Below are 131,323 nucleotides of genomic sequence, written 5' to 3'. Positions count from 1 at the left end.
ATGAATTTGTTAATCATTTCAAGAGAACTTGCATTCTGGGAGAGATTGCTTTTTTGAGTTGGAAAAGTATTCAAAATGTGTATTAAAAAAGAGAGACATGTAAGACACAGACAGCGACTGATCTTTCTTCTCTCTTACACCATTCTTATAAGAAGTAAGTCTTATAATTTCTCATCATGCTCAATCAACACATCTAACATGACAGAGGAAATATCAAGTGCAACATGGAAAAGTCTCAGTTGTCATTTCCATCTTCATTTGAAAAACTCTGAATGTAATGATGAATTCTTAAGGTTCCATTAGAGAGAAATTACTTTAGTCTTTGTTTCTTCACTTATATAAGGACCGATAAATTGGCCATTTATCAAAGGCAGGCCTCATCTATCAGTGCAAAGACGGGTATTGAAATTGCTCTGTTGGCCACAAATCAGGCCAATGGATCAGTCCCTTATCTGGAACAAGGCCGTCATCACTCTCCAGCTGGAAAAAGAGGAAGAACCCTGGCATGAGGACCTTTTTCATTGCTGGGCTGATGGATATGACCCCTCTTGACCCTTGGATGACCAGTTTACCTGGTGTAGAGTCACATCAGGGCCTGGTTATCAGGGTCATTCTCTGCCTCTTTCAATGTCTTCGTCTGTAGTTCAATGCAGATAGATAAAGAAAGTCATTCAGGATGGAGAGCAGGAAATAGCCTGTTCAAATCGGTCTGAAGTGAAGGATACTGTTTTATTCAAACTGGTTCCTAGTTTAATTGTTGATTTCTTTTTTTTTGAAGTGAAGGATACTGTTTTATTCAAACTGGTTCCTAGTTTAATTGTTGATTTCTTTTTTTTATGTATACCCTTGATTTTTTCTTCTGATGCACATTTGACTCCATTGAAATCATGGTGTTGAAAACACATTCATCAAAATGAACATCCAGGGTCAATCTTTGCATGGGGAAAAGTACTGTATGTTTGAATTCTTTCTCTTAATAATTTCCCAAGAGCTCAACTTGTCAAATTAAACTCAAAAGGTATAATCAGAAAATTCAGTCTGCATAAGCTAAACTTCTAGTCACCATACTTTAGGCCTACTTGATCTTAAAAAAAAAAAATTCAAGCAGTCCACTTTAGCTACTCTCAGTAATTCTGTAATCCTCTCAATTTTATGAAAATAAATATTATTATAATACAAAACTGTACTTTTGTACAGCAACACACATTATTATTATAAGTTACTTGCAAAATAAAGTGGTGGTGTGTTTATAGCATGGAGGAAGGAAAGCTCAAAAATGACAATATAAAAATACAGAAAGGCAATTTTGTGAAGCTGTAGGCATTTCCTTCACTCAGTGTGTGGCTTTATCAGTCCCTGGGCAAAGGAAGATGTCCTTTCCTCTATTTGGTATAAATGCAGCTGGCATAAAATGTATGAGCCAGATTTTGACTAGCAGTAAATGCCCGCAGAGAGTGATTCAGAAAGAGGGCTCTTAAATGAGAGCATAGACCAAAATATATCTATTTTTCTCATTCTCTTATCAGAGCTAGTGGGCTGCTGTTAAATAATCTGGAGTGAGCTTGAAAAATGGCCCTGGGTTCTCCCATTGTATTTGAAAAAGTGACAAAAAAGGCAAAAAGCGAAGCAATAATTTTAGGTTCCTATCAACAACTGGAAAAGTTATAATCTCATAAAGTTATAATCTCAATAAAATCTCATATGCAACTAAATAGGTTTATTACACTGCACTTAGAAAAACATGTTTCTGGTCAGTTATACAATTAAAGCACAGACTTGCCCTAAAACTGGTACTATTTGAATGTTTCCCATATCACTTCGCAGACTTGATCACTCTTGTTTCATACAAATGCAATCTTGTGTCCTTGTTATTGATTATATTGAAAATTACCTCAGAAAACGGCAGATTTCATATTACTGTAAGATTGTTATGGTTATTATTGCAGTGTTCATCTTGTTGCTATTTTGCACATTGTAATGTACTGTTTTTTTCTTAACAGAATCTTTAAGATGATATACAGGTAAGATAATGATCATTCAAATTAATATTTCATGTCAGTGCATTTATTTTTAAACCAAATACACATTTTGACTTACGCACTGAATTTATAGATATAGTACACTGTAGTTAAGCATTAACTAATAGTGTACACTCTTTAAAAAAAGAGCCTAATGTACAATGTTATATGAAATTTTCCACATTGATTTTTCACGTTTTCCAGCATTTTGAATTATACATTGTGTTGTGTTTAAGATTAAATGTCAATAGTGAAAATTTATCAAACATAGTGAAAAATGGCACAGCAGAAAATTTTTCCTTTTCTGTTTTTGTATAGGTTTTTTTTTCTTCAAGTGTAGTTGTGATTTGTTCAGTGTACTGATACCTTTAAACTTCATTTATCTTGCTTAGACTCTTGAATTCTCTTGCACATCTGAAAAAATCAATAATGCATGAAATGCTTAATTTGATGAAAGAGCAGTCAGCCGTACTTATCTACCCAATCATGGTTCACTGCAATAATCGCAACAAAATGTGATGACACAACAATCTGTTCTCAACAGCCATGACAGTGAGTCAATGAAATGCATGTTTTACAACGTCTAACTGAGATAACTGTTGATGCACAATATATTAACAGTTATGAGAAAGTATGGAAGGTTTTTACACCAACCAACAAACAAATAAAATCAAGTAAAATAAAATGAGAGCACAACAAATATCTCATTTGCAAAGTAAAATAAATACATTCATTGCTAAATTAATACATCAGTTTACATTAAGAGAGAAAGGAGGTTCCTCATTTGTAGGGGTGGGTGACTGGTAACGTGGATGTAATGGGACAGAAGAAGTCTGAGACAGAGCAAGCAGCCCATCTTCTCTTTCTAATGATTACTTTAGCTGTATACTATAATGGGGTCGAATGTCACAGTGTGTTTGACTTAGAGTCGCTGGCCCTTAGCTCGTTGATGGCAGAACTGTACGTTCAATGAAAACCAACTTTTGGTTGAATGTCCTTATGATGATGGTGACAGTGTGACTGATGGACAGAAATGGGCACAAACACAAATACTAGCTCTTCAAATGTATTTAATTAAAATAATGTTGTAAGAAAAGCATTTAATTTAAATACAAGTAATTTACAAGCAATCATTTGACGTGCAAGAGACTGTGCCATTACATTAAGTAATACTGCAGTTAGATACACATAAGAGAAAGAAAACTGCTTTCCTCTCCTTGAACAACATATAAACAAAATATTCTTTAACCTTAACACTACACAATATCTAATATAGTGATCTGTATTTCTTCTAATTTCTTGTGTTCAGTTAAGACAGAACCGACTGTTTACTTAAAAACTATCAAGCATGTCTACGCTTTATTTTTTCATGTTTCTTTATCGCTCCTTTATCGTTTCTTTATAAGCATGTCAAAAATTAATCAGTCTTGCGAAACTGTGTTGTCATAGTCCTACTCAAAAGGATGGCTCAAGCTATTTCACTGTCAACTGTAAAGATTAACTCCTAAAAATGCTGATATTTAGCTGTTTAAGGGCTCTATGTTGAATTCAGAAACCCTTGTTAGTAGCGACACCGGTGGCCGTTAAGTGAGCTGTGGCCAGCAACTTACTCTTGCACACACTCTATAGTAATGCGAATGAGCGATGGCCAATGTGATTCACCGACAAACAAACCGACAGGCAAACATAGCAGGGCCAGGCCTGAGGGACATTATGAGTAAACAGCCCCTGTAATGGGCTCTTAATCGGACCAGGCAATCTAGAAAGGGAGGCCCGGAGCTGTGCCGGAGCGACAGCAAGCTGGAGGTGACTATGTGGCAGTTATTATTAGCGCTATCATTGATCAGAAAGGGAGAGTGCAACAGATGAAGTGGAATGATGGATTTCATGGCTCCAGCCCACTCTCACGGCTGGTGCCAAGCAAGGAAAGAAGAAAAGAGCAGGCTCAAGAGACCACAGAGAAGATGGGTAACTGTTGCTAAATGAATTTGCAGTGCTCTAAGCTCATTTTAATTTCCAATCGTTCACTTTTCTGTTTTACACTGGTGCCAAGAAAGGAACACAATGTTTTATACTGTAAATATATATTTTAATTTTATTTTTTTATATTTATTTTTCCTTTAATCTTTTTCAATCAATTAGATACTCTTAAAGGAATAGTTCCTGTGTGAGTTACTTTCTTTTGCCAAACATAAAAGAAGATAAACACCACGGTACTATTTTCCAACAACAATAGAAGACCTCAGTTAGAAGCGATGCAAAAAAAATGGTTTAAATCTGCATGAAGTTTCTTTAAACTCAAATGGCTGCGATTTCTGCTCACTGTGTCTTTAAGAGAAGGTTTTTCTGCAATTATAAAAGGCACAGAGAATTATAGCATGATGTGATACTGCTAAATTCTCTTATATCATGTCAGCAATTCATTGTGGAGAGCTGCCTCTAAAATAACTGGCTTGCTCACTCCGTCTCTAAATGTCAGCTTATATTCCTGCCAGATGATCAGACTGAGCAAAGCATACTGACATGATTTATGAGGCAGCTGATGACAATTGTAGATCTAAATAAAAACACCAGTGAAGTCTGATGCTAGCTTTATATCTTAATACATCATACCTAAAATAACGGGGCATGAGCTTGCATAAAAATGCTAGATTTCCAACTTCCTTTTGTGTTTTAATATTTTATTTTTATTCTTTCTTCAATTCATCACTTTGTCAGGATCATGAAAACATATTGATGAAAAACAGCAAATTCAATTTAGTTGAAGTCCATGAATAACACTGAAAACAGTAACAACAACATTGATGTTCAGTGCTAAAGTAATACAGATCCTGTGCATTTCAATCAGAATTGTATCATGTCAGCTCAGCTTGGTACTTTAGTGGAATATTGAGCGATTACATTTTTTTCCGGAGGCAAAAGTTTTTACTTCTGAATATGTTAATGATGGTTACATTAATATTTCTGTAATCAAAGCATTTTTCTTTTCCTGATTACATCTTAACTGACTTCTTACCTCCTAAGTTGTTTGTCTTAATCGAGTGTGAGATGAAGAGGTTATATAAAGACAGTGCCTGTCTGTTTAACATTTATGAGCTGAAACTGCCAATTCACAGTGGAGCCACAGGCATGGATTAATTCATATTAACTCAGTAGTTTGATAGGTCTGGATATAGGCCTAACAGGATTTAATAAGAGAGGATTATATGAGGATACAGTTAGCAAACGGTTGAGTTTAAATCCCATACGTATCCTTTGATTGTTTGCATTAATTGTTCATTCATTAAAAAACTATTTTCTAATTGATCATGCCTTGTGATTCAAATAGCCTGAAGCAAAGCTTTATGTCCTTGTTGGAACTGGTTACTCTACTCTAGCAATTTTTCTTGATGATTTAAATGATTTTTATGGGGTGATTTACACGTTTAAAAATGAAAGATGTAGGGGAGATGTAGAAAATGAAAAAACACAAGGTATGAAGAATCCTTTTTTTAGAATGCGGTTTTATTAAAAATTGAACACAAGACAACAAACCTAAGTGCAATGATCATAGATATCCGACTAGCATGTTTATATAGATAAACAATGAAAAAGCAGCTTTTACATAGTTTTTCTAACATGTGGTTAACAGATGTCTTTGACCTGGTGTCTTGCCTCGCCCATAAAACATGTTCTAAAAACACTCAAGTTAAAATTATTTCAACTTTTAAAAAATACGTCTGGAGACCTTTTTTTCCCTTTCACTTCTCACATCTCACGTTTTTCAATGCAAAAACGTGTTCTGTGTGTATATGGACCCCAAACTATACTTCTGAGTAAAATAAAAATGCTTAAAAGAACAGGTCAGTATAAATGGAACCGCTATTGAAACACAGATTTTATTTGCATGCAATCTCCATTCTGAAGTGCGCATTATCATTTTCTCTAAGGCTTCATCTCATCTTTCAGAGAAAGGGATGTTCCCTGCAATAAATTAGAACCTTAATTACATGCACACTTATAAAGCAAATTAATCATAAGATACACTAAATCATGCATTGAGTGGACATCTGCAGACATTTGAACAATGGGAGTGATTACCTCACCAATTTTTATAGCAATAAGGCCATTATTGGTGCATGTAAACATGATGCCAGATATGATTGCTGGTGCTCACATCTCTTGGGACATAATGAATCTGAAGTGCTTGTATAAAAGAGTATGTTCATGCAGCCATGGGCTGAAAGAAATACAAAATAAAACAAACAAAGAATTTTAATTTTAATTAATCAATTATTATTATTATTATTTTTTACTATGAATTAAAGAATGAATGTGAGTGGGAGCTGAGACAAGAACCATAAATGTATCATAGAAATGGTATATATGAAATATCTTCTATATCCCAAGTTTTATGAAGACAAATTATAGTTTTGTATAACAAAAAGAATAAACAAATCAAAATTTAAGTCATTGTTTACTGAAAATCTTCCCCTATGCTGGAGCTTTCAAATGTCATAGATGCACAGCAGGTGACAGATTATATACTATATATAGTATATATATATATATATATATATATATATATATATATATATATATATAGTGATTTTGATAGCTTGACAGCCCCAGTCACAATTCACTTTCATTATATAAAAAAGAGCAGGCAGAATATTCTTAAAAATGCCACAGATGAGTTATGAGTTAAGAATCACATGAAGATGAGTATTTTTTTTAATATATATACACAATATCAAATTATGTAAATATCAAATTCTAACTTTTCAAATTCTATTTTTTTTTTTTTTCATTAAAAATCCACTTGGCTCAAAAATCTGAGGGGGTATGTGAGCATGAAGCTTCTGGATCCCCATATTATGAACTAACAGCTGAATGGCACGCATGGTAATTTGAGTAATCTATTAAACTTTGCTAAAGTGTTTTGAAAATGAGCAACAAGATGCATTCTGTAATCAGGTAAATTGTGTTGTTGCAATGACTCTCACTAAACACTGTCGAAGAAAAAGAGTTAAAAAATGTGGTCTCTTGAAGACTTGAAGAATGGTATTTTCTCTGTGAATTTGATTAGCCAGGCAGGAGTTTATTACCCTCTGTAAAACATTCAGCTGCTTAATGTGCAATAGACTTCCTTCTTTATGCTCCGCAGCAGTTTTCTCTGCTCATTATAAACATGCAAACCCTGCAATTCAACACCCGTTGGGTTCCCTGCAGTTCCCTCAGCTCACAGGGGTTAAGCACTTTCATATTTCACATCGACAGTGGCCAGGACCAATGGGTAAACACTTCATCTATGCTATGCTTCCTATTTAGGATACATAGTTCTAAAGAAGTTTGTGTATTTTTTTTCTTTTGTGGTTTTCAAGGATGCATTAATATTTAGAAAGAAGACAACAAAGAACATGCTAACCTTGGGGGAAGAAATTAGTAAGATATCATGCTTTGAATATAAAAATCTGAATGAAAAACAATATTCTAATATACAGTTGAAACAATAATGTACTGGAATAAAAGTTGTTGCATTTATTAATTATTTGGTTTCTAACTAGCTTTAGCTCGTCTTAGGTTAGTTCACCCAAAAATGTAAAATTCTATTTATCTATCTTTATTAAACCTGTATGATTTTCTTCTGTGGAACACAAAAGAAGATGTTAAGATATTTATTTATTTATTTTGTCTGTATAAAGCCAGTGGAGTCTAAAACAACACTAAACATCATTGACTTTCATTGTATTGACAAAACATCTTCTTTTGTGTTCCACAGAAAAAAGAAAGTTATATAAATCCATAACAAAATGAAGGTTAAGAAATGATGGGGAAAGTTACTTTTAAAAGTATTGCATTACAATTTTGCATTACTCCATAAAAAAGTAACTTATTACGTTACTTATTTACAGTACAGGTCAAAAGTTTGGAAACATTACTATTTTTAATGTTTTTGAAAGAAGTCTCTTCTGCTCATCAAGCCTGCATTTATTTGATCAAAAATACAGAAAAAATAGTAATATTGTGAAATATTATTACAACTTAAAATAATAGTTTTTCTATTTGAATATACTTTAAAAAAATAATTTATTCCTGTGATGCAAAGCTGAATTCTCAGCATCATTACTCCAGCCTTCAGTGTCACATGTAACATCCGTCTATCACATGATCATGTAGAAATCATTCTAATATTCTGATTTATTATGAGTGTTGGAAACAGTTCTGCTGTCTAATATATTTGATGAATAAAAGGTTAAAAAGATACTGCATTTATTCAAAATAAAACAAAATTTCTAATAATATATATTCTAATAATATATTTCCTTTACTATCACTTTTTATCATTTAAACACATCCTTGCTGAATAAAAGTATTGATTTTTATTTTAAAAAAAAGAAAGAAAAAAAAATGACTGACCCCAAATTACTGACCATTAGTGTATATTGTTATTACAAATATTTATATTTTAAAAACATAGCTTTTTTTTTTTTTACTTTTTATTCATCAAAGTATCCTAAAAAAGTATCACATTTGCTGAAAAAATATTAAGCAGCAGAACTGTTTCCAACTTTGATAATGAATCATCATATTAGAATGATTTCTAAAGGATCATGTGATAATGATCCTAAAAATTCAGCTTTGCATCACAGAAATAAATGATAATTTTAAAGTATAATACATTTAAAAACAATTATTTTAAGTTGTAATCATATATCACAATATTACATTTCTTTTCTGTATTTTTGGTCAAATAAATGCAGGCTTGATGAGCAGAAGAAACTTCTTTCAAAAACATTAAAAATAGTAATGTTTCCAAACTTTTGACCTGTACTGTACATTTTATGGAAAGTAATGCGTTATGTTATTTTGCGTTTTATTTTCTAATCTGGACAGGGCTTGCTTGTTTGTTTTTTGAAATAAAAAAGTTATATTTTTGGCAAATATAAAAGCCTTTTCACACCAAAAGTGAAAAGAATATGCCTCAGGCTGAAGGGAAAGTGTATTTTTTTCGTTAATGTAGTATGGTGGAGAAGGGGGTTTTTAAACACAGAGGAGACACAAATGTTTTTGTATAGAGATTTTTTTTTTTTTTTGTATGGTTGAGGTGTATCATTGAAGGTCAGAAGCAAAGACATTGGTTTATAGAATGGGATTAAATACATAAAGGATATTTGTGTTGTTTAACATTTAATTATGGCAGGTTTGTGTCATACTCAGTGTTGCATTATTTTTATTCATTTTGAGGAATACTGAATCTTTTTTTTGTGAGATGAATTAATGCATATTCATATTTATTTTAGAACTACAGTTACATCTTATGATTTCTCTCAACATGGGGACAGGAGAGCTGTCAATTAGTAAATTGGAAAAAAAAGTAACTTGCGTTACTTATTTGTAAAAGTAACTCAGATATTCTCTTGTAAATTAAAAAGTAATGCGTTACTTTACTAGTTACTTAAAAAAAGTAATCTGATTACGTAACTAACGTTACTTGTAATGTGTTACCCCCAAAACTGATTATGACAGTTAATTAATTTACAGTTCATTAATTTTGGGGTGAACTATCCCTTTAAATGCTTCCTGTTGGAAAAAATCACATTAAAAATGTCCTCAGATCATGCAACAGTCTCCTTTTTTTCCTTTGATTCTCCAATTCCACACTTTTAAGCACCTTACTGACACAAACTGATATAGTTTACTAATGTTGGCTGTGTACCCTAAGTGTCACTGATTAGGTTAGAGAGGAAAGATTTAAAATGTGGGCCTGGGCTACACAGGACACAATGCAATTAATTTGTGTCCATCTCGGCTACTTTTGAGAAGGTCTGTATAGTATACTTCTGGGGTGAAAAGCTTTTGTGGCTCACAGTAGTTCAGATTGGAGAGCTGCAATCCACTCCGTACCTTTTAACACCGCAATAAAAAACTAAGCACTGGTGCTAACTCTCTGTTTGTCAAATGCAATACAAACTTTCCTCTTAAGTGTAATTTGGCAAATGGCTTAATTTAAATTCCATTTAATCACTAACTTTACAACCAGGTTCTGAAAAAAAAAAAAAATCAATGTTCAGAATTCCTACACTCTTAAAAATAAAGGTGCTTTAGGAGATTTAAAAACATATAGCAACACTTTATATTGAATTCTATATTGAATCGGTAACCAATGTAGTGAAATCAGAACAGGAGTAATATGGTCTCTTTTTCTGGTACCGGTTAAAAACCTAGCAGCTGAGTTCTGAACCAGCTGCAGGCGAGAGAGAGAAGCCTGACTCACACCCAGATACAAACCATTGCAATAATCTAGACGAGAAGACAAAAGGCATGAACAACCTTCTCCAAATCACTGAAAGAGAGGATAGACTTCAACTTGACTATATATCTAAGATAAAAAAACAACAACTATTTTTAACAACAGCATTTATTTGGCGATCGAATTTTAGCTCTGAGTCAAAAATAAAGCCAAGACTTTTCACATAGGAATGTTTTTTCCCTAGGGAGCAATAACAGTCATTAGAATCCATACCATATCCTTTCTGTCTAAAAATAATAAACTCTTATTTGTCCTCATTCAATTGGAGAAAGCTGTTTGCCAATCAACACTTCACATCAGCCAAACGGTTATACAAAGACTCAAGAGATGATTGCTCCCCATGTTTAAAGGGAAATAAATTTGAGAATCATCAGCATACAGATGGTAATTTATACCGTGCTTATCAAAAAACTTTCCCACTGGAAGCAAATAAATGGAAAATAAAAGGGTCCCAAAATCAAGCCCTGAGGAACCCCACACATTAACGGTACAACAGAGGAAGAGTAGTTTCCCAAACTGACTGAAATGCTTCTTCTTTCAGAAGGCCAAATAAAGTGCTTTTGCTTTCGCCTAGAAACACATGGCTGCATCAAAACTAACTGGGTTACTGAAACCACGCCTTCTTTCTTTGTGTGAACATTTGGGTGGCATTATGCAAATATTTCCACATAGTGACGTAGACATGTGGGGGCGTGTTTGAATGTGCCGTTTTAGGGGGGCGTGGCAGAGTCTTAACTTGGATAATGAATATCTCTTTGGTTTTGAGTTTTTAGTCTTTGCAACTTCAGGGATCTTATCTGTGCAAAATCAGCTTGTAACACTCCAAAGAGAAAGGAAAACTTGAAATCACATCATATGACCCCTTTAAAGAGCCCCCATTCCAATATTGCCTTCATGCAGTGTGAAATGTAGCTGAATTTGAAAGTAAACTAACTGCAAATTTGTAAAGCTGAAAGTGCATGATAAATAAAGTTATTGTCTCCCAAAATAAAGAATCAACTCTGTACAGCCTAGACAAGTCTTTAGTCATTTCAATCCCACTATAGCTGTCACGGGGTAACACATTTGCATAATGCGCACCTATGTTCTATGTTGGCCGGCTGCGAACAACTTGACCCCGCCCACAAACACGTCATTCTATATGTTTTCTATACAGGGTTCAACATACTTTTCTATCCGCTGTACGCCTTAGACCAATCACAACAGACTGGGCCATCTGACCAATCAGAGAAGAGCAGGCTCATGGAAAAGAAGGGGTTTAGGGAGACTCAATCTTTGAACTGCTTCGAACTAATCATTTGAGTGTTTGTAGTGTCTTCCAGTCCAGAGCCTCATCCTATCATGGCCGCCACTCCAGAGCCTCGACCTGACATGGGATGTCATGCCATTTGCTCCACCGAGTGGATCTTCGGTCCCATCTGCTCTGCTGTGGTGGTCATCTGAACTGCCATGGGGACCTTTGAGGTTGTCTTCTCTGCTGTGGTGGTCTTCAGCTCTGCCTGCCCCGCCCTGGTGGGCTTGCTGCTCCACCCTAGTTTCCTGTTCTGCCCTGGCTTCCTGTTCCCCCCTGGCTTCTTGCTCCACTGGCCTTGCCCTGGCGCCTCATTTAAACATGCCCCACATGTCTACGTCATGATGTGGAAAGATTTGCATAACGCCGCCCAAATGTTCACACAACGAAAAAAGGCTTAACTTTGATTCTCGCTGTTGCCACCGGTGCCATGTCGTGGAGGCACTGTTTCATTGTGAAAGCGAAAATACTTTGTTTGGCCTACCAAAAGAGGACACAAATAGAAATCAGTGGTTAAGTTGTATTTACAACACTGTTCCAGAAAAGTTCAACCAAAATATTTAGATGTGTGCAACGCATTTTATGGAGGACTGTTTCCTGATCCTGGGAGAGAAGACTACAATGCTGGCGCTTCTGACTCACGGTCTGTAAGTACGTTACATATGTAAAGGATTTGCCACTGATGATACAAACGCGAGTTTTGAGCAGTGTGTAGAGTAGCGCTTGTTGTTTGTCTTTCTTCGATCAAAAATGCAGACATGGTTTTATGTTTACGCGGCGCGATGCAACGCAATGCGTAAAAACACAATATAAGTCATTATAATCCATAATTATGTCCCTACTGGATACAACAAATGGGTTTTATAATTTTTCTTTTGTCATGTTCTGACCCGGACACATGTCATGGTATGGAAAGGGGCATAATATTTCCGTCACACGCTTGAGGTATTCAGCCAATCGCTTGGGGTTGGATAGCTGGCCAATCAGAGCACAACTAGCTTTTCAGACCGATGAACTTTGTAAAAAACAACACGTTTCAGAAGGCGGGGCATAGAGGAGAAACAATAATGTATACCGCATAAACACATTTCATTTCACCAAATACACAAAATAATGTTCTTTTTAGCAGCATCATATTACCCCTTTAAGCCTTGTCTGTGAAACCGGGGGTATGTCTTTTTTTAAAAGTCTGGCATGTGTTAAGTACTGCATTTCTGAGCTGTTATTTCCTGTGTCTTGGTTTATTCATCTGTGTTTTTTGTTATTGTTTGGACTCTTTTGCTGGTATATGACTTTTGCCTGTGTTTGGATCATGATTGTGGATTACCCTCTGAATAAATACTACTTTTTGTCTTGGAGCAGTTCATGACAGCTGGTATTTTTTGCTACATCATAAGAACCTTCAACATCCATGGAATCTTTCCATGTCACAAAAGTTTCTTTAGATTATTAAAATTCACCACACTAAGTTAAAATAAGGCTATTTTTAGAACTGTTCACTGAAAGGCTCTATGGGGAACCCAGAATGGTTCTTCCATGGCATTGGTTGGTTGGTCTATAGCAATCTATGATATTACTATGGTTTTTCTATGACATTACTGTGAAAAGCTTTATTTTTAAGATTGTAATGGAGGCAAATAATATAATTGAGAAGCTTGTTTGCAACCAAAAAAGTTACCCCATTTTTTTTTTTTTTTTTTTTTTATAAATCTTTAAAATTGTATTGTTTAAAACATTTTCATATTTAGGATCTTCAAGTAAGGCACATTAGAGTTACATGTATTGACATACAATGTAATAAACAGAGAACATAAACTGCCCTGAACTATTAATTATTATACGTGCCTTGTAATTCTTAAACTGTTCCCAGAGGCATCACAATAATTGGCTTGCACAACTTCTGAGACAAAAATGGGTCTTTAGGCGGTCATCTGTGAATTAAACCTTGAATAAATGACCACGCTAATTAGCTTCTGTCATCAAGGTTATCTATTTTTACATGACATTAATAAAATAAACAGATTTAATCCTAACCAACACAGAAATCTCAATTATGTCTTCGTTCCATCAAAATTAACAGACACCCAAGGGAAATTTGACTGATGACTGCTGTTTAAAACTGATGACAAAAACAACTGTTATAATTATAATATCAAATGGATGGTTATTTCATTCACCACAGGATTTATGGCCACTGCATTCAATAATAAATGCTTGTCTGGGTCACGGAAAACATTGTTTACACAGCAACATTGTACGGGATGTTCTACAAACAGATATACACATTTATAAAAATTATTAAAAGACAAAATACAAAAGACAAACAGTACACTAATAAAAAATGAATGCAGCCTTGGTGAGAATAAGATAAAAAATAAATTACTGAAAAAATCCTACTAACCCCACACTATTGAATAGTTAACAATATTCAACAAGAAAAGAGAATAAAGAAAAAAGTAGGGTGCAACTTGATTTTATTCATTAAGAATTTACTTTTAAATAACATGCACAAACAAATCACTTAAAAATAAATAAATAAAGGAACATATGAAGAATGTATACAGCACCAAATATGTTTTTATGTTGGCTTTAGCGTCACAGAAACTGCTCCCATAAAACTGTGTGAGCTGTGTGAAGCTAAGAGAGAAAAAGGAAAACATTCAGCTGCCTATGTGAATAATAAATTACAGCAGGCATAAAAGGCTAAACCATCACTGACATGTATTTTGCCCATATGTGCTGAAGCCGGTAATGAGAGAAATGTTGTCAGAGGATGCTAGAAAAGAGCAGGCCGTTGAAACGTCTCCTCAGGAGAAATGTTAATCACCTGACATTAGCAGCAAGAGACAGGTCATGGCAATCAACCTGGTGAATACACTGAAATGACAGGGAAGATAGGGCACTGAGTGCAAATGGAGAGAGTGTGAACGGGGTCAAATATTCACTTAATTTATTTGCAACAGTACTCTATATAAACATTCTTAGCGGTTTGGTGTGTTATCTACTTCACTGTTTATTACAGGTGTCTCACTGCAGCTAATTACAAAAGCCTGTTTGTGAGCGTGGTTGGAAACCTTTCAATACTCTGCCCAGAATTTGGCAAAGCAATTAATGTGTTTGCTAATTGGAAGCCAGTGCATGTGAGTCTTCTTAAATGCCTCTTTCTTCCCAAATCAACACTCATCTTCCCTCTGTGAACTGACAGTAATTGCTGACTTGAGCAGTAGGGGAGTCATCAGCTACTCTTGCTGTCAATATCTCTATTCAGCATGGAGTGAGTGCAAGGTTAAAGCCATAACCCCACTGTGGACCACATTAAACGTCCAACCTGTAGGAAGAAAACTGTGTTTGATGGACTATTCAGTTTCAAAATGAGAATGAATTTTCATTAGAAGTGAAATTTAGGACAGGAACTACAGGGTACCAAAAAAGTATAAGAAAATCAATGTCAATTCTTAAAAGTTACATTGCAATATTTGAATACGCCTTATTTGCTAACAAATATTTAAAAAATTGTTTAATGTCATTTTTAACACTTTTAGTGTTAGGGAATGTTACTATGAGTTCTTTATCAAAACACAAGTAATCACAAACTGTTTCAATGTTTACCTCATTTAATATTCATGAGCTTCGCACAAACGCAGAAACTTTCATACGGTTTGATTTCCATCCTCTAATCGATTTGTATTTTCATCAAAAGTGATTTTTTTTTAATAGAAACAGGTGCCAGAAATGTATAAGAAATTCAATGGCAATTCTTAAACTTTTATGTTGGAAATTTATGGATACATCTTTACAAACAATATTTAAAATAAAAAATGTTTTAATGTCATTTTAAAGTATTTTGTGCTAGGCAATGTGAGTTCTTTAGCAAAGGACAACCTATCACAATCTGACTCAATGTTTACCTCATTAAATATTCATGAGCTTTGTACAGACGCAGAAATTTGGGAGCTGTTTGGTCTCCATCCTCCCAGTCACTATTCAAAATCATGAATAGCGACGAGAAACGACTTTAGTGAGGAAGATACACTATTATTTACGTCTCAGTGGTGCCAATATTGAAACATAAAAAAAAAAAACATGAAAGTAGGTTATAGTAATGATTTGGATAATGTGGGTGTGAATCTGTATGTTGAGTATCTAGGCTATGTATTGGAATGATTTTCCAGTATTCACTGTCCTTAAATGCAAATATGCCATTTACATCCCTGTTAAAACTTACTGTAATCTCTAGACTCAAATCTTGTGCCGTTTGCAGCACTCTTATATCAGCATGCCACCAATGGCATGGGGAAATATCAAAGGACATGAGTTTGACCACTAGAGGGCACTGTCGCGCTTGTTGTACAATAGTCTAAGGTCCAATCAATCAATAGCTACATTAAAACCTGCATCATCACTCTTATTATAATATAACCACAATAACTCACATACAGTGGGATAGAAGCATTTGTAACATATGCTTATAATAGCAAGTTTTATACATATTGATCGATTAATCTACTGCCAATGGACAATAAACACATTTACAACATGTGAACATATTTTACAAGCATCCTTGTTTGCAGTGCATGCATCAGCAAACAAACTATTCATATCAACGCTAATGGAGCTGGCTCTTGCGTCTTATTTTGTTGTAGGGCAGACTAAGATTGCTTTTTTAGATTTTTCTGCCTCTTATGCTTTAACAATTTGTATGTAAAACAATCGTGCTACTTTGAAGTTTCAATTGAAATTCTTACGCCAACATCCCAGTTTAGCAGCATTTGTCAGAGACAGAGAGAGAGAGAGAGAGAGAGAGAGAGAGAGAGAGAGAGAGAGAGAGAGAGAGAGAGAGAGAGAGAGCACCAGTATCATGACTCACTGTGCTTGTCGCTGCGGAACCCACAGAGCAGACGAAAGCACGAGGGATACTCACTGTGGACTTCATGGATAAGAGAAAGGCGTATTTTCACAATACAAATGGTTTTTACTACTTCTTTCCTCACATTGTTGAAGTTCATGGCTTGTTTTTCTGCTGGCGATACACATCGACGGCTGGACTACAGTTTCATTTTTTTTAAGTAGCTATTAATTACTGTGGAAGCCCTTTCTAATTTAGGACTTATTTACATAAACCCTCCTAATTGTTTCTTAATCACATATATTGTCTTTTCAAAGTCACTTTATTTGTAACCCCTGGAATTACAGTGGATTTTACATCATTATGACTCGTTGCCGAGCCTCACGAGCGATGTTCAACTTTCCTCTGAGATTCTGCACACAGCTGAGGCTCATTTAGACCGATCATACATCCACGACTACCAGGCTGCTTTTAAGACACTTGTGGCGCGGAACTGCAAATCTGTGACTTTTCAGGGGATGGCACTACAATAATTTTGAGGTGCCTCTCAGACACTTCAGAAGACATATAAAACCCACCAAACAGACCATGGCTGTCAAGATGACAACGTTTAGTAACTGCACCGCGGGAGAGACTTATTTTGAGACGCTTGGAAGGGGGAACATCTAAACGCGACACTGTTTCTTGCTTATAAAGACATGAAGGTTGTGTTTATCGTTCTGTAGACCTTAAGGAAGATTTGTCGGTGTAAAAACACCGACCCGTTACCTTCTCCATCCCCGACCAACTTCAGAGGAACAGAAGATGCTGCATCTCAGCCCAGCTGGGTTTATGTTGTTCATGCTTTGCAGAGGTGAGTCTGTCCGAGCGCGTCAGTAACAGGTGAAGACCTGCATGCTAGGTTTTTTACGTACCAAGTAAAATTGAAATTCTTATGTATATGGTAATAAATGCACCAGCTCGGTTCTTCATCACATAGTGGTTATTACTGAGTAAAAGGTGTGTGTGTGTGAATCAATATGATTACAGATTGCCAGAGGTGCTCTTGACAGGTAATTGATGACCGGTTGTAAAGCAATTGAAGGTAGGTTCTGAATGGCCATGGTTAAATGTGCTGAATATACAATTACCATATGGATTTTAAACTAGAAGAGTGATGAAAACTAATGACAAGCTCAGAAATTAAGAATATGCTGCACTAAATCATACCACAGATGCCCTTTAATCTGGCACCCTATCTATTTGTTTTTACGTTACAGCATTTATGTAAAAACATTCATTTACTCACCCTTATGTCATTCCAAACCTCTTTTTTTCTTAAATGGAGCACTAAGAAGATATTCTGGTTTTTTTTTCTCTCTGTACATTTAAATTCAGCGTTCTTCAAAATATCTTATTTTGAGTTCTACAAAGGAAAGAAACTCATACAGGTTTGGAATGACATGAGGGTTAGTAAATGATTGCAGTTTTAATATTTATGTGCTACTAACTATCTCTTTAAATAAGTTCTGTCACTGAGATTAGTTTGTTCTAAGCAATGATTCCTCCTCAAACTGTTACATGTTAACCTGTTTATATAAGTATAATGTAGGTAGACAGACTTGGCATGTTCACCCGTACTATTTATTAATGAAGTTAGTCATAAATGAACAGAAATAAATGTATTTGAGATGCCAGATGAATCACCATGCTATTGAGGTAAGCAGCTGTTTATATACTTTCATCATGATTGACAGAATTAGATGAACTTGCTCCTTCCGAACATTTTAGAACTCCATTACTCTTCTAGAAGAGATGATTCAGGTCAAAAGGGCCGGAAAATGTCACATAAAGCCAAAAATAGTTTATTGCATTCAGCAAGAGGAAACATGAATTTCCTTGGACATCATAATTGCTTTTTTTCCCAAAAATAAAAGGGTGAATCATTTTTCGTGGAGAATGAATCACTCTAATTCTACTGAGCACGAATTTCCCATGTCATATACCCTCTCCGTTTTAGGTTTGATTTGTTTGGCACGCCGAACTGGCTTAATATCAATGTGGCACTGACTATGCTAACATCACACAAATGCTTGCACTCAAATGGTTAGACGCTCAGTCTTGTTCAAGTCTCACTATGAAACAGAGAAGTATATAAAACAACAAGACGTTGATGCAGAAAAAACAAGAGGGTTCACATCATTATATTAGCAGACAACACTTCGAGCCATCATGAGAAACTTTATGAGGATCATAACATGAAGACGAGGCCATAAACATGGAATGCTGAGAAAGCTGTAGTAACATTAGATCCATAGGTGTGATTAAGCAATGATACAGAAAGCTAAAAAAGACCATAGCCATAATTTAATGCATTAACTGACTAGGAACCTTACAGAGGCACCTGTTGTGGTGCCATTTGAAAGGCAGTGAGATGATGAAACAATAGTGAGTCCCCTGTGAGCCCATGCTGAAGTGTCAGCATCATTACCACGCACACTAACACAAACAACAAGACTATTAAGAGTGATTACAAGAGCTGTCTTTCTCTGTCTCACTGATCTTTGTCTATGGAGAGAGCGAGAGAGGGGCTGTAAACACCCCCCTCATAATTCAGGGTGGCTGCCAGCAACCTTATGCTGCTTCCTGCTCGACATCAATAAAAATAAACGCTGGGACGGTGTTTTGTTGAACACGGTCCAAATAAATAAGTGTCAATCTGACAAACTCAGCTCAAGGATGGCGATTTAGACCTCAGAAATTATTAGCTGAAGTATTATAATCATTACTGTGAATGTCTGTGTTGATATATTATTAGAGAAAAATTTTGACAGTCTTGACAACCTCTCATTTCATTCTTCTGTATGGGTGTGTTGCAAGCGAAATAAGATGGTAACTGGTGAGCAGTTTAACCACCGGTGGGCCCGTTGGCGCTCTTTTTTTCATTGTCTTTTTTCTCTGTCACATATCTTAGTGATACTCATAACTTACATATCATTTGAAAACTTAAAACCTCAAAATTCAGCCTGTGAAAACCTGTGAAATCGGACATTGCCTTAACATGGAAATCGTACTTTAATATCTTTTGGCAGTCTCCTTCCCCTTAGTGGGTGGAGTCAGGTGTCATATTACAAAATGTATTATGGTCTTTAAGAATCAAAACTTTTTATAATCTTGACAAAATACATATCTCCGGAAAGGTCTCAAGTTGTCTCAAGATTCCATATTTGGTGGTTATTTTGTGATATTTTGTGACGTAATATTGACAGAGATATTTAGACATTTGTGACAGAAAAATGCATTAAAAAAATTCAGTGGAGTTTGTGATGGCACCCGGTGGCTGTTTGTGGTATAACGCCCTAAATAAAATCTCTCAGGAACCTCATTTTTTTATATCAACTTCAAATTTGGAACATAACTTATGTAGACATAAGGGTTTCATTTTATAGCAATTTTGGATTCAAAAACATTTTGAAAATATTTATTTTATGTAAAAAAAATTTAAATGAAATGGTGCATTTTATTTTTTTTAAACTTCTTTAACTTTTTGATACTTTAATATTTTGAAATGATTCCACTTCTGCAATAATCTGCAGATTGTCTTCTTAAAAAAAACAAGCTTAGGTCTGTATTCCAAAGCGTCCATGATTATAACAATTTAAGTTTGATTAGTGCACTTTCACATCTTTATAAAAAATGGAGGGTGGCATTTAAAGGGTTAAGTTATCATGAATTTGGAATAGCGTACTAATCGTACTATACTATAATGAAGTATATTTACAATAGACATTTATTTTCTCTTTGTCCAGCATCTTGGATGGATTTTTCATCTTCTTGTAATGCTTTGTGGAATTGTACAGAACCCCCAGACATGATATGCGAAAAAAAAAAAAAAAAAAAAAAAAACTCTATTGCTGCTGTTATGAATAAAGTATGACAGGACTGTAACGGTGATGCAGCATGTTCACAAAGAGGGCGCAATAAGCTATTCACAAATCATTCAACAAATGGATTAGTAAATCGTGTGCACAATGCACTTAAAATGAGGTAACAAATTTGTAAATTATTCTTAAAATTTACTTAAAACAAGGTATCAAATTAGTAAATCATGCTTAAAATGAGGTGACAAATTAGTAAGTTGTGGGAACGAATTGTGGCCATGAAATAAATATGTCTGGGGCTCTGTAGAATTGCCTTCTCAGCAAAGAATATATAAATGATGCATCATATGAGGAATGTGTATACATATGTGTACATATGTATTATTCACAAAGATGGGAATCCCACAATGCATTGCAAGCTCTGTGAAAAAATCCACACCAAAACGGAAGAAAATTCCAACAGAAAAAAGTGAAAGAAATGTTGACTATACATAAAAGTGTATAAAGGTGCTGTCACATTTACTACTACTGCTTGGCAAAATTTCCTGGGTGAAATCCAATCATATCAATATGAATCTCTGCAATTGAGAGTTTGCGTAAGGGTGAGAAAGTTTCCCACACGGATTTAGCTTGTGTTCAAGATGTGTTCAGGTCAAAAAAAGCTGCTTGCTTAGAAAATGACTTCTGTGTGAGCGGTGCTTCATGCATTGTTACATTATTGACAATGGACCTTTATTTGTCAGCGAAATTTTGAAGAAATGTTGTAAATGTTGGAGCACTTGTATGGAATTTATCAGTTTCCATTTTAGTTAGAATGCTGCATTAGAAGGCAGCCACCTAGATATCAGGCAGCAAGGTTGTTCACTAGAGCCTCTTTCACACAGAAATTCCTGAAAATACACGGATATTGTGTCCCCGGATTTGTCCCGGGATCGTTTGATTGTGGTCCATTCACAATGCCAGTGGTTTTCCAGAATCTGTGTGTGCGTTCACACCTTCACACACATCCCATAAAGACATGTGACATTACGGTGTGACCTGTAATGTGACGTGTAATGTGACGTTCTGTTTCACTTAAGCTGGTGAACGATCACAACTTCAGCGTGGATAGTGAGGAACTACCTGATCTCTGCTTCATTACAGTTTGCACATATTTTTTTGTCGCAAACGTTGATTTGCCTTTAAAACACCTGGTAAAAGAGTCGCAAGATATTGTGCATCATCACTACGACACGTTCTGGCTTTTGTTCACACAGAGCTCTTTCCGGGACTGAACCCGGCAATGTTACTAGGTCCCCAATCCGGGATCGATCCCGGAATCAATCCTGGGAGGTGTTTGCATTCACACAGAAGGAACTCCGGCAATTTTCCGGGACCAATGTGCAGTGTGAAAAGGGCTTAGGTTTCAGTGCGAGTTGCAAAAAGAGAACTGTGCACCATAATGATTGATAGTGAACCACTTTACTCTCATGCTGCCAGTTGGTTTTCCTGTGGCACTAAACAAGACATTACTTTTTTAATCTCTGGAGATACAACAGAGTTTGTGTTCTTCAGAGTGCAATTCACAGTTTGCATAATTTTACATCAGAGTTTATCTGTGGTCCTAACTTCCAGTGTGTGCAGTTTGACTGAGGAGAACATTTGTGACAACCTTGCAATGAATAACTGCTTTCTCCTCAAACTCTCATGCGAACGAAAAAAACAACAGCTTGCATCTGGCTGTGTAAAGCAGCAGAAAAATGCATACATTATCATGAAAACCTGAGCAGACTCCCACCAGCTTTGCTGTTAGCAGTGGGTGTATCGCACATGCTTCCCCAGAATAGGGGCTGAGGGTGCTGGGCTCATGCAACTGAGCTCACATCACTACTTACAAGACAACATCAGAACCAGACAGACGGGTGCTGCTCATTGGGTGGTCTGGACACATTAGCTTACAGAGCATTAGTCAAACAACTCATCCGCCATCACGCGCTCTTTCCAAACTCAGCCAGAAGGAGTGAGGGATCAGATCACACCTCTTTCTCCCCCAGACAGCTCCATTCTCTTTCTCTTCTCGCATGATTCTCATTTCTTTTTCCAAGTGTCTTGTTGCTTTCACTGTGAGGGTCCTGGCGATCGTCATGCTGTGATGGGATGACAAACATCTCAGCAGCCTTAATCAAAGGGTACATAATGTCTTAGACAGACAGCCACAAGCAAAGGCATTTGGAAGGGAGTGAATTGTGTCCTCAAATTATGCATCTTAAAAAAAAAATAATCAAAAAGAATTTAGCATGAGAGTAAATCAAGCAGTGAGCGCTTTAGGGTTCCTGTTAGACAATCATGCAGGCGATGCTGAACTTTTAATGATTGTTTATTAAAGCACAAAAACAGTTTCTGAAATTAATAAAAAGAATATGAGTCTATGAGTCACTTAAGTAAAAACCGTTGGACTGGATATTACATATCATTATTTGTATATTAACAAACACTCATAATCACTATGATGAATATATGGAAATAGAATTCAAATGTAGTGGAATTTAAACTCCATTCAAACTCCAACTGCAGTTTTAATTAGAAAAGCAAAAGATTTCAAGTCAAACAGTTTTATTTAGAAAAGCAAAAGATTTCAAGTTATTCTTTTTTTGTTGTTTTGAAAAAGTCTAGATAGATAGATAGATAGATAGATAGATTATTTTTTTAAATTTTTAGATATATAGATATATATAGAGATGGGTGGGTTTTATAATTTGATATTAGCATTTTGGGGATTATAGCTTGAAATGTTTTTCTAGATAAGATGCAAACGCATGTAGTTTTCTTTTGGGAATTAAGCAAAGATATTTTTAAAGGCAGTTCTCATCCTCAGTAAGAGGCTTATCAAAAAATCTTCTCAATCAGATGATATATTTCAAAAGAAGCAACTGCTTTTAAAGTTCTTCAGCAATTATATGTCTGGCCTCAGATGTCAAAATATCGAATATGACTAGTGCAAAGATAATAGTAAAACTAACATGTTTAAAGAAATCTGAAAATTCAGACCATCTACGTTTTGTCAGGGTTCTAAAGCCATTTGCCAATTTTCAGCAACCTTGCCTTAAGGAAATGAATTGTGACTAAAGCATCTCAATTTTCATCTATAGAATTGAGATTTTTCTCTCTATAATCATGCAGATATATTTGAGAAGGCATTCACCTCCAAAATGGATAATCTTCTGCAGTCTGAAATCAGAAACAAAATGTTTAGACCCTTTCAGACACATGATTTGCTGTCGACGGTGATAATTTTGCAGTCCATTTCATATGGTAATAGCAACAGGAGTTTTTCAAAGCATATTGGACACTTTCATCTGAATTCTCATGCAATTTCTCCATTCAAATTTCATAAAACGCTCGATGTACAGAGCCCGCTTTTATTTTAAAATCATGTATGATCTCAATATATATATTTTTTTAACATTTGCAAAATATAATAACAAATAATTATATATCACACTGAATCTTGCATGCTCAAAGTTAATCATAGAATAAAACCAAAGCTCGGCATGAAAATATAGGCTTTTGGCAATTCCACTTTAGGCATTCTTACATTTAATTTGCTTGTTATATTATTCAGATGTACTGTAATTAGGATTACCATATAAAATAAAAAAATTCACTCAACATTCTGTGAATTTTATTCAATGTGTGTGTGTGTTTAACATACTTTGCATTTTTTAAAGGTCTCATTTGTTTTGAAACTGCACCTCGAGCTCTGAATTTATGATTTGACATGGATAAGCACAGTCCAGCAATTATCTTTACACCATTATCCTTTCTCTCCCGCTGCTTCCATAGTAAAGTTAATGCTAATGCCAGCAGGAGAGCTGAACTCGTTGGGAAAACTTGCTGACCTCTGCTTCATTTACATTATTTGTTGCCAAAGAATGGTCTGTGCTCCTCGGTAAGATCATACTAGCTTCCCCTCCTCTCATCTACCATCCGGCTCTGACCCTCCTCTTTGCCCTTCACCTCTCTCTCAGATTTAATTAACAGCGGTAAGCAGGGTTCACTTGGGTTCAGGCAGCCTAAATCTAAATGGTAGTGAATTGCTTCTCTACTTCTGTGCTTCCTCCACCTTCTCCTACATTGCAGCCCACAGATAAAGCAACACCACCCCATTCTCATCTCACATGGCACCAACTAGGCAATTACCTTTCCCAGCTGCTCCCTTCTGGTTCATTCTGGTTAGTGTACCATGGTTCCTTTTACAAAGTCAATCCCTACTCCGAAATAGCCCTCAGACTCCAATATGACCAGGAATTTGTTTCAGTGTTGGAAAAGCTACTCACAGTTAAACTATAGTTAACTCTTTTGAACCGTTCATTTACTTAAACTTTCCAAGTAAAACTTAAACAAATAAAGAGAATTTTAAGAAAGCACAACTAATTAAGCTAAGTTAATTCATAAAACTACTGTCACACTACTGAAAAGTGAGTAAGCAAGGTTAGTAGCCTTGCTCCTTTTAGTTAGCTACTCACAAACACTGATTTATTCACTATTTCCCCTGTTCTCACAGTGCTCCGAAGGGAAGGTTTCAAGTCTGGCTCACATGAGCCTTTTAAGGTTTGATCCATCAAACTTTTCATCCACCCTGCGTAAATTTCCACCGCGGTATTTCCATTGCGCACCATCTCTGCATTCAGACCACCTCATTAAACCCTGCACTATCACTGGTGAACCCTCAGAAGCATTACTAAGCATCGGGGCTAGTGCCGCCACTGGTCTGCTTTAAAGCATAAAGATAAATCAGGTTTTAAAAGGCCCACATGTGGAACCAGATACCAGGGCAAAGCATGTAGATTAAAATTGAGCTGTAAAATCACTTTGTTTCGCTGTGGGCTGCCGTGGGTTTTGGCTCCACGCAGTACATTTGCTGTAGGTAATTGGGCTCTCTCTGCCACTGTATGTAATCTCCATAAACACAGTGCTTTGGCCCCTCAGGAGGACGTTTTGTTGTTGCCGGAGGAGAGAAGGTGCTGTGTCTCTATGCATGCTAACCGATGTGGAGAACAGCCTGGCTTGCTTGATTGCCTCTTGTCCTTGATTGTGTGGTATGAAGTGGCATTTTGGCTTAACTGCTATACAGTTATAATGCTTCTTCCTGCACTGAAGTCAAATGCTTCAGACCTGAAAGAAAAAGAGAAACTACAACATTCCTTGACTACTCAGGATCCTGTGCAATTCATTTCACGTTTGCTGTGACTTGTACCTTATTGAAAATCACAGCTGAAAGAATGATGAGATATATTCTGTTTAAGGGTCTCAAAACAGCTCTGCTAGTTTGACAAAACAGTCAAACTCAATTGAGAATTGACAAGAAGAGCATTCAGCATGCCACAGAAAAAAGGCTGAACTGTATCTGAGCTTCCAACGATCTGACTACCTTTGTAAGTGACAAAAACACAGAATAAATTCCATTTAAAATAAATGGAAAGCTAAAAGAACCATTATTTTTGATACAGGAGGTTGTACTGAATTGAGATATTGAACATATCTAAGAATAACTTTTTCTTCTCATTCTATTATCATTGATTTCTCAACATATTTTACATACTAATCTGATTAATCTGCTTCAATTTAAGTTTGTCAAATGGAATTTTTATCTAATGCAAATTGACTATCCATGTTATAAGCCTCTTAATGTACAGAAATGAATGTGATGGTAACAATTAATATGCTTATAAATTATGTTTTTGGCATCTATATGTTAATCAAGTTGCGGTTATCCTTTACTTCTTGGTATTCTCCACTGGCATTTGTTTCTGTAATTTCAAGGTGGAAAAATAGATTAGATATATAATTGTCTGGTGTGATATAAAGCTAACCTCAGGTGTTGTTTAGCTATTTTTTTCCCTTATTAAAAATGTTTTACACACAACTAAATAAATAATATTTCTGACAAATATATTTAAAATGATGGTCACTCACTGGAAATCTAGACTCCAGGCATAGGAGTGAACTAGAAAAAAGCTGTTTCTTCTCCTTCTCATGGGGGCATGAACATGACCAGATTGCAGTTCTGCTACTTAAAAAAATGTACATTATTTAGCCCCTTTGCAGTGCTCAACATGTTAAACTACTATTTATTAGGGCTGTCAAATGATTAATCACGATTAATCACATCCAAAATAAAAGTTTTGTTTACATAATATATGTATGTGTACAGGGTATATTTATTATGTATATATAAATACACACACATAAATTATATATTTAGAAAATATTTACATGTATATACATTTATATATTTATATTCTTATATTTATTATATAAACATAACATATTCTTCTTAAATATATACATGCATGTGTGTGTATTTATATATACATAATAAATATACACAGTATACACACATATATTATGTAAACAAAACTTTTATTTTGGATGTGATTAATCGTGATTAATCATTTGACAGCCCTACTATTTATATCAAAACAAGTTCAATTAAACAATATAATAACAAATTTCTACATATTATATAATGATATAGAGGGAGCTGTTAAACAGCCAAGCATAAAAACAGCATAATATAGTGCACACAAATGTAATTGGTTCTCGAGCATGTCATGACCTTAGAAAAATCCCCAAAAATGTATTATGGTTTTCGCAAAAAATAAGCAGCACAATTGTTTTCAAATTTGATAATAATAAATGTTACTTGAGCACCAAATCAGCATCATTTGACACTGAAAACTGTATTTGCGGTTTAGAATTAAATTTTGCCATCATGGGAATAAATAATATTTTAATTTAATTTAATTTAATTTTTAATAATTATAATTAAATAAATGCAAAATTGGTGGACATAAGAGACTTTCGTGAAAAACATTTTAAATCTACCAATGCCAAATTTTTTAATGGTATGAATATAAAAAACTTGGAATACAGTCAAAAGTGTATGGACTATTCTTATGAGTACCCTTGTCATTTACTTGTGAGGGTGAGCTATTCCTGTTCACATTTTGTTCAGAATCATATCTCATCTTAGAACAGATGGTAATGCTGTTCTATCTGTAACACGGGTTCAGAAGTTCAAAAGTAGCTATTAGGTGTCACCATTTTAGAGCTAAAAATTATTTCATTAATTTCTCACCATGTTCATTTTTTTGTACTGAAAAAAATCTTTGGCCTTATATGTCTTCATTTTTTATCTTCTCGTCTGTCTATCTGGTTAATTTTAGAATGTTATAATAAACAAACCATAGGCAACAATCTCTTATGTGGCGCAGATTTATAAAACTGAGGCACGAAGCCCATTACTTATACAGTACCAGTACAGACAGTACTGATATTACCTTGCGTCTGTTTATGCGATTCAGAGAATGAATCACTCTTTTGAGTCAGTTATTTTCATTGATTCAGTCAAGCGTGTTTGCATAATGGTGTGAATCAGTTCGCGATTCAGTCTGAATCGTTAAGAAAAGTCACTCTAAAAGATTAAACCGCAAAAGCGTCCTATCGCATGAAGAAGATATTTATACATTTCAACACGTGCATGTGCATCTCATTGACTCTGCGGGTAAAGACATTTACGATCTAAACATTAGCATTACACTTACTAAATGTGCTATGGCATTACCATATTTTTAGACATGTTGATTTGAGTACCATGTAAATGAATATGGTAATAATGTAATCTGTAAACATATATCGAAATACCTTGGTTCATACAATCACTGAACACAGCAAGCTAATTTATGACAACGGGATTTAAAGATGCATCTGATATGTGTTACATATACAGAGTTCTTCAGATTATGTTCTCTTTGATTATATTTATATATCCAGCATTCATGTTCAGGTAGATTTAAACTGCTTTCTATTTTTGCACCAATATTTCTTGTATTTTCCTTATGCTGTTAAATAGAGCATGCATGGCACTGGTTTGTGTTTTTATAGAGAAAGTATTTAGACCGACTATTAATAATCTTCAATTGTTGATTGTTTGGTACACTACAGAGGAATTGACAGCTATGAGTAGCAGCTAAACATTGAGTAAACCATTCAGCGTCCTCTATATGATGAATGGTGATAGCTGAGATGCCGTTGACATTTAGAATCAGCGCAGGCGTTGAACGTGTGTCTGTTTTGTTTTGTGAAGACATCTACACGGACCCTGTTAGCAGTGAAAAGGCCACCAAAGGCACTGAAATGGATCAGGTAGCCTGAGAGAGGAGGATGAGGAGGGAAGAGAAGCTGAAAGGTAGTCCCTGAGGGACAAGGGCCAGATGCAGTGGCCAACACGGTGCGAGAAAGACAGGAAGAATGCAGCTCAGCAAACTGTCACTCAAAAGTGGGAGGGAATGCGTCATTAGTGAAAGCTGTCATGAAACGGGCAGTGAATTACAGATGCATGGAGAATAAATCTAAACGCAATTCAATATTATAGAGTCACATAGTTTGGGACTGGTGTTCATAAGGCTTTAGCAAATGATTGAACATTATTATCATTGATTACAGTTTTCACGCTCTTGTGAAATCATCACTTAGTTGGCGAGTAGCGAGGCCTGTCAGTAAGTTGTTAATGGTGCCAAGCAGTGGCTGTCAACACAAGAGAAAGAACAGCTGTGAGAAGCCATTAGAGGTTTCTGACATGGTGACAGAGAACATCTAGTTTCCTTATTGTTGCGCATCTTGTGTGTGTTATTCTTGCTATTGATTTTTCCCATGGAGGATCCTGTGTCAGGCTTACAATTTTCCTCTGCAGGAATGATAAAAAGTACTCTGTATACTGTTAACAGCTTTGTCAGCATAGGATAAGATAGTTAAAGGTGGATAATCAGAAGCCATTTTTTCTGCTACTACAATGAGAACATCATTAACAGATGGACTTTTATATCCCACATGTGAAAAATTAGCTCGTCCTTATTCATTGACCCTGAGATCGATTGGTACGAGTGCATTCGCTGATATTTGGATGAAAAAACAAGCGAGCAAACAAAGCAAAAACAAACAGCAGAAACAATTAAACACAATTGTAGCACCAAACAAAACAAAGGCATCTTTTCATCTTGCTGTAATTATGTTTCAATCATGCAAATGAGTCAGTTTTGGTAGTTAGGGGGTTGTTCGTGTGTGTAATTGAAAACGGGAATATTGTCTCGCATCAAAATCTCAGCAAATGCATTTTCTGGCTCCTAATCAGAGCAATCACCATGAGCAGCTTGGGCTCAATCGCAACTCAATCTTTGCTGAATTTAATCGTTTTATCTTAATTAACTGTGTAGAATCCATCCAGGTCTCCAAGCGTGCCAATTTCAGCCCCTTGCATACAGCAAATTCAACCCCCCACCCCACCAACACCACCCCCACCTCTTTAATAAACATGTCTCAGGCTCTCTGGGATATCGACTCGAGGCAGTGATTGACTGATGGACAGCGGCACGGTCCAGTGTATAAGCTCAATCTAAAATACATGATCTTCTTTCAGCCGAAGGGATGGAATCCACAGGGCTGTTTTCCTTAACTGCATCATGTACCTTTCAGGAAGGCTGTAGACCAAAATTACTTTCAGGCAGAACATAGCACACTGCTTTTCGCTCGGGATACAGACCAATCCAACTTGCACAGGTGAACACGAGTTTGTTTTTCAAACTTAGAAGATTTATTTTTCAAGTTTACCGAATGAATAACCACTGCAGATGTTACAAAAGTCAGAAAGATTTGAATAGATAGAATAACCCAAATATTTATTTTCCAATCCCCTGATATACAACTCAAAATCTTTGTGAAAACATTGTTGAATTGACAACATTTCTTTCTGTTTCGGACAGAAAATTATTTTTTAAGCTTTTTTATGTCCCTATTTTTCATGTACTCTTAGTATCATCTTAAAGTGGAAACCTTTAGGCCTGAAACATTTCCTAAGTTAGATTTTGTGTATTTCTGAATTCAAAATGTGTCAGATGTCAATTCATAAAAGAGCGCAAGTACATGTTGCATTTTCAGCATTGGGTTTTGTCTTTCAGTTCAACTACTGTCATGGCAGTCCAACATTTTAATATAACATAATAACTAGTGATGCACTTTTTTTTTTTTACTGAAATACCAAAACCAAATCCAAAATTTTAAATAAAATTTCAGTTATTAAATTTGGGTAATTGCGTAACTGGACTATTTATTTATTTTCTTGCTAATAAAGGTCAGTTATAATAATCGTGTTTTTATAATGATTGTGCTCTGTATGGTTGCATATACATGCTATCCTTATAATAACTATTTAATCACTGTTTGATCTGTACTTTAAGAATGGAACTGGTGGGATCATTTGCATTCTACAGTTGGTTATGTTGTTTTTACATAATCTATTTGATGCATTAGTTAGATTAATGCATTTGTTTATGCAGATAAGTTACTTTATGACCATTCAGCATCTGCCAGATTGCTCTGACACTGACACACAAAACAATTCAGCGTGTGTGTATTGCATGTACTGTAATTTTGTGTTTGTGAGCATTTTATAATCTGGGAGGCAGTGTAAATACTTTGCCAGATTAAAGGATTTCTTCACTTCCAGAACAAACATTTCCCGATAATTTACTCAGCACCATGTCATCCAAGATGTTCGTGTCTTACGTTCTTCAGTCACAAAGATATTAAGTTTTTTTAGGAAAACATTCCAGGATTTTTCTCCATGTAATGGACTTCAGTGGTGGCCAACGGGTTGAGGTCCAAATTGCAGTTTCAGTGCAGCTTCAAAGGGCTCTACTCGATCCCAGCTGAGGAATAAGGGTCTTAAAATGATCATTCATTTTCTTAAAAAAATGTTTTTATACATTTTATAATGCACATGATTTTTTCTAAAGTTGTTTAATTTAATGTATAATACAAAATAATGCATTGCATGTATGAAAACTAGCATGATTATTTTTTGATTTGTTTATTTTGAATTAACTTTTTTGTTTGTTTGCTATTAATTTACTACTTTGTTTGCATGTTCATGGTTTAAGTTGGTTTTATTAATAGTCTGTCATTTTTTTGTGTTAAACTGTGCCACTACAATGAATCATAATTGCCATATGAAAATGTTTGCACACAGGTTTTACACACATAGATGTTTGCGCATGTGTGCATATGCACACCTGAAGTGTAGTGACCTGAAGTGTTAGCAATAGCGGTGGCCAGTGGAAAACCTCCCACACAGGTTTTAAGGGTCCCATCTTTGCTCCGAAGAGCCTTCTTCAGACAACCACTCCACAATGTCGTTTTGGCTGAACCTGAGTTAGTCAGTGTCTGACTTAGGAGTGCGTCTGTGAGCATGTGAATGATACTATTGAAGTTCTCTGATGCAGCAATCATTTAGCTCAACTTCTCCTCAATGCAGGCCAGAATCTCAGAGCCTCTGGTGCAGCATCAAGGTACCTTCATTTTTAATGGTCTCAGATCAGCCAACGAGCACACGGGAATGAGAACTTCAGAACGAATCAAAAGCTGCTGGCCTTGGAGGCTTGTGTGCCTCTCCATGCTGGCAGAGTGACTTCAGTGATGAAGCTCCATCGGGCCGGCTGGATCCATTCCCGTGCTTCAATCACCCCTAAATGAAAGACGATGTACGCAATTAGCCAAGCAGATGCTACTTGCAAATGGTTGACTGTGGCTTCTGGCTCACTCCATTGGCATCCTGTAAATAATGATTGGAGGTGATATAGCTGGAGTGGTTCATGCATGTTTGTGAAGGTTTGAACTGTTCAGTTCAAAACATGATTTTGACACAAGCTGATGTCAAGAAAACCATGAATGTGTACCCAGAGGAAAATTTTGTTCCCCTTTCATTCCTCAGAATGCTTAGTGGAGTCCTCTGTTATGTTTTTTTTTTTTTTGAAGTATAACTTTGTATCAGATTTTTCTCCTAAAGTTCCCTAGGCAAGATTCAACAATAAGGATGAATTATTGACCTGTGGCCAGAGTGAGAGAGTTTCAGACCAGATGACAGTTCTGTCTTGCATTCTCCATTTTGTTGCAAGAATATATTTTTTGTCGCTATGTTATCTACCTTGCTAACATAGGTGAGGTTTTCCAGAAATCACAAATATTACTTGTGATAGTCTTTTAAGCATTAAGAATGTGTTAAAAACTGTAAATTAGCAAGATTATGCAGCATATGCATTGTTTTACAGGCACAAGTGTGTTTTTTTTTTTTTTTTTGGTAACACTTTAGAACAATTTAGGAAACACATTAACTAAGAGCTGAGATTGTCAAAATTAGCGATTTTTCTTTTATGCCAAAAATCATTAGGATATTACGTAAAGATCATGTTCCATGAAGATATTTTGTACATTTCCTACCATAAATATTTCACCAATGTATTATAATTAGTAATATGCATTGCTAAGGACTTCATTAATGGACAACTTTAAAGGTGGTTTTCTCAATATTTTGATTTTTTTGCACCCTCAGATTCCAGATTTTCAAATAGTTGTATCTCGGCCAAATATTGTCCTAACAAACCATACATCAATGAAAAGCATATTTATTCAGCTTTCAGATGATGCATAAATCTCAATTGTAAAAAATTTACCCTTATGAGTGGTTTTGTGGTCCAGGGTCACATACAGTATGTGCCTATAAGTACTAATAAACAGCAAATATGCTAGTAATATGCATGCTAATAAGCAACTAGTTAATAGTGAGAATTGGACCTTAAAATAAAGTTATACTTTATTTTGGAATAAAGAAAAAACAACAACAAAAAAAATGTTTTCCCAAAGAAACCTTAACATTTTGTGTAAAATACTGTATGAACGGTTTAATGCACCTTTATTGAATAAAAATATTAATTTCTTTAAAAAAAACTGATTTAACTACAAATTTAGCTTAAACAATTAAGACAAATCACTTTTGTGATCAGTGAATTGTGAACTAATTCAGTTAAAAGAATTAGATTTCCCAACACTACAGATGAGGACAGTTAAAGATCGTGTGTTTGGTTATTACCTCAGCTCACTAGGCTGTAAAGCTGCATTTGCAACAAAATTTGACATAATACAACAGTGCACCATTTTTAGTTGAAAAAATTAGCCTGTTACTGAAAAAGCTACAGTGTTTTGAGAAGACTTGAGGAAAAAATACTGAAAAATTTTAAGTTGCATTGCTGGTAACTCCCAATCACTGTATGCTGACTGCATACACTTGCACTACACTGTGTCTGTGGTTGTGTTATATCGAGGGAGAGCACCCCCAACATGTCCTTAGCATTAGTACTGGGATCAGTCAGAGCTGTCAACCTTGTGCCGGGGAGGCTGATGCAAAGGCATCGCCTCTGGATCCTCTGTGATACAGCCCCTACAGCTCACACTATTAGAGGAGGGTTCAGACATAGATTTGCATGCTGTTCACACTGCGTTTGTGACAACAAAATCCAGCCGCAGCACTTGCCTTCAAACCTATTACATCCCTCCTGGAGCTGCTGGGTGGCTGAAAAGAGCAGAGTTGGAGGATGGAAAGAGAGGACCCAGCAGTATTGTATTGATGAAGCCTCTTCCAGAATGGTGCGATTGGTAAACAGGCAGAGAACAAAGGAGAAAGCAAAACTAGAAGTCCATTGTTTGTATGAAAGGTAGTGTTGCGGTCATCTTTGGAGTCTCACTGAGTTTGGGATGTAACCGCCATAAAAGTACCAGAAACTTTTGGCGTGTAGACAGTGTATCGACAAAGCAAAATGGGCTAAATGTCAATATTTGTTAACCTATTCTTTTAAAAATCAAATCAAATGATGTCTCTGGAGTTCAGGAAGCTATAAAAACTATTAACTGGGATATAAAGTATTTGACACTTTCAAATGGATTTGTTGCAGCAAACCTCTTTTTGTCAGATCGATGTAAGCATAAACACAAAGAGATTTTTGCAAGGTGTTATTTAGAACCGCTCATTAAATCTGAGTTGAGAGATTAATTGTGTGTTGTGTTTGATGATATGAGGCTTAGGTATTGATCCAATTCTTCAGACTTCTAAAGAGTGAGTTCATCCCAAGGTATATGGTTGGGAGCGCAAACTGTCCACTGATAGCCATTAAAAAGAGAGAGAACCGAACCAAAATGGCTAAATACTTTATTGTTTTTTCTCTTTAGTCATTTACTACTGCTGTCATTCAACATACAGTTTTATCCAAAGCAACCTGCACTAACCTATGCTGTAGCCCACTTAGTGTTCAGTGGATCAACCTTTTCTGAAAGATGAGGCTTCAAAGAATCAGTGGTTAAAATTCATTTTTTCCTCTGTAACACAGCAGTACAACCCCAATCTTTTTTGTGTTCCCATCATTTTATTGACGACTGCTTCTCTAATCTCGGAAGTTCAACGCGGGATTCAAAAAACTCTTGCTCTTGAAAGATGGCTCAGTACCCAGTTTATCTGGAAAAGTTGGTTCCACTGAATTACAACCTGTAAGTATGATAAATAATAGATGTTTATATTTTCTGTCAAGCGTTTAAAATACGGAACTATGGCAATGGGCGTATGGTTTCCAAAACGTGCTCTATCGGTAGACCAATCACAACAGACTGGGCCATCTGACCAATCAGAGCAGAGTAGGCTCATGGAAACGAGGGTATTAGAGAGACTGAATCTTAGAACTGCTTTGAAGGAATCGTTGGAAAATGAGGTGATATTAAATGCATATTTTGAGAAAACAAATGCATTTTTTGACCTTGCATGCATGTAAACCTATTGTAGGAGACTCCCAAAACAATAATAGAACCTTAAAAATGGCATAATTGGGGCACTTTAATTAATATACACAAGATCTAATTAGATTTGATTTTTGAAATCTGATGTTTTTGCGCTGCCTGTTTACATGATCACTATTTACAGAGCAATTCAAAAGCATAGTTATGGGTATTTATTTTATTTTAGGTAATGAAATCATTTGACATTATTATAGAGCCAGATGTGGTCAGCTGCAGGTACTGAGATCAATAGGTGTGTAACTTGGAGACTCTTTAGTTGAATGAAGACCGGCAAGCTGTTGTATTCTGGATCAACTGTAGAAGGTTATTCATAGGACTGCACAATTTGGAGAAAAATATCTAAATCCGATTTGCTGCTAAAAAATATGATTTACAATTAGCTCAAGGTCTGCACCATTTGGCCAAAATGTTGTGACTTGTATATGAAAATAATTATAAAATAATAATACTTATTATTTTTTAACCACTTGGTTACACCACCATCTTTACTGTGAATATGGCTTGTGTGGACCAGTTTTTTTGGAGGCAGATTGAAATATTTTCTGCAATTTTCCATTATTAAATCACATGGTCTGTCTCATCACTGCCATGCCATCAACACTCTTGTCTATATCTCGTATCCACTTTCTGTCTCCTGCTCTGTTCTCTCTGAAATGAGCAACTTGTCACTTGACATTTCAATTTGATAGCCACTCATCACCTCAGACTCAACCTTGACAAGACTGAATTCCTCCTTCCCCCTTTCCAAGACCTCCAACAGTTAATCTCTCTCCATTTCGATTGAAGGTTAAACAGTCATCACCTTCCCCTGTGTAAAACGCCAAGGAGTTGTCCCAGATGATTTTCAGTGATCACATTGTGGCCACTATTTCATACTCCACAACATATTCATATAGTTTCTTTGATCCCTGCTCCACCCACCATCTTCATGTTTTAGTTATTGCTTTTGCTATATTATGGCAATTCATTCCTTGCTGGTCTGTAAGCATGAACTATAAAATCTGTCAAGCATGTTGAAAATATCGCTGACTGATTCATTTGAAAATTCAGGATTCAGTGATGTAGGTGGGTAGATAGAAAACTCTTTTAAAAATGTAGTTTAAAACTAGTGCCATGTTCTTAAAAATGGCCCCTAAATGCATTTTCTTACAGAAATTAAATACAGTCATCATAGCAGAGGTATATTCAATCATTGTATGTATGAATTGCATTTTTTATGTATTTTTGAATAAATTCATAAAATCATTACAATGCTATGTCATTGAACCAGTTAACCTCACACTGTGATCTAATAACAAACCCAAGGCTGGCTGCTGTGTAGTTTCAGTCACAGCAGTAAGACAATGTTTTCCATAAAAGACACATGCAAGGTAGAACACTTTGTAACATGTAGCCCATTTGACCATAATTGACAGTTGTGTGTTTGATTCTTGACTGGGTGTCTTAACTGTGGCCCTCTCCTCCTGCATTTCTGTTATCGGCTCTTCTCTTTAGTTCTGTGTAGGAGGTGGAGGGTTTTAGTTCTTCCTTCTCTCTGCCCCTGACAGAAATGGAATAAAGGGAGCCTATTGTGGGTTGAGCTATTACCTGATAACAGGCTGTCATTTTAAAACCATTTTGAAGTCATTTGCCGCTCTTTGTAGTGCCATTGTAGTACCACTTGCGGTCCCACTCAGCCCTCCCTCGGTTTCCCCGTTGCATGCAGTCCTCTCCTGCTCTCCCGCCAGAAGACGATTCCTTATATAACTGATTAAGAAAAGTACTCCATCACTGTCGATTAGAGCTGAAAAGCTGACTCTGAAGAATCGTTATTATCTTGTTTTTTTTTTTTGTTTTTTTAAACCTACTCGGAACTAAGAAATTACGTTTAGAGATTGAACATTTTGATTGAACGAGCACATTAACTTTTACATTTAATCATCGAATAGTCCAAAGCGACTTACAAATAAGGACAAGCAAAAGCTGTTTATCATACAAAAGCCAACAACATTAGTAATACTGCAGTAATGTATTTCAAGATAAAACCAGCATGGTACCAAAGCTAGAATAGAACAACCACAAGAAAGAGAAAAGAATGTACTGTGTGTGTGTGTGTGTGTGTGTGTGTGTTTATAATGTTAATACCCTAATTTTTGATTGTGAATTATTGCTTGTGAAATAGATGTTTTGTGGTCATGGTCTGGTTTTCTGATGTTGTTAAGCAGAACTGCATGACCAAATTTAACTTGTCTTCAAACACTTCCCCCAGGGTCCTGGCTGACTTTTCTTTGAATGTGTTGGGTGTTGCCAACTCCTGTAGCTAAAGCTGTGGTGAAATGAGATTTCTTATGCATAAAACAATGGTAGAGAAAGATTTTGTGTAGAGATATCCTGCAGGGTTGCTGACATATGACTCTTCTTTGCTGGATCTCTTTGAGTTAATGAAAAACAACTGTATTTGCCAAGAGATTATTATTTTTTTTTTTTTTTATTTTTTTTTTTAAATGAACATTTAAGGGTGAAAGTCAAATAAACAAATTTTACCCCCAAGCTTTTTCATGTGAATTTTAAGGGTTGGATTTGATGCTTTCGTAAACTGCCACTTTCATTAAACAGATATTTATTTGACTTTGTATATGTTTTATGAAAGCATCACATTAAAAGAGAAAAAGCATTTTAAGTCGAATTCTTGTAGCTTCCAATAGCCCATCAGGTTCTGTTAGTGCGCCGTGATGTTTTCCCTAATCTTTCCCTGAGGTAAACTTCCTTGTACCAAACAGATAAATCCTCCCATAATCCGTTGCAATTGCAGTGTGCATCAACACATTCTGACAATTCTATACACCAGTGAACACAAACACTCCTCACCAATTTGGACCCCACTGTAGGCTGTGTTTTGGTTGGTTAAATTTTTTTTCCCTGCCCAATTCCATGAGCCATTCAGGAACAACACAGCCCTGGAGGAAAGCCATCTTGGTTAATCTCTAGGGCAAATTTATCAGCCACTGATCTGCCCGTTGACCTTCGGTGCTGTACCCCGGTATATTAAGGACTGATGTCCCATGAAAAACAGGTTTTTGAAGAATGCCACAGTGATATAGAGACATTTTATGAGGCAGCCCCGTACTTTATGACTGGCAATAAAGAAAAGGGAAACTCGGCGGAAATCTTTTTCTCAGCAAAAACCGGAGGCAGAGAGGGGTAATTATCTGGCTCAAATTTTTGCTGTTACTTACAATGTAAGTCGGGGGCCGGGAGAGCTGATATATATCGCTATACGCCATGTTGAGTCAAAATGACGGGGGGACATTTCACTCAGGAAGAATGGGAGCCTCATCTCACTGTGGCAGTGTCTGAAAGGATAGCATGTGTCTGAACTTGGAGCCATGCACACTGGAGACGTGGAGTTCATCTCATTTCGGACTGGTATTCTCCCTTCTCCCCGTCCTTTTTCTTTTTGGTGTGCTTGCTGGGCTCCTGATGGTGTACCGGTGCTGTGGCTGATTGTTCGGAACTGTTCATCTCCTCTCAGTCAGATGCATACATCTCGTACAATATTTGTGTTTCTGATGATCAGCTCTTTAACGTTGGGGAGAAGTAATAAATCACAGTATTTATGGTGCTCTTGATGTGATTTTTCATGGGAGACATTTTATCTCATGCCTGCTAAAGGGGACTGCTGTTTTGTTGTTGTTGGTGGTGGTGTTCCAGATGTTTTTGACAAGATTTGAGCAAATGCATTTAGCCTCTATCTTTTACTGTATTTTTCTTTGACACATGCATATATGTAGGGCTGCATAATAATGATTAAATGGTTAATCACAATTATTTTGCTCAAAGAAATATGATCGCGATTATTATTCACGATAATTTTCTTTTTAGTTTATTACATTTCATAATTATCTGAATTATTGCTCTTTCACAAAAGCACAAATCAAGAGATCATCAACTCGTATGGTTTGCTCTCAGATTCAGTCACAGCAAACAGTGCAAACTCATGAAAGAAAATGGGCTGGCTGTATTACACTTTTATTTGAGCAGAATATCCCAACAGATATCACTAAACTCCAACTTGCGTGTTTGCCACTGTTTTCAGCTCATCAGCGCATTTTCCTAATGTAGAGAGCATGTGTGTGCATGGTTGCCAGGTTGAGAAGATTAACCTCTTGACATCTGGCAACAACAACCATGGACGTTTGTTGAGGCTTGTTACCAATGCAAGATAATGCAAACAACAAATTAAAATGACATGTTTTCAGGATAAATAACCACCAGGCAAATAGTACAGACGATTATGCTTAATAAATCAAGAATAGAAATCGTCATCATGATTAAAATATATATTGTGCAGCCTGTGCATATACTAGGGGCTGTCAATCTTTAAAAAATTTCATCTAATTAATTACACAATGTGGCGATTAATTAAATTAATTGCATATTAATCGCACATCAAATTTGGCTGAGAAATTACCCACAAAAGATAATTTAAAGCCGTTATTATGTTACATGGGAAAAGCATGAAATAGAAATAATTTTTTCTTTTTTCATTTTTAAAATAAATCATTTATTTATTTATTTATTTGATAGATTCAAGAGGCTGATTCATTCAGGAATAAAGTAAATGGCTCTCTTTATGAATGTGCCATTGAATCATTGTTTCACTTGATTTTTTTAAAAATTCAGAAATTACTTGGAGATGTGAATTACTTGGAGATGCACAACAGTTCTGCTGTGGCTTTAATAGGTAATATTTGCGTTAGCAAAATCTAGCAAAAACAGACAATATTGTGTCTAAAATATAACACAATATTAAGTTCTTATTTGTTGAACTGTTGAATAAAATCAGTATAACAATTGCATTAATGCTTTTTATGAGAAAAAAAGCACTCGTGTGATATTGCACTGGTTGCTCGTGTGATATTGCTTAACTGTATCATAAATATGAGACAAAATCTCATACAGGGGCCTGTTTTACCCAATCTCTTGAATTTTAGGGGCACATAACTGCATTCTAAAGGCTCCATCGTGCAGTGAATTGTTGCGTTGCATCATGTTCATTACCAATCAACTCTACAGGTGTGTTCGACTTGATGCAGCACTGCGCAGACCGAACGGTGTATGACTCTATTTAATTTGCCTTAAAAAATGTAACATGCTATTTTTAATTTTTTTATATATAATATTTAATATTATATATATATATATATATAATAAATATATATATATATATATATATATATATATATATATATATATAATATATAATACTTTCTATATTATTTTGTATTATTTCATTTTTTTTAATATTTTTTATTTTATATAAAAATGGTGTGTAGTGCAGTTTGACAAGATGCACTTTAGTATAAACTGTAAGATATTTAAAAAACTTTAAGTCTTCTTTTGTCAATTCAATGAAAGTCAGTGGGGTCCAATGTTTTAGATCTTATTGACTTTCATTGTATGGACAAAAACATTGTTCAAAATATCTTTTGAGATCAACAGAAGAAAATCATTTAGGTTTGAAATAGGGCTGCACCATTAATCGAATGTGATTGTCATGCGCATCTTGTCAGTAAAGCCAGTTCTGTAATCAGTAGTAAATCTCCATAACATGCTTTCACATGGAGCAGCATTTAGCATTTGCGTAGCTTGTCAGTGAACTACGGCTATGTGTAGAAAATGCTGCTCCATCTGAAAGCACGTGAATATACCACATTTAATAACATGTTTTTACTCTAAACTCACTTCATAACATCAGTCAAGTGTTTGAAATAAATCCCTCTGTGAGATGAGGTGGCTTCTTACACAGAATAAGGCACGCAACGCAACATATTTCATAGTAGTCTAAGGAGTGATAAAGGTTGTCGATTAGCATTGCATTATTATATAATTTATTATAATAAAAATTATAAAAAGGCGAAATCAGATAAACCATATACTGTTGTAGTCGTGTGTTTATTAGTCACGTTGAATTAATGAAAGCAGTTAAATCCTCTGTTTATTCAGCAACCTCTATAGGGATTTCCTGGATTTCTTTTGCAAGGCGTATTTGGAGTTTCCACATGAAAGCGCCCTCTGGCCTTCGGATGGAGATTTACTGCTGATCACAGAACCGTGCTTCACTGAAAGATTCGCGTGACAATTGCAGCTTCTGCCTAATTGTGATTTATCACCTTTGAGACTTAATTTCAATTGATCATGCAGCCCTAGTTTGAAATGACTACCTAATCTTATTCACTTTGATCATTTAGATTTTATCAAAACAAGGCAATGAATTAGTAAGATGTTGCCATGTTTTAGTAAAAGGAGTGTGTGTATATATATGTATTTGCTCTAGTCAAACAAATTTTTTATAGTCTAGCCAACCGCAGCACTGCATACAGTATTCATACACATTTCCAATTGAACACCCATGCAATTCACTGCAATCCAACCCCTCCTTAGCGAACAAGTTCCTCTGTGTTCTTTTTGTTAAATGTTTGATATCTGGATTAAGAAGTTTGCTTCAAGCTAAATAAGATCATGCTTTTGTATATAAACAATTCACAGTATTGTTTGGTTGCTGCTTGGGTGACTCAAGTTTGTGAACTTTGAGCTGTGGCAAACACTTTCACAACCCAGAAGCCACAGAGTCTGGAGATCGGTACAGAGATGACAATTTAAAACAGCACATTTGATGATTATAGTGTTTTGCCACGATATACAGGTACCGGTGGAAAAAGTAGCTGGATATTGGAAAAACAACACTATTATGAACCCAGCTGCATGTGCTTCTGTCATGCAAATTGTAGCTAAGTTTGTGTCATCGCTATGTGTACTAGTTACTGCCAGCACTGGATTAATTTATTTAGTATGGAATGAATTTGGATTGAACTTGGCTGTCATGCTGATCATGATTAAAGCGTTTTCAATTGAACACTCTAAAACCCATGTGGTTTCTTCATCGAGATCAAAAAATGTTCAATGGAATTAAATGCCATCTTGCCGTGCATAAATCAGAGTTGTGGTTTTATTGGCGCTAAATATCCACTGTGCATTCTGAATGCATTCAAAGCCCTGTCATCGGTTAAAACAGCAACCATGTTGTTTCAAAGATTCAGTCTCTCTGCCACATGCTCATGCCCACAAACTGGAGTCTGGCCAACACGGTGCGAGTTTTCAAGTGTTTTTATTTATTTATATATTTTGAATGGAACACCATGTCTGATTAATTAGTAGCCAGATTTCTGTGTAATGACTTTTAACTTTAGAACCTCATGAAATCTAAATTGGGGTTCTGTAGCTATTAGTCCATATGTGTTAGCTTTGAGGCCATCTATATGTTAACATACTCATTAACATATACTGTTTTTGTCAAGTAAAATAATATTTCTTCCTTCTTGCAGAATATCTGTTCAAAAAAGTATATCACATTATTGATATATAATTTTTTTGGTAACTAGCATTTCTGGTTATCCTTTTTGTAGCCATGGTTGTTGCTGGTAGTATGCTGTTATTTTAGTATGCTGTTATTTAAGTACTATTGTTTTTTTTTTGTTTTTTTTTTATCATTTTCAATTTTGTAATTTTTTAGTTTTAATTTAGTAATTTTGCTACTTTTTGAACAATTTTTTTTTTTTTTTACTTTTCAAATGTTTAAGTTAATTTTTTTATTTAATATTTACATTTTAGCTTGTGAGCTAAAAAAACAAACATGAAATAACAAATGATTAATATCATGATTTAAAGCTTTTGTTATAATATATTTGACAATTTAAAGACATTAATTGGAATATTTACATAGTTAACGAAACATCACAAAGTGAATTTGTCGAATTTCTTATCAGGCACTGATTTCCACTTGTTTGTTAGACCTTGAGAATAAATCTAAACATAAATTTGTTAAACTCCACAGAGGACGCTACTTTTTAATTTAGGGCCCCATGAAATTTATTTTTACCCCCTAAATTTTTTTCTGGTTTCTTTGTTTTTTGATTCATTACAAATTTATCATAAAAATAGTGTCTAATGGAATGAATTCATATAACTTTAACAGTTTAACAGATAATTATTTTAAAATGTTATAAAATTTAATTAATTTACAACAAAATATTGCATTTTATTGTCAAGCTGCACAACAGAACTGTATAAATAAATGAAAAGAATACCTTGGGTGTACCTTTTAAAATATAGATTTTTTATTATCATTACTTTGAGAATTATATTTTTGTATACGAAAGTTATATATTTCTGTCATAATTTCTTCAAGTTAAACCAGACCTTTATTTTGACAGGCTGCCGTGAAGTTCTTTCTGTTTTACCTTCAGTTTCAATGTGTGTTTGATGGTAGTTTTTTTTCTCAAAGTAAATGCCTGACTGGCTACTGTTGCCTTTATTTCTGCTGTGTGATATATGGTTAGATTAATCCATATCCGAGTAAAAATGTCCAGAGCTTATCACTGTTATTGACATAAATTTTATCATGATCTTGATATGATATCATTTATCCCCCAGGCCTACCAGAATTCCATGAAGCATTGCGAATGAGATAGGAAAGTATTTTCAGAGTGTAGGGAGATTGACTTGATTACGTAATTCAAAGTGCTTGATGGGACTGGGTGTGTGTTAAATAGTTCTTTTAGTACGATTCGCTGTTTCAATTCTCTGATTGGAGGAGATTTGGGTAGATCAGGTGTAATGCAGTGGGTAATGTAGTTTAAATTAAATTAAAATATATGCAGATTGACGGCTTCAACAAAAGCATATACTATGGGTTGGGGGCTTATTGGTTAGTTGGTTTATTTTTTGTTTTTTGTGTGTTATTTTTAATTCAGAAATTCAATTGAGAAAATGTATGTGATTTTTTTTTTTGCTTGTGGAACCCGACTGTTGCACTCTATATGCATTTATTTAGAGTCCACAGGTGACAGGATTCTGCGGGGGACTGAATCTTGCATGACAGCTGTCTGTCTTTGAATGGGAATACTAACAGAGTGCTCTCTCCAGGTATTTCAGATCTCCTTGCTACCTGTTATACTGACTAGCAATAGCAAGTTGCAAATCACTCAGCTGTAAACTAAAGGCTATTGAAAATTTACAGAAAGAACAGACTTTTCAATATGTTCCACCCTCTGTTTCAATAAGAAATATGTCAAGAAATAAAATAACAGTTGTCAAACCATTTCTAGGGGGCTGCCGAGCTGTTCCCAGTTGGTACAAATAGTAATATATCCTCTAGTAAAGATGCTGCTTTAAAACTAAGAATAAATTGCATGTTGTTTGGACCTATATTTATAAATGAGTTATGTTTAGCACATCCACATTCTATTTAAATCAAATAATCATATTTAACAGCTCTCCGCTATGTTTATCGTGTTTTACTCTTGACTCCAGCCTGCCTAGACACACTGCCAATGGCCAAACAAAATAAAGCCCTGAAACACCATCATAACATCGGTGAAGCCAGCCTAACTGCCATTGGCCAAACTGATCATATACAGTAGTTCTCTGACAACAATTTGCCCAAAAAGCAAAAACAAAAGCACTGTTGGGTGAACAATAACCAAGTATGCAAATTTAATAGAAGCTCATATATTTTCATGCTGGTTTGTGGCTGTCATTTTTTCATTGTTGAAGGCTTTGGATTCTAATAGTCCGAGCCATTACTCATATTTTCATTTGACTTCCTCCCACCAGCCTCTGTTCTCGCTTATTTTTTATTTGTCGAGGAGATGTGATCCCTGGAGGTATGACTCTAAATGAGAGCATACCTGCATATCATTACATCATTCTCCAAGTCTTCCTGTATGACAGGGTGCCTGCTTCCCTTTTAAGCATGGTCTCCCATAATTTATCGATTCTGGGCTCAGCATCAGACTGAATCCGTTAGTCAAGGGCTACAGAATCTAGCTGAGATTGCAAATAGTGGGAGAGAGTTGGAATGGCTAAAATCTCACCAGATGAATCAATCCTCAAATCCTGATACCCTGAAAGAAAAAAAAAACATTCAGCTCTCCCAAAGTGCAACAGCAGTTGCTGTGGTTAGCATAACAGGTACTCTGAGGGGCTCAAATCTGCAGATTTTTCTCCTCCTTCCCTCCTGCCTTGGCAAATCTAGTGAGCCATCAGACTTCCAGAGTCAATTTACTTTTCCAGCCCTCACGGCAGTACACTCAGCCTCAACGAGCAATAGATAGCAATAATGTAATCATAAAAAGCCCACTCTGGACTCAAAAGAGTCTTGTACTCTGTGCTTATGTTTTTGGCCTCTTAGGTTTGTTTAGATGTCTCATCAGGGCACAAGTTCCCTGCAAGCCTTAGTGCACAATTGCTCATGTTTTGATGAAGTGATATTGGGCAGATTGTGGAAGATATTTCTGCAGCCAGGCATGACAAAGGCAGATCAAGAGTTTCCTGCCATTAGTCGGTCTCTGAAAATTTCTTCATTATCATTATGGAAAATGGTAATGTTTCATGCGTCATTTTAGAATGGGGTAAAGAGAGAAGATGGATTTATAGAATCTCCCAGAAAGCAATTGAGCTGAGGTCTAAAACTTGGAAGAGAAATATCCATTTGGGATTCTGAATACATTTTTAGAGTCACTGTTTTTGATTTTTGAGAAAAATACTTTTTTTTAGGAGGTTTTAAACTTTTTCCGTATATTTTACCATTCAAGAGTTTGAGTTCTACAAGTTGTAGTTTTTTTATTTAATTAAAAATTCAGCAAAGATGCATGAAATTGATCAAAAGTGACAGTAAAGACTTACATTGTTACAAAAGATCATTCAGAATGTACTTTAAGTAAGAATTCAACATTTGTAATGCTGTTTGTTCACCAAAGAATGATGACATTGATAATAATAATGAAATGTTTCTTTAGCACCAAATCAGCACAGTAGAATGTGTATTCTGTAACCGCTTTAAAAGTTCAAAGGACTACAATTACCACAAGGAGTTTATGTGCTTGACGAGTAAGACAACCTTGTTATGTGGCGAATTGTTAACAACTTGACAACAAAATGGTTATAAAGGGTATGACTTATTTTGTAGAATGTGAAAGTCTTTTCAAGTAATGTTAGACCTTATTTTACTCATAAATTGAAATCTGCTATTCTAAAAACCTAATTGAAATTCTCGATGGGACCCACAGTGAATTATCCCTCTGGGTTGGCCTACAAACCGACATCATGACTAAACAGCTATTATTTTTGGAGTTCAATCGAGGCCGATCGCAGCTAGCAATCGTGCTGATGTCAACAGAGCAATTGAGATTAATGTACTCTGTATCAACAAGCCATGTCAAGTAGCTCTGAAGTGGTGGGTGCAATTTTGCCTAGTTCTAAAATCAACAAAATTTCTTTTTTTAGCCTTATGGATGATGAGGAAAGACTCTCTGTTTAAACGTGACAGAAGCTATGTTTTTTTCCAAGTGACATCCTCTCCATAGGCTCAGAATCTTTCATTTTCCCCTCTGCTAGCTTCACATCTCCCAACATTTGAAATCAGCTTAATTTTCTCCCCTTTGCTCGACAGACGAGGCTTACATGCTGAGATTCCTGCTCCACAATACTGATGCAATCAGTGCGTGTGTTCAATGCGCAGATAGCTGGTGCCTTTTCAGACTTCCTCCCAGTCTCTGTCTTGTTCTAACTCAGCATGTAATTATGTGCAGTGTAGAGTTACTTCAGAAATGTAATCTGGTACAGACTACAAATTGCATGGCTAAAATTGTGATCAGCGACATAATCTAAAGCTAAAGCTAGACTAAAGCAATAATCCAATGTATTATAGCCGTTTTACCTTGGGTAAGGGTTGTTCTGAGGCATAAGCAATACATTAAGACACTAATGTTCTTTATTAATCATTACAAACGATAATTTTTAGAGCTGTGTATTGGCAAGAATCTGGCAATAAAATATATTTTGTATCTGCATAAATGAGAAAAAAGACCATTCTGTGTTTCCAAACCCTAGGCATTGCTGGAGTCTATTTAGGGTGGCTTTAGGTGTTAAAAACTTTGAAGTTCATTACATTAAGTATTAGCCTACGTTTTTCTTTTCTCAGTGCCAGGCCATGATATTGTGCCTGGGGCATCCATATCTGTCTTAAAACCTAATTTTCTCTCATTTTTTTTTAAGTGCACTAAGATATGTTTTGGCTTATTGATTGTCTTTCTATTAAGTGGCTATCTTTGAAAGATGTGCTCTACTTGCCTTCAAGTGATGGTGTTAACCTCAGACACTGAACGCTACCTACTCATTTAAAGTCTGCAGTGTGGGCACTCTGAACTATTACCATTATTAATGTTACCTTTCAGCTCATCAGTTGGCCACTGTCCCATGCAACCCTACTTCACTTACAGTAAGATTAAACACGCTTTTCTATTGGCAGCTGAGAAAATGTCCCAAGGGCAATCCAATTACGATGCCCCAAAACCTTACTATGCTAACTTTTCCTGAAGGCCAGAAGCTAAAATTAGGACCATTTTCCATGGTAGAGCACATGAGTTAACAGCTCCTGAATTGCCACTTACCATGAGCTTATGTGTCACTTTCAGCATGTATTTCAGTTACTCAGAGTCTCATCTAATCCATCAAACTCTCACTAAATTGATACAGACAAATCAAGGAAGCGGTGGAGAGTCACTTTAAAAATAGCCATCAAGTGACCAAGAAAAAAAAGAAAAGATTTTTCATTGTGTATTTAAGTGTGACTTTGGGGTTAAGTCTTCAATTCTTATATCTTCTGCTAACCATAGTCTGCTTATGAAGAATAATGTTACCATAAAAGAAAACCCTAGGCCTTTTAGAAATTAGATACCAACTCAAATGAAGAATGAGCTCTTCCCACACATTAATCATTTAAAACAGAGAAAGTAATAAACCTTTATCATGCTGGTCTATATCCTAATGAATTACTAAATTACTAATTTTTTTCTCAATTTTTTTTTTAATTATAGTGTACAATTAGATGTCATGCAATCATTCAGAATGTGCTTCAAGTAGGCAATGTTTAGTAATTAAACATTTGTAAGGCTGTTTGTTCACCAAAGAATGATGACAGAAGCTTAAATGTGACTTTTTTTTTTTAGAAAAATGCAAGAATTCACTTCAAATCGTCAAACTATAACAGTCTGGTTCTTTGTTATGAACCTCGCTGCTCAGCCAATTGTTTGAGACGGATATAGGAGCCTATAGATCAATGTTTTTCAGTGAGGCAAGAGTCTTGACTTGCCTCTGAGTTTTAAATGAAATATTCTAAGCTGTATCAAAATTGTACACACAATATCAGTTTAACCCCAGAAAATTATCTTGGCTCACCTGCTAATTAAGCCGTGAATACAGTTTAGGTGAACATATGCTAATTTTAGAGAAAAAAGAGGGGCACTTCAACTGATCCAGCAGAGATGAAACAGTGTAACACGTTCCCTCTTTTATCACTCAGTCATAAATAGATTTACAAGTTATTTTAGTTTTTTTCTGCTTAGAGCTCTGAGATTTTAATTTCTCCACACAAATCCTGTACTTGTGCATGTGAGGTTGGCTCTTGTATACTGAGGTGGGTTTGAGCAACATTTCTGTGAAGTGATTAGATATGTCACAAGCTTGTGTTCTCACTTGTAATTGGCTCTGAGGACAAGGATGGCATATATGTTCAGGCACTGACTGCTTGAGAAATGCATGTGTGTCTCTTTCTTGTTAGCTTTCTTCCTTCTGCTCAAGGACACAGAGACTGTTTGTGCCCTGTGGAGCTTTCTTTCTTTCCATGATGTGGACTATATATAACTACCATATCTGACATCAATAATGTCGACCAATATAGATATCATTTTTAGATTCATATTGATTATGTAAATAATAAATATAAATGTATATGTAATTAATTATATTTATATGATTTAAATTTATAGAGAATTATAATATTGTAATATATTGAATATTTGTTAATGAGTTAATATCCTGTAAACACTTGAATTTCATGTCAAGATATCATTATATAAAATCTTTTTGCCAAAATCTGTTGTAATCAAGATTTTTTTATATAAAATCTGTTGCCAAAACATTAACAGAACTGATCTAGTATCAGCCATAACTTACTGATAATTATAATAGTTGCCCTAATTTTAATATCTCCTTTCTTTTATTAATTACACTTTTTCTTGAGTTTCCCTAATTTTAATATCTCCTTACTTTTTTTAAATAACATTTTCTTTTGAGTTCAGTAAGTTTGAACAAAGTTTCACTAGAAGTTTCACTGTTATTTGCAGTACACATGGTCCACATAATATTTTGGCTAAACATTTAGTTTAACAGAGAAATAAAGAAATGCTGGTTTACTGCCAATTTTCTGTGAAAATGCCCATCTGATTCTTCCAAATGACTAGACGTGATATTCTGCTTGTTTCCAAGAGAAAGACACAGTGTCTAAAATTCAATGAATTTGTTATTTATTTATTTATTTGTTTGTTTTAGGTAGCACTTTTGAAAAGAAACCAGAATTTTAACTTGAGTTAATCAGTTTGGTGGAGCACAGCATTCAGTGCATGTTTTGTGCTTTAGTTCTCTGATTTATTTTTTCTTCTCCGTCTTTACTCTTTATCTTTCTTACTTTTTTCTTTCTCTCTCACCTTTTTTTTTGCTGCCAAAGTGAATAATGTTTTAGTCCCACAGGAGAATAGTCTTTGAGTAAACTTTTTCTCTTACCTTTCTTTACTGACATTTTGCATTACTCTTCTCAATATCTGGCTCCCCTAAAACAGAACAAACTGATTCCACTATATTAACTCAATATTCATGAGATGATTTGATTTATTATGGGTGATTTTCATTAAAAGAATAATAAAACAAAGTTAACTCACTGTATACAAATGCAGTAAGACATATCCCCAGACTTAATATATATTGCATAGGCAAAACCTTTAAACAAACCATGGAATACAGTACTTCATGTTGCACAGTGGTATATAAGCATCTTCCTGCTGTGCTGTAGTGTCTGCCTTAAGCACCAATAGCATTTGTCTGCCACAAGCTCTCACAAATCTCCAGCATCTCTTTCTCTCAGACTAGCACTGTGACGCAAAATCAATGGAGCCTCTTGGGTCCTTCCATCACCCCAAATATCTGCAGTGAACTGCTGGTTGAAGGCATTCAATAAAAGAGTCCAGTTGCCTGGAGATGAGATTGCAGAATGGGGCGGTAGACAAATGACTCTAGCTTTAGAACATGTAAGAGCATGCAAGTAGCTAGGTTGGGTTTAGAGGTCTGATAGATGGATGAGTGATGTATTTTTTGTCTTCTCTGTTATTTGTCAGTCATCCACAGTCGGATGCTGATGGAAGGACTGCAGAGATTCGGTGCCATCCCGACGTATCTTCCGGTCCGATACCAGGTGCTGAACGCAGAGTCGGCTTTCTTCCTGAAAGAGGCCAACCAGGACATTATGAGGAACTCCAGCCTACAGGTTCGTACGGAACTTTTCTTTATCCAAAAGGCCAGAAAGATGCCGTCGGTCAACGCCAGTTACGGGCCGCTGTATGTGGAACAGCCCGTGCCTGCGGAGCTTCTGGGCCCAGGACTCTTCAGTAACCCTTCATCCATGTCACCATCATCCACTTCCTCTCCACTCTTTAGTTTTAACTGGAAAGTGCAGACTTTTATAATCAGTGAGCGAATCCACCCGAGTTGGCCGAAGGTTCAGGTTCTCTTCTACGTTGTGGGCCGGGACTGGGATGACTACACTGCCCTGGACAAGTTGCCGTGTGTCAGGATGTTTGCCTTCCATGAAACCCAAGAGGTACGAGGCACCTGTCATCTGAAAGGGGAACTCGGACTGTGTGTGGCTGAACTGGAGCCTCTGCCCAGCTGGTTCAGTCCCCCTAGTGTCATACCAGGTCGACAGAGATCTCCCGAGCTGGTTGAAGGCACTCCTGTGGAGCTGTATTACATGCTACAATCCACCGACACTGGGGAATGCAGCTCGGAGGACTCCCGCAAGACCAATTCCATCCGCACTGGGCAACTAGGCCCTGCTGGTTACTTTTTAGGGCCCACACCCATGCGCAGGATCGGCAGCGTGCGCCTATTCCAGCCGCTCTCTGAGCTGCGTTTGGACAGTAACTTTGTGGTGATGGTTCCTTCCAGACCCATTAGGCAAAGGGAGACAGTGTCAGCCTTCCTAGCGGTCTCCACCCTTTCATCAGTAGAGATCTTCACTTTAAGGTGAGTGACAAACTCTAGTAATACTTTTCACAGTAATACCTTATTGATTCATTCATTTTATTTGAGTTTATGGAAAAGAGCAGATCTGACATTTTGATAATTGTTCAAAAGTACATATGAAAAAACACTTTTTTGTTGACAAATTTGTGATGACATTTTTTGCCCCCAACTCTTCGCCCCAAAAGCTATGCAGCACTGATAAAATATTTTACCTGCAAATATCATGAAATTTGATTATCAAAAGTAAAACTATTTCTTTTTTATTTTTAGTTTTTGGAAGTTGTATTCAAAATTAACTTGGCACAAAAACATTTTCTAAGGTAGGCTGAATAGATAAATTACTTAAATTAGTTTTTGTACAGCAGCTTTGTTCTTTTTAAGATGACTTTTAAAAAGCTTTTAATTATCATCTTCACAAATGACTGAAAAAGTCAAGAAAGGATTTTGGAAATTCATTTTTTGGGAAGAATGAGACCCTAAATGAAACCTGAATTGAATTTTCTTTAACCTTGTGTAGTTTTGTTTGTGGTTTTCAAGGATGAGGACATGTCATGCAACATGTTGAAATCTGTCTGATTTGACTGGCTTCTACCATGTTTACATCAAAATACCATAATCACACAATCTTTGACATCATCAAAAGATGTAGGAAGTCCCCCCACCCCCTTTTTACAAAAGCTGGTAAATATGCACATTTAGCTGCAATTTATTATTTGTGTTTTTTCATATTTCCCCCCCTGTAAACCATCGCTCTTTAACGATGGGTATTATAAAACCACTGCACCTTCTAGGAGAACATATTTAAAAATTTGAATTGACATCTATTACATGACACCTACGTAGCCCAAAGGCAATTCATGAGATTACTCTTTCAAAACAACTACCAAATTAACTCTCAATTAGTAGATTTAACTCTTAATTAGTAGACTAAATACAAATTAATTATTCAGGGAAGAGCTGTGCAAACTACGAAAGATGACCTCTTTGAAATTAATTTTCCACACAACCCAGTGTGCAAAAGTGAGAAAGTTCTTTATTGATTCATTGAGTGTTGAGCTCTAATTAGAAAAAGTGGATTTGATGAAGCGACTAAAGACATTCTGTGCAAGTGAGTAAATGACCGTGAGAGAAATTAATGTTTGTTCCTGTTTGTATTCTCTCATGCCTGATGTCTAAATCATGTTTTGAATTATACTCTGACAACCTTGGCAAATTTGTCAACCTCGGTTAGCATTGGGTTACAGCTCGGCCACTATCTTGTGCATGATTAACGGACTTTAAATGTTCCGGTCTCAATACGAGACAGTTTTGCTCCTATCTAATTCATTTGCGAATAGTGGATGTTTACTAGAATAATAAATGAAGCTCAGCATGCAGAAATAAAAAGCTCAGAAATGAATTGCCTTTGATGTAGACAGAAATAAAGAAGCTCCTGGCAGATGCGTTGTTTTTGGAAATGTTCTCCAAGGGTGCTCTAACATTAGAAACAGCAGTTTCTAATAGAGTTATCAGGCCAGCTTTAATTAATGCAGAAAGAAAAAGGTTAGTCCTCAATAGCAAGTCAATTTATGATGTCTTGGGTGATGTGGTGCTGTGGGAAACTGTTCAGTGACGTTGATTCCTCCTGTGTTAATACGGACTGGTGATAAGATCTTATAAAAGGGTTGGTTTTTGTTTTTCGCTTTTTTCCTTTCCTTTACTTGATGCCTAAATGTCTTTGTGATGGCTCCAAGTCCCCTCAACCCCTGGAGATAGGCACAGCTCTGTTCTTGGCTTGGGCTAAACTCCAAGTTCCAACCAAAAAGTTCTTTTAAATAGTGACCAGCTGAGCTCTTCTGATAGGGCTGTTTCTCTAGGGTTCCTGCCTGTTGATGTGTTGTGTAGTTGTATAGGTGCTGGAGGGGGAAGGGAAGAGGTTACGTTGGGCAGCAACACAAGGTTCAAACTGTTCATGTCGCTGGAGCTGTAGGAGCCAGATCTCCTCATCTAATCAACAGCCTAGGGATAAAAATGCTCACTGATCAGCTTTTCCCTGCCTTAACACAATCAGGGTAAAACAGAATAGCTCCCGAGAACCCCATCTGATGCCAGACTTCCTACAGCATGATGTGCAAATGAATACACCGTACACAGCACGTACTGTGTGACCCGTAGGACTGAGATTTAAAGTGCATCTTCATGTTTTTTTGCAGCATGTATAGATGAAAGAATTTACATGCATGGTTGAACTGCTGCTGCAAATAATTGGCAAATGAAAATCTTTAAATAAATTAATTAATATGTTTGTTGAAATAAATACATTTCTGTCAGGAGCACTTTCGTCAGATGTATATTTATTATAATAAAGCATACAGATAGTGTTGGCGGTATGATTCTGTTCTGGGCAAACTTCATGTGTTCCGTAACGAGCTGTTATTTTTAAACAAGATTTTTTTTTATTAAATTTCACAACCATTCTTAAAATTCCCACCAACCAATATTTTTAAGCTTTCCCTGAGAATAGAACTCATGACAGTAAGATTATAATGTTTATTGGTGATGATCACGCTCTTAAATGTATTATTTTAATTCTTGGGTCAGTGTCGTGTATTTGGAGCTTGCCCTTCCTTGCTTTTTGCCTCATTAGTGGTTTGGAGAGCAGTTGAGAACATGCTGAGATGGGATTTACACCTGATTCATAATGCAAATGGTAACACGCTTCCCTCACGAACAAATTAACAACCTCTCAAAAGATAAATAGCCCCCGCTGTATTGTAATTTTGACTTAACAATCTTACAGATTTCTGCATGTCCCAGTAGAAAATATGCAAATACATTCAAATGAATAATCGTTCCTTATGGACCATTTTTTATTTTCCTATAGCAGAGATATTTTTCCTCATCCAAGTTTATTTCAGTAGCATATACAACTTGTTGATGAATACAAATGACCAAAAGTTGATTGGGTCGGTCATTTGACTGGTCCATAAACATGAATCTGTTTTGAATTTGAAGGTGTGTCAAATAAATGAATAATGGTAAACATCCTAAAAAAAGTTGTCTTTCTGTTTATTCATTCTTTCCCTTTCTAGATTGTACTTATTTGAACAATGCCTGAAACTTTGTATTATGAGCACTTCCTGTGTCTGTTTGCCTCTTTAAAAAGAATCGCTTTATGTATTCCCCAATTGTAAGTCGCTTTGGATAAAAGCATCTGCAAAATTACTAAATGTAAATGTAAAATGTAAATGTGAATATAACTATGGCATTTCACTTTAATAGCCCTGTGGTCACATTATTTATTGACTTCCTTTTTGAATAACCGAAAGGTTTATGTTTAAATAGCTGATTTAAAGGCCATCCATAATGCATTTTTCACACTTATTCTTAAGCACAGCAATTCTGTAGATCCATTGTCCTCTATTTAATAATCCTTTCACTTTAATATGTCTTACTGTGGGTATAGAACACATTTATGCATATATTAATCACGTTCTGATATAAAATATTCATTCTTAAAGAGATAGTTCATCTAAATATGAATATTCTGTCATCATTTGTTTATTCTTGAAGTTGTTTCAAACAAATATAATTTTTTTGTGTGTGTGTGTGTGTGTGTGTGAAACACCAAAGCTCTTCCACATAGATTGTCCATGCTAGGATCGCACCAATATAAATGTTCTGGCTGATATAAATACTTATTTTTGTTATGGCTGATAGTAAAATTTGGCTCTTGTCTAAATAAATTAAAAATGAGACACTAAAAAAGTAAAATCTGTTCTTTCGCTAAAAAATTGTATTATAATGTACTGTACACTGAAAAATAGATTTGCATTTTGAGAAATGCTTCTTAAAGATTATATTTAACCGTTTTTAAAGGTGTTTTTAAAGTCCTTTTATCTCTAAAGGTGTTAGATATCTAAATATAAAAAAGTGTAAATGTCCAATATTGAACAATACATTAACTGATATGGCCCCGATCTAATGTGCATTCCCATTACAAGCTGCTCTTTTCTGTACGATGAACGTCAATTTTGAACGTGCCTCTCCTTGGTCCCCATTCACCTTCATTGTATGGATACAATACGTGTTTCTTCCTGATGTTCCTGAAATGGAATTTCTTTCATCCATTGTTTGGCTCTCTCTCTCTCACAGATTGTTCTGTACATTTATTTTCAGTGTCCCCTTAGAGCAAGGGCTATGAATTGGCCTTTTCACCGATGTATTGGAGGCTGCAAGAGCCACTAAACTTGATTAGTTGCCATCACAGTTTACAGAGCGATTCCTTGCAATTTCCTTCTGCCCCTCCAGGGTCACTGGCAGGTGTTTACTTTGAAGGCACAGACTCTCTTCATCTGGCCATTAATAAGTAATTAGTGATTTGTGCACAGGGGAAACTTATTCGCTCTCAAGCTCTAGTTTGATTTGCTTGCCACACAGACTCCCTCCACAAAGCAATCAGAGGCTGCCCGCAGTGAATAATCGTAGTGTGCACATTTCTTGGTAATGATTTTTAATGCATCCCCACCCATGAATTTCTCAACCTTTCAGCACATTGCCTGTCATTATTTGACTGAAGGCACTGGATGATTCTTTTTCTTTAATTATTATTCACTTCACCTGTTTTGCGCAGACCCAGGGGGTCCTGGGAGGAATGGGTTCTTTCGCCTCTCTCTGATGTGAGGTAGATTGTTAGTCTAAACTATAATCAGTATGAGTAACATTGAGTGTTGTGGATGGTCAGTGCTCAGACACTTTTCATTTTTCCTCCCCGCGGTTCACAGCAGCAGGCCGCCACTGTCGAGTAAATCAGTTTGTTTTCTGACTTGAAGAACCAGACTTATTCCCAGAGAGAAATTGTTGTCTGTGATAGTGGTATATGAGTTTTTGCTGGCTTAAACTTGAAATTCGTTGTAAAAGACAGAATTAGGTCCCCGGTTTTCTTTTCTTCTTTTGAATGCATTTTAACACTATTGTTTAAAAGTTCGGGGTTGGTAAAATTTTTTAATGTTTGCTAGTGGTGTGATATTTCACGATTTTGGATCGTGGATGATTAAAATTTCTCCACAATCTGCTTTTGACAAAACATTGTAGTATAGTTCTGTAGTGCACATTCTATCGGTTGCAGTCCTTGCACCGCCGTCTCAATATACTGTACAACCTGACATGCATTCACATAAAATATTAACTCAGTGTTAGAGTTATGATCATGGGACACTCCATTTCGCAGTCACAAAATTACATTATTTGCATGTCTTTTAAAGCCTAGCTGGTTTGGTCTGAGCGTGTTCACCTGTTGCACACACACACTAAAAAGCCTGTCAAACAGAACCTGATTACTGGACTAAGTTATCTTTTGTGTCTGATTGCGCTAATACTGTCAAAACCACACATGGCTTACATATAAACACAGTTGGTTATGTCTAAAGTGAAAGTAAACAGTTGAAAGAAAAATGGATGCATGCTTGTATATTAGATGCGTGTACGTCTTAAAGTGACAGCAGAATAATAGTACTAAACATTGCTGCCACTTGTCATTAAAGGGATAGTTTACCCAAAATTTTTAATTCTGTCATTATTTACTCACTCTTGTGTTGTCCGAAACTTGCATTAATTTATTTCTTGTATTATGGAAGTCACCGGGGACCAGCAACTGTTTGGTTAACCACATTCTTCAAAATAACTTTTATGTTCAACAGAAGAAAGAAAATCTTTCAGGTTTAAAACAACTTGAGGGTGAGTAAATGATAACAGAATTTTAATTTCTGTGAGAACCCTTTTATGTTAAAAAAACAACAAAACATGAGAAAAATCACTCACTGCTCTTGCCTGAAGAACGTTAATACAGTTGCTTTAATAAGAATGAGTGTAGGATCATTTATAAAGTGAACTGTATATAGTGTTTTATTTTCATATTTGTTCAGTCAATTTCTTGAATGCTCCTGCTTAATACACCTACTGTACCTGAAAAATAAAGCACTGTTTGTTTCATTTGTATATTATGTGTATTTGTAATGTGTATCTGTTTTCTTATTTTAGATAAAATAATGACAAAGATTTTCATCTTCGCCTGCTTTGGCCTAAATGTGTGACTTTTTTTTTTCTATAATAATTAAGAAGAAACTGCAAGTAACACATTGAATTTTGAAATTTTGAAGTAGAAACACTGAAGTGCTATTTATTTGTAAAACACTCCATTGATCTTACAACACCTGTCTGCCTCTTGTACTTCTCTTTTTGATCACTGCTGGATGGGGAGAACAATTGGAAGACTTTAATAGTGAAAGATGTTTCCCTAGATGGGGATTGGTGAAGTGTGCTTCAAGGCTTGGGAATGATCTCATTCTGGCCGTCAGCACCACTGAGCCTGGTTTGGAGGTTTGGCCTTTATCTCTCGCTTTAAGCATGTGATTTGGTGCAAAGCCCTCAGAAGCTTCTGGAAAAGTGTGTAGTGGGTGGCTAAGCCTTGATCAGCTTGTGGGGGGGATCTCTTGTCGGGTCCAGTAATCCCAGAATCATCAGATAACAGGACATGCATTGATGATCATATGATGGTGTAATCTCTGCAGTTGCAAAAGTGTTAAAAAAGGCTATTAATAAGGCATAAATACACAGCCATAACAGATTACAGTGAGCCCTACTCACTTCCCTATCCACAAAAAAATCTGTAGACTTTTGTCAAAGAAAAAGAACCCTGACATTGTCTGTGAACACTGATCTCTGCAACCTCCACCAGAACTATAATTCCCTGTGAAGAACAGCCAAGAACAAAACAAGGTGGTGTTTCATGCACAAAAAACATATATATTTTTTCCTTCTCACTGTGTCCCTGTTATTTTTTATTTATTTTTTTTTCCCTGAATGTCTCCTGGGATTCTTGCTCTGTCAGCACTATCTACTAACAGGAACCTGTCAGGATTTTACTGTTTTCAGATTAAGTGTGAAAAATTATCATTGATAAACCTGAGACAGACTCTCTTAGGGGAATTCACTGATAGCATTGTTTATTTGCACATGTTGTTTGGATTGTGTTAGCACTCAGTTTGCATGGCATGATGCAAATCAAATAGCAGCACAAACATGGCCAAAAATTTAGTGTTGAATGTGATTTGCATGACACAGGTCCAAAGTTGTACTGAGACAGTACAGCAATCCAGACACCTAAATGAACTCTTTAAAATGCATTACTACACCTTGCATAATTTTACACTGCCATGCAAACATTAAGGGATGTTTTCAGTTTTTTGATAGAGATCTCTTATTCTCAGCATTTTTCTGTTTTATTTACTTATTTACTTATTTTTTTCTGCGATGGCAAAGCTGAATTTTCAGTAGCTGTTACTGTATATATCATACTGACCCCAAACATTTGAATTGTAGTGTAGATATATGCCTTATTTTAATGTTCTTCTCCACCATTTGATCATGATTTGATGAATTACACCTGCTATAATCCATAGAAAATGTACACAAACATATTTTTTTGCTTGTAAAATGCTTAAGTGGTGCAGCTGTTTAATGATTTCACCCCTTGCCTTTGCTAATTGTTTGCACTGCTCCAAGTAACTGCTTTCTTTATAATAATATTTCAAATATTACAATAAAAGAAGCTTTATCAGCTAGAATGGTGGTGCTTCGTGCCAAACTTTTTCCAATTAGGACTCTTAATAAGCTCTAAAAAATATTTGTATCCCAACAGCCTTGAATTGACTCACATGCTAATTTTCCTCATATGTTAGATATAGTGTTAGATATAGGTGGTTTCCATGGTCGCGAAATTAAATGCGGCTGATGTAATTCTTAACAAGAGCCTCTACACCTCCTGTGCGGTCATGCATAGCTCCAGTTCACATCTCGCTGTTAATGAGAAAGATTAATCCTGCGTGTGCTGCGATTCATCATGCCTTTTTACCTACAGGCTACACATCAGACTCGACTGTTTTGGACCATTAGATGTGGTCCAGTCGGACTCCTCTTAAATAGTCCCACAGACAATAGTGAGCAGTAGCGTATGAAAAAATAAAAGGAGCTCTGGTGTGATGTTTCATGAAAAAGCACTTTAATACTGGCACTTCAGAGTGAGTCCCAAAAATATTTAAAGAAGCCGTAATACATCCATGGACAATTTTAATAGTAATACTGTAGTGATCATGATTTATTTGAGGAGCATTTTTACCCATATGCAAGGTATACTGAAGCTGGCTTCCATTCTAATCTCCAAATATATGAAATTTTCATGATATTTTCAGCCTTTTGAGCCTTTTTTCAGCCTTTTGCATATAATGAAGCATTTGTGAGCAGACACACACACAATCAAAAGTATACACACACACACACACACACACACACACACACACACACACACACACACACACAGAGTGGGTAGATAAAAGAATCTCCTCCTTAAAAATAATCACATTTTGTTGCTTTGCAGCCTGAAATGAAGACAGACACAGTTTTTTTTTTATACAGCTGTATTTACTCAGTGCAATGTAAAACATCCAAGTGAAATATATAACACCAACATGTCAGGAAAAAAAACACAAAAAACAAAACAAAAACAAACCCAGAATCACTGAGTTGGAAAAAGAATCACCCCCTTGTGTCAGTATTTAGTTGAACCACTGTTTGCTTTAGTCTGTTGGGAGCTGTCTTGGTCTCTACTAACTTTGCTCATCTAGACTTTGCAATATTTGCCCAGTCTTCTTTGCAGAGCTGCTCAAGTTCAGTTCAGTTCGATGGTGAGCGTTTGTGGACTGCAGTCTTCAAGTCATTCCACAGATTTTCAATGGGGTTTATGTCTGGGCTCTGACTGGGCTATGCAAGGACATTCACCTTTTTCTCCTTCAACCACTGTGTGCTCAGTTTTGCTGTGTAATTTGGGTCATTGTCATGTTGGAAGGTAAACTTTCTTCCCATTGACAACTTTCTAAGAGAGGGCAGCAGATTTTCCTGAAGAATTTAATGGTATTTTGCCCCATCCATTTTTCCTTCTAGAACCATATAACAGGATACTACCACCTCCATGCTTTACTGTAGGAATGCTGTTATTTGGATGGTGAGCTGTATTGGATTCCCGCCAGACATATCGTTTGGTGTTGAGGCCAAATTAGTCTCATATGCCTCAGAATATTCAAGGTGCGTTTTGGCAAAAGCTCATTTGTGACTGCATGTGGCCTTTTTTGAGGAGGAGCTTTTGCACACAATGACCACTCTTTGTCATAAATTCCTGCAACTGCTTCATAGTTGCTGTAGGCCTCATCAAGTTTCATCCAGTTTGGAGTGACGTTCTGATCCAGTAAGAGTCTGTGTTCACCAAATACCTTCCACTTCTTAATAATAAACTTCACTGTGCTCTATTTTTACTGACGCCATCTCATCTGACTGCAGTTCACTCTTCTACTGAATCTCCCTCATCATCTGTACGTTTTCAGCACTCGTTTGACTAGTATCTGAATCTTAGGTGAAGTTGGAGTGTGCATCTGAGTTTCATATTTAATGCAGTGGTAAAAATGTTCTGCATCTAAATAAACGCAATTCTTGTCAAGAAAAAAGAAACATATCTGTATATATTTGATAAATACGTTTTTTTATGGGAATTTTGTTAGCACTGACAAAAATGAATAATTGAATCAAAATTTTGAACGACAATGAATTGATTCATAGAAGAAAAGAAAAAAAAAAGTAGTCAAACATAAACGTACTCTAACGTCGTTTTTGCTCCTGAAATTTAAATCACAGGTTCTGTTGAAAATTGTATTGTTGTGTAGCTTTTTATTATCGTGAGATCATAAGAAAATGTGTAACACAAATTTTCATCATCACACTTACGAGCTGTACATCATACTCATAACTGATTTGGACCATCAGATGTTTTGCTGAAATATTCCCACAGACCACAGTGATTGGTAGCATGTGAAAAGCTAAGAGGAGCTCCGGTTTGATGGTTCATGAAAAAGCACTTTAATATTAAAAGTGATACCGAAGTATTTTTGATATATTGGAGGAGCTCTTTTACCCACGTGTTTTTTTTATTTTTTATACCAAGGGCGTGAATATGGGCAGAGACCTCAGAATTACAGAAAAGCTGAAGGCTACAAATACACCACATTGCCTGTCATGCCCTTGAGGATTTTTCAATGGCCTCTGTAAATATGCAGTAGCAGAGGGGGAAATATGTCAAACATAAGCTGCGCTAAGAGCATTTCAGCTGTGAATAAGTAACACATGCTCAAACGAAGCCAGCTACCTTGTTAAAACCCACAGCTGCCCTCTCTAATGCCTTTCTCAGCGGAGAGGTCGGCCCCTGGGGAGAGAGATCAGCCAACTGTGACCCACCGGAGAGGTGATGTGTTGTCCTCCGGCACTCACAAGTAGATCCGCACAGACACCATCCGCACAGTTGCTCCCAGACTCATCAGATTTGCACTTGTCTAATGCGATAATAGGACTTTATAGGTAGTCACTGTGGGAATAAGTTGTCTGCAAATGTTGACTTTTAGCCAAAGCTGAAGGTTGTTTAGACAGTGGAAGTTCTAATATTTATGCTTGCTTCTACTGTGGCCTCCAAATATGAATTCTTCACCTGAATGTAACTGGTGTGTTTGACTTAAATGGAACAGTTTCTGTACAAAAGAGCAGTTTTCGATATAGAGATGTAGGATGTAGTCAATTTGTAGGGCAGCCTGGAAGGCTCAATCGCAATGTGCTCCATAGGGAATTTCTAATGGGTTTTTAGAATAGCTATTTTCGATTTATGAGTAAAATAAGGTCTTTGGTTAACATCGCTTAAAGAGACTTTTAAGTTGTTCTACAATGTAAAATTGCATGCATTTATACCCCAAATGTGAGCTGTTTACTTTAAAACTCAAGTTGGTCAAATAAATATATATTTTTATAAGTATTTTTAAAAGTAGAAGATTGTAGAAGTCGTTGTTTGTAGAGGAAAATATCCTATGCTTTTCAAGTCATGTTAACCACAGACCTTGTATTCATAAATGGAAAACCAGTGTTCTTAAAACCCATTACAAATTCTAGAGGAAACCCATGGCGTAAAAATACTAATGCTTTTCAGGGTATTACAAAGTGAACAGCTCATTTAAAAGATTATTAAAGATATTTTACATAACCTGCCTAATTTGCATGAATCTTTCCCACAAGATTCAGATGACAAGATTTGCCAGATGACTTGAACTTGAACCAAACGCAAGACATAAATTGGATAAACACTCATATTATTATTTATTATGTGCATTTTTAGCTCAAAAATATGCTTTCCAGTTATCATCGTTAAATATCTGCTGCTAATGAATCTTAGTTTGAACCAGTTTAATCTTTTTGCTCTGCCTTGTGTAAGTATGTGGTTTAGGGAACAAATTTAAATTAAATTAATGTTATAATACCAAAATCATGCAAGACACATTCAGAGAGGGAATGAGGAAATTCTATAGTAAATGAGATGTAGAAAATATAAAACTTGATGCAATTTTATAATGGGTTTTCTGTGTAAAAGTTTGCCTGGCAAATCATCAAGAAACCTAAAAGCAACACAACAACCTCAGATTGCAAATCCCAAAGCAATCCTTGAAGAATTACAAGCATGCAGAGAGGATGACACATTTCAGAAAAATAAACATTTTTTAAAATGTGTTTTTCTGTTTTCAAGCAGTCCTAGTTTACTCTTTTACTGTTGAAAAGAACAGTGGAACACCCGCTATAGCTCTCTGTGGACCTTTTGCATCTTCTTCTAGAAAGGCAATTACTTGTGCATTACGCACAGGCACACGCACACACTCTTGCTGCTCTACCTGCCTTGGTTGCCTCCACTCTACTCTGCACCTGCTGATGTGATTGTTCAGCACTGCCCATCAGTGCACATAATGAAGTGCAAATCAGGCTAATGTGCTCACTGATGCGCTGGCTTTTAAAGATCAGCTCAAATTGATTTAGTCCCAGCCTCACTGAGCCATTAACAAATAATAAAATTGAATATAACAAATATATGTGTCCAGGGATTTACAAAAAAAAAATAAAAAATTCATTCCCCATCGCCAAAAGCAGGATGCACAATCATCTTCTGTGTTTATTTCATCAAATCAAGGGGAAAGGACATTTTGGCCCCATACCATTTAGGAGCATTTACCCAGTTGTTCCCTGTTGTTCTTTGAGTACAAATGATGTTTATTTTATACAGCTTGAGGATCCTGGGAACATATTGCCTTTTGTCAAGTGATTTAACATTTTAGTTTTTTTCAAACCCCGCATAACATTTTTTTCTCAAAAAACAATCATGTACAAAAATGCTGGCTCACAATTATTATACTATACAGCTTGAGGAACATTATTTGCAAATTATGCCTTAAAAATAGTGTGTGCTATGGGTTTTATTAAGCTTCACAGGTATGCCAAAGTGGGAAAAAAAGGTGTAGCCACCAGCAGAAGGAAATTAAACTTGTAATTTAAGTGCATAAGCAAGAGATAGGAAAAAGTTTAGTTTAGTTAAGTTTAGAAGGACATACTAAAGTGTTTTTGACATCGCTCCATTGTCAGGGTATGTAACAAAATCACTGAACACTGAAACAACTGTCTGTCAGTGTCTCTCTACATCCAATGACAGATTGTGTAGATGTTGAACAAATGATCTTAGAATACCAAGCAATTTATCATTAGCAACAAGCAATGGCTTAAAGCGGTATGTCTGAAAACACTTTTTCATATCGTTTTATGTATTTTCTGCAGAATTGTTATCGTTATCGTTATCGAATTGTTATATATATATATATTATATATATATATATATATATATATTTTTTTTTTTTTTTTTTTTTTTTTTTTTTGTCAAGGCACACATTCTTTCATATTATCAGCCTTGTGTTGTGTGTTGTGTGTCATGGGTCACTGGGCTTATAGTTTACTTTCGGTGGTATGCGATTTCTATATATTAATAAATATGGTGCATTAAGTTTTCATGTTGCTCAACAAACAACATTTATTTCCAAAGTTTTTGCTCTCTGACTTTTATTAACACATGCTCAAAGAATTCTGCTCTACATTTTTCTCACCAGAAGTATCTGTCAAAGGCTCGTGCTCATGCTATCTTTACAATTTATGATCTAATTAGAGAACATAATGAATAGTCAATGAGTTGTAACCATCCTTATTGAAATATTTTGATGATTGCGAAAACTAATTGTGGTGGTAATAACTTTAGATCAACGTCATTTGCATATCGCTGTCTGTTGATTTGTCATTTGCATCTTCTTAGCGTTGATGCTCTGTAAATTGGTCTCCGCTTTGAAATATTCTCTCTTTTTTTCATTCATGTTTCTTTCCTCTCTGAAGTACTGACAGAAGTCAAGGTTAAAGTCTTTTTCCAAATGAAATTTTGCATGAGTGGAACACGTTTCATTCATGTTTCTTTCCTGCTGTTTATCTGAAAAGCTGAAGATTTGCCATAATCTCTCTGCAATGCACTTGCTGTAATGATTGCAGTTTCTGAAAAGCTGAAATGCTTTAACAACTAAACACAAGGGTTGTCTGGAGCTGAAATGCTCTACAACTAAACCACGTTTAATCCTCTGTCACAAAGTTACGTCTTAGGAGCAACAGTCATAACCTTTTCTTCATAAAACGAGTGCTCCGTTGGCACACAATTTGTTCATCTCATTGGTCAGTTTATAATCTCTCCTGTAGCTGCTGGTGATTATCCCCTTCAATTCTCCAAAACCCATCTAAATATTGGATCTTTATGGGATGATCCACCTTAACCCAAAATCTCATGCATGATTTGTAATTTTTGATCAGCTTGGCATGAAACCCAGGTCAGGAAAGACTTACGATAGCAAAGGTGGCCGATATATGAAGGACTGGCCTGAAGTGGCACTGATTAGAGTATAACTCGCACCACTTCCTGCCTGGTTGTGACCTCAATTTTGAAATGATTTACTGGGCATCCATCCCACAACTCCTGTAAGAGCATGAAAAAGCTGTATGTTTGCTCTTCTCCTGGCAAGGAAACATATTAGTTTGCTTGTCCTACATAAATGACCAACACATTTCATTTATTTGTGTTTTTTTTCTGCCTGTTTAGTCCATTTCAAAACGATTTTCCTTTACTATCAGCATGTATCAGGACTTTAAGACTTAAGGTCTATTCACATAAAGGATGCTAACTATAATGATAAAGATACTTAATATTGCTTAAAATCATGGTTGAATGAGGACTTTCTGCTGCTCCACAGGCTTATATTTTCTATCGTCCTTGAGTTTTTACTCCCATCTGATGTTCTGCAGGATGTAAGTTGCAGGGAATCTAAATTATTGCATCATTGGGGTCTCATAGGTTAGACAAGCTTTTGATACTATTTTAGCATTGAGTTCTTTGTGCACCGGTTGAGTAGTTTGTGTCATGAAAGGCTTTCAATTGTTATTTCTTCATTTTGGTTGTCGGTGTCTTCATATTTCATTTATTTCTTCTATCACTGCATAATTTGGCCCCATTCCTCTCTCTTCCCACTCTCTTTGCACTGGTCTAGTTTAATTAGAGGGTGGCCATGAAAAAACCTTCTGTTTTAAAAGTGTTTACATTTCCTGTCATTTCATTCCTCTGAGAGGAGGAAAAAGGTTAAAAAATGACACAAAGATGAGGCATGTTGGCTTAACGCCATTTCTAGGTCCTAAATGTAATTCTTAGCAAAAGTCTATGATTCATTTTGCACGTTAATGGAAAAATCTGTTGATAAAAAAATAAAACCACTGAAATTATCATATTTTTTCTCTTCCACAGTGACATTTTATTACATTTACGGGCATCTCATGCTATTTTGGTAATAGCATGATTTCATATTTACCCCAGCAGATGCTGCCCTGGCCTTTGTTCGCTCTCTCTTTGGCTTCTATTGTGGTGATAACTTCAGGGTTATATCTCTCGCAAATCTTTGTTTTGTCATACTTAATTGCAACTTTCACACAGAAATCTGCGCCAGCATGTGATGCCCGTCCACATCTGTTACTATAATAGAGGTTGTGTGACCTGGAAAGAACAGACGTTGTCATGACGATATCTGTGACCTCTTCAAGTCAATGTCTGTGCAATAATAGTTTCGCTCTAATGTGGCATTAATAAGACCGCTAATAAGACTGTTCCAGTCACAAGGAATCGATAATCATTTTAGCTGTAGGAATGCATTTTTCAACGCACTTGTCAGAACTGCAGCTGGCATCTGTCAGCAAAGCTTGAGACGGGTCAATACAAGACTTAGAGAAAGTTTTGAAATGTCAGATGCCTACGTGGTGTATCTGCTGTCGGGTTTATGTTCTTGTGATAGTACATGCTCTGTTTCAAAACCTAGTGAAGTTTTGTGCTCTTTCCTGCAACTGTGTAAATGCATTCATGCCACCTCTTAGTCACATTAAACAGTTTGTGGAAAGACACTTCAGTAAGACAGTATTCTAAATGACTGTAAAACAGTCTAAAAGATATCTATACGTTTTATATACTCACATTTTATGTTTACAGGTCCTTCTCAAAAAATTAGCATATTGTGAAAAAGTTCATTATTTTCCATAATGTAATGATAAAAATTAAACTTTCATATATTTTAGATTCATTGCACACCAACTGAAATATTTCAGGTCTTTTATTGTTTTAATACTGATGATTTTGGCATACAGCTCATGAAAACCCAAAATTCCTATCTCAAAAAATTAGCAAATTTCATCCGACCAATAAAAGAAAAGTGATTTTAATACAAAAAAAGTCAACCTTCAAATAATTATGTTCAGTTATGCACTCAATACTTGGTCGGGAATCCTTTTGCAGAAATGACTGCTTCAATGCGGCGTGGCATGGAGGCAATCAGCCTGTGGCACTGCTGAGGTGTTATGGAGGCCCAGGATGCTTCGATAGCGGCCTTAAGCTCATCCAGAGTGTTGGGTCTTGCGTCTCTCAAACTTTCTCTTCACAATATCCCACAGATTCTCTATGGGGTTCAGGTCAGGAGAGTTGGCAGGCCAATTGAGCACAGTAATACCATGGTCAGTAAACCATTTACCAGTGGTTTTGGCACTGTGAGCAGGTGCCAGGTCGTGCTGAAAAAACGAAATCTTCATCTCCATAAAGCTTTTCAGCAGATGGAAGCATGAAGTGCTCCAAAATCTTCTGATAGCTAGCTGCATTGACCCTGCCCTTGATAAAACACAGTTGACCAACACCAGCAGCTGACATGGCACCCCAGACCATCACTGACTGTGGGTATTTGACACTGGACTTCAGGCATTTTGGCATTTCCTTCTCCCCAGTCTTCCTCCAGACTCTGGCACCTTGATTTCTGAATGACATGCAAAATTTGCTTTCATCCGAAAAAAGTACTTTGGACAACTGAGCAACAGTCCAGTGCTGCTTCTCTGTAGCCCAGGTCAGGCGCTTCTGCCGCTGTTTCTGGTTCAAAAGCACATGCCTGTGCACGGTGGCTCTGGATGTTTCTACTCCAGACTCAGTCCACTGCATCCGCAGGTCCCCCAAGGTCTGGAATTGGTCCTTCTCCACAATCTTCCTCAGGGTCCGGTCACCTCTTCTCGTTGTGCAGCGTTTTTTGCCACACTTTTTCCTTCCCACAGACTTCCCACTGAGGTGCCTTGATACAGCACTCTGGGAACAGCCTATTCGTTCAGAAATTTCTTTCTGTGTCTTACCCTCTCGCTTGAGGGTGTCAATGATGGCCTTCTGGACAGCAGTCAGGTCGGCAGTCTTACCCATGATTGCGGTTTTGAGTAATGAACCAGGCTGGGAGTTTTTAAAAACCTCAGGAATCTTTTCCAGGTGTTTAGATTTAAATAGTTGATTCAGATGATTAGGTTAATAGCTCGTTTAGTGAGGATTTTCATGATATGCTAATTTTTTGAGATAGGAATTTTGGGTTTTCATGAGCTGTATGCCAAAATCATCAGTATTAAAACAATAAAAGACCTGAAATATTTCAGTTGGTGTGCAATGAATCTAAAAAATATGAAAATTTAATTTTTATCATTACATTATGGAAAATAATGAAATTTTTCACAATATGCTAATTTTTTGAGAAGGACCTGTGTATATATATATATATATATATATATATATATATATATATATATATATATATATATATTATATATATATAGTATTATATATATGTATATATATATATATATATATATATATATATATATATATATAATATATATATATATATATATATATATATATATATATATATGTATTTACATTATGTACCTGTATGTACGTATATATACAGTATTAGGCGATATTTTTGAATTACTTTGTGAGTATCTCTGAGAGACAGTGAAAACACTCTTACACTCAGTTCTGTATCATGCCTCATGCCAGCAGCAGAAATCCCTGTCTTGTTTTACAACTCTAAGCACCCATTATGATGGAAAACACACCTTATTGTATTTCTCATCTTTAGTCAGGTGTGCTCCCCACTTCATCCCCTCTATATTCAGCCCAAGCGTCTCTACAACAGCATCACATTGCCAGGCACGATTTTGTGTACTTGCAGCCACCCTCCCTCCTTTCAGCTGTTGATTATTTTACAGACAGAAAAATTGCAATTGAAAAGGCTGAATAGGTAGCTGAGATTACTTTTGTATTGAAAGGTTAATCGAAACTCATCTCCGAGGCCACTCTCTGTAAAACCATTGGCTGGGTTTAGAATGAACTGTAAAGAGAAGATGAGGGAAATGAGTCAGCTGTGAAGGCCATGCCACATGCATCGCCTCTCCTTCTCTCTGGTCTTGCAGTCAGTGGCAGTCTGTTTCAAGCGCACTGTGATCTCAGTATTTAGATGGTTCTCATTTGAAATCTCCAGCATTTTTAGCTCACTTGACATTGTGCTTTTTTCCCCCCATCTTAGTCTTGTCTTCTGAACTCAGAGCTCTGTTTGTCAATGCTGAGACTGTCAGAGGGTGTACCAGACATTCTTAAAGGAATAGTCCACACAAAAATGAAAATTTGATTTGCTTACCCCCAGGACATCCAAGATATAGGTGAATTTGTTTCTTCAGTAGAACACAAACAAAGATTTTTAACTCAAACCGTTGCAGTCTGTCAGTCATATAATGTAAGTGAATGGGAATCACGGTTTTGAAAGTCAAAAAAACACACACAAACAAAACCAAATAAAACCCTGTGGCTCGTGATGATACATTGATGTAAAGACACAAAACGATCGGTCTGTGCAAGAAACTGAACAGTATTTATATCGTTTTCTACCTCAGATTCACCGCAATGTCCGAACTGTCCTGAGCACATTAGTGTCTTCTTCTTTAGCCGACATGAGACACGTCTTCTTCTTCTTGCTTTATGGCAGATCGCAGACTTATAGGTGCATTACTGCCACCTATCTCTCATATGTAACATTGAGACTCCTAATTGAGATTGTAGTAGTGTCAATGGTCCATTTGAGAGATACAAAATTATAAAATTTAGGAAAAACAGCATATACAGCATATAGGTTTGGAATGACACGAAGGTGAAAAAAATGATGAGAAAATGTTTCATTTTTGCATCAACTATCCTGTTAAAAACTGGCATGGAGATTGTCAAATTCGATGCAGCTTGTACCAGACACATAAAGGCAGCTCATATAATTGACTCATTCCCTCTCTGATAAGCAAGAGGGCACACAATCCTTGCAAAGACAGATCTCGGATGCTCCTAAGTAACCGGCTTTAAAGCAAGGAACAGGATTTACAGGGCATTTTATAGTATCTCATTAACAGCTGTGGAGTGCCAGTAGTGGTGACTAGTGAGTTTTATATATAGTTATGTTAATCTGATTCTGCTCCATGAGGGCTGTGCGGGTAAGGTTATGATCAGAGAAGAATCGGCTGCCCGAGCCGAACACACTTGAACTGTCATTGTCAGAGAAGATTTTAATCAGCACAAGGTTCAAAGTTACGCTCATGTCCTTGCAGCCACGTTCATTTTAGCGTGTGAGGCAATCGGACAGTCACCGAGCAGCGATTCCAAGGAATAATACATAAGCACTTAAAGAGGAAATTAGACGTGGCTGTGAAATAATTCAGATGAGGTTAAAGTGAAAATTCAGTTATTCCGTTTGATATTCGTAATTAGTGTGGAAGGAAGCTCCAGCTTTCTGTCCTTCAATGATATGTATATAGGTTTTTTTTTTTTTTTCTTGGAACGAGAACGTTTGGAGGTCTCTTCAGATTGACTCTTCAGATGTCGAGGACTGCAAATGTCTGTCAATTATTCTTTGATTATCTGGGTAAAATCTACATTTTATTCTCTTTATTAAAAAAATCTTGCCCAGTATGTCCATGGACGAGTACTATAAAAAGAAAAAGAAATGTATGGATGTGTGCTATACATTGAGTGCAGGAATATTTGAAATAAAAAACTGTTTAAAATTAGCAGGATGGGTTAAATTACTTAATTATAAATGATAATACAGTGAAACCAAACCTTGCTGTAAAATTGAGGTTGTGAGTAATGCTGTCACGAAGCCTGTCCATGAACTTCAGACTGTTACACATCACCCTGGACTGCATTTCCCAGGTTCCATTGCACTAATCACAAGTTCACCTGAAACCCATCACACACAGCTGCTACCAATTACACACAGTATATAATCCGTCTCACACCACCATTCAGGGCTGAGTATTGATTAGTGTTTATCGCAGTCATAGCTGATAGCTACCTTATGGTGCCATTCCTAGTTTCTTAGTCTTAGTCTTAGTCTTAGTCTTAGTCTTAGTCTTAGTCTTAGTCTTAGTCTTAGTCTTAGTCTTAGTCTTAGTCTTAGTCTTAGTCTTGCCTAGCCTGTTTACCTGTGTTTTGATTCTTGCTTTTGTATTTTTGGATTGCCCTATCGTCTTGCCGTTTGGACTCTGTTTGCCCCTGCCTGGACTATTGCTTGTGTACTCGGATTACCCCTCTTGTCAAGCCCCTTGGATATTGTTCGCCAAACGACGACCCACGCATGCTCTTGGAATACTCTTGTGTCTTGCCCTCAACATATCTGTTTACTGACTTGACCCTGCTTGTGTTTGACTATGTTTCTAAATAAAAGCTTGATCTGCACACCTCACGTTTCATTGGCCCCGTTACAAAAGCAAAGATTATTGAAGTACATTTTACAATAAAATATAAATATTAAATTAAATTAAAATTAAATGAGTTTTAATTTTTTTATGTTCTGTTTTCATTTTAATTTTAGTTAAAGTTTTAGTAATTTGTTTTGTTATTGTTTTTGCAAATGTCTACTGTATACAGTGTTTTTTTTTCAGGTTTAGTTTGTCATTTTAGTACATCAATTTAAGTTAAATGAAAATTAGAAATGTTGCCTTGATAAAATAAAATATATATGTATGTATATGTTTTTAAATGTTATTTTATTTTATTTTATTTAAAGTGTAATTGAAATCAAGTAACATTTTTTATGCTTTTACTTTTAGTTAATTATAATAACCGTTACAAATTTTATTTTAAAAAGTGTTGCATATATGATCATATTAAAATATGGTTTCCAACCTTTATTTATTGTTTGACATTAAATATTCCATCTGAATGTTTATATTTGAATCATATAAATATTCATTATCAGTAAATATATATAATGACTAATAATTATCAGAATAAATATTCATGATCAGTTTGAATATTAATGATTTGTTGCCCCTCGAAAATATCTACAGAAGTCCACACTCAGCATTACAATTATTTTGATGACAATGTTAGCCTGTTCAGATAAAACTGCAGTTTTATGTGGCGCTTTGCACTTTACGTACTTGCGCCTTTATCCTTGACTCATGCTGGTCTAATACATCCACTTGTGAGACTCCCGTTCTGCCATCTGTCTTCAGTGGCGCTCAGAGAGCCTCTCCTCCTCTCTGTCTCTGTAACAAATCTGAGAAACAGTAGTGCACTTTCCTCTCATTGATTAGAAGAAGCACAGTGCTTTGCTGCATCAGACTCATTAATGGGCTCCATTAGCTTGGTTCCCCAGGCATGGCAGTTGAGTTAGTCTGATGGTAAACACAGATGCGCTTGGTGAGGCGGGTGACAGCGCTTCTCTCTGAGGGAAGTTGCTAATAGCAGTCACACCAGGGAGTCGCTCAATCACTCTGTTCTATAGAAATCTCCACTTTTCCAGCAAATGATGACCAGAGGACACAGCAAAAATGAACCACTGGTACAATTCCCGAGATCTATATCGACGTGAATGGAGTAATAATGGATGGGAATCCCAGCAATGTGTGCTATCAAACTGCTATTCTTGTAGCCGGGTACACGAGACAGATTCGATAATTCGAAATCTTATTTCCTGTGGATTAGGGTGCTGTATCACACTGCATTCATTACAGCATTAGGGCATATAACAGGGGATGATGCCTGATAAAGGCTGAATTTCACAAGGACGATCAGGTGTACAGTCATCCGTCTTGCTGCTTCAAAGGCAGCATACAGTGATATGCTTAAGCCTGGTAATTAAGAGCCTCCTTTGAATACTCAACAGGACCGTGTTCCTCATTCTTAAGGATTAAGGCTGTGGCTCACATTGGGTCTCATTTGCTACTAACCATGCATAAAGGAGAATCAGCTAAAACCACACATATGCAACATGCATATACATAATAATATTCAGTAAATATATATATATATATATATATATATATATATATATATATGTATATATATATATATATATATATATATATAATGTATTAGAAATTTAAATGTAAATATTATAATATAAAGCATATATTTATATACACAAATACTTAAACAAGTAAAATATATGCATGTATATATCTACATGTATATTTATATTTTGACCAGCACAATTTCTTTGTGTTGAAAAAGGATTTAAAAAAGAAAATGATACAAAATTATTTAATTATATTTCTTGTGTTATGTTCTTATTCTCTCTTTAATTTTCTTTTCTTTTTCTTTTTAGCCTTTTCAAGTGAAGTAGGACAGGAAGCCAAGCACAACAGATTCACTGTGGCTGGTGGGCCAGAATTTATTTCCCACCTTGATTTGGGCTAATTACTATCTGCAGCTATGAGCTCCCTTATTTCAAATAATCGGAATTCAACATTAGAACAACAGCTACATATAATTTATGTGCGTACACACCTGTTTTGAATCTCTGCGGAAATTCGCGATGTGAATGAGTCTTTCTTCTGACACACCATCCCTAATGAAATCAATATATTCTCAGTTGACATCTGATGTAGTGTAAACTAAAGTATGTAGGTGCTTTTGTATGCAATTATTAGTGAATGAGAACCATTGCATTTCTACATTCTACCATATTTTAGACACTTTTATTGATATAGAATGTTATTCTGCTTCAATTAGTATTTCTAGTTGAATTTCAGGGAGGGCCTGTGTGCTGATAACGTGGATGTGCTTGGCTTGAGCCCAGCATGTGTCTCTATCAGAGCTTTACAGAGGTGTTGGAGCAGAGCTCCAGGTCCAGATATTAGCCTCACCTCAAACCCAGCAGAGACCCCAGCTAATCACCGCCTCATTATTTCAGCACAAAAAAAGGATAAGAGACTACGTGTGTGTTCCTTCAAGATTGTGTTCGTGCGTAAGACAAGAAAACGCTAAAAGCCCGCAAAGAGATTATCTTAGTCTGGTGAGGGCTACGAATCTGACAGCATTAATCTCATTTCCCATTTGCCATGTTGCCATGCCCCAATACGTTTAACGAGGGTGGTAATGAAAAGAGGTGAACTAGACTAATTAATTACAGTTTTTTTCAATTGCTAACAAGCGTTTACCAATACTTAAAGTACTTTTTCTAATCTCTTAACACAGCAACACACCTACATCACACAATTAGCCAAATAGAAAATCTTATTTTGTTAAATAAATACAAACTCTACATTTCAAAATGCTGAATACCTTTTTCTACATTTACTAACTCTATCAAAACACAGCAAACCCAATTCAAAATCAAGTCATTCAGACAAAACATTAGAACTACCTTTCTATTCAATAGGAACATATAGACAATCATTGCACAGTGACTGTTAAAATACTAACAGTCGATGGCTTTACAAAAACTGCGTTACTTTCTTGTAAATGTTTGACATACATGTTTCAGTTCTACTTGAATAGACAATCTAAAAATCCATTATTTTTTGTAATTTTGTTACCTTCAACTGAAACCCATTTTACATTTTTAAGTGCTGAATGTGTTCATTCTTGGCAACAAAAAGTCACAATTACCCTTTACCCTTTATATTCCATGGCAGAAATAAGCTTTCATAGGTTATCCATAAAAAAGTAAACACGGTAATTGTGTGGACTTCTATTCTTGGAATTGCGAGTTTATATCTCTGCAATTCAGACTTATTGTGAGATTCACAACTGCAAGAAATAAAAAACAAACAAACAACATAAAAAATGGCAGCACAGTCCAGCACAAACATTCTTACCCCCTCCCTTACCTCTTCTTCTCCCCTATCTGATCTAACTATTCCTCTCCCTCTCCCAGGCATTATTTTTTCTCTCTCTGATTCTTTGTGTTGTTCTGCACCCACAAAACCAATTTAAAGAGGTCTTTTTTACTCTATGTTGATGTAATTGAAAGAGCATCAACACCTGACTATTCCTCCAACTGAGACTGGAATCAGCCTTTTCTAAATATTTTAGTGATCTGTTACTTAAAAATGCTTATCAGTTGTTACAATATTTTATATAGAGATATTTTTTCAATACTTTTGAGTTGCTGTTGTTGCAGAAGTAGAGGCTTTACACTATATTTAAAGTTTGGAACATTAGGTCTTCATTTCTGTCATGCTGTGTTTAAGCATTTGTAAAAAAGATAAGAAAGATCTATGATTTTGGTATGGGGTAAGCTTATTTTTAGAAACGTGCTAATTTACTGAATATTGTGTGAAAACAACAAGAATTTTGTTAAAGGTATGGTCACAACAGACTGATGTTGTGCTAATTGTGTATAGTGTTTTGAAAATGTGACTACAGATTGGACAAAAGGATGTTAGCAATTGAAAAAAAAAACTGTAAATTAGCTTCCTTATCCGTGCATCTCTCCAAGTCCACTTATCACTGCTCTGATTGCTTCCAACGTTCTGGTTCTCAGTCAGGCAAATGCCAGATATTGTTCATTTTGTTTCAATTTGCCTGACCTTGTTCAATTTCCTTATTGTGTAATTCCATTTTGCTGTGGGCTGCAGAGAGGTCATTTAGGCCTGGAACAGCCCGGAAAATATTCACCTGCGGGCAGGCGGGACATAGACAGGAGCAGAATGTTTAGTTTGCATGGGCCTCACTGCCTGAGCCGGAGGGAAATTAGAAAAGAATGAATGAAATTTTTTACCCTTTTGGAACTTTTTTATTTTATAATTCCCCAAAAACCTTTCACAACCTTTAAAGTCTTTTTCCCCACATATACAGTGTTTTAAAATGCAAGCATTCTAGCCTATCTTATACCTGCTGTTGTAGAAAAAGCTGTGCAGAAGGAGCAGTTTGTCCTTTGGTAAAATTGCACATATCCTGTGCCTATAGACATTACATAAAGAGATTAAAATTTTATGGTCAGTTTATGAATAAATGCATAGTATTTTTTACAAGATACTATTTTTATTTTATTTTATTTATTTATTTATTTATTTATTTATTTATTTATTTATTTATTTATTTATTTATTTATTATAATTTTTTTATTTTTTTATTTATTTTTTTTTTTTTGATTTGTAATGTGTGTTTTTTTATTTTGAATGTATTTTTTTGATTGGTAAGGGTAAAAGTTCAGTGCTCTGTATGAGCTTGTTTCCATCATAGTAAGACTGGTGAGATGGTGTTTCTCTGAAATATCTTTTTTAAAGGTCACCTTTGTTCAGGAGCTGATTTGACACCCCTCGTTTAATCAGTTAACTGTGGCTTATTCAGGTTTATTTCTATATAACTGTCTCTCACTTTTCATCTTTTCTCTCTCTCAATTAATTTTATTTAAATTATTCACTGCTTTTGAACGTTACTGTCATGTACATGTCAGGGTTTTGGTACTGTAAATTAGTTGTACTATTTTTGCTATAGGTGTCTTATGAAGTGCTGATGAATCTTAAGTGTAAAAGTGTTCCTGTTGCTCTAGCAGTACCAAGGTCATAGCAATGTTCAGAAAGAAACAGATAAGATGTAAGTCGCTTCAAATGGATAAATGTACATTTTAAAGTCTGTTTAATTGGTAGTGCATATTGTAAATCTGCAATAAAATCTGGCAACAAACAAAAGCTTAAATCACCCCAGAATATGATCTTTGAGGTGCTCTTCCCCCTTTTTCTGTCTTTGTTACTGTGAGCCAAATGTTTCTGTCAAAAGATATGAAAAATGTTACAGACTGATTTGCTTTCAGTGAATGACTATTAACTTCCTGTCCAAATATTGACATTTCCTGTCTTGTTCTAGGGCAAGTTTACTGTCTTTAGCTTGTTTTCTTTTTATTGGATTGTAAACACTGATATCAACCATGTCCACAGACACAGTGTAGGGAAAAAGCCAGTTTTAGTGGAAAGCCCAGTCTGAACCTCTTTTAAATGCTAGGCTTGACATTTTACTCCTCTGATATCATTCTTCCTTTGACGTGCACGGATGTCTCATCATAGCTCGGTAAGATCTAAGGCTCCAGCACCTGTTGGGAATGAGTATTGCCCTTTCTTGTAAAGTACACCCGGCTCACTGGCAGGTAATGGTTCAGAGCTTGAATGGCAGGAATCTCTGTAATCTAACCGATGTCACATATGCAGCTGCGGGGGAGAGCCTGGAAGATTGTGCCGGGTCTGGCACACTGGGAGACCGGCCAGTCCTCATTGGTATTGGCAAGTGCTCAAGAGCCTGTCTGTCAGTCTTAGACAGGAGGTCGAGATGAGACCTCCTTCCCCTCCTTTCCGTTCAGTTAGACTATTCACACTCTGTCTGCCATCAGGCTGGAGATCTTTATATAGGCTTTCTTTTTAATGCATTTTAATGTACTCATAAGTCATGTCAGTCCTTAACATCCTGACATTAACATTGCAGTAAAACACACCCATTAAAGATGAACTTTTAGAAGAATGTGGTAGCTTTCTAGCAGATTATTTCCCAAGGATTGGGTGAAATTGCAAATTTCCTTGCTTTCAGTTCATACGTTGGAAGTTGAATCGGAATGACAAAAAAAACGTAATGAACAGCAATCCAAAGTAATTCAAAGAAATCCAAAGAAAGTCATGCTACTATGTCTATTTGCTCATTTACATATTTTAATTATTTTAATTCAGTTACAATGTTTTTTGTCAACTGATAAGGTATAGTTTTCAAAATAAATTGATTTTGTCAAAAAAATTAACAGCATTTTTTTGCATACAATGTCCATATCACATTGCTAATAAAATCATATGGTTTATATTTCTATTAAATATTTTCAGATTAATAACATTTAAATATATTGTATTATTAAATATCATTTTAAATATCATTTTAAAACACAACTCTTAAACGAGTTTCTTTGATTTTCAGTAGTTTTTTTTTAATTTACCTCTTTAAATTCAAATTACATAAAATCAAGAATTGAATTGCATTCACTGAATCAGTTCTGACAGCACAGTTAAATATTAAAAAGCAGTACAGCAGTCGATAATTAACACTAGAGCATTTCTATGAATTTAATTTGATTAATTATCCCGTCTTCCTCTCCCCTTACCTCCATTTATTCCCCCCTCTCTCTCCAGGTCTTTTGCGAACTACTTAACACACTGTTTGCTAATATGGCCTTTTATAGCAATTAAATGTCGATTTGGTGGTGTTGGAGTAATTGTCACCCCAGGCTATCTGTGCTGGTTTGGAACAAATGTGTGTGTGTATGTTTGTGTCTGTGTAATGTATCATAAATAATTCCTCTCACACACGGGGTTTATAAGCTGCTCAAGGGGTGAAAAGACTGCAGGTGTTGAATCTGAGTCAATGTTTAGTGCTGTCTCACTTTGTCTGTCTTCCTACTGTAATGCATGTGTAGTTCTCATAGTTCAGCTTTAGGGATGCCAAAAAAGCTCACTATTGACTATTGACCAGCGAGACCCCTACTGCAGGATTAAATCAATCCTGATATACTGAGATATTATTGCATTTCATCTCTGGTTGCATTCTGGTTAGTCATTCATGTTATTCTGTGTAACATGATATTTCTTTAATGTCTGCCCACATGATGCCATAATGTATCAATCAGAATAAAGTATATACAACACTTCAGTTGACAGGTATGCAAGTAATGAAAAACAATAGATTTATATATATATATATATATATATATATATATATAATTTATATTGCATTTATACAACATTTCAATTAATTAATTAGCATTTACACACAATGTTGTTGGTTCCATTGCCTAGTTTTACTCTTACAACGGAAATGGTTACATTTAGGTTACATCAGGGTCATTGCGCATCTTTGAGCAACACTCAGTTGTTGTGTTCCATGTGCTGAATTATTCATTGTTTTTGAACAAATGATTTGAGTGAATTATTCAGTGACTTGTTCATGAAGGCATAACTTTGTTTAGTTCCTGAATGAATCTGTGTTTTTGAACATATCGGTTGAATGAATGATTCAATGACTCCCTCATAAAGTTGGTCACTTGCAGTAATTCATTACGGAACGAATTAGCATTTGTGAACAAATTAGAAAAATTATTGAAATGACTCACTCAAAGTTGATTGTTTACAGTATTTTAAATCAGTTGAATAATTCAAATGACTCATAATGATAGTCACTTGTCGCCACCTACTGGCAATACAATGCAGAAAGAGTCACTGTAAAATGCCAACTTGTAACTACTGAGGACTGGAATTTACTGTTTTATAGTTTTACATATAGACCAATAAATTACACTGTGATAGTTTCTTGTTGCTCTTGTTGCACTCTGTGGTCTTCTAGTATGAAAATAATTAAAATTTGAATAGATTCATTTAGTGATAATGACACACTGACTGTACATTTATCCCGTACATACTGGCTTCTCTCTTTCCCTCCACTATCAGATATTCCTTCACTGTTCTCAGAGGACAACACAGAGGATAAAACGATTACGCTTTAACAATTCTTTGATGTAATTCAGCCGGGTCAATATAGATCACTGACATCGGCAAGGGGAGTTCAGGCCAGTTGAATGCAGCCTGTACACAGGAGAAAAACACAGCACTCGCTCCGACAACTGTCACGAAATGTGATTTGTGACGAATACCGGAATCATCCGAGCGTGTGCATCCCTCACTTTTATAATGTCAGAGAATCAGGGGAATTTACTCATGTTATTTTGGAGAACTGCCACAGGGTTGACGGACTGTCAGGATTTCGACAGATCTCCTCTATCTGATATTACAATCCATCTCCCTCCGTCCTTCACTTCCTGCCTCTCCAGCCTTCTCGCGAGCACTCACACTCCTATCACATTGGTAAATACCACTTTAATTGATACTCAGGTTGTTTTAGAATTAATGAGCTGGCACCCATGTGCTGGTGTGAAGGGAGAGAACATCTCTCTTTAAATTGCTTTGCAGTCTTTATTGCTCTTCAGAAATCATATTAGCCAAACCAATCTCATTTAAATCTTCCATTCCCTAATTAACCCTCAACGCCTTCTCATGCTGCTTACAGCTGCACTTTTTGTAGATGAACTAGTAGAGGTTTGTGTCTCTGTGTTCAGTATATTGGATTTTTTTATTTTGATCAATCAGTTAAACTGAGAACAAAATCTTCTTCATTATGTAAATGGCAAGTATTACATGAACAGATCAGATAGGACACAAAGGGGTGAATTGACTAAACAGCCTTTTCTGCATAAAAATTTCAGAGCAAACACCTGCGTCTTATTCATTAACCACCCGCAGTCCAGTTTAACCAGACACAGTCTGCACTGGTTTACTGCTGCTTAAGTATGTAAATTAAGCCATTGGGTGAATTCCAATTGCCATTTTAGCACTCTTGAAGGGAAGGGGACATTTTTCTAAAAGGGCTGTCTGGTGGCCAAATTAGTCCATTTCCGGTTATGATAGAACAGCTTTTGTCTGCCTGAATGGAGAAAGGCTCACCAAGGCTGCGTTCTTATGATTAAAAATATGGTAAAAACAGTAATATTGTGGAATATTATTACAATTTAAAATATCTGTTTTCTATTTTAATATGTTTTAAAATGTAATTTATTTATTATAAAGCTGAATTTCCAGCAGCCATTACTTCAGTGTCAGATTATACTTCAGAAATCATTCTAAAATGCTGATTTGGTGCTCAAGAAACTTATCTTATTATCAATATTAAAAACAGTTGTTCTGCTTAATGTTTTTGTGGAAACTGTTACATTTTTTATGAGACTGAATTTGAAATGTCAAAAAAAAAAGGGATAAAATTTCACAACAAGTGACATTCATGCAAAAATAATTTAAGATAGTTCAGTTAATGTGCAATGAAGAGTAGAATATCTGCTGAAGCATCTATTTAAATGGCTATTGGCTCTCTTATTTGTAAGGTAGGACTTCAGTCCTTCTATCAAAAATATGATTGGCTGTTTCAGCAGTAATGTGCAATTCATAGTGAATTTTAATGAATTCCAACCAAAGTGAAGCAAGTCTTTTCATAGAAGCAGTGTTTTATCTTTCAACCCAAGACATAACTCTTTTGAATTTGAAACAAACAAACAAACAAACTAAAAGTCCATTAATAACATTGCTTTTATAAATGCATATGTGTGTTTCTGTATTTAACCCTCTGGTGCTCTTCTGTCACATTTGACCGATTTTTTTTTTTTTTTTTTTTTTTTTTTTTTGAGATTGAAATCAGATCAAACACAAAAGTATTAAGCTCTGATAAAACATTTTTATTCATTTTTGTTCATTTTTATAGAATTTTCATGTTTTGTGTAATAAAATGCTTTCTCTGTATTCAGGTTTGACTGTAGTGATAATAATTCAAAAACTGATGCTTCAAATCAACATTTTTAGACCAAAATGTAAACCTTTACAAAAGTTGTCTTTGAGAATGTCTAAATATATATGCAAACCCACAACCTAATAAAAATAAGTATTTATGTCTAAAAACAATTAGAGATTTTACTCCCACCAGATGGCACTAATCTGGCTTCAAAAAATGGGATTTTAAAGGCATTTGACTCTATTTTAACATGAAATACTGCATTCATTGAAAAGTAATATCAAAAAATAATATGACTATATACATATATATTATATATATATATATATATATATATATATATATATATATATATATATATATATATATATATTCCAATGGGCAGTAATTCATCATAATTATTGCATAAATATTAATTAGAGCCATGAAATTATCTCAAAATACTAAATAAAAAATATTATTGAACAAAAATATATTACATTGATTTTACTGGGGTGAAAAAAAAGTGGTTCGGTTCAGGTGTCCGGTAACTTTTGACCGTGAAGATCACAAGTGTGACTCCCAAATGAGGAGCACCAGAGGGTTAAGAATGTGTTGCAGCTGTAGGCAAGTAGATATGACCCAAACGCCATATGATGTTTAGAATAAACCTACAGTGATAAAACCGCTTCACAGTATACGCAACCCGAATGATTCAGGATCACCAGGCCATTTATAAATGTTCAGTTACAAATGATATGTTAGCAGCTGGAATATATGAAAAGCTACTGATAATATTGAAGGTACATGTGCTTCAGACTCTCGCACTAGTACCTAATGTGTTCAAGGTAGCATTCAGTTATGTGCAGTATTCAACACTACAAACAGACTGCAAAGTAAATGTTTCAGAAGTTGTGTATATTTCTAAAAGTAGTCACTGTCAGTTGAGGCAAAGAGTGACCATTAAATTTCAAGCTAAAAACATGAAATAATTTTTTTGTAAGGTTTTTTTTTTTTTTTTTTTTTTTTTTTTTTTAATACGTGGTAATTAGATATTCTTGATTGGTAGAAAAAAAACAAGTCACATTTTTAAAAAGAATCACATGACTGCAAGCTGACTTTAAAGTGTCCTTTAAAAGGAATAAAAGGAAAGTCAGTGGTGTAACTTTTTCTTTTTAGATTTATTTATTTAAAAAAAAAATTTCCTGAGGGGATTTGAGTTTATTTATTTTATTTAGTTTATTCAAACTATTCTCCAAGTGCATTCTTAGCATTTTTCTATGCAGCCAATTTAGTTGCCACCAGTGGAGCTTTTATAGCACATGGTATGCAGTCCTGAATTGTGTATGGGTTAGTATATTATTGCAGCACTTTGGCTTTATGTGCCATTAGTTAGTTTATTCTAGATACAAATGTGGAGAAAAAAGGAAGAAAAAACAAAACAAAACAAAGCAAAACAAGATATGAAAAGAGAAAAAAAACAATCGTCAGGACTGTTTCTAATTGCATTTTGTCTGGGTCTTAGCGATAACATCAATTCCATTATTTTCTGCATTTGAATTGCACTGCAGCCCGTCTTCATCATCCTGTCCTTGATTGGCTGAATGCAGGTATTGGATGTTTAGAACAGTGTGGAACCTGGTCAAGGATACATTGTGCATTTCATTACCACTGTAAACAATAGGGGTTGTTCACCCAAACATGTTTTTTTTATTTTTTATTTTATTTTTTTATCTCTCATGTCGTTTCAAACTTGTATGACCATTTTTTTGGAATACGAAAAAAGATATTTAAAAAAATATCCTGACTAGTCTCTTAAGTATAATAAATGATCACTAAGCTTTCTTCAAAATGACTAAACAGCACCATATACTGTAAGTATCATAAAAGTGGTCTATACACCTTGTCTTCTGAATTCATATAATAGCTTTGTATAAAATGAAGAACAAAAAATGTTTACAAAAGTTTACATTTTGCAGTGTCTGATTTATAAATAGAATGTTGAAGTTGGATCTTTTCGGTAATTTGGTTGATTTGGTTCACAATGATTCATTCATGATTTAGACTGATCTGGTTCTGTAATTCTACTCAGTCCCATAGCAGTGGTTAACAGTTCATTGGAGGTGAAGATTATCAGTGAATATCACATTACATTTCAATCTTTAGTCAAACAAAGCTATCAGATTACGTCAGAAGATTTTGAATAGCTCACAATTTGTATGGACTGCCATTATGATACTTATATATGATATTTCCAGTTCCCATTTATTGTAATTGCAGGTGACAAACAAATGATTCATTGGTGATTTCACCTTGTAAACAAATGATTCATTGGTGATTTCACCTTGTGTTCCATGAGAGTGAATAAATGATGACAGAAATTTTTTAAAGTAGTTATTCATGTATCTGTGTTAATCAATTTAATAGACTTGAAAAAATATTCCATACAGAGAGCTTTTGTAACACACACACAGTTATGATTATATGTGAAGAAAGCAGAACACAATGGCCTCAAAATAATTCTTAAAATCATTTTGAGGTTATACAAGCACATCCATACCCTACAATGTATTACATGAGCTGTTTGGTAGTCTCTCCTTCTCTGTATAATGCATGAGGCAAACAACTGCAATCTGTTCAAGAACAAGAAGCACTTTTTATTAATCATCCAGTATCCAAGAGTGTCTTGCAACATGCAAATGCAAATATGTGTTAAATATTTTTTAATATTTTTAATATAAAATATTTTTAAGTATTATGATTATCTTTTCAGTATCATTTCTTTACTTAATTTAAAAAATAAGTAAATATATACTGTGTGGTCATTTTGATTTTTGCAACAGGGTCAAGTTGAAGGATGGTGTGGCATTTCTGGGAGCGAGGGCCAGCAACCCGGTTCAGTGGACGGTTAGTCAAGACGTCAGGAGCGAGGGACACAGAGTGGTCACCCTACACTGTCGTAGGAAGGAAGCCAACTTTGGGAAAAGGTCAGTATCTGTTCAATCTGTCCATTCTATCAACGCTTTTATTAACAAAGAGGAATTCTGGATTTAAAGACTGTTGGTATCAAAGGCTTTAACACAGAAGGCTGCTAGTTACTTGAATGACCTAGAAGTTCAAAGTTTATGATCGAAGCTAAAGGCAAAAACACTATAAAAAGTTTTTTTCTCACTTGCTCACAATTATGTTCTCTTTGTAAAGTTTTGGCCAACAAAGATCTAAAAGCATGCACATATACAGTGACCTGCACCATACAGCCCTTTGGCCTTTAGCCCTCAAATATACAGTAAGCATCTCTGCCTAATGACTATTCTTCTAAACTCTTCTGCTCGTTTCATATACAGTACAGGCCCTCTGGTACTGACAGAGTACTACACCATATTATGAAGTGCTGGGAAGCTACTTGACTTAATTTCTCAGAAGCGCTGGAGTACTTCAAATCATTTCAAACATGCAACTTTTCCATAACAAACTACCTTTGCTTTATCACTACTTTAAGCTACCACTAGCTTTGTAGTTACTTTTTGTTGCATTTTTTTGCTATTTGTATTCATGTGATTCATTTGAGTCCCCTGTTCATTTCTACTGAAATGCTGCTACACCTATTACATTGTTATGTAAATTAGGGTGATTCATTAGTTGTATTTATTGTCAATTTATCTGCTTAAAGGGACAGTTCACCCACAAATGAAAATTCTGTAATCAATTACTCACTCTCATGTTGTTCCAAACCCACAGGATTTTTGTTCATCTTTGTAAGCAACACATTATGTGATGAACAGATTTAATTTAGATTTGTATTCACATGTAAACACTGATTAACACCAATGGGGTGTTTTTTGTTTATCAAGCAAATACAATTCAGCTTCTGCTGACCATATTTGATGTATTCTATGCATGTATAGATCAATGTTTTTATGTGAATAAAAGCCTAAATTAAATCTGTTCATCATGTAAAGTGATCACATCTCTTCAGAAGATCTGAATGAAAAGAAAATCAGTTCATATGGATTTGTTTTACAACCTTCATGCAAGTTTTGGTATAATGGACTTTCAATGGAGGAACAGAAATCTCTCAAGTTTCATAAAAAAATATGAATTACAGAATTTTTTGGGTAAATTAGCACTTTAGGTTTAATGCCTTGCTGTCACTTTAATTGAGATGGAAAAATAATTTAATATATAATAGAATAGATTTATATTTATTCTTTCCCAGTGCTGATAGACCATTGTGTGTTTCTGTTATGTAAAATCTGTAGTTTTTTTTATTTCAGCCATCTTTTTTTTTCCTTTTGAAATGGTGTTAGATTGCATATTTTGGCTGAAAATTATTATATTATACTCACTCTGCATTTCTTCCCTCAGAGAGATTAGAAAGTCATTGACAGCTGTGCTCTCAGCCTTTATAGGTCCTTCACCTTTTCCAGCACCTCTCTTTGGTGCCATTTGCATATGCAAATTAATCTCACAAACACACCCCATTCCAACCCCTAATTTAAAAAAAGAAACACTGTTTTCAGTGCCCAAATGTGACAGGGATATAAAACATCTATGTTATTTAAGTCTGATTTAAGTCTGAATCGTCTCTTGCTTTGCTTTTTCCTATCAGGCTGCAAATACATTACTTTCAAATGTGTCAGTTCTTATAATGGTCACACAATGTGGGGTGGTAAGCGGTATCGACAGAGCCCTGAGCTTTCATGCACTCATTTCCAGCCTAAAGAGAAAAATGATGAACATTAACAGAATTTTCTTTCCTCGCCTGTAGAGTTTTCTATAAATCATATTCCAATAACGTACAGTTATTCGATTATGCTCGCTCATTGAAATTCCTATTCCACCTAATGTGTGGGTGTTTCAAGAAGATATTCTTGTTACTCTGACATGCTTTACCTAATTGTAATTTTTGTCCCAGGCAACTGAAAAAATTACATTTTGGGTTTACAGGGGCTTTTAAAGTTTTATGATTCATGCACGAGGGAGCTGTAGTTTACAACTGCTTCAAAAGCACTTACTGAAATCCTTTCAACCACTGGAAATCTGAAGAAACATCCACCAAAATTGGAATAAAACTTACTTCTCGGCAGAAAAACAGTCAGAATATTTCTTCAAAACTGACACCTTTTCTTAAGAGCCTATAGGTAAAGTTATACTCCCTGGGTTTCAAACCCTTACAAAAGTTACTGGCTGACAAATCTTAGAAAACTTACTGGTTTACTTGAGAGTATGGGAGGTGAGGATGCTTTCCCGATGGATGTTTCTCATTTATTCTTTAATTTAAGAGGTCAGGAGAGGATGGTGTGAGAGATGCTAGCTCCAGTCCACAGGGGGCAGATCGGTAATGAGTTATTATACATCCTCTTTGATTTCTCATGCACTCCACTATATCACTAATGAGGGTTTACACTTTGTACCTTTTTACACTCTGAAAAAGGTTGATTTTTATCATTTTTCTACATAATAATGTGTGCCTGAACTAACATTTCCTCTACAAAGTTGTGAAGAAAGTAGCTCAGTTCCAAAACCAAGTGAACTGTCTTGCTGTCTACTATATAAGCAGCAACCATGTAAGATGGCTTTCTAACTGAAATTTAACCTTACAAGTGACTGATTTGAAATGCTCCCCATAGCCAGGAATGCAGTAAAACACAAAATCACAATGCTTGTGTGAAGCACATAAGAAACACAATTTACTGATTGTTTATGTTAACATTTTGCTAAGCCAATACTGTGAAAACTTCTATAGCACAACTGCCGAGGAAAAAAAACTGCTAAAACCAGCTGGTTAGCTGGTTTAAACTAGACATGGCTGGTTTAAGCCGGTTAAGCTGGTCACCCAACCTGGCCAAGCTGGTGTTCAGCTGGTTTTGTGGTCAGAACCCCTCTAAAACCAGCAGACTAGAAACCAGCCTATTATTATATATTGGGTACAATAATCCATTTGGGTAATATTAAGTAAAATAATTTATATACATTTTGAAAATTAACATTTTTGATTTTCATTTCATAGGGTCTATAAAATGTTGTTTTGGCAGCTCACTGCTACAGTTTGGAACAGAGTATGTTAATGTTTTCACATTTGAAATAAATTAAAGGTGTTTTACATTTATTCATTTAGCAGATGCTTTTATTCAAAGCGACTTACAAATGAGGAACATCAATATTAGTTTTGGGTTGACACCAAATACGTTTTTCAGAACCGCAGTTTAAAATGACTTCAATGTTCTACAGTTTAATTAGAATTGAAAGTTCTTGTTATGATTTAGCCCATTTGTAAGAATTTACAATTAGTCACTATGTAGGTGATAATTGAAGCAGTGGTAAACCAGTATTTTGGGCTGCTTAATTAAAGCACTGCAGGACAGATGGTAGAATTAGCCATTTTGCATTTGAACACTTGCAGTGTTGGGCATGACAAACTACCAAAGCCTCTGATGACTCATATGAGAGCAATTATACTGGAGCGTGTCTCAGATAAAGATGTGAAGTTGATAGTCGTCTGAAGCTGAAAATGATTAAGAAGAATGCAGAAGAAAGAAATTGTGTCAGTTTCTTCAGGGAATATTACTAGTCCTCAAGATGTCTGTGTCAGGCAAAGCAGCACTGCAGTATTGAATGTGTACATTGTCAAATCAAAGCAGAGAAGCTACAGATCTGAGCTGTTATGGCTGCACTTTGTGTATCCTTGCTTACTTTAACCTTCATATTCTGTTGATGATCTGCATGCTTTGTTTTGTTTTTATGTTTGGGGTGCCAGAGACCCTAGTGCTGTGTATGTACTGTATGTATAAGCAATTTCAGGGCAGTTGTGACCTAATGGTTAGAGATTCTGACTTGTAGCCCAAAGGTCGCAGGTTTGAGTCTCGGTACCGGCAGGGATTGTAGATGAGGGGAGTGAATTACCAGTGCTCAAGCACTGAACAAGAATGTTCTTCAGACTTAAGCAAAACCCAGTAGATAGTTGCTATTATAGATACCTGTAGATACATAAATATTGAGACAACAAATAAATAAAAAATAATTTGGCTGATCTCTCTACCTCGTTAGTATGATCTGAATTGTTTTGGGAACTCTTCAGGAGGTAAGGCTGGGAGAGCTCTAGTTTAACACCATCTTGACCAAGCTTAAACTAGCTAGGTCCAAAAACCAGCTCGTTTAACCAGTTTGTATGTTTAATTTTTTGTTCTGTGTCTTACTACTTATGCCGGGTTTCCACCGAAATTACCCAGAACAATTGTACCAGGAACTGTTTTCCCTAGGAACTATTTTCCCCCCAGCACTTGTTGCTTTCTGCGTTTCCACCGCAGTCTAAAAGACCGTGAAGATTAGGCAAAAAGTCTTGTGACGTAGGTCTGCGCACATATTTCAATACAAAGTACGCAAATTTCGGACTTGCATCCTCGTAGTTCAGACTTTGCTAGTTTTTGTCGTTAGTGTATGTAGTGTGGTCTGGAGTGGGCGGGTCGGGTAATTTTGGGTAATTCTGCAAACAGCAGCGTACTTGATAACATCTGTCAGCTCGCCTTGGCTAGTGCAATTTTCCTCACTATACAGTATATTTACAATAAGACGAAATAATAATAGCCGCAGAAATGTACTTAGTTCAGGGAAATGTGTATATATATATATATATAGCCTACATTACAATGAAACTAAATTTTACTATATATCAGTTGCCTCTTTTTATTTTAATTTTAACATATAGATAAATTGAATAAAGGCCTAAGATTGTTAGATTTACCCAAAACAAACTGTATTTTATATTTAACCACTAAAGAGACATCAGAGCCAGTGATTTCAGAAGGACTAGCCTAGTTGAGACTGCTCTAGGCGGATACATGAGCACTGAGCGCCGCTGAACGTCTCCAACATCGGTAAAACACATTTTTAAAAAGGCGCTCTCTTTATAAATAAACCGCAGATTTGAGTTTTAAACAACTACATTCTCACCTGAAATACTTTTAAAACTACATTTCATGACACAATAACAGTTATATTTTGAAAATTATCCAAATAAATGGTGGTTCAAATCACAATGCTGTGTGAACTCAACCAATCATCATGCTCAGCGCCCAAGTCCTGCCCTCGAAAGTTCCGGACCTTTGAAAAAGTACTACCTCGCGAGCAGGGACTTTCCGAGGGGCATTTTTTTTACCCAGAACTTTATTTAGATCCTGTTTCCTGCATTGGAAACACACCGAGTACCAGCCCAAAGTCCCTAGTTCCTGGGTAAAGTTCCAGCGGTTGAAACACGGCTTTACACATCTGTCTCTCCACTCAGTAGGAAATTTTTCTTTTTCATATTCCTCTCAAACGGTGTGTGAAATGAGTGTATCAGTGACTCCTGGAACAAGCAGATGTGCCAATGAATTCCTCATGCAGAATCCACAGCCTTGCCATATTTAGGAAGTAACAAGCTCTACTCACCCTAGTAGAACAATATGGCAAAACTCAACCAAATGTCTTTATAAAAGGTTCTCTTTGCCAGAACTTTTTTTGTTTCTTAACCCAAAGAACTCTGTTTTTGGTGCAGAAGTTCAGTTCACTGCCTCATGTTTCTATGGGTAAAGAGGCTGTAATTGGGCCTTGAGTGCCATGTCTGGCCGCATTGCTCGCTGTTTTGTGCTGGTATTGATTTAGCAGTAGGAATGCCACTTATCGAGGTGCTTGAAGCAGCACAGCAAGCCGTCTAATCCTGGGGTTGGGACTCTGCTCAATGGGCCAGGCTATAATCCCTCATACCGTCAGTGGCGCAGAGAGCCAGGGATGATTCTCAGAATAAAAACTAACATGATACTCTTTCATCAGCTTATTTATTCTTTTCATTGGAGCGCCACAGAGGGGATTAGATTGAGCCATCTTGTCTTTTGTTTTAAATTTGTCCTTTCTTCTCTCAGCCTGCTGCTTGATCGATGCAGAGGTGGAGTCTTAGGTGAACAGACTGACGCTCCCTGCTCTCACTCTCTCTTTCTTTCCTAGTTGGATGCACTACACTCTCATCAAAACATGGTTGACAGGTCAGGCCTGTTTTAATGTCTGTTCCTGCACAACTTTAAATGATTTCTCTGTTTTTGTTTTTTTTTATAAAGGCCGTGGATAAAGGCTTTACATTATCATTCCCATTAATCTCAGAGACAGTTACTCAGCTGCCGCTTAGATACATATGAGATTATTCAAATATACACTAACATTCAAAGGTTTGGGGTTGGTAAGTTTTTTTTTTTATGTTTATGAAATGTTTCTCTCTTATTCTCACCAAAGCTACATTAAATTTGATAAACTGTACAAACAGCAATATTTGTAATTATTACAATTTACAACTTCTCTAGTTGAATATATTTGTAAAAAATTATTTATTTCTGTGATGGCAAAGCTTTCTTAATATTAAAAGCTCAGAAGAATAGCAGTTATTTGAAATATAAATATTTTTCAACATTACAAATACCTTTACTGTCACTTTTGATCAACTTAAGACATCCTTGATGAATAAAAGTGTTAATTTATCTAAAAAAATACTTTTGAAAGGTTGTGTATGTGATCAATATATTAACCATATATCCATATATTTAAGTCATGCATCTTTCCGTGACAACACACTAAAACACAGACAGTAAACACTTTAAGCATTAAGAATTTCATATTGTTTATGTTAAATGATTATACTTAATAATATATAAAACCAAATATATTTGATTTAATTTTGCACTTTCTCATAAGTTTTCTTTATCTAAAATTACATTCCATCTTTGAGTAAAATTGACTAAGATGAATGAATATGACATGATTTAACATTGACTAATTTGTCAAATAACAAAAACTATGACTAAAACATCTAGAATTATTAGGGCCCGTGCACCGCAGTGCGAGGACCCTATTGGAATTGCTGAGCTTCTTATGAATGATTGATATTATTATTTGATTTATTGCATCATAATACACTGCTAATTGTTAATGGCCATCAGTGGATAATGATGCTTTATTGCAGCCAGCAAAAGTTATAGTTAAACCATCCTAATCACCCAAAACCTTGACACCTTGAGTAAAGTTACTGTCCCCTTCTTCTTCTTCTTCTTCTTCTTCTTCTTCTTCTTCTTCTTCTTCTTCTTCTTCGTCTTCGTCTTCGTCTTCTTCTTCTCTTTATACATCTTGCTTTCCCTCCCTGCTGCAGCCAAATGCAATTAATTGCCAGTGCACTTCACTCTCAGAGAAGATGTTCAACACCTTAAAGACATCAGACATAGTTTGGCTTGAATGCAAACTACACCCTTTCCCTCGAGGTGTTGGATTTAAATTCGAAACATGCTTGTCAGCATCCATCTGTCAGATGCCTGCCTCTGTTTAGATAAGAAATCTCGAACCCGCTGAATTCATGATGAGGGACAGTGAAAGAAAAACGTATGCAGGAACAAACATGCACCCATCAGCCATTCACAAGGCAAGGGTATTTTAATGAAAGAATCAGGCTTCTTCATATAAAGCCAATCACACTAAACAGTTTCTGAATAAATATAAGGCTGTGCAGTGATTTCGAAAGGAGCTCCTCTGCTTGCCGCTGGCCTCTTCTCTGGTTGATTTCATTACAGAGCTGTCTCTGGACCACTTAATCGGGCCGCTGATCCAGAGTTGACCCTGATGTGACCTCGCCTCTCACCCTCTGTCTTTCTACCTCATTAATGTGCCAAGGACAATAGTGAAGTTCCTCTCTCCTCATGCGTGCACACACACTCTCTCTTGTTGCTGGCTCTTTGTAAGAAACATCACCCTACAGGTCAGTGCACTATTGAGCTCTGTTAGTATCTGCTTGTAACAAACTCTCTCATAGCACTGTCAGAAACCCCAGGCACATAAAAGGGCAACAAAGACAAGTATAAATTGTTTCTGATATAGCTGCATTTTGGGCGGAAACTAAACTGAATCATTTAGGTCAGCAAATAATTCTTGTGCAAATGCTTTTGAAGTGAAGTAGGTTTATAATAACTGCAGAAAGCTATTTGAGCAAAACTGTTTAAATGATTTTACGTAACCTACCGAAATGTTACTGAGTGAAACGGTGAACAGAATCAAATGATTTAAGACACTGGAATGAATCAAAATCCCCATACAATGTCATGTTTGTCTGTGATACAGGATAAAAAATGTTTAGAGAATTTTTTTTTATTAGTTTACAGCATGTCTCTGTTGTGCAGTTTAACATCCCTGGTGACACAGACATGTGTTTTCTGGATTCTTGACAGTGAAACTTCTAGCTCTTAAAGACAGCTCTGAACATTTCTCAGTACAGTTTGCAGCTGTGTTACCCAATATGTGAGGCGTTTTATTTTTAGTTTTAGTTTTATTGATCTTTTAAGTTAAATAGGTTATGGAGCCCCTATGAAAACACTGTACTTTTCAGAACATTATATTTTATATTATATTATATTATATTATATTATATTATATTATATTAAAAACCTGTTTTGTATTTATTATACACTACCATTCGAAAGTTGCTTTATTACTTAAACTATGCTAACCAACCAAACCTTTACCTTTTTTTGATTGATTGATTGATTGATTAATTGATTGATTGATTGAATTGTTGACATTGAATTCCTGCAGCCCCAAGTCCTCCGAGCACGTCTGAAGTTGAATGCCCTTTGAGAACAGACGGGTCTTATTTCTCTCTCCCAGTGGGACCTCTGTGTGTATCTGTGTTTATGGTAGAAAACAGAAACCGCGGCACTTCTACAGTAGTTGGTGTTAGTGATATGAAGTGCTGCAGGATGGTTCGGATTAAATTGCCATCCTGGATTTGTACACTACGTCTTATCACATGAGGCCAGCCCGGCCTCACTGACAACCCTCTTTACTGTCTTCAGGCTTTTGGCTGGCAGAGCAGCAACCAACCCTGGTGTTTCTCTGCCCGATAAAGCTAGAGAGGGGCAGATGCTCTGGAGTGAGAGAGCTGGTTTAGAAACAAAGAGATTTCAGATGCAGCCAGATGGAGAGGATGCCGGAGAAATCATCGTTATCCCCCATATCGATTGAGGTTTGTGGAGGTTGGGTAGAGGAGCCAATATAAATCATAGTAAGCGATTTAGACCGCTCCATTATGTTAAGGGGTGGGAGGGACATTTTCTGTTTTTTTTTTTCATTAATGATGACAGAGCCTGTAAATATGTTTTCCCCCGTTTTTAATTTATTTCAAAGCCATGTGCCAGGCAACCGTTTCGGCTCGTTTATGATTACATAACTGCTCAAGGCCACGCAAGGCATTTAAGATTCATACACCACTCACACAAATTAAATAACACATGAGCGATGCTTTAAATCCATCCAATGATTGTGTGCATGTTGCCATGCTTTACAAATACCCCTTTTTAGTGAGGATGAGTGCTTGTCATCTCAGCATTAGTGTGTGTAGGTATGGGTATCAATAACACAAAGACGGTTACAGAAGGCAAGGGCAGAAGCCAGATTACAGAGAATTAATATGCAAATACATATTGGTAATTTTTTTTTTTTTTTGTGCATGTGTTGAACTTCTGAAATGTCTAGTCAGTGCTCCCTCTCTGGGTTTAGTTTTTTTCCCCCCAATTTGGTGTTTACATACTTTCACAGAGTTTCACAGAGTTAAAGGCATATTAAATGGAATTTACCTCACACATGAGACTATGAAAAAGCAGCAAATACTACAATATTTATATTAGAAGTTATATTAACATTCTATTTATTAAACCCTGGTTCCATCAATCAATCAATCTATCTATCTATCTATCTATCTATCTATCTATCTATCTATCTATCTATCTATCTATCTATCTATCTATCTATCTATCTATCTATCTATCTATCTATCTATCTATCTATATAACCTTAAGTTTATAAAATGTTTCACAAAACTTTCACACATATTTCTTTGAATTTCTTATTATTTTAATTGTACTGTCTTAACTTTTTTTCTTAGTTTAAATTTTGGAATTGGATTTGAATTGAAAAGTTTGAATTGAATCTCAATTTAGCTCTGAATGATGCATGACCTTAATTATTTATATGTTTTAATCATAAATAATACTGATAATTTTAAGTGATTTGAAGTTAATTTAGATTTGGATATTGAGTTGTTAATTCTGTAATTATTCTGAATTAGTTAGCTATTCATTCCATATTATAGACCTCCTTGTTTAATGCAGATTGATAGATTGATTGGAGGAACATGGATGTATTGCCTCCTCTTGTGACTTTTCGGCTGTATCTTGTTGCTATCCTCCTCGCACCATGCTTTGGAGATTGTGGAGTATTTTTCTTTTTTGCTCAGATTATGGCTGCGTTCCAATCAAACATGTCTTCTCAGGATATTGCTCTGACAGTTAAATTTTTTACTCTCATTTCCTCCAACTGGTCATTAAAATTCCTTCATCTGCAGGATGAATAAGTTGTGACTTGGCCTGAATTGCACTTTGGGCTGTTTGATTGAAGCCTAATTTACTGTCCTGTGGCCTTGCACCATAAACCTTGTCACTGATTGAATGTCAGTGCTGGTGGATTTGTGCAAATGAGAGCGGGGCTCTTCCCTTAAAATGGGGAGTACATGATGCCTGCAAATATCTCCACGCATGCAATATTCTGATTTAAGCGTGGCTTGAAAAAGATGTTCTATGCTATTAAAGTAATAATGTTTGCACTGAAATATGGGAAAGTTTTTTGATGTTCTGTTCTGCGCAGCTCTTAAAATAAACATGGCCTTGTGTGCTCCTCATCGCCAGCCTGAGCTAATTTCCTGTAATAAAACATGCACACTGTAATATATTAAAATGTCTTTCTCTCTATGCTGGGGGTGCTGTTGCTCATCTTGGATCCTCTATTGACTCTCTGTTTCCTCTCAGGGGAGGAAAAAGGAACACACCCTCCAGCCCCGTAAGCACGGGTGTTGTGTTCCATAATAATGCCTCTGGCCACTATTAGCATACCCAGAGAACAATCCATCAATTTGGGTTAAATTGTACAAACTGTGCTGCTTCTACGTACACATTTCTAATGAGCTTATGAATAAGGTGTTGCAGTGTGGCTGTGCTGCAGAAATCTGCATATGTAAAAAGACACATCCTCAAATTACATTTGACTTTGCATGAGCACATTAATCAGGGAATAGAGAACAGTCCCACTTTGAATGTGAGAGGGTGTGTGTGTGTGTGTCTGCTCAGTGCAGAGGGTCAGAATGCTCCATTTTCTTCCCCAACAGCTGATGATTCCAAGGTCACACCTCACGAGACAAAGTGATGTTGGAAGTGTAAGTAGGGGGGAAAAATAAATAAAATTAATTATATAAATAATAATAAATAAATAAAATAATAATAAATTAATAATACAATTCTAAATAATAAAAATGAATACATTTACTTAAATGTAAAAAATGTAAAAGAAAATTTTGCAATTTATTTAGCAAATTCTATGTAACATAACAATCATAGCCAGTCAGCAGATAAGGTTGGGCTTACATTTTAACTCATTAGCATAGTGCATTTTTTTTTTTTTTGGTAATTAATGCAATTAGACATGTGTCTTGACCTGTACGTAAATTCTATAATGAGATATTTTCCATTTGAGTAATTCAAGCATGAAGTACCACATTCTGACAGGCAACATGCCAAGCCACATTTACAGAGAGCAGGCAGTGTAGAATGGCTAAGAAAGGTATTCACACAGGACACGTTCTTGCATTCAAAAACAGCTGGACGTAGTGCAATTGAATGCAACAGAATGCAAGATCCCCGTGTTTAATAAGTTTTAACTTGACACAGCCTCTTCAAAATTTGGCGCTCATGCCGTGCAATGCAACTGCAACACAGCAAGACGTGACAGAACAGCCAAAGACATTTTTGTGATCCATAGACATTTCATTGAAATAACACAAACAGAATGTGAGAACGTGTCCTGTGTAAGCAACTATATAGTCAATGTATTGAATAAACAGTATATTAAATCAATTTTTTTCTCTGATCATTTTTGTACATGCAATTGTACATTACCATTAACAAGTTTGGGGTCAATATGATTTTTAGAAATGTTTTTTTTTTTTAAAAGAAGTTACTTTTGCTCAACAAGGCTGCATTTATTTGATCAAAAATACTGTAAAAATGTAATATTATGAAATATTGTTTCAATATAAAATAACTGTTTTTTTATTTGACAATATTTTAAAATGTATCATTTATTTATTTATTTTCTTGTGACTGCAAACAGTGACCAGACCAGAGTTTCATAAACACCCAGCATAAGTAATAAAACTTGTCTCCATATGGAGTAAAGTATCCTTGGAGTCTGGGTTTCTGTATGTGTGTGTAGCCCTTGTAATTACTTGTATCAGGGACAACCTGTTTTGGGAGAGCACAGTATGGCGTGTTTTGCCATTAGCTCTGGATCTTTTAATTAGTCTGAGTATGTTACGCTTGAGAGTTTCCAATTACGGATTGACGTCTTGTTCTCACAGCATATGAGGGATGGGAAATTCATCAGTCAGAAAGAAGAACTTAAATCATTAGGATTCATCCCACATTCTGAAAGAAGCAAATGATATCATGTTTCGTGACTGGAAGGAGAGCGATGGAGCTTAATGGCGAAAAAATAATAGGAAACATATGGCAAGGAAGTTAATCAAGTTAAATCAAACAAAGTGCTGCGGAGGAACAAAAGTGTTAGTGTGTGACTCTCGCGAGCATGCCGACATTAGTGCATGTGTGCTTAGACTTACGTGGATCCCATGTGATCGCATATTTGCATACTTAATTATATTGGTTTATGCAGAACATGAATTAGTGGCAATAATGACTGTTCTGATCCATTACTGTAGCATAATGAAAATGATTCCTCATATGGCCGTGTTTCGGTTATTGTGTTTTCCGCTGTCGTATAGGCTACTATGCCCATGAGGCAGCAGGTGTGTGCTGAATGGCTTCAGGTTTTGTATTCATCAATAAGGCTTTCGAGAAAGAAATGTACCCGCACGTAAACACTAGCAGACATTGTTCTCCAGAATTTTTTTGTTGTTGTTGTTAGTTCAGCCACCATTCATTAATCTTGGTTATATTCAACAGTGTTCCTTTGTGTGTCTCACCACTTGCTTGCCTTTTTACTGAGTTTTTTTTTTTTTTTTTTTAAGGAGAACTCTCTGAAACCCAGCTGTATCTATCACATATACAATTATTTGTGTCTTATATGTTGTGTATTTGTGATTCATGTCGTTGTGCTTGGTGATGATGTTTTGTTAGTTGGTGATGTGGCTTTGTTTGGTTCAGGTATTTCAGGTTTGGTTCAGGTAATTCAGTGTGAAGAACCGGAATCTTGGGCATCCATTTCACTCTGCACTTCCCATTCCATATCACGTCTGCAGCAGTGATAACATCTACTAAGCTACTAAGTGAGTGGGAAAGTCTGATGATATCTGGCTAATGGATTTAAATTATGTTCCCAGCTGGATGTCTCACCCAACGGTAGCCATTTTCCCTCAGCTTCCATCCGGTCCAACCGCTTCACATTCTTTTACACCTCTTGCATTCCTGCCGATGCAACAGCAAACAAATCAACTTGCTGAGTGTGATGAATATTACATCTCTGCCTCAAGGTTCAGGAGATCGCAGGTCGCAGACAGTCAAGGTGGGCTGTTTTTTTCTGCCGCTTGTCAGTAGTATTTTGCAATAGATGCTGGTCATCCATAATTTCAAGTATCTTACACATGAAAAGTTATTGGTGGTTTATGCAGGTGGATAATTGAGAATTCATTGGATGATATATTTTTAATTGTGCATGCTTATTTACATGATTTTTATGTTTAGATTGCCTTTATTTATGCACTTGGCAGAACTTTCTGTTGCTCTGATGTTTGTTGAGAATTGCGCTTATGGATTAAAGCAGAAGTATATAAGTAGGATCGCATCTTAAGGTCCTTAAGACAATGCTGTGGTACTTGTCATCTATTTACAAACCCATGTGCACACATCAATACATCTATACAAAACCATAACACTGAGCTATGGTTTATTTTTTTTATTTGAATAGTATATTCTTATGCTGATTATTTTGATCTGTATAATATATGTAATGTGCGATAGCTGGATGGTAGTCAACCGTATGCAATACCGGCTATTTCTGGGGTGAAATATGAATTTGCAACCTAAATAAATTACAGGTTTCAAGAAAGTGCTGAAATACTGTTTCCTTATGGTATAATTAGTCTTTAAATTCAGGAAAAAGCAATCAAAGCAATATTATTCACAAGAGACAAAAAAAAAGTTCACTTTAAACATTCTTTCACTTCAAAGATCTGGACTGCATTTCCGGATAGCACCGCAAGCCTAAGTTGATCTTACAGATCATTGGTTTGAATCGTTTCTGATCTACTTAGGTTCATGATCTTTTGCGAAACCCAGCTTTATTGTTTACTTAAAACGTTTATCCACTTAAAAGATGTGTGCACTTAAAAGATCTGTTCATTTAAAAGATTTGTTCATATGAAAGGTCTGTTCAGTTTAAAACATTTGTTCACTAAAAAGAAAAAAAAAAACTGGGATGCACTTCCCAGAAGCATCACAACCCTAAGTTGATCGTAGAGGAAGCCATTGGTGTTTTTGGGGTGCCTAATAAATCAGTGTTCATCAAAAGCTATAATCCTGTCTGACATTTTGGGATATCTCAGTTGCTTCATTTCTCTTTAAATATCTGAGCTGTGTTTCCCAGATGCTCCCCGATCCTTAGTTGACCATTGGTGCCAATAGTTCCTTGAATTACTTGCAATTATATACAAAACTCTATAATATCTTTAAGACTTGATACCACAAAACTTGTAATCCTTGGCAACTGGGTTCTTTATCACAATCATTTATTATAGCAGCGTGATACTTTATAAAAGCACCACTGTTTCCCTCTGCATGCAAATACTGACTCCATATGAATATTTATCTGTAGTCATTGCTGATCCTCTCTTTTCTCTCTCATCCTCCTCTTCTTTGTTCTGACCATCTGAACTCCGTCTTTAGACCGTAAACTTCTTTAGTGAGCATGATGCAGGTCAAGGCCCCCATGCCAGCACTGTGATTGAGTTTCATGCTTAGCTGTTGGGGGTCCTGAGTGTCCAGTGTTGCCTTTGAGAGGGAAACGAGTGGAAGAGGCGGCTGGCAAATCCTCCAGCAGGAGGGCTAGGGCTCGCCTTCAGCGGCTCTTTCACTCAGGGTCTTCCGCAACCTGTGAAATGAAATTCCACCACAGCTTTACTCAAAGCTGACGCGCCAACTGCCATTACTTCCCTGGCTTTGACTTTTATTTCCCCGAGCCGTGAGTTGCCAACCACAGCGGCTTTGTAGTCAAATTGATTCCATTCGTTTGATGTATCATTGTTGTCAGTGCTAAGCAGATCACCACTGTGCATGAATATATCCACCCAAGAGTCTCCACAATGAAAGCCATTTCCATTTTCAACCCTTTTTCTTTTTCTCTCACGCCATTTTTACATGGTTGTGTAAAATGAGGGAGGCACGCCGTCTCTTTGAACAGCCTCTGTTTCGGGAAATTCAGTCGAAGAACCTTTTTGAAAGATTTAAATTTCTCCTACTCCACTTTAAATATTAATTCTCCACCTAATGTAGTCGAACCCTTTGTCATCAGACCTATACATTTTGGAAGAATTTCACTCCCTTCGACAGTAATGTGCGAGTCTGTGTCAACGAAGAGCAACTCTCTGGCTTTCTCTGCATTTTTATACGTTTTGACATAATAATCCATTCATCCTAGCGATGAGCACTTGAGCACCTGTCGAGACTCATAAAGACTTCACAGAGAAACTCTCATAGACACGTTCCACTTTACATTCCTGTTTTCACAAAAAACTCTTTTTGTGGTTTGAAATTGTGTATGCAAGCTTCACTTTTTCGCTCTCTGTGTCTGAGAAGATTTTCATATTTGCTGCCCTTATAACCTCTGCTGCATAGCATAAGATTTGCTAAGTGGGCTGTGGAGAGCAAAAAACTCAGTCAATATAGGATATAAACAGGTAGAATGCACACTAAACTAAGTCATACACAGAATTCAACTGAAAGTTCCGTAGTTTCCACTGGAATGCCTGTCATTCATTAAATCCCCTTTATGTTAGTTTCTTGAACATATTTGCTACATCTGCTCCCAGTATGCTTGGTTTAACACGTTTAACCATTTTTAAATCCATTCTGCAGATAATCACACAAAATCAGCAGCAGAAATTCAGAGATTCCCAAATTCCATCTGCAAGCAAATGGATTTTCCTCAATCAGCATTAGCTTTTGATCTTGTGTCAGAAATGTTCCATCTTGGTGAAGAGGTACTGCACTTCGCCCTCTGCTGGACACATCTTAACCCTACATTTGAACCATAATGGCAGTGTTAATCCTATACTGGTTTGGTTTTCTTAGCAGTGAATGAGAAAACTGACAATGACCCATTAAAGTGTTTGAGCTAACAGGGCTCTTCAGAGCATTCAGTGAGGTCGTAGAAAGCCAGTGTTTACAAGGCGGATGCATTTATTTTTAAGTGCAACAAAGCTGTCAGCTGTGTTTCTCCCAGAATACCTCTCTAATACCATAGCCTTTTAGCTGCCCATCTCCATTCACCAGCACCACATTGGCACAACAAAATGGCACTTACTTTAAATAGGCTTTTTTGGCCCTTTTTGTCTGATCAGGAAAAGTGCTTAATGAAATATCTGTTGGAAAGAGTTATTCATGGCATTACAAGACCTTTTGTTTTTGCTGTAGTTGCTGAAATTGCATTTCCTAGAGTAAGTCATACTTATAGATACATACATCTGTGTAGTTGTTAAAAGAATAGTTCACCCAAAAATGAAAATGTGTATCATTTATTCTTCCTCATGTTGCTCCAAACCCATGTGATTTTCTTTCTTCTGTGGAACACGAAAGCAGAAGTTTAGCAGGATGTTCACACTGCTCTTTTTCATATAATGTAAGTGAATGGTGACCAACTTTTTAATGCTCCAAAAATGACTAAATACACTTCATATGACTTCATATGACTTGTGCAATTCACTTCAATTACATTGTGTGAGAAAATATGAACAGGAGCATATACAAATGAGTTTAGCGATCTACAGCAGTGTTTTTTCTGTGAATATGGACTTTTGATCTTTATGGAATTTTGATCTATTCCTCATACAAAGTTAATGCCTGACTTTAGACAACTTTGAATATAGTGGACAATTAGAGAGGACCACTATTAAAGTACTTTTGTGATGCATTTTTGTCATTGTATGCAAAAGAACATAAACATCCTGCTTAACAGCTCCTTTTGTGGTCTACGGAAGGAAGAAAGTCATATAGGTTTGGAGCAAATTTTTAACAAGCTTTTCTGTGTCTTGAGTTTACTTTTCTGCTCCTTACAGATATGGTCTCTTTAAAGTATCTACAAATCAAGTTAATTTACGGTATGTGCAATCAGTGTGTGGTCGCTTTTATTATGTAAATGCACAGATTAGAACGTGTAAAAACTGATATGATCTTCCCAGATTTGCTTATTAAAGATATCCTGCCGTCTCTGTTTCCATGACATTGAAATCAGAGAATCCAGGGCTTTTTGGAATGAAAGTTATTAGAGGATGCATACAGGTTGAAGATGTTTTTTTCTTGAAGATTCATTTGAGGGAGACTTTATTTCTGGAATTATTTTGTTGACCGAAAAAGGATGACACATCTCTCTGTTCCTAAAAGAGATATTCTCAAATTTTGCACCTAGAGTTGTAAAGGCTCATCCAAACTAGCCCAAAACCAGCCCAGCGAGCAATAAAACCAGCCCAATATCAAAACCCCAATTTTTTTTTTTTTTTTTTTGCATTTTCAGGAGATTGTAGAAATTTTAAGGTTATTTCAGTTCATTTCTATGCCCGTTTGTCATTTAAACAGCATTTAACCATTCCAAAGGAAAAAGGAAAAAAAGTGCATTTTATCATTGAATACAAAGTAATAAAATGCAATAGATTTCAACTAACGTTTAAGAAAAGCATTTTTCCTTTTATTTAATTTTTTATAGAAAAGATGTTTCTTATGCTTCCCAAGGCTGTGTTTGTTTGATCATAATACAATAAAACAGTAATATTGTAAACTGTTATAATAATGTATAAAAGTCTTAAAGACACCAAAAATTTTGAACAGTAGGCCTATTATACACAGTTACCTGACGCACAGTAAATTTACTAAATTATAATCATAACAACAGTTAGCCTGTCAAACATAAAACGTAGTATCCATCTTACCTATTAATTTTGATTTACATAGGATTGGCTGTTTGTTTGGTCAGAAATCCTTGCATTTAAAACTAATTTGTGTGATATTTCAAACCTTTAAACTGCAGGACAAAAAAAAAAAGACTCTCATGGAAACAGGTTAAAAGTAGCCCAGTACCACATGGGGAAACTACAGCCTTGTTAACCCTGACTGAAGTGTTTGTTAGAGAAAAAAAAAAAAAAAAAAGAACATCTTTCTGTAATTTGTGTGTGATGTCAACCAAAGAGCAAATTCTAATTATATTTTTTTTTCCCCAAAATGATGAAATGACAGCATTGAGAATAATGTGGTGACCTTTTCATGGATGTGTGAGTTATTTTAAGAGGGATCTTGTACCATACTGTTCTGATTCTATGAAAGGAAAAAAAACATTCTGAGGAAAAGAATATAGTTTTGTTTTTGTGTTCAGGTGCAAATTCAATTGCAGTTCCATATTCCACATTTGTATTTTGATATTGGGAATTTTAGATATGCTGTTTTGTTTTAACTAAGTACTGTGATCCCGGAGCAGCCAGGCTGATCAAACCCAGTCCTGGGCAAATCAAATGGCTCAGGCAGCTTTGCTCTGCTTTGCTCTGCTTTGGAAATCTTTTCTGAAAATGCTGTGGCGCTGGACCAAAAGTAAATTGCTTTTTTTCCGGTTGCTGCTGGCATGTGTTTTTGTTGAACTGAAATAATGAGAGTAAACCGCCACACACTCACACCCTCATATGTCGCAGCCTACATCCTACACACACCAGGTGTACAAAAACAAAAGGGTCGATAAATGGCCGCTTGACTGCCCCTTCATCTGTTGGCAGCATGCACTGGCCAGTAGCCACATAACAACTAATAAACACAAGACACCCATGAGTTTAACATGCATATGCTTTTAATTTGCATTCAAACATTTTGATATTACTCTTTACTGTTCCTTGTTCCTATATTAGGGTGGAGGCCGGTTTCCAGAAAGTCCTGCAGGTGGATCTGGAGGTCAACGGGTTGTTGGATCCTCTGGGAAGTCGTTCAGTGACATGGCAGATCGAGTACCCCATCTCCCGAACCCTTTCAGATGAGATCCAGACACTCATCCGTCTGGCACCACATGACCTCGGTGGAATCGTGCCATTGGCTATGGTGAGTTTAGTCTTCGACAACTCATGTCTTTCATTCTTAACAAGTCCAAATACTGTATGCGATGCATTTCTTAAGTCTTCCTTTTATTGTTACTGTTTGCATATTATATAAATTATTGCTGCTTTCAGGCATAAAGATTTATCACACAGGAAATGTTGACGTGTCTTCTGAAGCAACAGTATGACTAGCACTTTAATTAGATGTAATTTGGTTAATTGAGCGTGCAGTTTGATTTTAAACCGGCAATTGGGTCAGGACCAAAATTAATTAATTAAAAATAAGATGAAACTGTGAGTGGCCTCAAACAAATAAGGTTAAACATAAGATAATAAAGGTTATTTCAAGCTACATGGAGACTGGGCAATATAGTGGCTAGGCAGTCACAGTTTCTCTGGCGCTGAGAGAATAACAAAAAAAGTTTTTTCAGAGTTTCATCTTTTAAATAAAGTGAGAGGCTGAGGCAAGTAGAAAAATGGTGTTTGATTAGAGGTGGGCAACATGTCTGCTCTTCATTGGCTTCTTTTCAGCAGGGCGGTAGGATGAAGATGATTTCATTTTAATGTGAAAAGGTATTTTCTGTAACCACACAAACCACTGAAATCTGGATGCTCCCTCTCATTAGCTAAAGCTTTTCACCTTCCTCTCTCACGACCTTCACATGCAAACACTCACACACACATACACACAAAGTAGGTTTACATTTTTTTTTTTTTTGCGTTTTACAGTGCAGCAGTCTCTAAAACACCCTATAGTGGCTTTTGTCCATAACGATGACAGTGCCATCATCACACCTTGTTAAACTTAATTAAGACTATGTTAAGCCAGCAGAAGAGTCAGTGGGCAGCTTTAATCACCCCCCCAACCTTTCTCTCTACCTGTCTAATGTAGAGGAACTACGCAGATTGGTGTGACAGGAACAATGGCATACGATAACAAAGGCAAGAGACTCCAATCTGTCCCATCGGAGGCTTCTGCTCCTTTAGAGTTCGCTTTTCCCCTCTCACAGACACCGGCTAATTCCAGTCTGCCAACTGTCTCTTCAGCCTCATTAAAGAGGACAGCCTCCGCAGCCCCGTTCCCTTACTCAGTGGTCAGACAAGCGCCATCAGCCTTCGTGTTTGAGAGCAGTGCTGTCTCAGCCCATTACGGTAAACACAGCCAGTTGTACAGTAGCGATGAGGGCGGAGGATGATGTAATAACATTGCGAAAATGAGCCCGGATGCCCTTACAGCCTGAGTTCGACACCCCCAGCTCAAGCCCGTTCGGCCCACCGGTGCATTTCACACAACAATCACGGCCACAGACAACAAGACAGCAGCCACCAATCACTTGTGTTGTCTGGGCCTCTGACGGAGCACATTTGTCTTGAGCTCTCGAATGCTGGGAGAGCAGATTGTTGTGTTACACAGCAGGAGGGGATCAATGTAATCACATCACTTTCAACTTTTTGAATGAGGAGATGCCCTAATAGGATTTGGCAGTGCATGATACGCTCAAAATGTAGGAAATCTGTTCTGGCTCATTAGGATGCATCAGTGTGCGTGTTCTCTCTCTCTCTCTCTCTCTCTCTCTCTCTCTCTCTCTTTATAATGTGTGTGTTTGTCTTTCTTCCTCGCTTTCTGATTCTATACCTCACGACTTTTGAATCAAGTTTACTTAAGCTCTTTGTAATTGGCTGTTCAGCCCTCTCGAAGGCAAATTTCGATGCCTGCTGAGCTTGTTTTCTGTTGACTATTAAAAGCACTCTCATTCTGGTTTGCCACCCTGTCTTCTCGTACACTGAGATTTTGTTCAGAGAAAAGGAAAATCAAACAAATTGCCAAGTCAGAGGCATCTCCCTTCAAACCCCTCTTCTGATTTTTTTTCTTCAAGGATTTGTTTTGTTTAGTTTTCTGTAGCCTCTTGGCCTTAGTCTTGAGTTTCGGTGTGTGTCGGGCTTTTCTTCAGAGTTCATGGGTTTCTCTGTTCTCTGAGCGACGCTGGCCTGCTGTTTATCTTCCTTCAAGTCTGTTTGAACAGTGTCCTCTGTGTTCCCTTTGTGTTCTCCACAGGCCGTAGGCCATAAATCAGGCAACATTTTTGAACTACTCATCAAATTTACATGGAGAACTGTGCTTTCTAATAATTAGAATGCACAATATACAGTATCAGTACCATATTGGACATTTAATTGTACATGCTCATTTTTGTTTACAGTATTTTTACATTACATTTGCTCTCATCTAATGCATACTTTCAAGTTTTCAAGTTTTTAAAAATGCCAAAAATTTAACTCTTGTACTGTGCTGAAAATCCTTTACCTAATTTGGTGTTCCCTGTCAAAAAGAACCAACCTGAAAAAAGCTTTTTTTATTTACTTAATTTAGAAAATTTTTCACCCAAAAACTGATGTGCACAAGCTCAGAATAATGAGGCCTACAATTAATCAATTCTAAAAGAAATAATAAAAAAAAACTATGATAATTAATTATGATAATTATATATGAGCAAAGTCAGTAGGTTTTAGTCTAATGCAATAACAGTAACTGGCATTTTTGGGAAAAAGAAAATCCCCTCTTAGTCAAAATGACTGGAACACTGAGGCTTAATAACACTGTTCGGGGTAATCTTTAGCAAATCTCAAAATGAATTTTATTTTTCTTACTGTACATAATGTTGTAATGCCTACATTCACTTTCAGCATTTAAAATTATTGATGTCAGTTTTTAGTTTTTTTATTTATTTTAATTTATTTTTATAAATATTTTTACATTTTTAAATCACAAAATGAAGTTTTTTTTTTTTTTTTTTTTCAGTTATCGGCCATAGCTTATTTATCCCTACTGAAAAGACTGAAAAATGTTGTAGCGTCCTGCAACAAAAATAGCAGCTTTTCTTATTATGTATGCTAGATTTAAGGTCATCTGTATGCTATTGTACTTCTAAACACTGACAAAAATTTATTTTTAGCAGACATTTAAATTGTACAGTTTTTCTATTTCAGAAAAACTGACAAGATATATAGATTTCTCACCTTGGAGCAACAGCAAGTAGCAAATCATGGTACATCGATGTGTCTTCACATCATTGGTTGCACATTTGCTTGTATTTTATTTACTTTCTATCAGTTAGTTTAAAGCAATCAACTGGAATTTATTTTTGTCCATAGTACAAACTGTAAAGTTCCACACTATGTAAACTAAAGACTTTTGGATATCTACAAATTAGATATTGTATCAACCTGTCTATCGAGGCTGGTCTTTTAACTAAACCTCCATTAACCAGCATTAACTAGCTCAGCTGTTCTTTTCAGCTTGGTTGTCTGATCTTTAGAATGCATTCTAATGCATTTTGATATTCCTGATCTATGTCTGAGACCAACAACCTTTTATCTGAGTAATAAAAAAATATATATTTTTTTTATCCTTTTACACTGTGATCTAGACAGTTGAGATATAAGAATAAGAGACATAAGAATGTCTTTGAGAGAAGTCAATTTGACAGAGTGCTCACCATACACCAGTTTTTGAGCTTTTTACTGCTTAGTTTACAATTGATGCATATGTTTCTCTAGAACCCCCTTCAGCACAGGACCGTGTGGCACACATGCAGAAACAGAAAAAGAAACAGAAAAAGAAAAAGGGAGAGAGCATGAGAGAAAATGAGTGCAGTTTTCTGAAAGAAATGCAAGTTGATTTGTGACTGCTGAGAGATTAAGATGCAGACAGAAGCGTGTTATTGTGTGCGGCGGCTGGCCTCGGTAAACCTGCGCCCTGCCACAGAGCTGTGGGGATCGATGGTCCTCACTGCACGCTCCCTTCATTACTACCAGCATCTCACTCTTTCACTCCCCCTCTCTCCACCATGGCTGTGCGCACAACCGCTGCCGCCTTATCACAATCATCTGAAACAGCATATGTATTCATTATCCCTCACCTGGAGGCCTGCACACTACACAGGGCATATGGAATCTGTACTTCCATATTTCACTGCCCCAGAAATGGAGGAAATGAGGGAGGCAATGTTAGATGGCTATTGCATCTAAGCCATGAGTTTTTTTTTTTTTTTTTTTTTTTTCAGTTATTAAAAGGTGGTGGAGTTTTCTGGCAGGTGTTAATTTGAAAGAGTGGTGGAAGAGTTCATCTAATTCCTATGGCTGTGCTGTTTGAACATTAACCCCAAAACCCTTGAGAGCTGCAGGCTGCAATAGACAGACAATTGGTTTAAAAGAATTGTTTATTGGTTCTTTAGAATCAAGTCTGGTGATATTGAATGGTCTCCCTTCAATGGTAAGGTCACTAACTTATTTTGTATTATTTGCCCAAATCACTAAACCTTTACATACTGTAGCATTCATTCATTCTGAGAAATGCATAGAATTACCAACTAGACATGACTAGATTGCAAAATATATTATATTATTATTAAATTATTAAAAATTATTACATTTTAATAAAAAGAATAATTAAAATTCTTTAAAAATGAAAGAATTAAGAATCCGTTCTGTTATGCTTAAAGGTAAACAAAAATAATTGACAATTGGTAAATTATTATGATATTAATAATAAGAAATAATATAAAAATGGTAGTAGTAGTAATAGTAGTATGAATTATAAAAATATTCATATTATTATTGTGAAAATTAATATTACAAAATTATATTATTATTATTGACTTTTATTATGTCAAAGTAAAAATTAAAGATTTAAGAATCAGTTCTGTTTATACTTAAAGGTAAACAAAAGTCATTTTAAATTGGTCAATTATTATAATATTAATAATAGTAAAAAATATTAATAATAATAAATAAGAATAAAAAAGTAGTAGTAGTATGAACTATTAAACAAAATAAAAATTCTTCTTAATATATTATAAATATTAATTATATTATTATTAATATTATTATTATTTTAACCTTCCAGGTTATTGGTGTAGACCAATTTTTATTGTACTGTATTATGTAATTAAAAAACTAAAATTAAATAATAATTAAGAATCAGTTCTTCGAGCATTTAAACATACACATAAAAATAATAGTTACTGGTCATAAAAACAGCATCTGTTGGTCTCTAGTTACCGAGCAGTAGAGATTGTCTTGTTGGTGCAGTGGAAATGTAGTGTAATTGAGTTGCAGTACGTTCACAATTGCTCCCATTTGTGCTTGCCTTGATTCAAGGAGGACATGTTCCTGAAACAACCTTCCTGTCATTCTGTCATCGGAACTTGATCTTAGGTCTGGGGTTAGGATTTGAACAACATTCCTATGAATCATTTCTACTAGGTTTCGGTGGTATCTAAGCTTTAGAGAATGTGTTTGGCCTGTGATGGTTTGATAAGAATGTTGTTCCAGGACTAACAAAGGAACAGTTTCTACTTGGCTAAATAACACTGTCTATATGAACATATTTACGCAATGTCATGAATAATGCAGTGAAGTTTCATTCTTAAAGAATGGTAGTGGAGAAATCCAGGTTTATGCTCATGTCTGGTTCATCCACTGATCATAACAGGGCTCATAATTCCTGGAAAGAGTGCTCATCAAACCAAGCAGTGAGATGGAGAGGCATTGGATTATAGGATGATGCAGAAACAGTAACACAAAACTGTGATTATCCCCATTCTATCGGCCACTGAGAGGCGCTTGGCTGACTCAGTGGCTGTAATGTGTTCAACAACAGCTAAGCGTTCGCTTCATCTCTCTGCGCTATTACTGAAATCAATAGCCATCTTCCTCTTTGCACCCTGTTTGTCTGCACTGTTGTGCCATTTTATCAGAGGCTCTGTCAGAAAGACTCTGAGAGGCAAAAAGGCTTCAGCCATTGCTGCTGAAGAGCAGGGAGGACCCAAGGTCTTGAAACAAAATCCTGCCACCGATCGATGGCTTTGTAATAGTATGGCTGCAGCATCAGCCGGGAGGATCCACACGGGGTGCCGATTCATTCAGCGCTACCTGTCCTTGAGCGTCAGACCCTGTGTGAGTCGGCGTAGGTTCACCACAGACTAAACCAATCACCTGTGCTGATATTAACTCTACATTCCCCAGCCTCCGATACCTCTTTAGTCCCCACTAGCACCATCACAAGTGTAATGGCCTTTTATCGATTTACCTCCTTTTTTCTCTCACTCTTTCTCAAGATAGTGTGGAACCATTTAAAGTTAAGTGCATGTTGTAGAAGCACTGCCCTACCGCAGAGGTGGTCTCTGAGAGGGTGTATAGCCTGTTCTTCAAACACAGCATTCACGCATAGCTAACACTAATCAGTCAACAGTCCAGGGAACAATGTTTACTGACCACAGGGCAGCAGCGGATGACAAGGCAGCATGAATAATACATTGCGCTTGGATTCAAAACCCTCCCTCTGGAACCGCGTCTCATAGGAACTCAAGAGATAGGATTGGGGAAGGAGAAGAATGGTGTTTTTCAACAATGGTGATTGGGGGAAAGGACCGGGAGTGTAGGTGGACATAAACTTGTGGCATATAAGTTCTGCTAGTTCTCATACACACCCACATCAGTCCTGCTGTCAGAGTAAACCTTCCTTAATTTTCAAGCCTGATGAGTGAAAAGATTGCACTCTGCATTGTACTGCATGTTGATGTAGTCTTGTAATCCCAAAACTGACTAATGCACAGAAGCACCATAGAAAGCACAACACCAATTTGATTTTATGTATATTGCAATCAATTCTTTAACTATAATTTTATTGTTTTTACTATGATTATTTATATATATATATATATATATATATATATATATCTTTGCGGTGCTGCAGCCAAAAATGTTTTAAAGAAGATTCTTATGCTCACCAAGGCTGCAATTATTTGATCAAAATACAGTAAGAACAGTAATATTGTAAAATATTAATATATATATATATATTATATATGCTATATATATATATATATATATATATATATATACTTAATTTTTACAATAGGCTGTTCTTACTGTATTTTAAACTATTTTAAAACTAATTAAAATCACAATAATTTGAAAAATATATATATATATATATATATATATATATATATATATATATATATATATATATATATATATATATAATTTCAAAAATTATTGTGATTATATTTAGTTTTAACACAACATTCTCTCCCCAAGCCTGAGAAAATGTGGCACAGATTGATGTGACTTTTATGTGACTGAATTGGATTAAGATTGGTTTATTATTGTATGTGTATTTCTGAATTTGGAGAGTCTAGTCTACAAGGTATATTACTTTGAAATCCTTCAATAACTGTGCAAACATTCACATACCCTCATTTCACATAAATCATTTTTTAAGGTGAATAAGTAGTTATTTTTCCCTTTATTTAGCAAAGAATTAGAATCTTCAGATATAATTTTCAAATATGAAACAATTTTGTTGATATATCCTAGCCAGAAAAGTCCCACTGCTTTTTTTTGTGCTTTTGTCATGTGAGTCAAAGGGTGAAGGCACATATGCATTTCTCAAGGATCAATGGATTTGACCTGTGTGGTTTAAAACTATCCTCCCTCGCTGAACTGAACTCACCTCAGCTTTGTTTTAGTTTTTTTTACAGTGAAGTAAAGCCACCCATTGGAGTTTGTGGCATCACAATAAGAGGCTTTCCACCACTTTGCCTGTTTTATTCTGGGATTCTGTTTTTAATTCACTGCGTAATCTTCAGGCTTGACTGAAAATTACATTGTTCGGTTTTAATAGCTGTTGAATGGACACATTGAAAGGCATTTGAAAGCACCTTGTCTGCCGAACAGTGTCGCCGAGTTCTTTGAATTCATCTGAGTGGGAAGTGAGTGAAAGGGGGAGAGCGAATTGTAAACACTTCACACATCCCATCCTGTGGAATATTTATCAGAGTCATTTTCCTGGTCTTGATAAATTAATGTTTTGACAGCAAATCAAACACAGGCGATAACTCCCTGTCAAAATGTCTGAGCGTAAGGTTTGAATACCAAGCTCTCTCTGCTCACACTACGTTCCTATTGCACATTTACATAATTTTGAAATCAAAGGAAATGGCGTATTCAAATTCTACCTCAGAAGTAGACAGCCCAGTCTGTGTTAGAAAATAATGATCGGCTTAAAGGTATAAAGGGAAAGAAAGGAAGAGGCTCGTTTATCCTCACGATTGTGGTGCATTAAAGTGAAAATGATTGAAATAAGAATCAGCTGCCAAGTGAAGCCTGAAGTGGGATCAGCCTGGAGAAAAAAAAAAGGAACAGAAGACCTCAGTCTTATTAACAAGCTTGAAATTTCATTATCCACAGTTCAAGATTAAATAATGTTATCTGTTTTCTCTAAAGGAGAATGGCGAGAGCTGTGACATAAAGAGAAGAAAACACCCTATGATGAAGAACAAAATCTTCGCAGGGGGCTTCTTTATTTAGGTTTATCCATCTCAAAGTGCTGCATGGTTTATGATAAGGGCAGTTTTTGTGCCGGCTCCTCACCCATAGTCCCAGCCAGCAGGAAATACACAAGTCAGACTTAAATGATTATTATATGAAACTAATTATCCAGACTTTAGTTTGTCTGAACTGTAAATTGAACACACAAACATGTTTTAGATAAGATTATACATAAAAAGAGAATGAATTCGCGAAAACAGTTACCATAGCTGTCATTTCTCCATAATTACAGGATATTTCTGTGAAAATAAGATGTGCCCACAGTGTTTTCCCCTAACATTGTTCTCTATGTAAAGCAAATTTCAGGACCTTCCCACAGTGGTATTGATGTTTGCCATAAGCATCATTTTTATTTTATTACTGGGGCTTCGTCAGTCAAGCATCACTAATCACTATTTGCCCATACTTAGAGTTAGGGATCTGGATTAGTATTATTATGTTTGTGTGTGTGTGTGTGTGTGTGTGTGTGTGTGTGTGTGTGTGTGTGTATATATCCTATCCTGTGTGTGTATGTGTGTGTGTGTGTGTGTGTGTGTGTGTGTGTGTGTGTGTGTGTGTGTGTGTGTGTATGTATATATATATATATATATATATATATATATATATATATATATATATATATACAGTGGGTACGGAAAGTATTCAGGCCCCCTTAAATTTTTCACTCTTTGTTATATTGCAGCCATTTGCTGAAATCATTTAAGTTCATTTTTTTTCCTAATTAATGTACAGCCAGCACCCCATATTGACAGAAAAACACAGAATTGTTGACATTTTTGCAGATTTATTAAAAAAGGAAAACTGAAATATCACATGGTCCTAAGTATTCAGACCCTTTGCTGTGACACATATATTTAACTCAGGTGCTGTCCATTTCTTCTGATCATCCTTGAGATGGTTCTACACTTTAATTTGAGTCCAGCTGTGTTTGATTATACTGATTGGACTTGATTGGGAAAGCCACACACCTGTCTATATAAGACCTTACAGCTCACAGTGCATGTCAGAGCAAATGAGAATCATGAGGTCAAAGGAACTGCCTGAAGAGCTCAGAGACAGAATTGTGGCAAGGCACAGATCTAGCCAAGGTTACAAAAAATATCTGCTGTACTTAAGGTTCCTAAGAGCACAGTGGCCTCCATAATCCTTAAATGGAAGACGTTTGGGACGACCAGAACCCTTCCTAGAGCTGGCCGTCCGGCCAAACTGAGCTATCGGGGGAGAAGAGCCTTGGTGAGAGAGGTAAAAAAGAACCCAAAGATCACTGTGGCTGAGCTCCAGAGATGCAGTCGGGAGATGGGAGAAAGTTGTAGAAAGTCAACCATCACTGCAGCCCTCTACCAGTCGGGGCTTTATGGCAGAGTGGCCCGACGGAAGCCTCTCCTCAGTGCAAGACACATGAAAGCCCGCATGGAGTTTGCTAAAAAACAGAGAAATAAGATTCTCTGGTCTGATGAGACCAAGATAGAACTTTTTGGCCTTAATTCTAAGTGGTATGTGTGGAGAAAACCAGGCACCGCTCATCACCTGTCCAATACAATCCCAACAGTGAAGCATGGTGGTGGCAGCATCATGCTGTGGGGGTGTTTTTCAGCTGCAGGGACAGGACGCAATTGAGGGAAAGATGAATGCGGCCAAGTACAGGGATATCCTGGACAAAAACCTTCTGCAGAGTGTTCAGGACCTCAGACTGAGCCGAAGGTTCACCTTCCAACAAGACAATGACCCTAAGCACACAGCTAAAATAACGAAGGAGTGGCTTCACAACAACTCCGTGACTGTTCTTGAATGGCCCAGCCAGAGCCCTGACTTAAACCCAATTGAGCATCTCTGGAGAGACCTGAAAATAGCTGTCCACCAACGTTTACCATCCAATCTGACAGAACTGGAGAGGATCTGCAAGGAGGAATGGCAGAGGATCCCCAAATCCAGGTGTGAAAAAACTTGTTGCATCTTTCCCAAAAAAGACTCATGGCTGTATTAGATCAAAAGGGTGCTTCTACTAAATACTGAGCAAAGGGTCTGAATACTTAGGACCATGTGATATTTCAGTTTCTCTTTTTTAATAAATGTGCAAAAATGTCAACAATTCTGTGTTTTTCTGTCAATATGGGGTGCTGTGTGTACATTAATGAGGAAAAAAAATGAACTTAAATGATTTTAGCAAATGGCTGCAATATAACAAAGAGTGAAAAATTTAAGGGGGTCTGAATACCTTCCGTACCCACTGTATATATATATAAATATATATTTATATATTTATATTTATAGGGTTTTTAAATGTTTTTATCTGTTAAATATAATATGTAATTTTAAATAAAATACATTTAAAAATTATTTATTTATTTATTTAAAAAAAAAAAATAATCAGAAGTGCTATTTTTGCCCTTTTGATGATAAAATCCTGAAGACTCCATATCTGATAACTCGTCTTGGAGCTCTTTTGATTTTGGGGCAGTAAGCAACTACTCGAAACACCTTAGCAACTACCCTGAACATCCTAGCAACCACATCACATCAGCTTGGCAAATTACCCACAATACCCTAGAGCCATGCTGAAGAGATTTGCATGGGCAAGCTTTCATATTTTCTTCTGAATATATGTGAAATCTTTATTTTATTTTTTTACTTTTTGTAGCGAATTGATAGTCAACCATATTCCTGTGTGTGTTTTTCATGTTAATATATATTATCTGAGAGTGGATCTATTTCATAAAAACAGGATGTGTTGTTTGGCTCTAAACAGACCTCTCCATCTCACTCTGAGACTCTTCAGAGCTGATGACTCTAATTGAATGATATGACTCACTGGGTTAATAGCGCGACTCAGTGTTGGTGCTGAAGAGCTGGAGCTGACAGAATGACGAATTATCGTGAATAATTGTGAGTGAATTATCCTGACTTAACACAGTCTGATTGATTTGCCCTCTGTGTGCAGGAGACAGAGATCCTTAACACCGCAGTGCTCACGGGGAAGACAGTTGCCATGCCAGTGAAGGTGGTCACCGTTGGAACCGAAGGTACTGTGACCGATGTGACAGAGTCGGTGGAATGTCGCTCGACAGACGAGGATGTGGTTAAGGTAGGCAGAAGCATGCAGGGGTCACTAACATGAACAAATCACACACATGTAGATGTACTTTTGACCAGTCACAGTCAGTTTTGCCACATTTCTGAACATGAACATTTCTATCATATTGGAATTTCCAACACATTTCAAATAATTTTTTATAACATTCTGTGGTGGAAATGGTGGTGATGGAAATTGACATTCAAAATATTTATTTGGTATGCTAATGGAATTGTATGTATCCTAAATATGCACATATAAACGATTTTAGAAATGTAATGATTTAATTAGTAATTCTTGAGATCTTGTGATGTGGTGCGATTTACTGTACAGCAGTTCTATAGTTTAGATGATTTTCATCAAATGAAAACAAGCTAAAAAAAACCTGCAGACACACACATGCTCAGAATAATTTTGTAACCAAGATAACAAAAGAACATAGTGTATTAAGGTAGCTATAGTTTTGATTTAAAGCACTATACATTCAACCGCGCTGAAGTAATGTCTGTTTTCAGTTGTCAAGCCAGAAGCGAAAAATAAAGGGAAGTCAAATGCAGTCTTTTCTGAACAAGCTTGTGCCTTCCACTTCCATCTGCCATTTGGGAACACAATATGAGAGCATTTTATTAGGGAGAAAATGGCAGTGTGGATTTGTGTGGATTTACTCCCTTTGGGTTTAATTATCTGTTAAATACCCCACATTTAAACACTGACCTCTGGAGAGGAATCCCCCTTCCTTACAAAAGCTGGCACACACACAAGCACTTGTGCCCTCGATTCAGAGCGTCTGAAGACACAATTTCATTAGTTTTGTCTACATTGACTTTTTGAGCACTGTAGATTTAGTATATTTGTCTATATTTTTATAATTGTCTAACCCTAATCAAAAATTGTCTAAGTTTAGATTTTTCCTGCTCCAGAGCATCACTTTCAGCACTGATCCAAACAACACAAATTGTGGTGCCAAAGGTATAGAGTGTAAAACAATGCAGTGCCAGTATAATACAGTGAGTTGTTTAGCAACAGATAGCTAATCATAAACTAACAGTGCTTACATTTTTAATTATTTATATGCTTTGTACAGTTGTTTCTGTGTAAGGAAAAGAAATGGTTAAATATGGCAAATGGGAACCATCTATTTACATGTTAGGGACAGATTAACCAAAACTCAACATTTGATTTATTCACCATCCTGTTGTTTCAGAACCATATTATTATTTTTTTTTCAAAGTTGAACACAAACAGAAATGTTTAGATGAATGACCAAGCTGCTCTTTCCATACAAATGATTACACACTATAGGGTTAAATATGAACAATGTCAAATTTACAACTAGATATCCCAGAGTTATGCTAATCCAGGTTTTAGGATCTAGGTTTACAATTTTATGTGTGAAAAGCCCTTACCTTTGACTGTTTTCCTGCTACAGTTCCCAGCCCAATTTAATGTTTGATTTTTTTTTTATCTTAAAGTGATACTCTACCCCAAAATGAAAATTTTGTCATTAATCACTTACCCCCATGTCGTTCCAAACCCATATAAGCTCCGTTCATTTTCAGAACACAATTTAAGATATTTTGGATGAAAACTGGGAGGCCTGTGACTGTTCCATAGACTGCTAAGTAAATAATAGTGTCAAGGTCCATGAAAGGTATAAAAGTTGTCGCCAGAATTCTCCATCAGACGTGCAATCTGCGAAGGGAACACTTTTTGTAAGCAAAGAAAACAATAATAATGACTTTATTCAACGATTCCTTTGTCAACAGTCTCCTCTGTGTCTCTCCATATCACCGTATGCTGCGTATGCTCTTTTGTATCATCCGCACCACAAGGATGCGCTGTTTTCTTTCAAATCAAAGCTAATTACACATAGAAACAGCGCATCCTTGTGCCATGGATGATACAGAAGAGCATACGCAGCACACGGTGATATGGAGAGTTAATATATCCAAAATATCTTAGATAATACATCCAAAATATCTTAAATTGTGTTCTGAAGATGAACAAAGCTTTTACGGGTTTGGAAAGACATTGGGGGTAAGTGATTAATGACATAATTTTCATTTTGGGGTGGAGTATCCCTTTAAGGGCATTTTAACTAGCATTTGTTGATATTATGTGCGTTGGATGATATTATGAAACTCAGTGGAAAGACGACATGTACTGTAGCTGTTTGTGTGTTTGCATGGGCATGAATTTCATCTAACAGTGGGGGGGGGGGGTATTTCTGTCCTGTGAGAGATGGGTTTGGCTCAATTATGCTGAGATTCACAGAAAATGGTGTATGACAATTCATACGAACTTGATTAAAATTCAAACAAAAAACACTCAGCTGTTGAAGTTAATGCATTTTGCCACTGTAGGGAGATACAGTCAGGTAGTCCTTTTGAAAACATAATAAAAATGAGCAAACTACACTGAAGCTATATATGTAAATATATGCATTAGGTTGTTGCATCTCTGCTTTTTGCTAGTTACTCCAAACATCGGTCACCTTAGTGATACCAACCTATAGTGATGCTAAAGATGCACTCTGCTAATCACCTCAGTCAGAGATGGACGGACAGAGAGGGATAGCATTTGCATCAGACAGCTCAGTCAAGTCTCACCGTGTGCCTGTTGAATGGGTCATTAAATACCCTACCCAGTTCCCTGCGGGGGTCTTGATGTCCTCTGTAAGCGTCCCTCTCTTCAGCAGTCTTAATGTTCCTGATTAATGCTCTGCCAGGCTGTTTATGGTGTATATAGATGCTCATGGGAAGGACATGTTGCAGTGAAGTTAGACTGACCATTATTCTCTGCACACTGTCAGCCTGTACACCCAAACCAATACCCTTTATGGGCCACCAGAGCACCTCCGAGGATCTCTGGCTCTCTGAATGTTGTGGGAGATTTACAATCTGTAAATGACGAAGTAAAGAATACAGTTGTCAATGTAAAACTGCAAATTAGTCTATAATGTCATTTATATGGGCAGGTCCAGACATTTAAACAGATTTATCTGGTGTTTAACAGACATAATTGCTGTGTGGGATTATAGTACTATTTAAGTTCACTACAGTTGTTCATTATTACAAGCCTAGGAGTCATTTACTTTTTTTGTCACTTTTTCCAATGCTGATTTTGTCCCAACTGATTTATGAAATAGCTCACAGCAGCTATATATTTAACGATGGCAGGACCAATAATTCATATATTGGTTTTTAATTGTTGATCCATGAATTTATCCACTGACTTCCAAAATCCATGTGTAGCAGATATAAGAATTAAGTTTACAAATTAAATCTAGTCAGCAAGTTAGTTCAAATCAGTATGTACAGTACCTCACTGTGCTAATTAATTTGTATTATTTTTTTATTTATTTTTTTTACTTTAAACATGAATCTTTCCTGCAGACTCAATTACACAGACTTTATTTTTCAAACCACTGAAAGATAATTTTAAATCATTTGTACACAACCTAATTATCTGTAATATATACTACCACTCAAAAGTTTTCAAGATTTTGTTTTTGAAAGAATTCTCTTATGCTCTTACAAAGGCTGCAATTATTTTAAACAAATTCAGTAAAAATAGTAACATTGGGAAATAGTATTACAATTTCAAAGAACTCTTTTCTGATTTAATGTATGTTGTAATGTAATTTATTTGTGGTGACAGTTTTCAATCGCCATTTCTCCAGTCTTCAGGCTCACATGATCCTCCAGAAATCATTCTACTGTGCAGATAACTATGCTGACCTTCCTAAATAAACTTGTCATTTAAGTAATGTATGTATTTTGCGTTTCTTACTAAAATCCACCTTTCGACAATTATGTCATGAAAGTCAAGTCAATGTGATTTTGAGTTAATTATGTTGTAGCCATAATCACAACAACTTATTATTCATTTCACAGGTTTCAGTGCCCACTGTATAATGGATACTGACAACTAAAGTTAATCACAGCTCATATAAATGCACCAATGACTTCCCCCAAAGTCACAAATAGAAAAGCAGTGTAAAACTTCATTAAGAAGTGACATTTCTTTGGAATCCAGTGTTATCTGTTTGTCTTTTAAAACAGTTAATGTGATAAAAAAAAAAAAATAGCTAGAATTGATTCCTGGTATACTCTGTCAGCAAATGAGAATTTAATAAAAGCTTGGCTACTGATTGCAGTTACAACAACCGGCACTCTTGTCTTCTTGGATTTTGAGCTGATGGACAGCTACTCAAACATCAAGCCATGCCGTTGGTCCAAATCCACATCTGAAGTTTTTAAAGAAGTCTTCAAGTTGATTGGATGAGATGAGGTTTTCTCCGCCAGGTATTATAAGCGTAAGCTAAGAGCAGTATAGATGTTCTACAAATGAAGTACTTTGCTACAATAGAAGGACTTGACCACTTTTTTCTGCTTTCTTTTATCCCTCCATCTGCTTAGGTTCTTTCAACCCGAAAGTCTGAAAAATATAGACATCCAAACACTCTCATTATCAACAGCAACTACTCCCCCTCCGACTGTAGTCAGAAATAAATACTTGGACAGGCCAGTCAAAGCCCATCCAATCTCTCATCTTCCTCATTAAAGCTCAGAATGAAAGCGAATAACAGCGGCACAAAAAAACACAAAGGCCAGACTGTTTTTCACATATTGCGCTGATTAGCACAAAAAGAGGACTCTTTTTTTTTGCACTTTCAAAATTTGAAATCGTCGCCAGGAAATTGGAGCGAAATGTAGGCTTGTACCTTGGCCAGGGCTGCAATTTTCTTTAATTTAGTGCTGCTTTGTATACAGTGTTGCTTGAACGCTTTGTTTGTCTGCTGTCTGAATTGTATCCCTGCCTCTCAGGTGTCCGAAAGGTGCGATTATGTGTACGTCAATGGCAAGGAGACGCGTGGGAGAGTGAGGATGATGGTGAACTTCACCTACAGTTACCTCAGTGCTCAGCTTGAGGTGAGTGTATGGATGCCTCGACTCCCCCTGCAAATCGAGATGTCCGATCCGGAGCTCAGCCAGATCAGGAGCTGGAAAGTTCCTGTAGATGCTATCAACCAGAGGTTAGCGACTTTTTTGTTTCACATTTTTCTTTCACATTTGACCTTGATCATTTGAGAAGGGTTCATTGTGCTATTGAAGCATATTGTAACTTTCAAAACCCTCCCCAGAACTTTCTGATGTTAAATAGCTGAATTTATTTGAATATGTGAATGCATGGCTGCCCACATTTACACATCAGTGACATTAGATGCTATTATTTCTGATACTATACTATACTGTACCCTAAAGAGGAGAGTAAAGTGTGGAAAAGTCCACACTTTATAACCTTGTGTTATTCCTGATGGTGTGTATCACCTGCAGCCCTGCATTTCCTTCCTGAAGTTTACAAATAATGGTTCTTTATTGGCATTGTGGTTCCTAAAGGACCAAACATCCCTGAATCCCCTAACTGACACCTTTTTAAGAGTGTAAAGTATTAATAATTTTGGTTCAACAAAAATAAGAAATTGAAGCCCTATACATTTCTAAAAATAAAGAAATAACCAAATTATGGTGTTGGAAATGAAAAATAATTACTGGTACCCAAACACACTTTAAAATGAAAAGTTAAAAGTATATTTTTTTTTTCTTAGTGTGAAGAACCTTTTAATAATCTAAGGAACATTTTTCCACTGCAAAGGAGCTGTTGCTCATTCGAATGGTTCTATGGATGCTAAAGGTTGCTCATGAAAACATGCAGCCCAACAAACAATCTTTATTTTTGAGAGTTATAATTATATAACTTCTATACATTTTAATTGAGATGAAAAGAGCCTGGAAAATATGTTCTGTCAGGTTTTATAATCTTAAGCTGAGCAGAAAACATCCTGCACAGCCCACACGTTACGCAATATGGTTCTGCTAGTGATTTGAAAACGCATAGATTTCATACATTACTGTAATAAGTCTCTTAGTACTGCACAGCACCAATGATGCTCCAGCTCACCGGTGTCAGCCTGCCCTGTCTTTATCAACCCTCTCCTCGACTGTTTTCATGCTCTGTCGTTCTTGGGTAACGCCAGACGTGTAGCGGAGCTCCCTCTGGAACACATGATGGAGGTGAGGGGAGGATGCGGACGCTGACTTTTTAATTACCGCTGGGTCGTCTTCAGGCACACCTGCCTCTGACGCACCAGCACCAGACAATGCGCAGGTTAATGCTGCCGTACGCTGTGGATATCCACAAGATAATTTTTAATTACTCTTCCACCAGAAACAATCCTGCCGGATTGACTCATGCATGATAAGTCAGAACAGGATGACAGATGGAATGAATGGTGGAGAATTTGCAAGGCAATGATGAATCTGAGGAATAAGTGTGGTTATACTATTAAGTTGTTTGGTTGTCATCAGTAATGTGTGGTGGTCAGCAAGCAGATGTTTGGATTGCACAATAATTGCTACTCCATTATCTCAATATAAAGATTCTCGACCAGACCTCCTCTTGCAATTGAGAAAGTTTAGCATTCATAAATATTTCTTACTTGCCATTTAACTGTATTTTACTTTTTTTATTATTAAAAATATAGATTTCTGTCCTTGAATTATATAAAAAAAAGAAAATCTTGCATATTAGCAAAATCCTTTGAGGCAAGTTCATGCAGCGGCCATCTTCATAACGCCCCCTGGCAGCTCTTTCTTTTTCAGGAAGTTTACATGTAATAGACATGCAAGTACAGCTCCTATCCACTTGAATGAGGAAAGACTGATTCTCAGAATGGTCCGTCTCCTTATACTGTCCTTTCACTGAAAGGTTCTGTGTGATACCACGGTTCTTCTATGTTTTCACTGTAAAAACACTCTTTTTGATTCTTACTGATACCTGGACATCCTTCATGAAATATACCAAGGAATACATTTTGACTGAATTGTTATTTATGGGTGAGCTGTTCCTTTAAGATAGTGGCCAGTTGATGAGTTATATTCATCAAAAGCCCATGTTTACTCACATTTGGCACTTGACGAGTCTTAAATTTGCACCCTTGCTGTATCATACTGTATGTGCCCTTGGTCTGAGGTCGTGTCTTTCTCAGGTAGTATTTTGAGAGCGGGAAACATGCGGTTGAGTTGTAAGACTGAGTCTCATTATGCCTGAGACCTCCTGTGACCTGACATTCCTCAGCTGAGTGCCGCCAGCCCTGTTTATACACCTGTGTTCTGTAAATGTCATGCCGTTTCTACCGTCGGTCAAGCGCTGTTGCGTAAAAGTCTAGAGAAGCGTGGCCTCCCCTCTGGTCAAAGCCACCATGTTAACCTGCCACTGCTGTTGTTTTTTTTTTATTTTGGATGACTTCGACTCATTAAAAATAAAAGAAAAGTCAAAGCTGTGCTACCATTTAATTTTTCACAATTCTTTTGTCATTTCTACTTGAATTTGTCAACTAAATTTGTCTTGAGAGAATAATTTCAGAGATGCTGAAAGTACAAGTTTAAATTGTTTATAACTTAAAACATATTTTCACACTGATTTTGTTGTATATTTATTTTTTATTTATTTTATATATTAATAAATCCTTCATAAAATAAAAAATAAAAAAACTCAGAGCAGTCCAACACACACTTAGACACTTGAATAGAATAGAATAGAATAGAATAGAATAGAATAGAATAGAATAGAAAATGTTTTTCAACCAACAAAATTTTTCAGTTTTTTGTCTTTTCTACTTGATTTGAGTGTCAACCAGAATACTCATCCGATAATAATTTCAAATTAAAAATTAATTTTAATGGGTTTATTTTGTATAGAATATAATGGAATATTTCATGTTTGAAACTTTTCTTTGTTATCGACCATCTGATTTTGTTGAGTATGCATATACTGTATACATAATAAAAATAAAATAGAAAAGAAATATTCAAAAATTAATTGAAATCTTTGAAAATAAATTTGATTTTACCTAAAAATATAATTTTCACACCAATATTGGTGTATTTTTATTTTTTATAATATGTTCTATATATAAACGTTTTTTTTTTTTTTTACTTTTTTTAATGTTTTTTTGTTTTAGGACTGGATTTTAAGGATAAGATGATTGTGTTTGATTGTTTTAGGATTGGATAGGATAGAACAGGATAGAATAGAACAGAATAGAATAGAATAGAATAGAATGGTCCGGACACAGTGGGATGGAATGTAACACTTGGTATTGGTTGCTCTTTTTACTGCAGGTCTGGAGAGGATGACAGGGATGAAGGAGCCAAGAAGGATCGGAGCTGTGGTCCACAGTACCAGAGCACCACCGTCCGTGTGCTCACACACTTTGAGGCAGAGCCAGAGGAATGGCAGGGCCAGCCAGACTTCCTCTTGGGCAGTGATTGGCAGGTGGACGTGACAGAGTTGGTGAGAGACTCTTTAAGGGTGGCAGATGAACGCGTGGCCAAGCTGTCAGAAGAACAGGTCCTCATCGGCCTGAACACTGGCATCACCAAGGTTCAGGTGAGAAACAGGAAGAATGTATGTGTTATTATGTCTAAAAATGAAGTGATGTACAATAAAACAAATGTGTGTGAATATCTTCACAGAAAATGAAGACCACAGCTGCATTACTACAATAATATACCAAATCTATGGATTTCCAGCATTATAAAAACTTTTCCATGATTCATTGTTCTAGCATTTTATGCAATTTCCTCAACACACCACAACCAGAGCTGCCCATTTTGTCAGGAACAAAACTGACAGTTACAGCTGACTAAGCCGCAGTTCCCTTGTGTTTATACTGCATGAATAAAATGTGAGGATGTCCTTGTTTTCTTTGGAAAATCCTGGCTGTCATTTGTCTATTTCTCTGTGCGGATGAGAGGTGAATCAGTCCGAGTTGTGATGTGACACATGTACGCTGTCAGACGAGAACTAGACAGCACACCATCTCTCATTCTGCTCTGTCACAGCTTGTGTACTGTCTGCACATCTCACAGCTCTTATGACATACAATAATTACCTTTATGAAGACCTACTAATTAAGGGTCGGTCTGTGAAAATCTAATTTTTTTTGCCTACAAGTCACCTACACGTTCACACATAAATACACCTGCTCGACAAGCTGAAAGTGCCATTAGAGTGCTATCTGACAGCAATAGTATACGCCAGAGCCACAGGTGGAGAGCACTTCGATTTGATCCATTTGCTGAAAATTAAAATCAGATAAAAAGCCCAGTAATGGTGGGATGGAATAAGTAGAGTCTGAAACCCAGTGCTGCTTTATAGATCAAGAACCCTGAAATCAAAAAACCACCACTTAACCACGGCCAAATTACCAATCGTCCACTTTGCTATTAGACCAAACTCACTATTAAATTTCAAAAGCGGCCCACCTGTTTTTGCAGTTCATTAAAACTAAATTGAATGACTAATTACTTGGAATTAGAAGTGGGAAAAGATGTGTGGTTTCTAAAACAAAGTAGACTATTTGGAAGAAAATTTTGAAGTAGTGTAGCTAGCACAAACTTCTGTTTTATAGATCTATTTATAAAAAGTAGAGCACTGGGGCAGCATCTTACTCAATATTGGGTAAAGCCCGAGGCTCCCCTTGTTTATTCTTATTTTATTTCTAATTAATAAATCTCTCAATTCAAATTGCAAATTAGGATGCGTTTGAAAAGAGGGGAATATGAAAATAGAATACAAATGGTTTCTTTACCTTAACATGGCTGCATTTTAGAGTGGAAAAACTGTTGCCTGTGGACTTCCAGAAAGTGTGCAAATGATGGTTAGAAGCAAGTGCGAGCCGTGCACGCTGGTGAAAGTAGAAGTTCCACTTACAGACAGGATGTAAATGACTTCTGACACTTCATTATAACATAATGAATGTGGAAATATGGAGGTGGCTGCTTTGCTATTAATTGATCCAGATAGGAAGTCTACTCATCACGTTTCATATCGAAGTCATTTCCTTGCCTGTGTGTGTCAGATATGTCCGAGGGCGGACAGCTGTCATTTAGATTTTTGACATTGCATGTAGCCTACTCATTTTTTCATGTCACTTAGTTTGTATGAGAAGCTAGGAGAGAATTTTCAGTTGTTTTACAGTGTTATGTAACAGAAGCATATCTGTCTGCATTTTTATCCAGGTGATGTCCCCATTGTCAGACTCTGTTCTGGCTGAGAGGATGATCCGGGTTCTGGATGATAGAGTCAGTATTACAGAGCTGGGCGTGCAGCTGGTTTCTGGCCTTTCCTTGAACCTTCAACTCAGCCCAGGAAGCAACAGGGCCATTGTGGCCACGGCTACCACACAGGAGACAATGCGCAGTGCTAATCTGGTAGTCTAATTAAACTCTTTACAATCAATAAAAATATATTAATATATAATATATATATGTAGTTATAATGTTTAATGTTGTTGTTCGTGTTGTTGTTGTTTTTAATTATTAAATTTATTATTATTTTCAGTTATTGTTTTTTGTTATTAAATAGAATAATACATATTTTTCAGCATTATTTGTTTATCGTTATTATTATTATTATTATTATTATTATTATTATTATTATTATTATGAATTTCATTCATATTCCGTTAATGTTAAATCAATATTATCAATCATATTTCTTTCTAATGCCAGTCCTTTTTTAAATTTTTTATTTTTTATTTTTTTTGTAGAGTAGTGTACAAGGTAGACCGTCCACTGTGAAATCTCATTGAAAATTTCAGCCTCATGCAGTTAAATTGCGAATTGTATTCTGGTTCTCAGGTCACAGTTTTGCATACTTCCATGTCTGTTTCTCAGAAATGTAGGGTTGTTTTATCTATGAGCAGGTGCAATCACTATAATCACAGTCATTATGGACAAAGTCATTTGACATGGGCTGAATGTTGATGAGTAGCTGCGGTTTGACAGTGGATCACGCTGCTCAGGGCTGCTCACTTATTCTGAGTCATCTCACATTTAAAACCCTTTCTGATTAGTCTGATTTCACTAATCCTTTACATCGGCAGGGGTTTTCTCTCTTCTCTACGTTGATAGACATAAAAAGGGCAGATTGGTTGAATCTCCTGCTGATCAGTGCGTCTGCTCTCTTTGAAATGTGCTTTTGGGGACTTTTAAAGCTTTTGAACGGTCCTGCTATGGAGTTAAGAATCATGCATACTTGATGCAAGACAATTTGCATTATCTGAGAGCATCTGTTCATGTTGTGTTTTCCTTTCAGGAGTCCCTTGTCAGTGCTTGGCTTCAGTTCAGCGATGGCTCCATGACCCCTCTTGACCTCTATAACCCTGCGCATTTTGTCCTTACGGCCACCTCTTTGGATGACCAGGTGGTGACAGTGAAGAAAAGCACCAACTTGAGATGGCCAGTGGTGGTGGCTAAGGGTGAAGGTCAAGGCATGTTGGTTCGTTTGGAGATGTATGGACCTGAATCATGCCAAAAAACCAAGCGCCGCACAGTTCTGGCCGGAGGCAACGCAAACGTCCATGTGAAATTTGGGCGTGATGAAGAAACAGGAAACAGCTCAAGTGACAGGAGATACAGGCCCAATGCCCCATACTACGGCGGTTCGATCTCAGACATGGAGGCTGGAATCATGAACCGAGGCGCTACCACCATCAAAACCTCCATTCCAGGGAAAGCAAGCGGCAACAGGCTCTCAGCTGGTGATATTCCAATGGATTTCTCCGAATTCCCAGCTCAAGCAGACCTTCCACCTGGGCGTAACATGGAGGATGACCTGCTGCAGACTCGTCATGGGCTTACGGACCTGGAAATAGGCATGTACGCCCTGCTAGGTGTCTTCTGCCTGGCCATCCTGGTATTCCTAATTAATTGCGTCTCCTATGCCCTCAAGTATCGCAACAAGCAGCTCCCACTAGAGGGCCAGGAGACCATGGCTCATGCCCACGACTGGGTTTGGTTAGGCCATGACACTGAGCTTTTAGAAAGTCAGGCGGGTTTGTGTCTGGATCAAGAGGAGCTGGGTGGCACCATGGACTCCGGGCTGGGCCTGGAGGAAGGTAGCCAGCTCCTCAATGGCCTTTCCTCTCAGAAGAGCGTTCAAGGCCAGGTCCATAGGTCGGCCTCTGACTCAGGGTGCGCTGGGAGAGATCACAAGAACGAGTCCATAAACTCACCCACTACCAAAAGGAAACGGGTCAAGTTCACCACTTTCAGCCATAGCAAGCCCAGCAATGGCTGCCCATCCATAAGCCCGCTTCTCATTGGTCAGAACGACATCAAATGGGTATGCCCAGACATCGAGCTTGGGGACTCCAAAGAGCTCCGAAATTACATGGAAAGGTTAAACGAAAATGCTACTAAGAACATTGCATAGTGGGCTTGTAGTTATTTATGTATTTTTCAGACAAAAGCGTAGCTCACCCATATGCCTTCTAGGTAAGGTGGTGGCGGGGTGGGGGGGTTGGCCTGACTCTTCTGCACTCAGACAAACTCAAATCTCACCATGAAAAGACAAGCCATTCATCTGGTCTTGTTTCCATGGCAACTGTCATGAGGGTTCATCATCAGGAACGAAGGAAAACAGAGATGGTTGTGAAACCGCTGAGGATGTGAGAACATTGGATTATGAGAAATGTTTCAATTGGGATATCTATATTTTCTTTTTTCAAAGAAGAGGATATTCCAGTTCTATATTAAAAATATATATGCTTGTGTGTTTTTTTTATTATTATTATTATTTTATCACACTAAAGCCTGGTTGGTGGTGGTCGCTTTTTATGAGTGAATATCTCAAAGAGCTGACATTTAAACATATCAGATGGGTGCTGGAAACCGAAGCATTTCCACATATTGAACATTGACGGGCTGTATTGATGAGTGAGAATACATTTTGTAAGGTTTTACATATTTTTATACATCTCTGTTCCTGTCTGTGTTAGTGCGTCTACTGCATTTCTCCAAAGACTGACTCACATATGTAAAAGCATGTGAATTCAAAGTATGGACGAAAAAATTTCTATTTTGGAACTTTTTCCACCAACATTTTGAATGAACATGTATACACTGCAGAAGACTTCTGGGAAAACAGGCAGATAAATGACCCTCCTCGTCTCTTTGAGAGCTGTTGAGCAAATTGTATTGTTGTAGGTAGTGTTATCAATATTGTATAATATGTTGTTTACAGTATTAGAATGATAGATGGTATGCACTCCGATTGCTTATGTATGTGTGCAATAGCATTTAGTTTTCTTTTTTTGTTTAATTTTGCTTTGTTTTTTTTTTCCCATTCTCCGTACTTTTTCCCCTTACAGTGATTGCAGTATAGGACAAGAGATATCCAATCTACCCAAATGACTGTTCATCTGAGTAGCCTAATAATTAGGACATAGTTAATTGGATTGGATGAGTTTGGGGGTGCAATCCTCAGGTAATGTGAATGATGCAGCAGACAGATGTGAATACTTCAGTAAGAAAATCACAGAACAGTTTATATGTGAATAAATTGATTAGTCAAACACTCTATTTTAGTTGACCATTTTTTAAAGAACTTAATCCATACTCAGTTACCCTAACACAATTTATTTCATAAACCATTTTCTCTTAAGATGTGTGTGCCGACTTATACCTCTTCCAGGTGTGTTGGCATAAGATCTGGTGTCAATAATAATTAAAAAAAATAAAATAAAAAAAAGGCCAACTGGATCATGTAAATGTCTTATTTAAGACTATTAATTAGAATAAAGTCTAATTAATAGTATTAATTGTATTAATTCTCTCCAATGTTCCCTGCTTGTCTTGTATTTTATGAAACGGAAACATATTCTTGAAGACCACTGAAGAATAATTGTACATGAGGTTCATCCATTGTCAGAATTGTCATTTTTTATTTAACTGTATTCTGATCTGTTAGCTAAAAAGCACTTCCTATTACCATAAACAACATGAAAAACTTTTTTTTAAATTTATGCATTACATCACTGGGTTTTCTGTTTGCATATTAAAGCATGACATCCTGCTGTTCCAGGTTTTACCAGTTGATGGCGCTGAATTCTAACCCCATTGACTCAAAGGGGACATGTAGATTTTGATGGTCATTCTCCTTGACAGGTGAATGACCCAAGTCTCCAAATAAAGGTTACTGCTGAACTATATCGTAAGTGTGCAAGTACAATGTTGCAACTCAACCTTGCTGCATATAATAAATGTTCTCAAAGCAGACTGTGATTTTACTACATTGCACTGCAGTAAACAGCCTGTAACGAGAAGTGTGTTGTTGCGGCATCTGAACGAGATGTAATTCAAAGGTTATTGCAGACACAATAGGTCTGTAATTGAGATATTGTCAATTTCTTCGGTCCTGCACATTAAATGCTCATTAGTGCTAAACTATACAGACAAGATCCTAATGCTGGATGGTGCTGCTCCCTCCTCTGTGAGACAGGCCTGAGTAATTAATAATCAGCGCGGTGAAGCTTTACTCCTTGTTAATGTGACATTACCATGCAACCCCTTTGCGCTAATTGATTGCATTCATTTAACTGACAGTGATCTGACAATTAACACCTTTCTCATCACATGTGACAAAGAAGCTCGGCTCCACCCCATCCATCTCAGCAAACGTTTGACATGCCACTTGGGAACGTTTTTGACACGTGTATTTCCAGAGAATGTTTCATAACTTATTGACATTTCCAAGTCCTGTTAATTTATCTTTTATTATGATAACTAGAACGTAAACAAATTAAAGGACAGCCATGTCAACACAACAAAGAGCTGTGAATGGTTTTCCAAAGGCGCACAACTTTTTCCAAGGTGGCGACTGAAACGATACAAGTTCATTAGCAGAAATCATACACGCGACACGCGTACACGCGCGCGTAATATCGTTCCCGGCGGGACAAGTCTTTGAGATCCAAATTGAGAGGCTGCACACTTAACCCTCAGAGGGATGCTTCTGGAATTGGGTCTGTTTTTTCCTTTTATCTCTGCTGATATTTTGGTATTTGGGTCTCTGTTCTCCGCGTCTCGAAGGAATTACGCGAGAACACTCTAAATTAAATCATGACATTAGCTAGTGTCTGTCAGGAGTGTATATTAATACAGCTAATGTCATCATAGGCTGGTTATTATCTGCATGAAAAGTTTCTTTCTTTCCTTTCTCGAGTTCTCCAGATTTTATAAAACAAAGGGTGAGAAAAAAAGACCTCTTAACCTCCCATTAGCTGAGTTTTCACATCTTGCTGTAATCTTGCATTCTGCTAATTAACAACGTTGGCGTTGCTGTAAATGTCAACAGAGTTGTCAGGATAATGCCAGCACTGCTCTCACAACAGATGATGAAGGACGGCCAAACCTTCCGAGGTGCAAACAAATTTATGTGCAGTCTAAAAACGAAAACAGGAATGTAAAATACACGAAATAGACTTCATTTCACACTATCCGGTCTATAACTTTACAATAAACCTTTCGAGACTCATCATAAATGCCCGTCAGTGCCGATTTATGAACTATCAATCATGTTGGGACTGTGGACGTCGTTGCTCTGGTCATTTTCACACAGATAAGCGTCCATGACACGAACATCAGCTTTTACGAGAACTGGCAGCGCATTTGGATGTTTTCCGTGTCTACGGGTACAACAACAAACCGTCTCTGGCCTGCTTTTATCTGCTGTTCAAAGAGGAGCTTCTCGCTGTTCGACTTGTAGTAACAGCGTGACACACTATTAAAGGAGCCGATAGAAGCAAAGGATACGGAGAATAGAGAGTACACACCGAATGTTGCTCCTCACTATTAAAGCTGAACCAATACTGCAGCCATATCTGTCAGCAATATCTCTCCGAGATTGAACATGGCTTTTATCGTTGTTGTTTTTTTCCGGATAGTTGTACCAGTGCGTTAGGCTCAACGATGCAGTTCCTTCATATGGATATCTTTTGTTCTTTAAGAGAAGACATTTGCTTGAATTGGCGTGAACGCTGAAAAGAATTATGTGATGATGATAGCTGTGCAGTAGTACGATTTCCGCCATTAAGGTGCATTATCTGCTTAGACACCAACAGGCAGTGGCCCAGAGAATTGTTTGTACTCTTAAGCCGCACTTAAAGATAAATTATTTTTTATGCATAAGTCAAGTGCTTAAAGACAAGTCCAAATATTCTCTTCTTTTTAAATTATACTGTTTTATAATTGAATTCCAACAAACAGATGTCTTATAAAATATTTTGCTTGAAAATGTGCTTTGTGATATCTTTCTTTAAAATCATGTAGGTTTCATGTTTTGAGTTCTAGTCCTTGGCCAAGGTGCATTCCAGACACGAGTGCATTAGTGGTCCAAACTTTTGCTTTCTGCAGGTTACATCATTAAATCCGCAGGTGGAGAAAGGTGACAGTCTTTATGAGTGAGTCATTCAACTGATTC

General features: G+C 36.3%; 1 protein-coding gene across 2 annotated transcripts; it reads left to right on the top strand.

The window, feature by feature from the left end:
• The first annotated feature begins 16,466 nt into the window (after positions 1-16,466).
• On the top strand, positions 16,467-128,542 carry LOC122134328 (transmembrane protein 132C-like). Of its 2 annotated transcripts, none has more exons than XM_042778895.1 (9): positions 16,467-17,301; positions 50,290-51,196; positions 83,960-84,103; positions 103,342-103,528; positions 114,860-115,003; positions 119,821-120,029; positions 123,178-123,445; positions 125,080-125,271; positions 126,158-128,542. In XM_042778895.1, the coding sequence occupies exons 1-9, from the start codon at positions 17,253-17,255 to the stop codon at positions 127,274-127,276; spliced, it is 3,219 nt and encodes a 1,072-aa protein (XP_042634829.1). In that variant the 5' UTR covers positions 16,467-17,252; the 3' UTR covers positions 127,277-128,542. The 2 variants fall into 2 exon arrangements, with proteins under 2 accessions (XP_042634829.1, XP_042634831.1); XM_042778897.1 differs by lacking the exon at positions 16,467-17,301 and adding an exon at positions 49,954-50,202.
• The last annotated feature ends 2,781 nt before the right edge of the window (positions 128,543-131,323 follow it).

The sequence above is a fragment of the Cyprinus carpio genome, chromosome A21 (genome assembly GCF_018340385.1).
Source record: "Cyprinus carpio isolate SPL01 chromosome A21, ASM1834038v1, whole genome shotgun sequence".
NCBI lineage: Eukaryota > Metazoa > Chordata > Actinopteri > Cypriniformes > Cyprinidae > Cyprinus > Cyprinus carpio.
Note: the sequence above shows the minus strand (reverse complement) of the source record. Positions and strands in the feature narration are given on the sequence as shown.

Excerpts from the sequence above, each read along its gene's own strand:
- LOC122134328 (XM_042778895.1), top strand. The coding sequence starts at position 17,253 with ATGCTGCATCTCAGCCCAGCTGGGTTTATGTTGTTCATGCTTTGCAGA. Across the intron at positions 51,197-83,959 it reads GTAGAGATCTTCACTTTAAG|GGTCAAGTTGAAGGATGGTG; the intron begins GTGAGTGACAAA and ends TTTTTGCAACAG. Across the intron at positions 120,030-123,177 it reads GTAGATGCTATCAACCAGAG|GTCTGGAGAGGATGACAGGG; the intron begins GTTAGCGACTTT and ends TTTTTACTGCAG.